At 41.5% G+C, this 123379-nt stretch overlaps 3 protein-coding genes across 9 annotated transcripts; all 3 read left to right on the forward strand.

Annotated features, from left to right (window-relative positions):
- The first annotated feature begins 5308 nt into the window (after nt 1-5308).
- Nucleotides 5309-32606, forward strand: LOC110528434. Of its 2 annotated transcripts, XM_021610493.2 has the most exons (5): nt 5309-5600; nt 10154-10329; nt 11649-11797; nt 11953-12034; nt 31880-32606. In XM_021610493.2, the coding sequence occupies exons 1-5, from the start codon at nt 5523-5525 to the stop codon at nt 31998-32000; spliced, it is 606 nt and encodes a 201-aa protein (XP_021466168.2). In that variant the 5' UTR covers nt 5309-5522; the 3' UTR covers nt 32001-32606. The 2 variants fall into 2 exon arrangements, 1 of the variants encoding a protein (XP_021466168.2); XR_005052658.1 differs by lacking the exons at nt 5309-5600; nt 10154-10329; nt 11649-11797; nt 11953-12034 and adding an exon at nt 29191-29481.
- Nucleotides 32607-39885: 7279 nt separating this feature from the next.
- Nucleotides 39886-75561, forward strand: LOC110528433 (inter-alpha-trypsin inhibitor heavy chain H3). Of its 5 annotated transcripts, none has more exons than XM_021610488.2 (21): nt 39886-40014; nt 40922-41085; nt 41188-41292; nt 41912-42074; nt 43779-43889; nt 45828-45956; nt 46041-46157; nt 46303-46471; nt 48298-48408; nt 48470-48651; nt 49102-49281; nt 49497-49618; nt 64383-64609; nt 67144-67227; nt 67320-67367; nt 67707-67763; nt 68155-68262; nt 68404-68578; nt 69221-69369; nt 74921-75002; nt 75225-75561. In XM_021610488.2, the coding sequence occupies exons 1-21, from the start codon at nt 39937-39939 to the stop codon at nt 75337-75339; spliced, it is 2676 nt and encodes an 891-aa protein (XP_021466163.2). In that variant the 5' UTR covers nt 39886-39936; the 3' UTR covers nt 75340-75561. The 5 variants fall into 5 exon arrangements, with proteins under 5 accessions (XP_021466163.2, XP_021466164.2, XP_021466165.2 ...); XM_021610489.2 differs by having other exon boundaries at nt 67147-67227; XM_021610490.2 differs by lacking the exon at nt 67707-67763.
- Nucleotides 75562-77190: 1629 nt separating this feature from the next.
- On the forward strand, nt 77191-99472 carry LOC110528435. Of its 2 annotated transcripts, XM_036984009.1 has the most exons (16): nt 77191-77409; nt 77990-78383; nt 89792-89951; nt 90131-90240; nt 90363-90471; nt 90596-90637; nt 93482-93514; nt 94817-94941; nt 95044-95100; nt 95590-95656; nt 95803-96029; nt 96244-96297; nt 96449-96494; nt 96743-96844; nt 97708-97746; nt 98034-99472. In XM_036984009.1, the coding sequence occupies exons 2-16, from the start codon at nt 78267-78269 to the stop codon at nt 98660-98662; spliced, it is 1917 nt and encodes a 638-aa protein (XP_036839904.1). In that variant the 5' UTR covers nt 77191-77409; nt 77990-78266; the 3' UTR covers nt 98663-99472. The 2 variants fall into 2 exon arrangements, with proteins under 2 accessions (XP_036839904.1, XP_036839905.1); XM_036984010.1 differs by lacking the exon at nt 93482-93514 and having other exon boundaries at nt 77192-77409.
- The last annotated feature ends 23907 nt before the right edge of the window (nt 99473-123379 follow it).

The raw sequence follows: 123379 nt of genomic DNA on the forward strand, positions 1-123379 counted from the left end.
GATCTTTGACTTGTGTGCGGCTGCTCGGTCATGGAAACCCATTTCATGAAGCTCTCGATTAACAGTTATTGTGCTGACGTTGCTTCCAGGGGCAGTTTGGAACTCAATAGTGAGTATTGCAACAGAGGACAGATGATTTTAGGGTGCTCAGTACAACAGACTGGGGTGAAGGTTCACCTTCCAACAGGACAACAAACCTAAGCTACGCTTCCATTTGAAGGGTGTCCACATACGTTTGTAAATATATATATATATACACAGTGCATTCAGACTCCTTGACTTTTTCCACATTTTGTGATGTTACAACCATGTTCTAAAATGGATCAAATAACCCCCCCCCTGTATCATTTTGATTTGATTTGATTTTATTATCAATCTATACACAATACCCTGTAATGATAAAGCAAAAATATGTTTTTTGATTTTTTTGCAAATGTATTAAGACTAAGTACTTTGTTGAAGCACCTTTGGCAGTGATTATAGCCTCAAGTCTTCTTGGGTATGACGCCACAAGCTTGGCACATCTGTAATTGAGGAATTTATCCCATTCTTCTATGCAGATCCTCTCAAGCTCTGACTGGTTGGACGGTATTTTCAGGTCTCTCCAGAGATGTTCGATTGGGTTGAAGTCTGGACTCTGGTTGGGCCAAACAACGACATTCAGAGACTTGTCCCGAAGCCACTATTGCGGTCACGGCTTTCTTCCTGGGAAGGAGAGGCGGACCAAAACGCAGTGTGGTTGAAGTTCATGGTTCTTTAATAAGAGACACTTAACATGAACAAACTACAAAACAATAAACGTGAAAACCGAAACAGTCCTAACTGGTACAGAAAACACAAAGACAGGAAACAATCACCCACAAAATACCCAAAGAATATGGCTGCCTAAATATGGCTCCCAATCAGAGACAACGATAAACACCTGCCTCTGATTGAAAACCAATCCAGGCAACCATAGACTTACCTAGACACCTAAAAGACCACAACCCCATAAATCTACAAAAACCCCTAGACAAGACAAAACACATAAATCACCCATGTCACACACTGGCCTAACCAAAATAATAAAGAAAACATATATAACTAAGGCCAGGGCGTGACAATTGCGTTGTCTTGGCTGTGTGCTTAGGTTTGTTGTCCTGTTGGAAGGTGAACCTTCACCCCAGTCTGTTGTACTGAGCACCCTAAAGCTGATTTTCTTCAAGGATCTCTTTGTACTTCGCTCCGTTCAACTTACCCTCAATCCTGACTAGACTCCCACTGAAAAACATTGCCATAGCATGATGCTGCCACCACCATGCTTCACCGTTGGGATGGTGCCAGGTTCCTCCAGGCGTGATGTTTGTCATTCAGGCCGTAGTTCAATCTTGGTTTCATCAGACCAGAGAATCTTGTTTCTAATGGTCTGAGTTCTTTAGGTGCTACTTTGCAAAATTCAAGCTGCCTTAAATGTGCCCTTTAATGAGGAGTGGCTTCTGTCTGGCTACTCTACCATAAAAGCCTGATTGGTGGAGTGCTGCAGAGATGGTTGTCCATCTGAAAGGTTCTCCCATCGCCGTAGAGTAACTCTGGAGCTCTGTCAGAGTGACAATCGGTTTCTTGGTCACCTCCCTCCTCTTCTCCCCCGATTGCTCAGTTTGGCCGGGCGTCCAGCTCTAGGAAGATTCTTGGTGGTTCCAAACTTCTTCCATATAAGAGTGATGGAGGCCACTGTGTGCTTGGGGACCTTCAATGCTGTAGACATTTGTTGGTCCCATTCCACAGATCTGTGCCTTGACACAATCCTGTCTTGGAGCTCCACAGACAATTCCTTTGACCTCATGGCTTGGTTTTTGCTCTGACATGCACTGTCAACTGTGGGACCTTATATAGACAGCTGTGTGCCTTTCCAAACCATGTCCAATCAATGGAATTTACCACAGGTGGACTCCAATCAAGTTGTAGAAATATCTCAAGGATGATCAATGGAAACAGGATGCACCTGAACTCAGTTTTGAGTCTCGTAGCAAAGGGTCTGAATACTTATAAAAATGTATAAGAACCTGTTTTCGCTTTGTCATTATGGAGTACTGTGTGTAGACTGATGAGGGGAAAAAACATGTCAATCCATTTTAGAATAAGGTTGTAACATAACAAAATGTGGAAAAAGTCAAGGGGTCTGAAAACCTTCCGAATGCACTGTATATACAGTACCGTTCAAAAGTTTGTACACACCTACTCATTATAGGGTTTTTCTTTATTTTTACTATTTTCTACATTGTAGAATAATAGTGATGACTTCAAAACAATAAAATAACACATATGGAATCTTGTAGTATTCCACCCTCAGGGGTGTGTGCTCAGTCCCCTCCTGTACTTCCTGGCACAGCCAGGCACGACTCCAACACCATCATTAAATTTGCCGATGACACAACAGTGTTATGCTTGATCACAGACAACGACCTGACTGGTGATGGTTGCATCACTACCTGGTATGGCAACTGCTTGGCCTCCGACCACAAGGCACTACAGAGGGTAGTGCGTACGACCCAGTACATCACTGGGACCAAGCTTTCTGCCATCCAGGAACTCTACACCAGGCAGTGTCAGAGGAAGGCCCTAAAAATTGTCAAAGACTCCAGCCACCCTAGTCATAGACTGTTTTCTCTGCTACCGCACGGCAAGCGGTACCCGAGCGCCAAGTCTAGGTCCAAGAGGCTTCTAAACAGCTTCTACCCCCAATCCATAAGACTCCTGAACATCTAATCAAATGGATACCCAGACTATTTGCATTGCCCCCCCCCCCCCTTTTTACACCAGTGCTACTCTCTGTTGTTAACATCTATGCATGGTCACTTTAATGACTCTACCTACATGTACATATTACCTCAACTAACCGGTGCCCCCACACATTGTATAGTCTTGCTATTGCTATTTTACTGCTCCTCTTTAATTACTTGTTACTTTTATTTCTTGTTCTTACTCATATTGTTTTTATTTTTAAGCTGCATTGTTGGTTAACCTGTCTACGATACTGGTTCCCAATTGGGAATCACCCCTCCCACGTGCAGCTGAAACGGTGGCGCATGGAACGCAAAAATATTCTTAAAAATATTTAACCTCCACACATTAACAAGTCCAATAGCTCAAATGAAAGATAAACATCTTGTTCATTTAGCCAGCAAGTCAGATTTCTAAAATGTTTTACGGCGAAAACATAGCACATATATATGTAAAACCACCACCAGACACAGCTCATTTCAATAGCCAAAACATGCAATCAACAAACGCAGGATTAAAAAATAAATCGCTCACTAACCTTTTGAAAATCTTCATCAGATGACAGTAATATGACATATTACACAGTACATATTTTTTTTTTTCAATAATATGCCATTTATATCCATAAATGTCCATTTACAGTGAGTTCACCTTCAGAAATTACTCAAAAACGCCCGCAGGAAATCTATGTAGCGCGGCAAGATAACGTAAAATAGACATCATAAACTTTGACTAAATATACATGTTCTACATATAGTTAGAAAGATACACTGCTTCTTTATGCAACCGCTGTGTTAGATTTATTTTTAACGTTACAGAAATCGCACACTATTCCATATTGTGAGACAGCGCTCAGTTCCAAGCTACATTTCCACGTAATGTTGGAGTCAACAGAAACACAGATTTAAGCATAAATATTCCCTTACCTTCGATGGTCTTCGTTCAGAATGTTCTGGAAGGCTTCATACTTACCCAATACATCGTTTGGTTTCAAGTCTTGCGTCTTTGTATTAGCTACTGCTAATAACATCAGCTGAAATGCACCCAAAACGTCCTCTGGTCCGGATAAGTTGCGCATCAAAACTTCAAAATTACACATTATATGTCGACTAAACAGGTCAAACTAAGTGCAGAAGCAAGCTTTATGATGTTTTAGACGTGCAAAACAAACTTCAATTCAATCGCCCATCGTCTGCCCTTCTCTTCAGTGCTGGAAACAAAGGAATGACTGTGACCAATTCGCGCCCTTACGCACAGCCTATTCTCTCGTGGCACGCACTAATTTCACTCCCATAGGGTCAATTCTCGCGCGATTTGAACGGTTTGAAGCTCTAATGAAAGAGGACATCTAGCGGAAGAGATAGAAAGTGTCCGCAGAATCATAGCTGGTTGGGAAGGGTGGGGGCCATGACGTCAAAGTTGCTCCAACTTTCATGGCCACAAAAACTAGTTTGGAAGAATGCCTGCCCTGTGAGTTCTGCTATACTTACAGACATAATTCCAACGGTTTTAGAATCTTTAGAGTGTTTTCTATCCAATAATAATTTTTATTTGCATATATTAACAATTTTTGACAGATTTTTTTTCCAGTTTACTAGGGGTACCCAATCTCTCCAAAGGGGGCGTATGTCTGCCATATCCTCAACAGGTTTTAAGTAAGTAAACATTTCACTATAAGGTCTACACTATTGTCTTCACTATTGTTCTACAATGTAAAAAAATAGTAACAATAAAGAAAACCATTGAATGAGTAGGTGTGTTCAAACTTTTGACTGGTCCTGTGTATATATGGCTCTGGTGCATAATGTTCTGCTCAGACTCAAATCTTTCATCCCATGTAGAAAGAGACTTGTGTTCTCTGTAAACATCATTTGGCATATGCAGCTATTGATAGGACTCATAATGCACTCCTCACAGCAAGGCTTTCTCTTTGAACTCTGATCCTTGATGGTTGAAGCTCTGCTATGTGTACGATAGCTCTGCTCTGTGTATGATTGCTTTTACCTGCTCTAGCTTCTACTCTCCCTGCACTTTCCTGATCACTGGTCAGTAGCACTCGTCTCGCTCACAAAGATTGTACATTTTTGAAGACTGAAATAAATAATACACCAATTTTTCTTGACAGCATGTTCTCTCTGCCTCTGTCATATTGCTTCTCAAATGGCACCCTTTTTCCTTGACCAAAGTAGTCAACTACAGGGAATAGGGTGCCATTTGGAACGGGCCCCACATCTCCAGCACCAATGCACACTGAACACATTGTAACCAATCTCTACAGTGTTTATTGACTTCTACCAGCATCACATGCTGAGTTGTTCTGTTGTGTGCAGGTTTCACAGTGGTGTTTCTCAACCTCTGGCTGTAGACTGGCTCACCCCGCTCTTAACATGCAGTCACGTTAACACTATTGGTCCATTCTCACTTCTCTAAAAGTTTGGCCTCTTGTTGCCAGCATACTTCAGTGGATTCGATTTCTCAGTGATGTCCCAGCTAACAATTCTGGGGAGAGAGAACATTTTTTGTAATGTTGCCCATATGTGATGTGATCACCAGAAAGAATGCAAGAAAATGGAGTCTGGTTTAACGGTGTGGATTAGATTTCCACTCCCATTGTTTTTAAACATACAGTAAGCATGTCATAGTCAGGAATTGGTGGATGATTGATTGACTGTTGTGTACTTTTTATGTGCTGGCCAATAGCATTTAGTGTTCTTCTTTAAAAGGCTGTGTGCATTTTGTGGGGCTTCATTTCTGCCGAGGCCATGATGGAGGGAGTCGCAGCGCGAGTCGTCCTCCTTGGACTGCTGCTGGCCTGTGTTCCCACGGCACTGACCAGTAAGGTAGGATCATGTACAGGCCACAGCGCACTCCGTCAGGGATGATATTTTGTTTTGTTGATCAGCCTAAATGCGATTGTGACTGTATGTTTTTGTGTGGTTACATAAGTTCAGGTGTGTCTATTGAGCACAGTTTTGGGTGTGCAGAGAGCACAAAATAGAAATATTCAAGATCACCTCAAATGTTATGGGTTAGATTGAGCTGGACTGTGTTAGACTGAGACAAGTGTCATAAAATTGACGTGGAAATGAACACCAGGGACACCTGAAGTCAATATTAAATGAGTCATTCTTTATTATCGACAATCTGGAGAGGTTCCAACAAACTTAATGCACCATAGTACACGTCGGTCGGGAGCTCCACTGAGGCAGTACAGTTAGTTCTCTTATATACTGCTTACCAGTGGTGGAAAAAGTACCCAATTATCATCCTTGAGTAAAAGTAAAGATAACTTAACACTTTCACACGTACCATATTTAGAAAGCTTGTTTAGAATGGCCAGTTTCGAATGACGCAACAATCAGCGTTTGAGCTGGCCACACTTTTTTCAGAAACTATTTACACAAACACAGTCCTTATAAAGTGATGTCCGGAATGTGAGCAGTTTATTTTTGGATGCAATGTTCAGATATTAACTGAAGTACCTAAAGCATAATGCAATCATCCAAACTGGAAAATGTAGGCTACATTTGTCCTAGCCCTCAGTGGATAACTGAGGAAAAATTGACACAACACAAGCAGTCATATTTTCTAACTCTCGGTCATATTTTCTAACTCTCGGCTGACATAAACTACAATATGAATTAGCTAATAGCAATTACATTTTTATAATTAATCACATCATGGGTGAGCTCACCATTGATGGAAATAATTTTTGGTCCGACAGACAATTCAGTGAAACCCAGAATGCATTATATGTCAACAAACATGGCCCCACACATAGCTGGAATTTCCTTAGCTCATCATAATCAGTACAACCTTCAAAAAAGTATTTTACACACAGACTATGTTCCCATTACAATCTATGCAAGAATCGGAATGCATGATTTATCACCGATACTTGAAGAAAACAGTAAATATATAAATAATTACCACACAAAACATTTTCTGATAGTGATTTATTGATACAAATGGCGCGTGCAGGCAGTCATTCACGTAACCTCTCACTCCCACTGAGCCATTCAGTGTTGTGGTTTATGTATGTAGCTAGTGAGCTAAGCTGTAGCATTAGCAATGTCTTTCAAAAGGAGACAACTCACAAATGCGGAAATGCTGGATCTTTAAAATAGTTCTGACAATGAGTCTGCAAGTCAGGAATCAGATTCTGACAGTGACAGTGAGGAGCTGCCCCCCAGTCATTGAGAACCCTGAATCTGAAGACCCCTTTGTCCACTGACAAAGTCCCAGTTCCCTTTGAAGATGCAGGTGGTGATGGAGGCAGACTGACAGTGGATGAAGAACAGGAGTTCTGTGGTAGCTTGAAGGCTGTCTGCCATTTCACACCTCCTGGCCCTGCTGTTTGCTTTGAGTCCCAGTCTGGAGTGCAACACCCCTTCCCATTTCCATCTGAGGCAGGGAGACATAGCAGAGACCAATCGCTATGCTTTGGAGCTACAGGAGAAGAGAGAGCCAGGAGTGGGGGGGGGGGGGGGGGGGGGGGACAACCACAATTATTGAAATGTATACCTTCCTGGTGCCAGTCCTTCTCATGGGGATAGTAAAGAACTCCATAAGAGAATACTGGAGCACAGATCCTATGTTTGCAAGTCCCTTCTTTGCCAACCTCTTTTCCCAAGACTGCTTCCTAGTTCCGTTGTGATGACTGCATTTCATCAACAATGCTACTGCCATCCTACATGACTCGTTATACAAAATAAGAAGTGTCAACAGCTGGCAGTAAACTGACATGACAAACGAGACATCCATGTCCTCTCCACTGTCCATACATCAACTATCTCGGTCACAGGGAAGGTGGACCACCGGACGGGAGAGAGAAAAAGCAAGCCAGACTGCGTACTTGACTGTAGCCTCAAAATGGAGGCAGTGGATAAGGCGGACATGATGAACAACGTTGTGGAATGCACTCAGAAAACAACCAAGTGGTATAAGAAAATATATATTTTTAAATTCCAGGGTAGCTTCAAAATACAACAAGCCAATACTTCTCTGACGCAATTAGCATTGTTTTACAGAGCTAATAGAATAATGGCGCTAGCTACCTAAGCATTGAATATAACACCATAAAGGTTATGAAATGCGTAACGTAGCCTCACGTGTCCGCGGTTATAAGGAATATACACATAAATATTATGCTACAGTAGAAACAACATAACACCACATGCAGAAACTATTACAACGTAATAAGGCACTTACTTTGACAGAAGTGCACACATTTCCAAAGTTATTATTGGTAACGAAAACAACTATGTTGTGGTTATTCTTATTCTTATTTCTCTTATTATTATTCTCATTATAATAAGAAGTATTGCTATTATCATTATTAGACTTAGTAGGCTAGTAGCCTTGTATAATCTATCCACCATCGAGCTGTGAGAGCACGTCCTGTTATAGCAGTCACTCAGACCCACTTCAATGCATCTCATTCATTAATGTCATCCAACATCATACGAGCCATTCATGCCTTTAAAAACAATAATTTAATTTTGATATTGAAATAACAAAGACAAATAATTCAAGGTGATACACATAGAATTTCTCCTCTATGTGGAAGCTAGGTGAATTGCAACAGCATTAGGCTGCATTGAAACAAATCTCCCACCTCCCCTGTGTACCATTACCTCGTAACATGGCAGAGACTCGCGCTTGAGCCTTTTACTCTCGGTTTTGGTCCACCAGCTTCAAACAGCTGTAAAAACTGTATATGAATTTCTACAATTTACAGTTGGTTTGAGGTTTTTAAGTCATTCAAATTTGTAGCTATTGATATTTTTAAATATTATCCCATGTAACATTGTGTAAATTACTGATGGTCCCTAACTAGCCCCATAGGGATATCCAAAGTCAAATCAAACGTACCACTGGCATTAAAATCAGGAATTGATTATTACTTGGGTGATGCCAGGTGTGGGCAAGTGGGTAGGAAAAGGAAAACTGTGGTATACCCTTAATTCTGTGACATAATTTATTTTCCTAATCATCTCACAAATCTCAGTTTTAGACAAGACTGACTTTATAACCACAATTATCCTATTGACACTTTGTAGTCAATTTTGACACTAGAATCAATGTTTCTGACTCGAAGCCACATAGGCCGTTTTCAACCAGATACATTGTTTTTCTTCAATTCTTTAAATCACGTGTCAAACTCATTCCACAAAGGGCTGAGTCTGCGGGTTTTCGCTCCACCCTCGTACTTGATAGACGAATTAAGGTCAGTAATTAGTGTCGAAATCCTCTCACCTGGTTGGCCAGTCCTCTTCCCGGCACAGTCAGAAGAGGATTGGCCACCCCTCATAGCCTGGTTCCTCTCTCGGTTTCTTCCTAGGTTTTGGCCTTTCTAGGGAGTTTTTCCTAGCCAACGTGCTTCAACACCTGCATTGCTTGCTGTTTGGGGTTTTAGGCTGGGTTTCTGTACAGCACTTTGAGATATCAGCTGATGTACGAAGGGCTATATAAATAAATGTGATTTGATTTGATTTGATTGGTCTATGTCTTAATTGAAAGGAAAAAACAAAAACCCGCAGACACTCGACCCTCCGTGGAATGAGTTTGACACCCCTGCTTTAAGTAATTGCTCAAAAGGCCCATGTTTTGAATGCATTTTTCATTCCTAAATAACTGCATCAAGCCTATGCCTGATTAGGAAGACATTAGGATCAGTCATGGGTTAACATTAAATCGTTTACAAGGTTCAGCAAGGCACATCCGCAGGTCAGTCATAGGGTGTATTTTGTTAGGATGTATCGGTCATGCAGATGCCATTGGAATATGGGCTTCTCCTGAGATTGAGATACACTGTCTGTCACGGTCTCGTGGATCACCATTCTCCCTAATGCACTCCAGCCTTTTCTTATCGCAATTTTAAAAATGTCAATCATCAGAAAAATAAGATTCATCACGGCCACAAATTTCTCTGGCCCAGCCAATGATGGAATACACTAGTGGCCACAGCTGCTGCTGAGAGAGAGCAGTAGGTAAAGGTGCACAGACACGCAGGCTTTTTTTCAAGCCCAGCCCGGTATAAGTCTTTTTTTATATATATTTTAGAAAAAGGCTCCATTATCTTCACAAGATGAGCTATTGAAAGGCAATGAAAACAGGGGTGACAATAATTTTGACCCCCTACCTTTTGGAGAAAAAAAGTATTGTTTAACAAAATCTCTTCCTCTGAGCAATTGTTTCAAATATAGTATAGAATCATATAATAAAACACAAACATGTAGCATAAAACATAGCTCAGTATTTCCATTATTTATTTTATATAGTCATTTTTGTCAATAATTACATACTCCAATGTATGTTTTAGCACCTCTATTTCATTAATGTGTGTGTGTGTGTGTGTGTGTGTGTGTGTGTGTGTGTGTTTGTGTTTCAGTGTGCAGTCAAGCGAGAAGGTGAAGAAAGAGGCCCTGGATCTTTGTCTGAAGTATGGCTTTGTGACTCCTCTCACCTCCATGGTGGTCACCAAGCCCCAGGGAGAAACCTCACAGGTGGCCCACAAGCCCAAGAAGGGGGCGAACCCCACCATGAGCCACCACCATGGAGTCCCCAGTGAGAAAAACTTCCATCATCATCACACACAATTCACAATTCAATTCTTACAACTGCTCCTGCCTCTCACCCATGTTAAAAAGGAATGGAAAGAGGGAGGAGTAGGAATCAATGACAGATGTATCAAGTGACCATCTTTCCTCTACATCATAGCTGCACTTGTTGAACATCACTTTAGGTGTGGTCAGTGTGTGATAACTTTTGTAATGGCTTAAGTATTGATGATGATTATGCCATACCATGGTTGATGGACAATTCTTCTACATATTTAAAAAAAAATAGTTTGATATTTTTTGTCTGTTTGTACTGTCTGACTGTGTGTAGTACCTTGCCTGTTTAAATGCCCTCACTGAATAACTGATTGTCTGTACAGTGTGTGTGTGTCTGTGTGTTTGTCTGTCTGTCAGTTTATTTGTGAAAATGTTCTCTCATGTTTAAGCTTTAAGTGAAATGGAGAACATTGCTGATCCACCTACGATCTACTCAATTCCAACTACAGTTAGAGGTAGAAATACAACCACAACTATGTCGCTCCTAAAAAACATGTGGGTGTGTTTAGAACACGACTCCTGCAAAAAGACAACATAACCATACAGGTGAAACAGATCAGGACATGACACATATTGAGTTAGACACCACTGTCATCACCTTCTGCAATGGACAGGATGCAACATATTTATTATGGAGCCTGAAAATCAATCACGAAACAGACAGGTTCTGAATCACAGACAAACTACAGACCTTCTGATATAAGTCATTTTGTGCTACAGTATTGTTTGTTTCTGTGATTAGATTTCTGCTTCAGCTTATTGTACAGTGCAAGGTGTTTTAATAATAGCCTGGTTAAACCAAGTGATGTGAGACAGTGAGTGCAGTGTTCAGTCTGGTTTAGGCCTCAGTAAATACTATACACTCAGTGTATTAAGTTGCTGTCACTGGAATTTCATAATTCCTATTAATTGTACATGAATTAAATCACTCAGTCTATTTTATAAGAATTTGTAAGATTTCTATTTGCATAAAATAGACAGAGACAAGTCTTATCAAAATTAGATAATAGTATTTATTCTCGTAGCGCGCTGCCATGTAACCACGAACAACAGTTTATATACAATCAGATTAATCAGATATAATAAAACAGAGTATAAGTTTCATTAGTTATAGTTCTATTTAAAATGTAGATATTGTTTAGTCATTATTCATAAAATTCCTAACAGTTGCCTATCCACATTTATTATCTTACGTGGTACTTCATTTTTTTTTGTTGTTGTTGTTGTTGATTGAATTGATCAATATGAGCCTTATGTCACTTCCTGCAGTGTGTCTCTGATCCTACTGGACAAGGCGATGGACATCATCATAGGGTTAACACCGATCATCATCATGCTCTACAAGGGGAATGGAATCAAGTTCATGTGGCCTGTCCTGAGGCAGCGCCCGACAGGAGACAACATTATGGGGATCATGGGTGAGAGAAACAATATCAGTCACACTTCATATCCCTATGTTGTAGTCATGATATCTTCTTATTTGACTGGAGCTCGTTAAACATAGTTTGCTGCTATTGTATCGGGTTTAAGTCCAGGTATTTCATAGTGACAGTATTTGTACTGTGTGTTACAGCCCATCCACCTGTTGCTTATGAGGAGGTCCAGGGAACAACAATGAAACTGAAGATGAAGGACAAAGAAGTAGACGTCTCCAGGTAAGTACAACGGTCTGTCAGAAAGAAACGTCATTTATAGTGATTAGACTGTTCATAGGTTGTGTATGTTATTAATGTGTATATCTATGAAAGATGTGTATTTAGTCTATTTGAGCTTCTATTTATGAGATTATGATTGATCCATGTGGAATCAGGGCAATTTGTAATATTCTGTACGTGAATCAGTGAAACGTGTCTTGGATGATGTATAGTAATATACATCTTTCTGTGGTTGTTGTGCTGCAACAACAAAGGAAAATTATGTTGGGAGGTTATGGGAACTAACAACAAAGGTTAGTTGAATTTACAAAGCAGGTTAGGTGATTTCGATATGGTTTAGAATAACGGTTTGGCTAAGGGTGGGGCTAACTCCAACAATCAACCTTTGGAATGCTAGACCAACGACTAAAACCAAATAGAAACTTTACAGAAAAGATAATGGACCGATATATTTTTAAATAATAGCCTATTATCTTTGGGAATTTACAATCACCTAAATAAAAGCTAGAAAATTAGGCCCCCATTGATTTTGATATAATGTTTGAGCAAAAGAAAACAATTATGTCAAAATGCGTAAAATTGCAGGACATCAGCTTAAAAATGGCAAAATGTTGTCTCATCTCCATAGCAGAATGTATATGATTGCAAGAAAATGACTTTAAAAGGGCAACAGTGTCTTTCAACATGTGAAAATGTATAGAATTGTTTTCTCTGCTGCCAAGATGACAGTCTCATATCTTCTTGCCCAAGATTTGAGGCGGACAGAATAAAGCGGCACAGATGACCCACCAGGCTTATTGCCATGCCACCTGCCTGTCCCACCACCTAAGCCCCTTTTTGATACAGAGAAACCCTGAATTGTTACCAATAATTTCATAACTATGCAGTACATTTCTTTAAATTGGTCACAAGAAGACATACTCAAATCTACATTCAGTTAAATGTTTTGAGGAAGAGGGTATTATTCATCTAATTTTTACTTATTGTTTGGTCTGTTTGTTTTTCACTGCTCAGGCCTTAATATTTAGTATTTTATTAGGATCCCCAATTAACTGTTGCCAAGGCAGTGGCTATTCTTCCTGGGATCCAAAAAGGAAACAAACAAAAAACAACAAATGAAATACATAATATACATAACACTACATTTACATCACACTTTAGTCATTTGCCAGACGCTCCCATTACATAATACAATACCTCAGGGTGGGTCGAGACTCAAAAGACATCTCTGTTAGTTGGTCACGAAGCATAACAGTTTGGGAACCCCAGTGCTACTGTAGACGGTCGCGGATTAGGCTCGTTTTGTATTTTGTTGTTTTTTCAGTGTCATTTAAATAAAAGTAAAATGTACGCCTACCACGCTGCACCCTGGTCCAATCCATCTCTAAATGATTTTGACAGAAGATCCCACCACCAAAGGACCAAGCAGGCTGTCCAGGAGGAGCAGGGATCCTGGGCTCGTGAAAAAAGGGAGTGGAGGACATCATGGACATGGGAGGAGGTTATGGCAGGGGACAATACCCTGCCATGGAAGCAGGCGGAGGCAGCGAAGGAGGATCAACGACGGCGGTCCTGAGCCCCCTGCGAGGGTTCCCGGTCCGGAGCCCCCGGCGACAATCTACGGTCCGGAGTCCCCGGGGACGATCCACGGTCCGGACTCAGGGTTCGCAACCATAACGCAAGCACGAGAGGCAGCCCCAGAAAGTATTTTTTGGGGGCACACGAGGTGGTTGGCGGAGCCAGGATTCAGACCAGAGCCGACTCCCCGCACTCGCTTTAAGGAGCGTGTGACCGTTCAGGCACCATGTTATGCGGTGATGCACACTGTGTCTCCAGTGCGCATTCACAGCCTGGTGCGCTCGGTGCCAGCTCCCCGCACTTGCCGTGCGAAAATAAGCATCCAGCCAGGACGGGTTATGCCAGCTCTACGCTCCAGACCTCCAGTGCGCCTCCACGGCCTAGTATATCCTGCTCCGGCCATACATACTGTGTCTTCAGTGCTCCTTCACAGCCCAGTGCGTCCTGTGCCAGCGCCCCGCACTTGCCGGGTTAAAGTGAGCATCCAGCCAGGACGGGTTGTGCCAGCTCTACGCTCCAGACATCCAGTGATGATCCATGGCCCGAAGCCTCCAGTGGTGATCCATGGCCCGAAGCCTCCAGTGATGATCCATGGCACGAAGCCTCCAGTGATGATCCATGGCACGAAGCCTCCAGTGATGATCCATGTCCCGAAGCCTCCAGTGATGATCCATGGCCCGAAGCCTCCAGTGATGATCCATGGCCCGGAGCCTGCAGTGATGATCCATGGCCCTTAGCCTCCAGTGAAGATCCATGGCCCTAAGCCTCCAGTGACGATCGGCGGTCCGTGCCAGCTCCCCGCACTTGCCGTGCGAAAATAAGCATCCAGCCAGGACGGGTTATGCCAGCTCTACGCTCCAGACCTCCAGTGCGCCTCCACGGCCTAGTATATCCTGCTCCGGCCATACATACTGTGTCTTCAGTGCTCCTTCACAGCCCAGTGCGTCCTGTGCCAGCGCCCCGCACTTGCCGGGTTAAAGTGAGCATCCAGCCAGGACGGGTTGTGCCAGCTCTACGCTCCAGACATCCAGTGATGATCCATGGCCCGAAGCCTCCAGTGGTGATCCATGGCCCGAAGCCTCCAGTGATGATCCATGGCACGAAGCCTCCAGTGATGATCCATGGCACGAAGCCTCCAGTGATGATCCATGTCCCGAAGCCTCCAGTGATGATCCATGGCCCGAAGCCTCCAGTGATGATCCATGGCCCGGAGCCTGCAGTGATGATCCATGGCCCTTAGCCTCCAGTGAAGATCCATGGCCCTAAGCCTCCAGTGACGATCGGCGGTCCGGAGCCTCCCGCGACGGTCGGCGGTCCGGAGCCTCCAGCGACGGTCGGCGGTCCGGAGCATCCAGCGAAGGTCGGCGGTCCTGAGCCCCCTGCGAGGGTTCCCAGTCCAGAGCCCCAGGCGACGATCTACGGTCCGGAGTCCCCGGGGACGATCCACGGTCCGGAGCAGCCGGCGATGATCCACGGTCCAGAGCAGCCGGCGACAATCCACGGTCCGGTTCCATGGAAGTGCGGAGTGGGGTCTACGTCCCGAACCGGAGCTGCCACCTTTGGGGTGGGGGGAGGGGGGTATGTCTTGCCCTGACCTTAGAGAGCCTTTTTATTTCTCTAATTGGTTAGATCAGGGTGTGATTTGGGTGGGCATTCTAGTTTTTCTATTTCTTTGTTGGCCTGGTATGGTTCCCAATCAGAGGCAGCTGTATGTCGTTGTCTCTGATTGGAGATCATACTTAGGCAGCCCTTTTCCACCTTTAGTTGTGGGATCTTGTTTGTGTGTAGTTGCTTTCTGCACTGCTTAGCTTTACATTCGTTTTTGTATTTAGCTTTTTTTTCCGGTGTCATTTAAATAAAAGTAAAATGTACACCTACCACGCTACACCTTGGTCCAATCCATCTCTAAACGATCGTCACAGTCAAAGGTACTACATATATTTGTGTGATTCACTTATGAATGTTGTATTTAGGGAAAGAAACTGGTTGGTTTGATTTAGGTTGCCAATTCAGAATGTTGGTCCCTTAGTCCAGAAGCTTGTACAAAGCAATAGCTACACAATATTTCTCAACACTTACCACAACCTGCATGAACATACACTCTGAAGCTTGCGCAGGGTAAAAGGTGAAGAGTCAGACCTTAGAATTCTCTGGGTGATAACTATTGTTACTTGTCATTAACATTATGCAATAAACCGTGGATGTTTCAGAATTTAGCTGGGAGTGGTCTGAGTGGGAAAACAGAAAACTAGAGGTTTGGAACTCTCTTTCTTATTAGTGTATTAACTAATTTACCATCTGGTCACCAGGCAGGCCAAAATTCAATCAGACCTAAACAGGCTGAAATTCCAGGCAGTGTTTCAAACAGCTCTTATACCAAAAGGCATTATCATTTTCACAATTTCACAGTATTATAAAACCTCTTATTGTGGACACTACATGCTACAGTAGCCAGTATTTCATGTCATTCTTACAACAGCATTATAGTGATACACTATATATACAAACATACGTGGACACCCCTTCAAATGAGTGGGTTCTGATATTTCAGCCACAGTCATTGCTGACAGGTGCATAAAATCGAGCACACAGCCATGCACTCTCCATTGACAAACATTGGCAGTGGAATGGCCTTACTGAAGGCCATTTCACATGGCACTGTCATAGGATGCCACCTTTCCAACAGGTCAGGCACTGCTAGAGCTGCCCCGGTCAACTGTAAGTGCTGTTATTGTGTAGTGTAAACGTCTAGGAGCAACAACGTCTCAGACGCGAAGTAGTAGGCCACACAAGCTCACAGAACGGGACCGCCGAGTGCTGAAAAGCGTGAAAAATCATATGTCCTCGGTTGCAACACTCCTCTGGAAGTGTTGCAACTGCCTCTGGAAGCACATCAGCACAAGAACTGTTTGTTGGGAGCTTCATGAAATGGATTTCCTTTGCTGAGCAGCCGCACACAGGCCTAAGATCACCATGTGTAATGCCAAGCGTTGGCTGGAGTGGTGTAAAGCTCAGCCGCCATTGGACTCTGGAGTAGTGGAAACGCGTTCGCTGGTTAGATGAATCATGCTTCACCGTCTGGTAGTCCACCGGAGGAATTTGGGTTTGGCGGATGCAAGGCAAATGCTACCTGCCCAAATGCATAGTGCTAATTGTAAAGTTTGGTGGAGGAATGTTTTTCATGGTTCAGGCTACGTCCCTTAGTTCTAGTGAAGGGAAATCTGAACTCGACAGCATACAATTACATTCTTGACAATTCTGTGCTCCCAACATTGAGGCAACAGTTTGGGGAAGGTGTCACAATCGTTGGAAGCATACTCGGACCAACGTGCAGCGTGATGTGGGTTCCACATCTGTTTAATTTAAAGTAAGTGAACCACACAATAAAGAATAAACTAAACGTAACGACAATGGAGTGCTAACATGCAACTACACATAAATAATATCCCATAAACACAGGTGGGAAAACCAGCTACTTAAATATGATCCCCAATTAGTGACAACGATTACCAGTTGCCTCTAATTGGAATCATACAAATCTCCAACATAGAAAATAAACTAGAAGAACACATTGAAATAAAAAAAACTAGATCACCCCCTATGGTGTTGTAGGTCAGGGCGTGACAGAAGGCCCTTTCCTCTTTCAGCATGACAATGCCCCATGCACAAAGCGAGGTCCATACAGAAATGGTTTGTTGAGATCGGTGTCCAAGAACTTGACTGGCCTGCACGGAGTCTTGACCTAACCCTTACCGTAACCTTAACTCTAGCCCTAACTATAGCCCTAACCCTAACAGTAACCTTATCAAGCAGTTGCTTAACAACCAATAGTCAGTTGCTTATCAACAGTTTATTGATTATATGACCATCTGTAGAGCATCTACAGGTGGAAAATCCAAATAAAGTGTGACCGCACGTCCTCTTATAGCTCCTCCCACCAGCTTCCTCAGATCATAAGTCACACAGCAACTCCTGTAGTGCTGTGGGTTGATGAGAGAGAAGGGGCTTTATCTTCTAACTGCCCAGTTTGGCTGCTGTTCTTCAGGTGTTCTGAGATTCCTAACAAGAACAGCCTAATGCTTAAAAATCTATACTTCTTTGAATTAGTTTTTGTTTTGTGTGACGCAATAATTTCAATTTCACTATAGTACAATAATATCTATCAAAATAGTTCAGGAATCACATGAACCAAACAATCCAAGTGAAAGCTCTAAAGCCTGTGATTGTGAGTCTGTCACTACTACACTGAACAAAAATATAACGCAACATGCAACAGTTTCAAAGATTTTACTGAGTTACAGTTCATATAAGGAAATCAGACAATTTAAACGAATTTAGTAGGAGCTAATCTACAGATTTCACGTGACTGGGAATACAGATATGCATATGTTGGTCACAAATACCTTTAAAAAAAGTTTGGGGCGTGGATCAGAAACCAGTCAGTATCTGGCGTGACTACCATTTGCCCCATGCAGCGCGACACATCTCCTTCGCATAGAGTTGATTAGGCTGTTGATTGTGGCCTGTGGAATGTTGGCGGGAACTGGAACACGCTGTTGTACATGTCGATCCATAGCATCCCAAACATGCGTAATATGTGACATGTCTATATCTGGTGAGTAGGCAAGCCATGGAAGAACTGGGACATTTTCAGTTTCAAAGAATCGTGTCTAGAGCCTTGCTACATGGGGCCGTGTGGCAGGTAGCGGCAAGCGGCAGGTAGCCTAGTGGTTAGAGAATTGGGCCAGTAATCAAATGGTTGCTGGATTGAATCCCCAAGCTGACAAGGTAAAAATCTGTCGTTCTGCCTCTGAGCAAGGCAAGGCACTGTTCAACACAAAATGTGAGATTTTTTTTTTCTTGCTTAGGGAAAATGTCTGGATCTTTTATTTCAGCTCATGAAACATCAGACCAACACTTTACATATTGCGTTTATATTTCTGTTCAGTATACATAGCCAGTTGACAATTCTTGGAAATGACTGATTTGCTTGTTATGGTTTGTATCCCAATCGTTACTGTACAGTAGTTCAATCAATTCAGTTTGAGACTTGGGTTCTTTGTGAACAGCATTTGGCCTGTGCAGCTATTGACAGGACTCATCATGCGCTACACACAGCAAGGGTTTCTCTTTGTGACAGTTGCAGTAGTGGTGTTTCTCAACCTCTGGTCCGTAGACTTGCTGACCCCTCTCTAACTCCATAAATGAGAAGGGTTACGGGAAGTCAGGATAATCTATTGACTGACTGTTGTGTACTCTATGCTTGCTGGTCAATAGCATCCTGTGTTCTTTAAAAGTCTGTTTGTGTTTTGTGGAGCTTCATTTCTGACAAGATGATGATGGAGGGAGTCGCAGTGTGAGTCGGCCTCATTGGCCTGCTGCTGGACTGTGTTACCACTGCACCACCAATAAGGCAGGGTCACAGCGGGAGGGCACTGGTCAGGGATTATATTTTGCTTTGCTTTGTTGATCAGCCTGCATTCGATTGGGACTGTGTTTTTTTGTGTGGTTACATCAGTTCAGATGTGTCTTTTGGCATAGATGTTGCTTTCCGGTTTTGTGATGAAACTTGGTTGAATTTATTTTGCAAATGTGTGACTGTTGTCTTCTTGTTTCTCAACCTTATACTGTATATCACGGTGGCAAATTAACTAATTGGTTATAGAGCAAACAACTTAAAGAGCAAACAACGTAATTGTCACAACACATAGGTGCTAATATTTTTTTCTTCAGGCTTGGCTTCTCCAGTAATTTTACCCACGCACCGATACTGCAAATAAGGAAGCATTAGATGGGTTAACCTATTAAACAATCAAACAAAGATCTGCTAACCTATTAATATCACAAACAGAACTGGAGTTATAACCAGTTTTAGGAGGACATGTCATTTTTGTAATGGTTTTCCCCCACTGCCCATCCTTCTCCTGACAGTATGGCCTGCTCCGCTCCTTCTTCTGTCAGTTGAAGGTGTAGTGCCCAGCTGATAATCATCCCGATAATTGTCTCGAAACTGAACAGAAACTATACAGAAACTAATTTCACACATATAACAACATATTACATTTATTAAGTAAAGTGTGATGTGGAGAATGGGTGAGTTGATGAGCGAGGGGAAGCGAACAATGCATAACTATGTAATCACCAATAGAAGAGTGGACCATTCCATCATATTGATCCATTCTAATTATAATCTTAAAATGGTTTGTACCCTATATCAGTCTACTGAATCAAAGGAGTCTTATCAGTCTACTCTGGCCTACTTGGGGTAGGCTATACAGCGAGATTGTGTGTAATTGTACATGCTGAACTGCTTTCAATATCTGGGAAAATATCCACATTGGCCAGCAGGTGAGCAAGTGTCAGAGAATGTGATGATGGGGTTTGTGGAACCTTACGTTGGCACGTTGTCACTGTCATTGGCAAACAATTTGCTTGCAAAGAAAACAAGTGTGGCTGGACCCATGTCGTTAGAAAAATAAGTTGTTACCATGTTCCAACACATGCTTTCTGTTTCATAGTTGTAAAAAATGTATTTAATTACTTATTTTACATATAGTCTACAGTAACATACACTAATGGAAATGCTATTGAGTTATTTGAAATAAAATACAAATCTTATTCTAATGTTATCCAAGGTCTTCGTAAACAGACCCAAATGATTAGTTTTGCGATAGCATATATGAAATATATTAATTACACTGTTAGAAATTTGCAGTCAGAATGACTGCTCATTAGCTTGAAGGGGGGTCCATCTAGTGTTCTGTTAGACAGGTAACTCTTTATCCACAATATAGCAGGAGGTGTTAAGCCATAACACATACGTTTTTCCAGCAGCAGACTATGATCAAAAATGTCAAAGACCGCACTGAAGTGTTTTTATCATTAATTTCTCTCAGCCAATCATCAGTCATTAGTGTAGTAGTGTTGTGCTTGTTGATTGCCCGTGCCTTTAAGCATCTGTTGTAATTTTGTTTACTGTAAAATAGCATTCTATCTGGTCAAACACAATTTTTTCCCAAAGTTTACTAAGGGTTGTTAACAGGCTGATTGGTTGGCTATTTGAGCCAGTAAAAGGGGCTTTACTATTCTTGTGTTGCAGAATGACTTTTGCTTCCCACCAGCCGTGGGGGGACACACTTTCCTGTATGCTTAGATTGAAGATGTGGCAATATCATCCACTATTATCCTCAGTAATTTTCCATATAAATTGTCAGACCCAGGTGAGTTGTCATTGTTGGTAGACAAGTAAAATCCATCGTTATCAAAGCCATGCTTAGTAGATTAAAAGAGCAAGAACAAGTATTTTATTTATTTTTATATAACCTTTATTTAACTAGGCAAGTCAGTTAAGAACAAATTCTTATTTACAATGACAACCTACCCCGGCCAAACCCGGACGACACTGGGACAATTGTGCGCCGCACTATGGGACTCCCAATCACGGCCGGTTGTGATACAGCCTGGATTCGAACCAGGGTGTCTGTAGTAACGCCTCAAGCACTGAGATGCAGTGCCTTAGACCGCTGCGTCACTCGGGAGCATCAACATTATGTTCAAATAAGTTACAAACAATGTGAAAAAACACAAAATAGCACAATTGGCTAGGAGAAGTTAAAATGGCAGCCATCCCCTCCGGCGCTATTCTTCATTCCTTCAAGACAGTGGTGTGTATTCATGGATGCCAAGGGAAGCCAGGCTTCCCCAAACATTTACCAAGAAAAAAACAGAGAAACAAAACCTACAAATTCATTTATCTTTTGTCTCTCTGTATTTTATACATTTCCTTCAGTTCGCAAGAGGTTGAATGTATCCAACCAGAAAAAGCATCTGAGTGAATGAAACAACACCCCCTGTCTCAGTATGTGTAATGTATCTATCTGATGCTGTCTGGTCAAAAAGAGTATGACATTGTTGCCGCCTGTAGCATTGAATGCAAGGCAAGCCAGCAAGCATTTGGCCTCCCTTGAAAAAACATCTATTAAATAATAACCAATCAGCATGGGGCTATACTAAGTAGGCTCAGCTGTGAATCGTCCTGGCGCACCAAAAAAAGTGATTTGGCTTCAGAACAATCACATCACATCAAAAGCCAAACGTCATTGACAGAAAAAAAATACTTTCATTATTGCATCTCATTGTGTCGTTGCCCTCTGGGGGCTAGCTAGCTAGCTAAAATCAGCCCTTTCCTAAATAGGGATTTGGAGTTATCGTTTTACTTCATTCTCCATACTGGCCAATTATTATAAAGCCGATTCTGATCCAACCATAAAATTCATACACTGTGTCCCTGGCCTGAGAGGATGGAAGTTCAACATGTAGATATACATATATAGTATGATAATGTTAACTAGCTGGCCTGGCGCATTGTTGCCCATGAAAGGAAGTTAGGCTAGCGAGCAAACATTTTAGCCAGGTAGCCTAGGACAACAAAAACTAAAAGCATGTACTGTATAACATTCATAGACCGTTTAGGCAACATGAAAGAAGGGATGATAGGGTGAGTAAACAGTTTTTTTCTACTTGCATGCATGCAAGCACACACACACCACAAACACAGAAATCAGTTCCATGGACAGCCACATCACATTTAGCTTACGTTGATTGGACTAAATTGTTTTCGGTATATTTTAATTGTCACTGTATTAGACTAAGCAAAGGTGATTTAGATGATGTTGAAATGTTGAAGTTGAAATGTTGCTGGAATAGGGGAGGTAGGTTCTGTTTTCTTTGCGACTTGGGGTAACTCTCCCTGGTTCTAAATCAATAGTTGGTTAGTAGTCTGAAAATGTCGGAAACATTACCTTGCCTAACCATGCTGTAGGTCATGTAACTGTTTGTTATATAAAATACGTTTTGTGAACTTCACCTGGACAAATGTTGCTCTCTGGTTTTGTTATGAAACAAATGTGTGGTTGAATTTATTCTGCCAGTTTGTCATCTTATTGTCCCGGCCTTAAGCCTATATATCACTGTGTCAAGGCGTATAAACCAGGGGCGCAACTTTGGTTTTAGAAGTGTATGTGTGTGTGTGGGGGGGGGGCATAATGTTTTTTTTTTAAATAATCCAGTCAGATAAACACTACAAACAGTCTACCCAACCGCTCGGAGGCTTCCTTCCGCATGGTCCTAAAGCACACCGTTGCCTAGTTTTGTATCACATTCCAATTATAAAACTGGGGGGGACAAAAAGGCAATTTCAGAATGTGAAATTGTCCCAGTGAAAGTTGCGCCCCTGATATGAATTAACGGGTTATAGAGCAAACAATGTAATTGTCACAACACGTAGGTTATAATATGGCTTTTCCTTTCAGGCTCGGCTTTCCCAGTGATTTTACCCACGCTCCTGCTTCAAGACTGAGTTGAGTTGAGGATTTTGTTGTAGTCTGAGGTGCGCATCAGAGTGGACTTGTTCTATTTTACAGGCATGGCAGTTTTTTCAGTGTAACTATGGCATCATTTCCTTCTCACAATTTGAGGGTGCAGGGGGGAATGGCCAGAATGCAGATAATGCAATAATGTTGAGTGCGCGTGGAGAGAGTTGAGAGTTCAGATTAAACATCTTGAGAGCACAGAGGATCATGTTGAGGCACTGAAAGAGAGTTAAGAGCTCAGACAAAAATGTTGCATGCCCAGAAAGTGGAATTGAGCACATGGTATACTTTCCTGTGCTGTTTTGAAATGCACCTGTGCTTGCGGTATATGATCTCTGTGTGCTCGCAAATCTACAATGACATGTTACTCAAATATGATTGGCAGCCTTATTGACCAATCATAGCACTGCTTTTTGCTACAATACCATGGATTGGCTAGCTAAATGGAAGGTGGGACCCATACAACCTGATGTTTGCATCCCCAGGTAGCTAGCCAGTAGCCACATTGCAGCAAGGTGCTTCTTCTTTTAGGTTAGAAAGCTACCTAGCTAATTCAGCCTAATGCTATTTCAATGTCTTTTTGATGATCTCATTTAAGTAAATATTTTCCAGTGGATATATGTAATGTGAGACTCAGTAATTAAACCCTTTTCTGATGTGATTTGATTTAATCTCATCAATGATCTAATGTTGCCCATATAACTACTATCACAAAAAGTGTCATTTAAAGTTTGCCACAAGCCACCTGGGAGACACACCAAACATGTGGAAGAAGGTGCTCTGGTCAGATGAAACCAAAATTGAACTTTTTGGCAACAATGCAAAACGTTATGTTTGGCGTAAAAGCAACACAGCTGAACACACCATCCCCACTGTCAAACATGGTGGTGGCCTGCTTCTCTTCAGCAGGGACAGGGAAGATGGTTAAAATTGATGGGAAGATGGATGGAGCTACATACAGGACCATTCTGGAAGAAAACCTGATGGAGTCTGCAAAAGACCTGAGACTGGGACGGAGATTTGTCTTCCAACAAGACAATGATCCAAAACATAAAGCAAAATCTACAATGGAATGGTTCAAAAATAAACATATCCAGGTGTTAGAATGGCCAAGTCAAAGTCCAGACCTGAATCCAATCGAGAATCTGTGGAAAGAACTGAAAACTGCTGTTCACAAATGCTCTCCATCCAACCTCACTGAGCTCGAGCTGTTTTGCAAGGAGGAATGGGAAAACATTTCAGTCTCTCGATGTGCAAAACTGATAGAGACATACCCCAAGCGACTTACAGCTGTAATCGCAGCAAAAGGTGGCGCTACAAAGTATTAACTTAAGGGGGCTGAATAATTTTGCACGCCCAATTTTTCAGTTTTTGATTTGTTAAAAAAGTTTGAAATATCCAATAAATGTCATTCCACTTCATGATTGTGTCCCACTTGTTGTTGATTCTTCACAAAAAAATACAGTTTTATATCTTTATGTTTGCCTGAAATGTGGCAAAAGGTCGCAAAGTTCAAGGGGGCCAAATACTTTCGCAAGGCACTGTAGATGTGCTGACTGAACTTGCAACCACAACACTTCAATAACACTTGACATAAAATCTTCTTTAAGCATTACAGAGATATGGCTCTGAATATATACAGCAACCCCTCCCCCCAAAAACATTTCTGTGTCTTCTACAGATGTTATATCCTTGTATTGCTACTGCTGTATCATCAAATAAATTATGTAAGTGAGTTTCAGAAATGGCTAATATATGTTATCTGATTGTAGAAAGTTATTGATTTCATGAACCTTATTTAAAAGGCTACATACACTGCTCAAAATAATAAAGGGAACACTAAAATAACACATCCTAGATCTGAATGAATGAAATATTCTCATTAAATACTTTTTTCTTTACATAGTTGAATGTGCTGACAACAAAATCACACAAAAATTATCAATGGAAATCAAATGTATCAACCCATGGAGGTCTGGATTTGGAGTCACACTCAAAATTAAAGTGGAAAACCACACTACAGGCTGATCCAACCTTGATGCAATGTCCTTAAAACAAGTCAAAATGAGGCTCAGTAGTGTGTGTGGCCTCCACGTGCCTGTATGACCTCCCTACAACGCCTGGGCATGCTCCTGATGAGGTGTCGGATGGTCTCCTGAGGGATCTCCTCCCAGACTAAAGCATCCGCCAACTCCTGGACAGTCTGTGGTGCAACGTGGTGTTGGTGGATGGAGCGAGACATGATGTCCCAGATGTGCTCAATTGGATTCAGGTCTGGGGAACGGGCGGGCCAGTCCATAGCATCAATGCCTTCCTCTTGCAGGAACTGCTGACACACTCCAGCCACATGAGGTCTAGCATTGTCTTGCATTAGGAGGAACCCAGGGCCAACCGCACCAGCATATGGTCTCACAAGGGGTCTGAGGATCTCATCTCGGTACCTAATGGCAGTCAGGCTACCTCTGGCGAGCACATGGAGGGCTGTGCGGCCCCAAAGAAATGCCACCCCACACCATGACTGACCCATCGCCAAACCGGTCATGCTGGAGGATGTGCAGGCAGCAGAACGTTCTCCACGGCGTCTCCAGACTCTGTCACGCCTGACACATGTGCTCAGTGTGAACCTGCTTTCATCTGTGAAGAGCACAGGGCGCCAGTGGCGAATTTGCCAATCTTGGTGTTCTCTGGCAAATGCCAAACGTCCTGCATGGTGTTGGGATGTAAGCACATCCCCGACCTGTGGACGTCGGGCCCTCATATCACCCTCATTGAGTCATGAGGTCATTTTGCAGGGCTCTGGCAGTGCTCCTCCTGCTCCTCCTTGCACAAAGGCGGAGGTAGCGGTCCTGCTGCTGGGTTGTTGCCCTCCTACGGCCTCCTCCACCACTCCTTTATTGGGGGTGTCTTGCTAATTGCCTCTAGTTTCCACCTGTTGTCTATTCCATTTGCAAAACAGCATGTGACATTTATTGTCAATCAGTGTTGCTTCCTAAGTGGACAGTTTCATTTCACAGAAATGCGATTGACTTGGAGTTACATTGTGTTGTTTAAGTGTTCCCTTTATTTTTTTGAGCAGTGTATATTGATATAGGCTATTTTCAGCCCTTTCATGGTTAGCTTATCAGAGATAGACATGATACTGAAAAGAGCAAACAAAGCAAGATAAAAAAAATATATACATACAGCAGTCCATTAATTAATCAATTGGTTTGTGTGTGTGTGCTGCACGGTTGAAGTTATGAATCCATAGGCTTGGCTCTCTCATCCCTTCCAGGCTTCTGGGAGGGAGGGTGGACAATGAGCTTGTCATAGTGGATGTAAGCAATGTCCCCACGTGCTTTGGCAGCTTTCATGGCTAGGATCAGTTCGTTCCTTTTCTGGCGCACAACTTCAGGAGGGTCCTCATTGAGGAAGATATACGTTCCTCTCAAGTTCTTGGCTCTTTCCAGAACAGCTACCATGTCCTTGAACCTCAGGAACTTGGCCACTATTGGCCTGGGTTCTCCAGTCCTGTGGGCACGCTCCACCTTAGTCTTCCTGTGGTCCAGAGATCCTTTCCCTCACTTTCCCTCACTCCCTCAGACTCCATCCAGGTCTCATGTGGAGATTCTGCAAATCCCTCCACAACCATGTTGTTCCGTCTTGATTGTCCCTCTGGATTTATTGTTGGACTGCAGAGTGAAGGAAAAGCAACAAACAAGTATTTGCAGAAATAAATGCTTGCACACACTTTTTCAGTTCTGCCCACAAATGTTCGATGGGATTGAGGTCAGGGCTTTGTGATGGCCACTCCAATACCTTGACTTTGTTGTCCTTAAGCCATTTTGCCACAACTTTGGAAGTGTGCTTGGGGTCATTGTCCATTTTCCTGACTGATGTCTTGAGATGTTGCTTCAATATATCCACATAATTTTCCTCCCTCATGATACCATCTATTTTGTAAAGTGCAGCAGTCCCTCCTGCAGCAAAGCACCCCCACAACATGATCATGATGCTGCCATCCCCGTGCTTCACGGATGGGATGGTGTTCTTTGGCTTGCAAGCCTCCAAATATAACAATGGTCATTATGGCCAAACAGTTCTATTTTTATTTCATCAGACCTGAGGACATTTCTCCAACAATTACAATCTTTGTCCCCATGTGCAGTTGCAAACCGTAGTCTGGCTTTTGTATGGCAGTTTTGGAGCAGTGGCCTCTTCCTTGCTGAGCAGCCTTTCAGGTTATGTCGATATAGGACTTGTTTTACTGTGGATATAGATACCTTTGTACCTGTTTCCTCCAGCATCATCACAAGGTCCTTTGCTGTTGTTCTGGGATTGATTTGCACTTTTCGCACCAAAGTATGTTCATCTCTAGGAGACAGAACGCGTCTCCTTCCTGAGCGGTATGACGGCTGCGTGGTCCCATGGTGTTTATACTTGCATACTGTTGTTTGTACAGATGAACGTGGTACCTTCAGGCATTTGGAAATTGCTCCCACGGATGAACCAGACTTGTGGATGTCTACAATTTTTTTTCTGAGGTCTTGACTGATTTCTTTAGATATTTCCATGATGTCAAGCAAAGAGGCACTGAGTTTGAAGTTAGGTCTTGAAATACATTCTTGAAATACATCCACAGGTACACCTCCAATTGACTCAGATGATGTCAATTAGCCTATCAGAAGCTTCTAAAGCCATGATATCATTTTCTGGAATTTTCCAAGCTCTTTAAAGGCACAGTCAACTTAGTGTATGTAAACGTCTGACCCACTGGAATTGTGATACAGTGAATTTTAAGGGAAATAATCTGTCTGTAAACAATTGTTGGAAAAATTGCTTCTCTCATGCACAAAGTAGATGTCCTAACTGACTTGCCAAAACTATAGTTTGTTAACATGAAATTTGTGGAGTGGTTGAAAAACGAGTTTTAATGACTCCAACCTAAGGGTATGTCAACTTCTGACTTCGACTGTAAGTGGAAACAGAATGCGCCTGAGCTAAATTTCGAGTCTCATAGCAAAGGGTATGAATACTTATGTAATGAAGCTATTTCAGTTTTTTAAGTTTAATACATTTGTAAAAATGTAAAAAAAAAAAAAGATTTTCACTCTGTAATTATGGGGTATTGTGTGTAGATTGATGAGGGAAAAACGTATTTAATCCATTTTAGAATAAGGCTGTAACGTAACAGCGTGGAAAAAGTCAAGGGGTCTGAATACTTTCCGAATGCTCTGAATAGACATTGGTGAACATCTAGACATGACAATGTATATAAGAAAGAGAAAGAGAAATACGTCATACAGTTAAACATTTTTTTTATCGTGGCCCGGTTTCCCAAAAGTAATTTAAAGTTCATCATTAGAGCCTTCGTAGCAACATCGTTAAATTTCTGAGCTGTTTTTCAAAATCATTGTCATTAATTTTGCACTTAAAAATGCTTGTAAGCCAACGCCTGCCTCAGACCACTTAAATAACAGCTAAGTATGTAGTTAGATGCCAATCTCTCGAGTGACACAGTGGTCTAAGGCACCGCATCTCAGTGCTAGAGGCGTCACTACAGACCCTGGTTCGATCCTGGGCTGTATCACAACCGGCTGTGATCGGGAGTTCCATAGGGTGGCGCATAATTGGCCCAGCGTTGTCCAGATTAGTGGAGGGTTTGACCGGCATTGTAAAATTAGAATTTGTTCTTATCTGACTTGCCTAGTTAAATAAAGGAGAAAAAAAATCTAACTTCAAATACAGTTTTATTTAATACTATTCTTTAACTTGTATTTTTGGATGAGATGGAGATGTGAATCCAACATATACATTTTAAACTTGTAGACTCCCTTTAAAATCATCCAATGCTTGTCTATTTTTTGTTGAATCCTGGGATAAATTTAAACAATAGCTGTTGATGACTTCTGTTACAACCTGGCTCAAGATTGTAACAAACAATGGGAAACCACACATTGAGTAAAGGAATAACAATATTAATTTATTCCATAAATAAAGAAAACACTCAAAACAATAATCAGTTGAGGCATGAAGGTCAGTAAGTTAGCTGCCAAAGCCACAACTAAACAACCAAAGTTATGCATTGAGAGAGGAATATCTTTATAAATGGGGAAACAGTGGCTTTATGCCACAGCTGAGCTTTCACAGGTGTGCCCCATCAGCACTGACGACCCCTCCCAGCTCCGCCCACCAATCTCCTGCAGGAAGTAAGCACAGAAAAACCCAGTAGAGGGAGCAGGGAGGGGCCGTCACACTTCCAAAATGCTATATAGGCCCACAAAGCTTCATTGCCCATTTGCTCTCTTGAAACTACCATTTGGAATGACTTCTCAACAATTGTTCTCACAATAGCACATTGGTTATGGTCAGTGACAAATATCAAGCCTAAGCAGGGCTTCTCTAAAACTGTGGATGGGAGACCAAAGGGATAGCTGTAGATAGATCAGCTCTACAGTATGAGGAGTGGCCCAGTCTTCTGGTGGATATTATGTTGAAGATCTGACTTTGTGCCAAAAGGTATACATTCAACATATTTTATACAAGGTTTGTCTATGTTGAAATGTGGTTACCATGATGACATAATCAGGAGGTTGAAATTTTACCCTTAAAACAACAGTTCACGTTGAAGACTTTTTTTCAAATCCAATGTATTTTCTATGTAGATTCCATGTCACAATATTTTGCCAAATTATTTTGAAACAGCATTGATTTACCAGTGGGATGTTCTCTCTGCCTCAGTTGTATTGCTTATCTAATCCAAGGTTACACCCCAAATTTGCACCCTATTGCCTAAAGTAGTGCATTACCTTACCAAAAGCAATATATAGAAAATAGGGTGCCATTTGAGACGGGCCCCACATCTCCAGCACCAATGCACACTGAACACATTATAACTGATCTCTGCAGTGTTTATTGACTTCTACCAGCAACACATGCTGAGTTGTTCTGTTGTGTGCAGGTTTCACAGTGGAGTTTCTCAACCTTTAGTCTGTGGACTGGCTTACCCCTATCTAACCCCATAAATGAGAAGGGTTACGGGAGAAGGGTTAGGGTTACCCATCCCCTCATCTAAAGTCAGGTTAAAACTATTGATCACTTTTCTAAAAGTTTGAACTCTTGTTACCATCTTACTTATTTAATATTAATACCCTATGGGACATAAGGCTACAATGAGCTCCTTCCACTGCTCTTTGTCCTAGGTCATGTGTTGTGCCTCACCCAAAAAAGGTTCATCTTGGCCAGCTCATTCGTCACAGTACTGCACCAGGTAGTTTTAGACCTACCAGGGTTTCTTTCCCAGGTGTCTACCTTGGGGATATCTTTGGCATGCGATCCTGCACCTCATCTTTCCTGTAGAGTTTGTGGTAGGTGATTTTATGTAGCCAGAAATTGCAGCAAATTATTCTAAGGCATCCATGATGGAATGTTTGAACCTTTGACAACATTCCAGCATTCAGACCCGTACAACAGAATGGACGTCACATTGCTGTTGTGAAGGTGGACCTTTGTCCAGGCTGTACTATTTGGACTTTCAGATGGTACAGAGTTGGGAGAAGGCACTTTTCCGCTTTTCCCAATCTTGCTTTGATTCTTTTTGAGCCCTGCTGTACTTGCTGATGAGGCTGCCCAGGTATGTGAAGTCATCCACAAACTCAAATGGATCTAAATTCACACAACCGAGACTGTCACTGTCACAGCTGACTCTCTCCCCTCTTTTATCATCCTCCTAAACCTATCTGCTGCTTTCGACATCAGATCCTCCTCTCCTTAGGGCTGGGCGTCGCAGAGATGCGTGTCACCCAGGTGGTGACACACATCTCTGCGTGCCTGGCAGATATCTCTGTTTGGATGTCTGCCTAGCACCTCAACCTCAACCAGACAGATCTGCTCTTCCTCTCTGCTCAAAGACAACTCCATCAAGGTTGACAACTCCACTGTGTCGCCCTCCCAGAGTGCAAAGAACCTTGGCGTGACCCTGGACAACACCCTGTTGTTCTCTGCAAACAAAGGCAGTAACTCGCTCCTGTAGGTTCATGCTCGACAACATCCAGGAACTCACACAGGAAGTGGCGCTGGTCCTAATCCAGTCCAGGCACTTGTCCTATCCTGTCTGGACTACTGCAATTCAATGTTGGCTGGGTTCCCTGCTTGTGCCATGAAATCCCTGCAACTTATCCAGAAAGCTGTATCCCGCCTGGTTTTCAACCTATCCAAGTTCTCCCTTGTCACCTCACTCCTCCGCACGCTTCCAGTCAAACTTCGCATCCACTACAAGACCATGGTGCTTGCCTACGGAGCAGCGAGAGGAACTGCCCCTCACTACCTTCAGGCTATGCTCAAACCCTACACTCCAAACCAAGCACTAATTCTGCCACCTCTGGTCTCTTGGCCCTCCCACCCCCATGGGAGTGCAGCTCCCGCTCAGTCTTCTCTGGCCTGGCACCCCAATGGTGGAACCAACTTCCCCTGAAGCTAGGACATACAGTAAGAGTCCCTGCCGATCTTCTGAAAGCATCTGAAACCTTTCCTCTTCAAAGAGAACATCTCAAGTAATCCCCCTCCTCACCTCACCCCCCCTTAAAAAATTAATAGTAATGAAATTTTCCTTAAACACAATTGCACTTGAAACCCCTCCGCCCCTCTCCCAACACACACACTTTGAAGCGCGGACTTTGCTGATAGCTACTTTATTGAGGAAAAGTGTACTTACTATGCCTGTGACATGTGGTTTTCCTACCTAGCTATCTTAAGGTGAATGTATTAACTGTCACTGGATAAGAGCGTCTTCTAAATTATTTTTTTTTAAATGTGAATGTGAACAACTGGTGCTGGGGTGGTGGTGTTGATCTACATCACCTGAGTTAAGACCAGTCTGCCTAGCAAAGTTAAGACTGTTGTTTTTTTCTCCCTGTAGGTTGGAGTGGTTGGTGGAGAGAACAGCGATGTCATCTTCCAAGTCTTCCAGCTGGGTAAACAGGGCCCACTGGATGCCTCTGGGTTTATGGGATGTGGTTTGGGTTATGATTCAGTGGTAAGGAGGAAGAGGATAGGAGAGATGATGCACCTTTTGTCTCAATGCAGAGATGGTATTACCTATGAAGACCCCGCATTCAAAGTGTTCATATAATTGTCCTATGATTGAACTCTTAAAAATAAATATGCTGTCTAGAACCTAAGAGGGTTCTTGATAAGGGAATTATATGCTTAAAGGTAATGATGAAAATATTCCACCCTGAAACCATATAATTGTATGAAATTTATAAGAATCATAAATCTTTAATCTGATGGTGTGTAGTTTTAGTCAGAATTAGAACAATGACCTTTCGCTCCTTTTTAGTATGTAAGCAGGGTGCAAGTGTGAAACAAATGATAAGAGGCGCTATCGACAGACAAGTTGTACTACTGTGTTCCTTACAGGACATTCTGCCTCCACCCGTGGAGAGGAGAAACTGTTAGGCTTGCAGAAGATTATGAAACATGTTGCAGATTAAAGAAACAATGTATCTGTGTAGTGGATAAACAGACTCTCTGAGCATGGCGTAGTTTAAGATTTGAACTTGTTTGTGTGTGTTATAAAGACTGTTTGCATTTTTTACTTTAGAACGTTCTCGTGAATAAACAGTACTAACCTTTTGCATAAACTGAGTCTTTGCCTAATTATTATTAAACCAGGGTCTTACGAACCTCAGGGATTAGTCAAAGTTTAATGATTGTTAGTTATTATCATTGTGATTGAAAATTCTCGTGAAAGTTCTTCAGCTGTTTCCATAGGATAACCCATTTAAGAACCCTTTTTGGTTCCAGGTAGAACCCTGTTGGAAATCTTTTTGGTTCCATGTAGAACATTTTCTATAGAGGGTTCTCCTATAGGGAAAGCCGAATAACCCTTTTGAAACCTTTTTTTCTAAGAGTGTAATGATCTTCGATGGAAGCCCATAGGAGCTCACCTTTTTGCATAGGGTGTTTCTATGTACACAATTAAAAGCCTTTCTTGAAGTCAACAAAATTTATAAAAAGGGGTGTGTTCCACTGTAACCATTGTTCTATAATGTTTCACAGTGCAAATACCTGGTCCATACATCCTCTTCCTTTCCAGAATCCTTCCGGCTATTGCCTGAGTGCATTGAGGAAAAGCTTGCTTGCTATGAATAGTAAGTTCATTCCTCGGCAGTTATCACAGTTTTTGAGAGCGCCTTTTTGGGGAAATTTTCACTGAGGCCTTTCAACCAGTCATCAGCAATGGTGTCATTCTACCAGATGTTTTTAATGGGGTCGGTCAGAACTTTAGTTGTTGTGATGTCTCCCTTCACTTCTTTAACCTTCGTTTTGTAGGCTACCTGGGCCTGTTCCTGAAGACTTGGTGATTTGGTGATCAGTAATCCTACTTTCAGTTGTTTCCTCACCTCAATTTTCTATGGAACGCCATTTGGGTCTTTGTGTGTAAAAAAAAAAGGTGTGCATCAAAAAACCTTTTTAATAACAAAATTATATTCTAGAATGTTGTGTGAATTTGCATCCGCAAGCCAAGTGCCACCACTACAGTCAGTCAGTAGCACTGCCAAAGCTGTAAAAACAATTATAGTATAGAAACAAGCACACACAGCGGCCACGATGTGTTTACAATACCACAAATTTACGAAAGCACCCAAATGTCCATTGAGAAAGCACAACGACTATACCATTTAGCTAAGAATGACGAGAATAATCAAGACCATAAACGTTGGGTAGTTAGATGTATAACTACTAACGTTAGGTAGCTAGCTAACATACCGGTACATACTGCTGTAATGATATGCTATGTAGTTCGCAAGGACAGTGTTATTTATTTGAAAAGTTATTATTTTATTACATTGAGTAGCAAGCTACCCCTTGGTCATTAGGGCAAGTCTGGTCTGTGATAGGAGGGGGGTTTTCACACCTAGCTTGGCTATTAGACTATTCTTTAGTAAAGGCTGAATAGTCTATTGTTCAGCTATTAGCCCTCCCCATCTCATTCCTTTCCCTCTTCCACGTGTCATCATTCTGCTCCTGAGTGGCTCGCTTGTGGGCGTGCTGGCAGGACATGGCAGCATCTTCGGCTGTGCGTCAATAATTCTGAATACAGTAGCACATTTGTATGAAGGTGTGCTTATTCAAAGGCAAATTGTTATATGCTATGAAGGTACATTTGTGTCTTTTTGTCGAGCAAAACCTTTTTTATTTTCAATCAAAAATAATTGTTCTGAAAGCAATTTTTTTCTGACACAAAGGAAGTCAAAGCAGACACCTACAAAGATGGCATCTCAGGTGAGCAGCAGTGGGCTTTATTGGCATATCCTAAAAATGACATCTGCTGCTTTATTTTTAATGGTCATATATCTCAGTTATTGTTTTAATATCCACAAAAAAATAAGCTGTTTTCTTTACTTTCAGAGAGCGAGCTGACCAAAAGTTCGAAAATGTAGATATTGCCAGATGTTCACTGTCTGAGGAACAGGCCGCAGAAGCGTTATTGCTGGCAAAAGTGTCCATAACCAGAGGTAAACTGTTCTGTGTTCTTTTTCTCCATTTCTGCCTGTATTGTTGTACATGGAGCCTCTCACATGCATTAATTTAAAAACCCTTAAGATGTCAGCTGTTAATTTTCAGATTTACACCACATAAATACAGCCATTTTCACTGGACTATCTGTTGCTGCCAAGTCATGATTTCCCTGGGGGTTAGCCTGGCAATAACCAAGTGGTGAGACACAGCCCTCTATATTTAAATGTTTCAGGTACACCGATAGGTGTCTGCGTCACATACAATATCTTCTATTGACATTATCTTCTATTGTTTGTCCTCATGTTTGTTTTTCAGCATAAAGTACGCTGTAGCCACTTAGTGTGGACACCACACACACAAAATAAGTCTCTCTTCTTCACTTCATCCCTCTCCCCCTTCTCCATAAATCCTCTAGGTTATATAAGCTGTTTTGGTGAACCCCTCCTGCATCTGAACTGGCTGACACAGAGGGCACAGCATGATCATAGGTGAGATGTCACTTGGTCAGGTAAACAGGAATTATTATTAAAGAGATGCTTTACATTGAAATACAGGCAGAGATGTAGTAGTCCCAGAGTTAATGATCCAAGGTCAGTTTTGCATCTCACCTCCTGATTTAAGATGACTGACCGTGTTAGAATACAAAAACAAGGCCTAGTCATGCTCTCTCGTCTGCAGGTATTTGACGTGAGAGAGGAAGCCAGTCCCGTCATCGCCACCTCACCCGCTCTTAAGATAACCTTCAGGCCAACTGGGGGCCCAAGGCTGGTTAGGAAACACCGCAATTGTGATGAACTGAGAGAATATTAGGGTATCACTGTAATTCCTGAATCATATGCTGCCTGCCTGTTCTTACCTTTTTCTCTTTCTGTCTTCTACACCTCTCTCCCCACCTCGTCTTTCTTCCTCTTTTTATAATGCACACCATATGTGCATTGAAGTACAGATTGAACTTGTATTTATAATATTACAATTATCATAATTATAATACATTTTATGTATTTATAACACCTGGATAATGAACTTCTTTCAATAAAGCGTTTCACATTCTCCACGGATTGGAATACTATCCTGTGTCCTCAGATTAATGCAGATGAAGGGAGTTAGATATGCATAGTTTTTTTCTGTATATATGAATTACAAATCAATCATGTTTCTAGTATATTGCATAGTTACAATATGTAATCATTGATGTCCCAGGACCAGGAGTGGTAAACACTGAAGTGTATAATTGTAATACATACATGCAGACACAGCATCATTCAAATAATGGACTTTGATATGACAGAAAAATAATGTCTCAGAGATTCATACCTGAACTGCACCTTTATTTGCCAAGGAAGAGTACATGATCAGTGAATATATTCAACGTACAGGCTACAATGTGGGAATCTCATAAGTGGTAATAACTACAGTACATGTGTATATAGGACTTGCATCCTTGGCACAATAAAGTTATTATATTCTACTCTATCCATAGGCTTCATTAATGCTATTCAGACTTGATGTTAATACAACAACTATAATAGCTGAGGTACATAGATAGGTTCTGAACTAATATTCATACCAAACGTTTTAGGGTCCATACACAGATCGGCTAAATACTGTAGCTAGCTACACATCCATAGGCATACAGATATTTTTATCCTCCACTACACAATAAGCAAGTAAATAGTTAGCTATGTTACTTCAGCTGCAAAGCAAGGCAAGCTTACACAATTGTACATTCAATTTGCAGTAAATGCTTTAGCTAGCTAGATTATTTACATCCACTGTTTCACAAGACGACAGCCTGGTTTGCTGTTTTTCTCAGGAGTCCCTAAAACATTAAACAACACGAATTACCAATTAATTTGCCTAACACTAGCTATCTGGCTAATGTTAGCTAGTCAGTTAAAACTTGTTGAAGATAGGGGGCAGTATTTTCCCTTTGGATGAATTGCGTGCCCATAGTGAACTGCATCAAACTCTGTCCTAGATTGCTAATATATGCATATTATTATTACTATTGGATAGAAAACACTCTGAAGTTTCTAAAACTGCTTGAATTATGTATGTGAGTATAACATAGGGCAGGCAATCTTCCAAACAAGAAGTGAAATTCTGAAAGTTGGGACAACTTTGACGTCCTCGCCCCCTCCTTTCCCAACAAGATATGGATCTGGAAGCACTTCCTACGCCTTCCACTAGTTGTCCTCATTCAGTAGAAAGTGGAATGGAGCATTTGCTGTGAACTTGGACCGAATGGGAGGGGAAATAGTCAGTGTCCCGACAGAATGCCATTTTCCTGTGGCGCATTTCTCTGTGGGTGCTACCGCTGTTCAATTTGGCTCCAGATGAAAACGTATGATCCGGTTGGAACGTTATTGGATATATATGATAATAACATCCTGAAGATTGATTCTCTACTTAGTTGACCAGTTTATTCGACCTGGAATATATCTTTTGGAAGTTTTCGTGCGAGTTACCTTGGGCCAGCAGTCAGTTTTGGGGCACGTGAGCTGAAAGTGATAGCAAATGCAGCTACTTGGACACTAGTATTGGACATTATGGAACAAAACGATTTATTGTGGAACTAGGACTCCTTGCACTACATTCTGATGAAAGATCATCAAGGTAAGGGAATATTTATGTTGTAATTTTGTATTTCTGTTGACTCCAACATGGCGGAGAAATACTGTTACGTCTGAGCGCCGTCTCAGATTATTGCAATGTTAGGCTTTTTCCGTAACGTTTAAAAAAAATCTGACACAGCGGTTGCATTAAGAACCAGTGTATCTTTAACCTCTCTGATCTCCCCATCCCGGATCCGGTATCAGGAATACAGACTCAAGCTCATTACCATAACGCAACGTTAACTATTCATGAAAATCGCAAATGAAATGAAATAAATATGCCATCTCTCAAGCTTAGCCTTTTGTAAACAACACTGTCATCTCAGATTTTCAAAATATGCTTCTCAACCATAGGAAAACAATCATTTGTGTAAAAGTAGCTAGCTAGCGTAGCATTTAGCGTTAGCATTAGCGTTAGCATCCAGCACGCAACATTTCAACAAAAACATAAAAGCCTTCAAATAAAATCATTTACCTTTGAAGAACTTCTGATGTTTTCAATGAGGATACTCTTAGTTAGATAGCAGATGCTCAGTTTTTCCAAAAAGATTCTTTATGTATTAGAAATAGCTCCGTTTTATACATCACATTTGGCTACCAAAAAAACCTGAAAATTCAGTCCTCAAAACGCGAACTTTTTTCCAAATTAATTCCATAATATCGACTGAAAACATGGCAAACGTTGTTTAGAATCAATCCTCAAGGTGTTTTTCACATATCTCTTCAATGATATATCGTTCGTGGAAGCATGGTTTCTCCCCTCAATCAAATGGAAAAGTACAAGCAGCTGGCAATTGCGCACCGAATTCCACGCAGGACACCAGGCGGACGCTTGGAAAATGTAGTCTCTTATGGTCAATCTTCCAATGATATGCCTACAAATACGTCACAATGCTGCTAACACCTTGGGGGAATGACAGAAAGTGTAGGCTCATTCATTCCACAGCCACATAAGGAGACAATGGAAAACAGAGCTTCAGAAATTCTGCTCATTTCCTGGTTGACGCATCATCTTGGTTTCGCCTGTAGAATGAGTTCTGGGGCACTTACAGACAATATCTTTGCAGATTCTGAAACTTCAGAATGTTGTCTTTCAAAAACTGTCAAGAATATGCATAGTCGAGCATCTTTTCGTGACAAAATATCGCGCTTAAAACGGGAACGTTTTTTATCCAAAAATGAAATAGCGCCCCTAGAGATCAAAGAGGTTAATTATATGTAGAACATGTATCTTTAGTCAGTCAAGTTTATGATGAGTATTTCTGTTATCTGGCGTAGCTTTCTATAATTCCTCCGGATATTTTGGAGGAATTTCTGAACATGGCGTCAATGTAAACCGAGATTTGTGGATAAAAAAATGCATATTATCGAACAAAACATAAATGTACTGTGTAACATATCATATGACTGTCATCTGATGAAGATTTTCAAAAGGTTAGTGATTCATTTTATGTCTAATCCTGCTTTTGTGATTTTATCTTTGGCTGGAAAAAATGGCTGCGTTTTTCCTTTGATTTGGTGGTGGTCTAACATAAATATATGTTGTGTTTTCGCTGTAAAACATTTTAAAAATCTGACATGATGGGTAGATGAACAAGATGTTTATCTTTCATTTGAGGTACTGGACTTGTTGATGTGTGAAAGTTAAATATTTCTAAAGAATATTTTTGAATTTCCCGCGCCACCTTTTCAGCTGAACGGGGGGTGGAGTTCCCTGAGGGGAACTTGCCATAACAGGTTTTAACTTGGGAAATAGTGCTTTTTGTAAATTAACTTTATGACAAAAACATATGCACAAACGTTTGTCTCTACATTAATAACTAACATATTCCTCTCAATTGTAAATTTTTTGCTTGACTCGTTATGACGTTATAAAAACTTACATCTGGTTCCACCGTAATGTTTTGTCAGCCATCTTTGTTGAAGAACGCCACAAGGCAAAGGTGGCTTGTGTCAAAATTCATCATTGGAACCAATCGATATGATTGGTCATATTAAAACCTTGGGACCCAAATGCATAATGAGTGCTCTAAACTCCTGCTTCAGGTGGTCTGGAGCAATGAAGCCGTGACACTGTATGTTGTAACTTTAATGTGTTACAGAGTTAATGTTTAAGTTATTCTTTGAGCTGTATCTAAAGATATTTCTTTTGATTTATTTGCATATGTAATTGTATTGGGTTGTGTTGAATTACGCTTTTTGACTGCAAGTCCCAGAATGCCTTGCGAGAGGAATGAGTGATAACGCGCCAATTATGTGCAGGTGCGGGTGATTGTGGCTGACTTTCCAACAGCATCTTACCTGCATTGCTCTGTACCGAAACAATTGTTGTTAAATGTAACGTAAACAAGTATTCTTACTAAAATAAGCTTTCGTATCAAAACCGACGTCCCGAGTCATTACTAAGAAGTTAGTTAATCTAAAAGTTGGTGCCGAAACCCGGGATATGAGCTGCGACGAAGAAGTGGCTGAAATGGCTGAGGAGGAACGTCGGCATGAAGCAGAAAGAATGAGACGAAAGCGGGGTACCATTCGAGGCGCAACAACGCGGATTTTGAATCAGATTGACGTGGAAATATCCCAGTCAAATCCGGATACCGATCACTTGAGTACATTGTTGGAATTGCTATCCGCTAAGGAGGACAGTTTGTTTGAGCTCGATCGTGAAATTGAACAGTTAACGCAAAACTACCTCTAACTTCCCTTAATCACTTTGCCATACCCTAGTTTAGCTGAAAGGACGCCCCTGCTCTCTGGTTGCTGGCCAATAGCATACTGTGCTCCTCTTTAAAAGGCTGTGTGTGTTTTGTGGGGTTTCATTTCTGCTGAGGTCATGATGGAGGGAGTCACAGTACGAGTCGGCCTTCTTGGACTGCTGCTGGCCTGCGTTACCACAGCAATGGCCAATAAGGTACAGTAGGGTCACACACAGGATGCAGGGTCACAAGGGGGAGGGCACTCTGTCAGGGATTATATTGTGTTATGTTGTGTTGATTAGCATGCATGTGATTGACTGTGTGTTTTTGTGGGGTTACATCAGTTCAGATGTCTCTTTTGACTACAGTTTTGGATGTGCAGAGAGCACAAGGTTGGAGAGCTCAAGATCCCCTCAAGTTTTAGGGGTTAGATTGAGCTATACTGTGATAGACTTAGACAAGTCTACGGTTGTCCTTGTTGCTGTTTCCCTAAACCGTCCTATCAGCCCAAAACAGATAGAGTGCACCATGTCTCCTAGGTAGACAAACAGCAACATGTTATCATATCACGTCTGGGGTGAAAGACCGACTGGTCAACACCTTTTTCTCTTTCGAGAGTGCATGAATCTAGAATGCAGTCAAACAAACATGTAGGTGTAACCAGTCCGAGCCCAATCAGGTTTCAGATATACTAATCTTCAGTTCTACTGGTTATTATTTAGTCGTAAATGGTGCAATTGCTTATGTGTGTGTGGGTCTCGCGCGTGTGTGTGTGACTTGAGTGTGTGTGTGTGTGTGTGTACAGAGGCAGTCTTGTTTTCTGGGCAAGTCATGCCACAGCATGCCACAGTATTATGGAGGGTTATCATTGCTAATTTTAAAATGCAACTCTTAAACGCTAAATTGCATTAATCATTTTTGCATCCCAATCATTAAATGTAATTTGGAATGGTTATTGATAAATGCAATGCTTAAATGCTAAATTGGAATTCCAATGTAGTATTTAAGCATTTAATTTTTAGAAATTGCACTGCTAACACTGTGTGAAAAAAAAGTCTACATCTGTATTCAAATGTTGTCTGACAGTAAACAGTGCTGATGGTGTTTCCTGACCCTTTATAGAACAGGGACTGGGACATCTACAGCTTTCACATCAACTCCACAGTGACCAGTCGCTATGCGACCACTATTATCACCAGTCGTGTGGCCAATCGGATGGACCAGTCACAGGAAATAGAATTCCATGTCAAAATTCCCAAGATGGCCTTCATCAGTAAATTCAAAATGTGGGTCTACATGAATGTATCCCTATTGAGCCTGAGCAGATATCTCTACTGTCTTACATATAGCTTACACAAATGTTTGCATATAAACTCTCTCTTCCTCAGGACCATTGAGGGGCAGACGTATGATGGGGTTGTGAAACAGAAGGAGGAGGCTCAGCAGCAATACACTCAGGCAGTGTCTCGTGGCCAAAGCGCTGGCATAGTCAGGTGTGTGTGTGGGTGTCTGCAGGTCCGGCCCTAGCCAATAAGGGACATAATTGGCCACTTGTTTGTGGAACTCAGTCATGGTATCAACTTACTGTTGAGCGTTAGAGTAGTAGATGACACAAGGTTCAATTAAAACATTTGGCAGTGCATCAACAGTTTTCCTATTATGTAAGTCACTGACAGTCACTCAATTACCAATAGGGGTCAGTGGTATAGTGGAGGGTAAATGCAAGTAAACACAGTTTACCCACCTTTTGAGAAATGCATTGCAAGTATAGGGAGTGCTACTTTTTTTGCTGTGACCGGCAATCCGAGTTTTCCCATCTATCTTTTTACCACTATATCTTGGTATACTACAAAGCAGGATCAATGCGTTAGCCAGCTAATTTGCCTAAATATAATAAAATATTCTATCCCCATCGTAAAAATGTGTAGAATTGCAGGAAATTCATTTTAAAACAGCAACATCTTCTCTTAACCACACGACAAAATGTTTGCAGACAACTGAAAAATGTTCTCTAAGATCAATGGCAAAAATGCGTAGAATTTAACGAAATTAACTTTAAAACTACAAACTACGTGTTGGTGCATGCTAGACTGTCTCTATATGTCTCCTCAGTTCTGTGGGGAGGACCCTTGAGGAGTTTAAGACGTCTGTGACTGTGGCCGCGCTCAGTAAGGTGACCTTTGAACTGACGTATGAGGAGCTGCTGAAACGCCGACTGGGCAAGTACGAACTGCTGATCCACGCTCGACCCATGCAGCCTGTCGCTGACTTCAAGGTGAGAGCATTAGCATTATCAAGGCATGTACTCATGTGCATACAGTGCATTCGGGAAGTATTTAGACCATTTCTCTTGTTCCACATTTTGATACATTACGGCCACATTCTAAAATGTATTAAATAATTTTTTCACTCATCAATCTACTACACACAATACCCCATAATGACAAAGTTAAAAAAATGTATTTTTATAAATTTTTGCAGAAATACCTTATTTACCTAAGTATTCAGACCCTTTACTATGAGACTCAAAATTGAGCTCAGGTACATTCTATTTACATTGATCATCCTTGAGATGATTTTACAACTTGATTGGAGTCCACCTGTGGTAAATTCAATTGATTGGACATGATTTGGAAAGGCACACACCTGTCTATATAAGTTCCCACAGTTGACAGTATAAGTCAGAGCAAAACCAAGCCATGAGGTCGTAGGAATTGTCCGTAGAGCTCAGAGACAGGATTGTGTCGAGGCACAAATCTGGGGAAGGGTACCAACAAATGTCTTGAGCATTGAAGGTCCCCAAGAACACAATGGCCTCAATCATTCTTAAATGGAAGAGGTTTGGAACCATTAAGACTCTTCCTAGAGCTGGCCTCCCCGCCAAACTGAGCAATTGGGAAGAAGGGCCTTGGTCAGGGAGGTGACCAAGAACCCGATGGTCACGCTGATGGAATTCCTCTGTGGAGATGGGAGAACATTCCAGAAGGAGAAGTATCTCTGCAGCACTCCACCAATCAGGCCATTGTGGTAGAGTTGCCAGTCGGAAGCCACTCCACAGTAAAAGGCACATGACAGCCCACTTGGAGTTTGCCAAAAGGCACCTAAAGGACTCAGACCATGAGAAACAAGATTTTCTGGTCTGAAAGCAAGATTACACTATTTGGCTGAATGCCAAGCATCACATCTGGAGGAAACCTGACACTATCTTTATGGTGAAGAATAGTGGTGGCACATCATGCTGTGGGGATGTTTTTCAGCATCAGGGACTGGGAGACTAGTCAGGATCAATGGAAAGATGAATGGTGCAAAGTACAGAGATCCTTGATGAAAACCTGCTCCAGAGCGCTCAGGACCTTAGGTTCACATTCCAACAGGACAACGACCCTAAGCACACAGCCAAGACAACGCAGGAGTGATTTTGGAACAAGTCTCTGAATGTCCTTGCCAGTGGCCCAGCCAGAGCCCGGACTAGAACCCGATCTAACATCTCTGGAGAGACCTGAAAATAGCTGTTCAGCAATGCTCCCCATCCAACCTGACAGAGCTTGAAAGGATCTACAGAGAAGAATGGGAGAAACTCCCCAAATACAGGTGTGCCAAGCCCCATACCCAACAAGATTCGAGGCTGTAATACCTGCCAAAGGTGCTTCAACAAAGGACTGAGTAAAGGGTCTGAATACTTATGTAAATGTGATATTTCCATTTTTGGATATTTGTCATTATGGCGTAATGTGTGTCTATGGATAAAAATATTAATATATATATATATATATATATATATATATATATATATATATATATATATACTGTATATATAATCAATTTTAAAATAAGGCTGCAATGTAACAAAATGTGGTAAAAGTCAAGGTGCCTGAATACTTTCTGAATGCACCGCACAGTAATACTCATCCTAGTGAAATCAGGTGGATAGTGCTCATAAGGGTTGATGTGATGTTTTCCTTCTCTTCCTTATGGCCAGATTGACGTATACATCAATGAGCGACCAGGCGTTAACTTCCTGGAGATTAAAGGAGGGCTGAGCACCAAAGAGCTGGCTAATGCCATCACCAAAACACACGCTTCTAGTGAGGTAGTCCACAACAGAGTAATGTAGAGCTAACCAAAATAACATGTGAAATCAAATCAAGTTTTATCGGTCACATACAGGTGTTTAGCAGATGTTATTGTGGGTGTAGCGAAATGCTTGTGTTTCTCGCTCTGACAGTGCAGTAATATCTGACAAGTAACATCTAACAATTTTGCAACAAATACCCAATACACACAAATCTATGTAAAGGAATGGAATAAAGAATATATAAATATATGGACGAGCAATGTCAGAGAGGGATAGACTTAGATACAGTGAAATAGCATAGAATACAGTATATACAGTACATATGAGATGAGTAATGCAAGATATGTAAACATTATTGTAGTGCATTATAAAAGAGACTAGTGTTACATTTTTTAAAGTGGCCAGTGATTTCAAGTCTGTGTAAATAGGCAACAGACTCTCTGTGCTAGTGATGGAAAATTAACAGCTTTGAAATAGAAGTTGTTTTTCAGTCCCTCGGTCCCAGCATTGATGCACCTATACTGACCTCGCCTTCTGGATGATAGTGGGGTGAACAGGTAGTGGCTCGGATGGTTGATGTCCTTGATGATCTTTTTGGCCTTCCTGTGGCATCGGGTGCTGTAGGTGTCCTGGAGGGCAGGTAGTTTGCCCCCGGTGATGTGTTGTGCAGAACACACCACCCTTTGGAGAGCCTTGGGTTGCAGGCGGTGCATTTGCCGTACCAGGCGATGATACAACCCGACAGGATGCTCTCAATTGTGCATCTGTAGAAGTTTGTGAGTGTTTTAAGTGACAAGCCACATTTCTTCAGCCTCCTCAGGTTGAAGAGGCGCTATTGCGCCTTCTTCACCACACTGTCTGTGTGGATGGACCATTTCAGTTTGTCAGTGATGTGTATGCCGAGGAACTTGAAACTTTCCACATTCTCCACTACGGTCCTGTCAATGTGGATAGGGGGTGCTACCTCTGCTGTTTCCTGAAGTCCACGATCATCCCCTTAGTTTTTTTGACGTTGAGTGAGAGGTTATTTTCCTGGCACCACGCACCCAGAGCCCTCACCTCCTACCTGTAGGCCGTCTCGTTGTTGTTGGTAATCAAGCCCACTACTGTTGTGTCGTCTGCAAACTTGATGATTGAGTTGGAGGCGTGCTTGGCCACACAGTCATGGGTGAGGGGGCTGAGCACACACCCTTGTGTGGCCCCAGTGTTGAGGATCAGCGAAGTGGAGGTGTTGTTTCCTACACGTCAGGACGTTTAGGACCCAATTGCACAGGGCGGGATTCAGACCCAGGGCCTCAAGTTTAATGATGAGCTTGGAGGGTACTATGATGTTGAATACTGAGCTATAGTCAGTGAAAAGCATTCTTACATAGGTATTCCTCTTATCTATATGGGATAGGGCAGTGTGCAGTGTGTTGCCGATCATGTATCGTCTGTGGATCTATTGTGGCGGTAAGCAAATTGAAGTGGGTCTAGGGTGGCAGGTAAGGTAGAGGTGATGTGATCCTTCACTAGTCTCTCAAAGCACTTCACGATGACAGAAGTGAGTGCTACGGGGCAATAGTTCAGTTACCTTTGCATTATTGGGTAAAGGAAAAATGGTGGCCACCTTGAAGCATGTGGGGACATCAGACTGGGACAGAGAGAGATTGAATACAGTATGTCTGTAAACACACCAGCCAGCTGGTCTGCGCATGCTCTGGTCTGCGCATGTCCAGTCAATACATAACATATATCACATGAAGATGAACCAAGGGGATTGACACCTTCAAATGTATTCAATTCAAAACATCGTACAATTTGGTGGCATAATTTCAAACCCTATTCTTCGCACCCATGTCATTTTCACATATCTGTGCATGTTAATTCTAAAATGTATGATCTCATGCTGAGCCAAGCTAAATTAGGCTGTATTTTTAAAAGCAGAAGCCTAAACTACCACCATCTCCGCAGGCCTGGGTACATTTCTACCCAAGCAAGGAGCAGCAGAGTCAGTGTGACAGCTGTGGAGAACAGGGCCTGAACGGAGACCTGGTCATTGTTTATGACGTCCACAGGAACACATCCATGGGAGAGCTCAAGGTACACTTATCTCACTCTAATCGTGTCATTCATTTCTTTATTTCTACCCTGTCATTTAATCACTATCTCTGATTCTCTATTCAGGAGTCAAAAGGGTATTTTGTCCATCACTTTGCTCCTAGTGACCTACCACGCATACCAAAGAATGTAGTGTTCATCATCGATCGGAGTGGCTCCATGCATGGCAGGAAAATGAAGCAGGTTTGTTTGTGTGTTTGAATGTGTTGCCTGCTGTAATGACGCTAAAGGCTTAACGATTGAGAATTGTACACATTTTTCTATTTAATGCATGTAACAATTAATTTTGATTGGTTGATTGGTTAATTTTGATTGGATGCACTGTCAGACCCGGCAGGCCTTGTTGAAGATCCTGGTAGACCTGGTGGAGGACGACCACTTTGGCCTGATCACCTTCGACTACACTGTGTCTGCCTGGAAGAACGAGCTGCTGCCGGCCAACCAGGAAAACCTGGAGGCTGCCAAGAGCTTTGCACGACACATTCAAGACAGAGGAGGTACAATTTATTATTTACTTACTTAATCCTCTTCCCTATTTTCAAAAGTTTCCAAAACCAACAGTACAATTACAGTGTATCATAATTTTGTAAGACACAGGCAGCCCAATTCATATTTCCTAATGTGTAAACAGCGATAACCACATGGTATCCCATCATTTAACTTCTGATTTATACCATCTCCATATGTAGATTTGGTTTAGATCAGATTTGGTTCAACTGAAGTGTTTTCTGTTTTGCACATGACCTGCTGTTACCATGACAACAACCCAAAGATTTTTAAAGGTGGTGTGACAAGTAATGGACAGTCAGAAAAAAACATTGGATATAGAAAGAAAATCAGAAAAGGATTATTGGGGTGGCTGTGTAAACAAATCCAAAGTGCACAAAAATCTGTAGATTCTATTTGATTAGATAGATTGAAATTGTGCCTTAAACATCATAGCATAGTTGAAAGATATGTGTTGCGTAGAAACACGAAGTGGGTGGCCAGCAGAGATAGATGGGATGGGCTGAGGGAAGCTGAGGGTTGGTACGTGGAATTGGAGACAAGTGGGAGTGGAGCTGCTGTGTGAGAGAGAATGATGCTCAAAAGATAAAGGGGAAAAAAAGTCAAAATAAAACAATAAAAGCATATTTGAATGACACTAAGTGGCAGTGTTTTTACAACTAATGCCAGATTCCCTGAGGCTGAGGCTGTGCAGGTGTTTGTACACATGCATATACCCACACTCTCATTCAAATAAACACATACAAGAACACACACATACAGTACATGCAATAGTGCCAGACATGCACACAAACATATAATGCTGTTATGATTTCAGTTGTCCTTTGTTTTAAATGTATTTATTTATTTTTTGAATTGTTTGTTGTTTTCTTCTGTCTTTTCCTTTTTTCATTCTCTTGGTTGTTGGTGCATTGGGGGGTTCATGGGGGTGGGTAATGGAATTAATTGTTGTTTTCTTCTTCTGAGGGGGCTTGAATGGTTGAGGAACTTGGAGGGTTCATGTTTCACAAGATTGTGATCATTTTTTATTTGAATTTCATTTATTATTTTACCAGGTAAGTTGACTGAGAACACGTTCTCATTTGCAGCAACGACCTGGGGAATAGTTATAGGGGAGAGGAGGGGGATGAATGAGCCAATTGTAAACTGGGGATTATTAGGTGACCCTGATGGTTTGAGGGCCAGAATGGGAATTTAGCCAGGACACCAGGGTTAACACCCCTACTCTTACAATAAGTGCTATGGGATCTTTAATGACCTCAGAGAGTCAGGACACCAGTTTAACGTCCCATCCGAAAGACGGCACCTTACACAGGGTAGTGTCCCCAATCACTGCCATGGGGCATTGGGATATTTTTTTTAGACCAGAGGAAAGAGTGCCTCCTACTGGCCCTCCAACACCATCTGGTTTCCCATTCAGGAACTGACCAGTACCAACCCTGCTTAGCTTCAGAAGCAAGCCATCAGTGGTATGCAGGGTGGTATGCTGCTGGCAATCATGAAAAAGGAAACTATGACATATATTTTATATCACTATCATGCACACGCACCCTCACACATAAGGATGGCTCTGTTGCAGAAAGACTGAGACATGTTTGATAGTGTCTTGATGCTGTATTGTTTGTCCTTCATGTTCTAATACTTTAATGTCACCCCTTCCTTGTGTTTTTTGTAATAAATAATAAAAAATAAATACAAATAAACAAATAAAATAAGTGCACAAAAGGGTAAAATAATGGGAGCTATGAACAATAGCCTAGTTAGTGACAATAGGAGCTAATACATAGATGTGTGGTCCTCTCTCTTCTCTTCTTAGCCACCGACATCAATGCTGCTGTGTTGGAGGGCACAGCCATGCTAAACCGAAACCCACGAGAGGGCTCAGCCTCCCTCCTTATACTACTCACTGATGGAGACCCAACCACAGGTACACACACACACACACCCCACCACACCACAAACACAAAAACCAATCTCACTTTCCTCAGGTGAGACCAACCTGGAAAAGATCCACAAGAATGTAAAGGAAGCCATTGGTAAGAAATTCCCACTCTACTGTCTCGGTTTTGGAATGGATGTCAACTTTGAGTTCCTGGAAAAGATGGCACTGGAGAACAGCGGTGTGGGACGCAGAATATATGAGGATTCTGATGCTGCTCTGCAGCTGCAGGTAAGGGAACACCCACTGTGAAGCAGTGCATTCACACAAAAGTCTCTGCACTACAATGGATTTTAATGATTTAAATCATAAAACACCAATGATCAAAAATGGTCCCAATTAAGCTTAATTAGCTGGAATATAAAAGGCCTGAACTAACCTTTAAAGCGCAATAAGATCATATCTCATCTAAGGAGGCTTTACTGTTGAGTCCTGATTTCCTAAATGTAGATTATGCGAGAGGAAACCAGGAGGAGCAAGGGACGTGACTAATGGCCTCTGTACATTTTAGTCATTTAGCAGACACTTATCCAGAGTGACTTACAGAACCAATTAGGGTTAAGTGCCTTGCTCAAGGGCACATCGACACATTTTTCATATAGTCGGTTCTGAACCATCAACTTTTCGGTTATTGGCCCAACACTCTTAACCTCTAGATTACCTGTAATGTATGATTAACAGGGCTTTTATGAAGAGGTGGCCACACCCCTATTGACGGACGTGCAGATGGTGTATGTGGGTGGAGCTAACCTGACCCAGACCAACTTCAGCCAGTACTACAACGGCTCTGAGATCGTGGTGTCTGGCCAGATCACCGACAACAACATAGAGACATTCACTGCAGAGGTCATAGCCATATCGGTGAGGTCACCTCTACTCTGCTACCTTCACAAGTTCATAGGTCAAATCACTCCATACTGTTCTGTATTTTCTTTTGATTTTGAAGGCAATAAAAAAAATATATAAAAAAATTATCACTCCATATGATTACTTTGGAGAGAGTTCAGCAAAATATCAAAATATACAATCAAGTCAATGTTTAGTATTGTAATGTGAGGATGCCTTGATTATTTCAGAAAAGCAATAGGGTGATGTACTCTGAGACAATATCAACGGACGAGCCCATTGAAGCCAGGCCTGATAGCCACATCCAGAGGCTGTGGGCCTACCTCACTGTGAAGCAGCTACTGGACAAAGAGTGAGTCTGCTTTGCATGGCATTTTGTCTGTTATTGGGTGTATTTGCACCTGTGTCTATGCAGGTCTCCATCCTAGTTGTTCTTATATTATTTTAAAAGATACTGATCTAATTAGTATTTATTCATCTTCCTCTGAAAAATGCAGTCCAAATGATGTCACTACCAAAACACACACATTAAAAGACTGTAGAATGAATGTGCCTTAACATTCACCCCTACAATTAAAATCAGGAAATGGGATTGCAACCCTCTCCATCATGGCCACATAGTGAGTAGTCTGTCTGCCAACATTTTAAGAATATTTGTGAACAAGTTAGTAAATCTTCATGTATTTCTAAGAAGTGCCAATACCGAACATATAATATTTTAAATGTATAAAGTTTGGTTTTGGGATTCAAATATGTTTTTGGGGATGTACATCTGTCCAAAGGATATGCCAGCCATGGGGATTCATTAAAGTCCAAAGTAAGTCTATTGACACTGTTTTTCTTTTCATTGATTGAAAAAAACATCTGATGTGATGATCTACATTAAAAACATAGATATATACTGTACATATCGACTGTACTAGTCGCGCTGCTAAGACTCTCGACCATTGCTATTCAAACTTCCGGGAATGCTTACAAGGCCCTCACCCACCCAAATTTCGACAAATCTGACCAAGACTCCATCTTGCTCCTCCCGTCCTATAGACAGAAACTCAAACAGGAAGTACCCATGCTTCGAACTATTCAATGCTGGTCTGACCAATCGGAATCCACGCTTCAGGATTGAATTGATCACGTGGACTGGGATATGTACCGGGTAGCTTGCGAAAATAATCTACACACATACACGGATACGGTGACTGAGTTTATAAGGAAGTGTATAGGAGACTTAGTACCTACTGTGACTATTAAAACCTACCCTAACCTGAAACAGTGGATAGATGGTAGCATTCGTGCAAAACTGAAAGTGCGAACCACCACATTTAACTATGGCAAGGTGACTGGTAATGTGGCAGAATATAAACAGTGTAGTTATTCACTCTGCAAGAAAATCGATCAGGCTAAATGTCAGTATAGAGATAAAGTGGAGTCGCAATTCAACGGCTCAGACACGAGACGTACAATATGTAGCAGGGACTACAGACAATCACGGACTACAAAAGGAAAACCAGCCACGTGGCCGAGACCGACGTCTTGCTTCCGGACAGGCTAAGCACATTCTTCACATGCTTTTAGGATAACACCGTGCCACCAACCGAGCCCGCTACCAAGGACTGTGGGCTCTCCTTTTCCGTGGCCGACATGAGTAAAACATTTAAAATGTGTTACCCCTCACAAGTCTGCCGGCCCAGACAGTATCCCTAGCCACGTACTCAGAGCATGCGCAGACCAGCTGGCTGGTGTGTTTATGGGCATATTCAATCTCTACCTATCCCAGTCTGCTATCCCCACATGCTTCAGGATGGCCACCATTGTTCCTGTACTCAAGAAATCAAAGGTAACTGAACTAAATGACTGTCGCCCCGTAGCATTCACTTCTGTCATCATGAGGTGCTTTGAGAGACTATTCAAGGATCATATCACCTCTACCTTACTTGCCACCCTAGACCCACTTCAATTTGCTTACCGCCCCCAATAGATCCACAGATGATGAAATCGCCATCACTCTGCACACTGCCCTATCCCATCTGGACAAGAGAAATACCTATGTAGGAATGCTGTTCATTGACTACAGCTCAGCATTCAACACCATAGTACCCTCCAAGCTCATCATTAAGCTTGAGGACATGGGTCTGAACCCTGCCCTGTGCAACTGGGTCCTGGACTTCCTGACAGGCCACCCCCAGGTGGTGAAGGTAGGACACATCACCTCCGCTCCTCTGATCGTCAACACTGGGGCCCCACAAGGGTGCATGCTCAGCCCCCTCCTGTACTCCTTGTTCACCTATGACTGCGTGGCCAAGCAAGCCTCCAACTCATTCATCAAGTTTGCATATGACACAACAGTAGTAGGCTTGATTACCAACGATGACGATAGGAGGCGAGGGCTCTGGGAGTGTGGTGCCTGGAAAACAACCTCTCACTCAACGTAAAAAAAAACAATGGAGAGGATTGTGGACTTTAGGAAACAGCAGAGGGTGCACCACCCTATCTACATCGAAGAGACCGCAGTGGAGAAGGTGGAAAGCTTAAGTTCCTTGGCATACACATCACTGACAAACTGAAAATGACCACCCACACAGACAGTGTGATTAAGAAGGTGCAACAGAGCCTCTTCAACCTCAGGAGGCTGAAGAAATGTGGCTTGTCACCTAAAACACTCACAAGCTTCTATCGCCGCCTGGTATGGCAACTGCACCGCCTGCAACCGCAAGGCTCTCATTACCGGCAGCAAACTACCTGCTCTCCAGGACACCTACAGCACCCGACGTCACAGGAAGGCCAAAAAGATCATCAAGGACATCAACCACCCGAGCCACTGCCTGTTTACCCCGCTGTCATCCAGATGGTGAGGTCAGTACAGGTGCATCAAAGCTGGGACCGAGAGATAGAATCTGTTTTTCAATCTCAAGGCCATCAGACTTGCACATTAAAGGCCATCACTAGCACATTAAAGGCTGCTTCCTATAGGCATAGACTAGAAATCACTGGCCACTTTAATAAATGGCGCACTAGTCACTTTCATATGTATATACTGTATTCTATACTATTCTACTGTATCTCATTCACTTAATGTTTACATATCTTGCATTACTCCTATTATGTACATACTCTATTCTATACTATTCCACTGTATCTTAGTCCTTTACACTCTGACATCGCTCGTCCATATGTATATAGTCATAATGAATTCCTGCTTAGATTTGTGTGTATTGGGTATATGTTGTGTAATTTGTTAGATATTAATTGTTACATTTTACTGCACTGTTGGAGCTAGAAGCTCGAACATTTCGCTACATCCGCAATAACATCTGCTGATCACGTGTATGTGACCAATAAATTTGATTAAATTTAATAATTTCTGTTTTGGAGTATTTGTAGTTATTGAAGGACAGGGACATCCATTAAGTGCCAACATGCTGAAAAGTACACAAAAAAGACAGAGAGGATAAAAACTGCCCCTGTGATATATCAAAAATATTTGAAAAAAGAAAGGGGAAAAAATGCTGAAATGAAGAAGGAAATGAACATTTAAAATATTTACCTGAGAGGGAGAGGATGTATACAAGGGCAAGATGGAGGTCAAGTCAAAGACAACACAGGGCAGGAGTGAAAAGGCAAAAAGTCAGACAAAAATACTAACATTAATGTATTTAATTGATTGTGGTAATAATATACAGTATGTCAATCACATATGCCAAGGTTCATGGAAGTTGTTCTGGCTCGTGGTGGCCCAATGCTCTATTAAGACGCTTTAGCCGGTGTTTCCTTTATTTTGGCAGTTACCTGTATATGAAAGGTCACAACCGAAACAAACAAAGATATCAAAAGTGAATTTAAACATATAGCAACATAATTAATTACACGCATAAATAATTACGTGCATAAATAATTCCATCAATCAGTACTGAATTAGAGGGTGATGCCTCTGGAATTTGTACACTGAGTAGGTGAAATGATGGAGATTGTACTCCTTTTACAGCGACGTGAGAGAGACAGTTCCTCAACTTAGGGTTCTTTAATGTTGATTGGAGATTTTAACAAGCTTTTCAATTTTGTGCCATGTAACTCAGCTGTGGTTATCCAATTAACTGTCCAGTTATCCATGCACGATGTTGAAAATGTAGCTAACAATGTTAGATAACTAGCATTTAAACAAGATACTTAATTCTGTAATAATGACCAAAATATTCATAAACTATTGACAAATTAGTTTGTTAAACAGTGGAAAAACATATACCTTACCTACAGTTCTGGTATTCACGCACAGTGATGAATAAATTAGTCAGAAAGGAAAAACAAAGATTTGTGTTCACAGCAGTAGGTAGCGAGTGTAAAGCCTCTGGTGAGATGAGTCAGGCGCAGGACAGCAGATATGAGTAATGAAAGAAATTTTACTCAAATAAATCACAATACACGTCGCATAAATACAAGGCCACAAATACGGACCGTAATACAATAAAATATTACACAAACAAACATGGGGGAACAGAGTGTTAATTAAATAATGAACAAGTAATTGGGGGATTGAAACCAGGTGTGTAAAACAAAGACAAAACAAATGGAAAATGAAAAGTGGATAGGCGATGACTAGAAGGCCGGTGACGTCGACCGCCGAACGCCGCCCGAACAAGGAGAGGGACCGACTTTGGCGGAAGTCGTGACAGCGAGCTGCACTTGGTAATGAACTAAACACTCTGCCAGCCACGGTTACCAGGTCAAGCTAAAATGTCTAGCCCAATGACTACACAACCCTGCCCACAAGGCCTGAAAACTAGGGCCAAAATGTTGTTTTTTTGCAGCAAGAGGGGAGTTGCCACATTTAGCTAATAAACCCTTTTTTTATAATGTTATTGAGCGAACTAAGAAGGAATCTCAACTTAACTTCTAACCTAAGAATCAAAATGTGGTTTTCCATCAAAATAATTATTATTCCGAGCTATTGTGACTAAAGGAATTTGAATATGTAGCAATAGAAAATATAATTTGCCCTTTTTAAACTTAAAAAAATGTATGTTAGGCTATTTTCTGGCAGTCGTGATGTTATGTGCCAGATGTTAAGACTACAAACTGTTATAAATGGCTTATTTGCGAGATTGACATTTCAATTGGCATCTGGGTTTATGATTTGTAATTCAACTTTGTCATGGTTGGGTTAGCTAGATGCAGGTAACCTATAGCTCCTGATGGGCCTACATCTAATTTCAGAGAGCCTACAGTAGCCTAGGCAATATGTTAGATGAACGATTTAGCAGCTTGCTTAGTTCAAATTGACAGACTAATTTATTCAACATGAACAGCGAGGCAATTTCGAGGTAAGTGCTTCCGTTGCCCAACAGCCTGCTGGAATAGGCTACTGAGGATGGGGTTGTAGTTTCAATCACTGAATCAAATATTAAAATATGGATACGAACTGAATAGGCATGTGCTTGTCAACAGCCAGTATTGTTTTTTACCTGTAGCCTAATCTGACTGACTGTTGCCTTCAATCTAATGCATTCTAACATCAGCTGATCGGCAATTGCGACAGAATTGTGACTATGATCACAATTGATAACTTCCAATTTTATTAACTAAACATGTCCATAAATAATTGAATAATAACACAAGGCTACAACAATAATAAACTGAAGTTATAGGCTATTTGTTAAATCCGTTTGTCAGCTCCAGATAGGCTACACAAGTGGCACAAATTGATTTGCAATGACTCCAGTGATATCATAATTTCAACATATTTATTGTTTTAAATGGTAGCCTTCATAGGCATAGCAAATAACAGGCTAATTAATGGCCAACAGATGCAAATGTATCATTCTCCACATTTAAAAAAAAAACTCTGTTTATTAAGTTTTACACACACACAGAGACAAGACAACACAAAGCAATATAAATAATATACTCAACTAGTGAAAAAAAAATAGCTTTAAAGATACCATACTTTAGACAAGTTAAACACACCAGGCAGAAGACTACAAAGGTTAAAGGGCAATCTATAGTACAGGGACAGAGCAAACACCTCACCATTGTTCCTGTAAACAGTCAAGGGATAAGGGTGGAGAAATGCAACCACTCACAGAGGGTCATGGCCACAGACCGACCATCCACTGGACCAAAAATAAAGTTTACAAAGTTTTAAAATAAAAAACAAATAGAATGATTATTCATGTAGGTGTGACCAAAATGTAAAAATAACTGGGAAAAACAAGCTCACACTTCAGTCTCTGCCCGGGCAAGATGAACAAGGCATCCGTGGGTCACAATCAATAAGCACATGGACCTTAATACCCCCCCAGCAAAAACACAGAGAGAAGCTCCTCCAACCCTTAAGTCACAGGGGGGTCAAATACAGACTTATTTTAGTTTTAATTGAAATGCCATCAGAGGATGGACTGTTTAAAGTAAGACCGGAATGGAGCCCAAGCCTCATTAAACAGTTTGGGGTTCCCACGTGAATTGAATTGACTTTTTTCTAGTTTCAGAGAGCAGAACACATCTCTCACCCAATATTTATAAGATGGGGGAGCTGCCATCTTCCAGTTCTGTAGTATTAGCCGTCTAGCTAAAAGAGTTGTATAAGCAACAGTGTCCGACTGGATTCTTGATAGGGGGGTATCCATGGGCAGTACTCCAAAAAGGGCTGTAAGGGGAGACGGATCTATAACAGTGTCATATATATCAGAAAAACATTTAAATATTAATTCCCAGAAACCTGACAGTTTATGACAGCCCCAAAACATATGCAACAGTATGGCTGGTTCCACTTTACATCTGACACAGGTAGGATCAACATCAGAGAATATTCTTCCAAGTTTGGCCCCCGACCAGTGGATACGGTGAACCACCTTGAATTGAATGAGGCTGAGTCTAGTGCTAGAAGAGGACGAGTACACCCTGTGCAGCACAGATTCCCAGGCGTCTTCCCCAAGTTCCTCCCCCAAATCCTTTTCCCATCGAGTCTTTAAAGGCACCAAAGAAGGGTTCTGTAAGTCATGAATGATTGCATATACATGGGCAACACATTCATATTCTCCACAATTTAAGGTTAGTTTCATTGTGGGCTTTTACCCATAACCAGTGCTTAATTTTAGACGGATCCTGTCTCCGTTTTGGACTGTTTTGTTCTGAAACCTATTTTTCCGGATCCGATGCCTGAAAAATAATTTTGACTTTTTACAATGTAAAACTTATAATAAAAATGTTACAAACAAAGAGACAAAGATCAATCGAGTTACCACCTGGACTGGACACAGATAGACAAACGTATATTTTTGAGAAGATTAGGGTGTTTTAGAGGCTATGGACAGAAACAGGCTCTCGGAATATAGATTCCCTTGTTCATGCGTGGTTCGGATGGACCAGTCATCAGCATTGCTGCTACTATTTTTTTTATCCTGCTGCTCAGCCACTTTACCCCTGATTGTATGCATATAACCTCATCATTCACTATCATTATTGATATCGTTTGTGTACATACTGTATTTTATTTAATTTATGTTGACACTATTTCTGATACTGCTACTACGCAAGTAACCATTTGGCTGTACCATTTACACCTTCTGTTGAGACCCATCCACTTAGCAAGACTTAGCAAAATATTGATATATAAAATGAATATTGATATGTGTGGTCGTAAAATGACTTTGTAACATACCACAACAATGTTATGTGTAACGAATCTCTTCTTCGTCTGAGGAGGAGTAGGAAGGATCCGACCAATATGCAGCGTGGTTAGTGTCCCTGTTAATTTATTAGAACTGAACACAAAATAAAATAAAGTGAATGAAAGAAACAAAACAGTCCTGTCAGGTGAAACAACACACTAAACACAAAATAACTACCCACAAATCCTAGTGGGAAAACAGGCTGCCTAAGTATGGTTCTCAATCAGAGACAACGATCGACAGCTGCCTCTGATTGGGAACCATACCAGGCCAAACACAGAAATAGCAAACCTAGAACAAAAACATAGAATGCCCACACCAACTCACGCCCTGACCAAACTAAAACAGAGACATAAAACTTTTACTCAAGTAGTATTTTACTGGGTAACTTTTACTCAAGTAGTATTTTTCTGGGTAACTTTTACTTCACTCATTTTCTATTAAGCTATCTTTTACAAGTATGAGAATTGTCATAATGCTGCAGCAAATGTACATTATCCCAGGGGCGTTGGCAGACACAATGTAAGTGACTTAAGGGGCCTTTTGGACCTAGACTTGGCGCTCTGGTATCGCTTGCCGTGCAGTAGCAGAGAGAACAGTCTATGTCTTGGGTGACTGGAGTCCTTGACCATTTTTGGGGCCATCCTCTGACACCACCTAGTATATAGGTCCTGGACTTCAGAACGCTTGGCCTCAGTTATGTACAGGGCCATATACACTACCCTCTGTTGCGCCTTATGGTTAGATGCCAAGCAGTTGCCATACCAGGTAGTGACGCAACCGGTCAGGATGCTGTCGATGGTGCAGCTGTAGAACGTTTTGAAGATCTGGGGACCCATGCCAAATCTTTTCAGTCTCCTGAGGGGAAAAGGTGTTGTAGTGCCCTCTTCACAACTGTCTTGGTGTGTTTGGGCTATGATGTGGACACCAAGGAACTTGAATCTCTCAACCCGCTCCACTTCAGCACCCATCAATGTTCCTGTAGTCCACGATCAGCTCCTTTGTCTTGCTCACATTGAGGGAGATGTTGATGTTCTGGTACCACACTGCCAGTTCTCTGACCTCCTCCCTATAGGTCGTCTCATCGTTGTCGGTGATCAGGCCTACCACTGTTGTGTCGTCAGCAAACTTAATGATGGTGTTGTAGTCGTGCTTAGCCAAGCAGTTGTTGGTGAACAGGGAGTACAGGAGGGGACTAAGCACGCACCCCTGAGGGGCCCTTGTGTTGAGGATCAGCGTTTCAGATGTTATTGCCTATCCTTACTACCTGGGGGCGGCCCATCAGGAAGTCCAGGATCCAGTTGCAGAGGGAGGTGTTTAGTCCCAGGGTCCTTAGCTTAGTGGTGTGCTTTGTGGGTACTATGGTGTTGAATTCTGAGCTGTAGTCAATGAACAGCATTCTTACGTAGGTGTTCCTTTTGTAGAGGTGGGAAAGGGTAGTGTGGAGTGCGACTGAGATTGCCTCATCTGTGGATCTGTTAGGGCGGTATGGGAATTGGAGTGGGTGTCGGGTTTCTGGCATGATGGTGTTGATGTGAGCCATGACCAGCCTTTCAAAACACTTCATGGCTACCAACGTGAGTGCTATGGTGCAGTAATTATTTAGGCAATTTGGCTTCTCTTTCTGGGGCACAGGGACTATGGTGGTCTGTTTGAAATGTGTAGGTATTACAGACACGGTCAGGGAGAGGTTGAAAATGTCAATGAAGACACTTGCCCTTTGGTCCGCGGATGCTTTGAGTACACGTCCTAGTAATCCATCTGGCCCCGCGGCTTTGTGAATGTTGACCTATATAAAGGTCTTGCTCTCATCGGCTAAGGAGAGAGTGATCACACAGTCATCTGGAACAGCTGGTGCTCTCATGCATGCTATAATGTTGCTTGCCTCAAAGCGAGCATAAAAGGCATTTAGCTTGTCTGGTAGGCTCTCTAAGCTTTACATGAATGTGGTTCTGAATATTAACAAGTTGAGGAGACTAAATTACTTGTTATGTTAGATTGTAAACTGTCATGGTCAAACCATATAGATTCAATGGTTGTAAAGATGGGGAGAGGTCAGGCCATAATAAAGAGATGTTCTGCTTTTTTGACACCACACTCCACAAAGCAAGTCCTGCATGCTCTAGTTAAGTCATATCTTGATCCCACCATGTTGTCAAGTGCTGCTAAAAAAGTTAAGCTGCAGCTGGCCCAGAACAGAGCAGCACATCTTGCTCTTCATTGTAATCAGAGGGCTGACATAAATACTATGCATGCCAGTCTCTCTTCGCTAAGAGTTAAGGAGAGACTGACTGCATCACTTCTTCTTTTTATAAGAAAGATTGTGTTGGAAATTCAAAATTGTTTGCATTGTCAACATACGCACAGCTCTGACACACACACACTTCTCCCACCAGGCATGCCTTTGGGGTCTTTTCATAGTTCCCAATTCCAGATCAAATTCAAGAACGTGTACAGTAATATATAGAGCCATTATTACATGGAACTCCTTTCTATCTCCTATTACTCAAATGAACAAAAGACCTGTTTTCAAAAACAGTTAAAGCAACACCTCATGACACACAGCCTCTCCCCTATTTGATTTAGATACTTTGTGTATATGTATTGATATGTAGGCTGTGTGCTATTATTTAAATGTATGTAGTTCTGTTCTTGTCTATAAATGTTCTGTATTATGTCATGTTTCATGTTCTGTGTGTAGTAGCTCGGCTTTCGCAACAGCTAATGGGGATCCTAATAAAATTCCAAAACATACATGGCAAACTCAATCTGCCTTTCTCTCACTGGACACCTCCGATCTCCAGCCCTATGATCACTCCCACAACTAACACGCACAACTTTCTCCACCGATACCACACATTCCTTTGTCTCATGCAGTCCTGCACACTTCTCACATCTAGGCATTTCCCTCCTACACACTGCTGCAATATGCCTGTAAACTTGACACCTAAAACGCCGTAATAGTTTCTGAACAAAAGCTCTCACTGGATAACGAACGCTTCCTACCTTGACCTTATCTAGTATCCACTCTGCATCAAAACTCAGCATGACAGATAATGTCTTCTACGTTTCCCCTCGCTCTCCACCGGATCTACTTCTCACCAAACAGTGGGCGCCACAGACACTGGGAATCCTCCATTTCAACTGATCCCCCTCAACACCTAATGCCACAACCTGTTATCAGTCTATTCAACGGCACCCTGCTCTGGAGAGCAAAAGCATGTCACAATTCTTGTCCCTAATCTTGTAATCCTGAGCGCCCTCTCCCTCTTGGCGGAGGAAATACAATAAATCATTTACGAGTCCACTACGAGTTAATTTCACCAACTCAGCAATCCCCAACCTCTCCACCACCCAGGAGCATACAGATCATATTAAATTACTAGAAAGGCTATGTCATAAACCCTCAAAAATCCACAATGTGGTGTAAATGGAAGCCATGTTGGTTAGGAAGAAATCCAAACCAGTCTAATTGGAATTAATGGCAGTAGAGGTGTCACACCCTGACCTTACAGCTTTTATGTCTCTATTTTGGTTTCGTCAGGGTGTGATTTTGATGGGCATTCTATGTCCCTTTTTCTATGATTTGTATTTCTGTGTGTTTGGCCGGGTGTGGTTCTCAATCAGAGGCAGCTGTCTATTGTTGTCTCTGATTGAAAACCATACTTAGGTAGCCTTTTTCCCACCTGTATTTGTGGGTAGTTGTCCGTTGCCTGTGAGCACTACGTTGGCTTCACGTTTTCGTTTTGATGTTTATTGTTTTGTTGGCGACATCTTATAATAAAGGAGTATGTACGCTCACCATGCTGTGCTTTGGTCCGTTGTTTCCACCTTGTTTCCACGATCGTGACAAGAGGCATAATCCTACTTTTACTTATGCAGGAAAATATAAGTAAGGAATGTGATATCAGAAATTGTGTAATATAGTTGTTGTTAACCTAAAATATTGTAATGTAATTATAAATAGTTTATATAGGTTTTATACAAATGTTCTGTATTAATAGCCTCTACAGTATTCACACTCCATAACTTTTTCCACATTTAGTTGCGTTACAGCCTAAATTTAATTGATAAAATGTAGATTTTTTTCAATGGCCTACACACAATACCCCATAATGTCAAAGTGGAATTATGTTTTTCTTTATGTTTACAAATGAATATAAATAAAAAGCTGGAATGTCTTGTGTCAATAAGTATTCAACCCCTTGGTTATGGCAAGCTTAAATAAGTTCAGAAGTAAAAATGTGCTTAACAAATCATATAATAATTTGCATGGACTGTGCAATAATAGTATTTAACATGATTTTTGAATGTCAACCTCATCTCTGCACCCCACACATACGATTATTTTTAAGGTCCCTCAGTCAAGCAGTCAATTTCAAACACAGATTCAACCACAGGAGGTTTTGTTGCTTTGGGGAGGGTTGTGTGTTTTTTCCCGGGTTTACATTTGCTTTTCTGCTAGTATTTTCCCTTTAAACAATGGCTTGACGTACTTTTGATGTTACCCTAATAAAGTTTAGAAATGTTTGTGAAGGTGTGGTATTGTGTGGCTGTTATTAAGCTTTAGCTAATGCAGACCTATGATATGAAGGAAGTGCGCCCCAGCGATTCAACTGACTCTGACAATTGAACTTGAGGTAAGGAAGACTGTTTCAGACCTACCAGAGTTACTTCTATAATATAACAATATAATGCTTATCTTTATACAAAATATTCTGACCGAACGATAACAAATTACCCTCCTTCTGTATGTCTATAACTGTTTGGCAGACGTAGTAGCCGTCTGACATGAAGAAATGCACGTTGGTGTAATAACATGCCACACATACAGCTCTGGAAAAAAATGAAGAAACCACTGTAAAATGATCCGTTTCTCTGGTTTTACTATTTATAGATACGTGTTTGGGTAAAATGTACATTTTGTTTCATTCTTTAAACTACTGACAACATTTCTCCCAAATTCCAAATAAAAATATTGTAATTTAGAGCATTTACTTGCAGAAAGTTACAACTGGTCAAAATTACAAAAAATATGTCAGACCTTGAATAATGCAAAGAAAATAAGTTCATATTAATAAAAAAAAACACACTTAGGAAGAGTTCAGAAATCAATATTTGGTGGAATAACCCTGATTTTCAATCCCAGCTTTCATACGTCTTGGCATGCTCTCCGTCTTTCACATTGATGTTGGGTGACTTGATGCCACTCCTGGCGCAAAAAAATGAAGCAGCTCGGCTTTGTTTGATGGTTTGTGACCATCTGTCTTCCTCTTGATCACATTCCAGAGGTTTACAATGGGGTTCAGGTCTGGAGATTGGCCTGGCCATGACAGGGTCTTGATCTGGTGGTCTTCCATCCACACCTTGATTGACCTGGCTATGTGGCATGGAGCATTGTCCTGCTGGAAAAACCAAACCTCAGATTTGGGGAACATTGACAGAGCAGAAGGAAGCAAGTTTTCTTCCAGGACAACCTTGTACGTGGCTTGATTCATGTGTCCTTCACAAAGACAAATCTACCTGATTCCAGCCTTGCTGAAGTACCCGCAGATCATCACTGATCCTCCACCAAATTTCACAGTGGGTGCAAGACTCTGTGGCTTGTAGGCCTCTCCAGGTCTTTCACCCAGTGAAATTTGGTGATTAATTTATTGTTTTAGGAAAGGAGTCTAAAAAACAATAAAATAATAACCTATGAAGTTTCCCATGTGCTTCACATTGAAACACCAGGTATAGTGTTTTTGTAATTTGGTATAGGCTGTTTTTAAGGACAGGTAAATGTGGCTCATTTCGCCAATAACCCTTGTTTGTTGATGGCGCTGGCTGCACCAGATCAGATCTGAATGTTTGTTGATGGCGCTGGCTGCGCCAGGTCAGATCTAAATGTTTGTTGATGGCGCTGGCTGCGCCAGGTCAGATCTAAATGTTTGTTGATGGCGCTGGCTGCGCTAAGTCAGATCTGAATGTTTGTTGATGGCGCTGGCTGCGCCAAGTCAGATCTGAATGTTTGTTGATGGCGCTGGCTGCGCCAGGTCAGATCTAAATGTTTGTTGATGGCGCTGGCTGCGCCAGGTCAGATCTGAATGTTTGTTGATGGCGCTGGCTGCGCCAGGTCAGATCTGAATGTTTGTTGATGGCGCTGGCTGCGCCAAGTCAGATCTAAATGTTTGTTGATGGCGCTGGCTGCGCCAGGTCAGATCTAAATGTTTGTTGATGGCGCTGGCTGCGCCAAGTCAGATCTGAATGTTTGTTGATGGCGCTGGCTGCGCCAGGTCAGATCTAAATGTTTGTTGATGGCGCTGGCTGCGCCAGGTCAGATCTGAATGTCCAACACCAACATTTCCTAAATGAAACTAAAACGGCATATTGTTTTTATGAAGATTTTAGAATATTCGCATGAAAATCTGAGGACAATTGGATGGAAACCTAGCTAGTGAGCTAGTCCAGCATCACTTTGGTTATGCCTGTGCATCATGGCACAAAATATATGGAAGTGGAGGTGTTCTAGACAATTATGCCTGTACCATACATTGGCTGATATGGCGATCAGGATTGCAGGTAAATAAAAAGTGTTAGGAAATGTGATAGTTTTTTATTCCATAATTGTCATGACTTCCGCCGAAATTGGTGCCTCTCCTTGTTTGGGCGGCGTTCGGCGGTCGTTGTCACCGGCTTTCTAGCTGCCATCGATCTACGTTTATTTTTCCATTTTTCCATACGTTATAATTTATTCCCTATTTAACCCTCTAGTTCCCACATGGTTTTGTGCGTGTTTGTTCTTTGTTTAGTGTTCAAGACTTTTGTGAGCTGGTGTGTTTTCATTGCGTGGAAATTTTGTTGATTCTTTTCGAGTAAAGTACGTCTTTTACTTAGTTCTGTGTCCTGCGCCTGACTCCGTCCTAACCGCTGCACATTGACACATGACAATACCTCCATTGATGATAATCTTATTGTGATTATGTGGCACAACACAATTTCGTGATTTCACAGATGGACCACTTAAAAGGAGAATTTAACCCAAATCTCTATTTCTTTTATATAAACAGCATACTATAGAAGGGTTTGCTTTCCCATTTTACCCCTAACCAGCGATACACTTTCTTATCCTTGCAGTATGGAGGCTCTGAAAAAACACGGACAAATGCTAAAAACAACAACAAATACTGTATGTCCTATTAGAAATGGAAAAGCTATCAGTTTAGTGATGCAGGTCTTTACATGTTGTACACATATAATTGTGTCATTCAAACTTTATCCGCCGAAATTACAGAAGTTAAATTCTTGAGTGGATTATCCCATTAAAGGTTTTGCAAACAAGGCAAAGAAATATATTTTACTATTTGGTAAATGTTTTATGCAAATAAAATTATTATTGTACTTAAATCATACCTGTGTGTGTGTGTGTGTGTGTGTGTGTGTGTGTGTGTGTGTGTGTGTGTGTGTGTGTTTTAGGGTGCAGTCAAGCGGGAAGGTGAAGGAGAAGGTGAAGAAAGAGGCCCTGGATCTTTGTCTGAAGTACGGCTTTGTGACTCCTCTCACCTCCATGGTGGTCACCAAGCCCCAGGGAGAAGCCTCACAGGTGGCCCACAAGCCCAAGGAGGGAGAGAAGCCTTCAGGATCCAGGCAAGACTTCTCTGGGTCGGGTTTCCAGTTCATGAGTGGAGAAGCCGGATACCCCGGTGAGCAAAACTACCATCATCAATGCAAGCACACCAGCATGCATGCACACACAATAGGTATACACATATGCTTATGTGTGCACTCATACACACACATACTGTCTACAACAGTGAATGACAATTACTGTATGGTGTGAGTCAATGGAGTAAATAAAAGAGCGAATACTGTCAATCTATAAACGTACAATTATAACCTGTATATTGACTTTAAATATACTACATGAACAAAATCTCATTCCAAAATCATGGGAATTCATATGGAGTTGGTCCATCTTTTGCTGGAATAACAGCCTCCACTCTTCTGGGATGGCTTTCCACTAGATGTTGGAACATTGCTGCAGGGACTTGCTTCCATTCAGCCACAAGAGCATTAGTGAGGTCGGGAAGTGATGTTGGGAGATTAAGCCTCTGTTCCAATTCATCCCAAAGGTGTTCGATGGGTTTGAGATCAGGGCTCTATGCAGGCCAATCAAGTTCTTCCACACTGATCTTGACAAACCTTTTCTGCATGGACCTCCCATTGTGCACGGGGGCATAATCGTGCTGAAACAGGAAAGGGCCTTCCTCAAACTGTTGCCACAAAGTTGGAAACACATAATTGTCTAGGATGTCATTGTATGCCATAGCATTAATATTTCCCTTCACTGGAACTAAGGGGCCTAGCCTGAACCATGGAAAACAGCCCCAGACCATTATTCCTCCTCCACCAAACTTTACAGTTGGTACTACGCATTGGGGCAGGTAGTGTTCTCCTGCCATCAGCCAAACCCAGATTAATCTGGTCGAACTGCCAGATGGTGAAGCGTGATTCATCACACCAGTAAACAAGTTTCCACGACTCCATATTCCAATGGCGGCGAGCTGGTTCAACCGACGCTTGGCGTTGAGCATTGTGATCTTAAGCTTGTGTGTGACTGCTCGGCCTGGAAACCCATTTCATGAATCTTCCGACTAACAGTTTTTGTGCTGACGTTGCTTCCAGGGGCAGTTTGGAACTTGGTAGTGAGTGTTGCAACCGGGGACAGACAATTTTTACACACTACGCGCTTCACCACTCTGCGGCCCCGTTCTGTAAGCTTGTACCACTTTGTGGCTGAGACATTGTTACTCGTAGACGTTTCCACTTCACAATAACAGCACTTACAGTTGACCGGGGCAACTCTAGCAGGGCAGAAATTTGACGAAGTGACTTGTTGGAAAGGTGACATCCTATGACGGTGCCACGTTGAACGTCACTGAGCTCATCAGTAAGGCCATTCTACTGACTGAAATAGCCGAATCCACTAATTTGAAGGGCTGTCCACATACCCTATATATATACAAAAGTATGTTTTCTGTTTACCAGGGCCCCCTGCACAGCAAGTGTCAGATTAAGGTGGTTAAACAAATAACCTACCCCTAATTTTAATCTTCAATCTTCGCTGGGATATTCACTTCAGGATTTCCGGAAAAAAGGTGGCTTTGAGAAAGTTGCTTGAATTTCTCAACCCTTACTGCTATTAATCCATACAAATGCATACTGTACATACATGGCAAAACAATCAAAATGAAGTATGTTTTGAAACGTCTGAAATACATCTGAGAGATATAGTAAAGTCCTGGGGAAAAAAATCTATAATTGTGTATGATAGTCTATGTGGAAAAAACCCTATCAGCTCCAATTCATTTTACCCCAGAGTTATTTTGTTGGGAGTTCGGCATCCTTGGGTCCTGTACAGTTTGTGAGCGTCATTGTACACAACAGACGACGTGCGTGCGTGTTCGTGAGAGAATACGGTCTTAATTGTTTGTAGCTCAAACCGTTGTAGCTTAAACACTGCTCTAGGTTAGCTCCCATCCACCGCACAGGCAAATGGATGCATTGTAATGAGACGTGTCGCATGCAAGATCCTGGAAGTCTATAATTCAAACTCACAGATCTTGACAGTAATTTAACAGCATCGACATTCATCTTACAGCTGGAATCCATAGTGGTGAAACTGCCAAGTCCGTTTGCGATATTACAACAACAAAGACGGTACTTCAAACAACAAACACTCGACAAGGACATCATTGTATGTAGTAACAAAACTATAACAAATAGCCTGGGCTGCCAGTGGCGCTGATTCGCCTATTGCGGGACTCAGCGTTAAAGGCCCAGTGCAGTCAAAAACATGAATATCTTATGTTTTATTTCCAGAGTGGACAAAACATTTAGAACACCTTCCTAATATTGAGTTGAATGTTTGTACACTCAGTGTATACAAACACTGAAACCACTATAAATAGCATCAGGATCAGTGTGATCAGGTTTAGATTAGTATAGGTAGATGCAATGATTAAAATGAAATCAAATCAAATCTACATTTTGTTAAAGTGTGATTTTTAAACAAAATAATTGTCACAATACTGTACACTTACTAGCATAACAAAAAGGGGAGTCAAAATGTGTAGAGGGACAACATTCCAACAAAAAAAATGTCAACAACAGTAGAGAGATGCTATATTAGTGCAATGGCCCAACGCTATTAAGCCAATGCACTTTCGTGGATCAGTAGGAGGAGGTGGTGGAGTAGGAGGAGCAGGTGGTGGAGTAGGAGGAGCAGGGGGAGGAGCAGGAGGAGCAGGACAAAGAATAGGCAAGTGACTACTGTATCTTTCCCCTACATCATAGCTCCACTTGTTGAACATCAGTTTAGTTGTGCTCAACGTGTGATGTCTTTTGTCTTAGGCTTGCTGTTTGATGCTGTGGAGGATTCATATTCTGCCTATATAATGGGTAATTGTTCCACGTTATAAAATAATTGCAGAATATGTTTTGTCTGTTTGTGCTGTCTGTGTGTAGAGCCATGCCTGTTTAAATGCCCTCACTGACCAACTGATTGACTGTACGGTATGTGTGGTGCGTGTGTGTGTGCGTGCGTGCATTTGTGTATGTGTGCGCACGAGTGCGTGTCTGGCTGGCCGGACGTCTGTGTGTGTGTGTGTGTGTGTGTGTGTGTGTGTGTGTGTGTGTGTGTGTGTGTGTGTGTGTGTAGGATCCTTTGTGTAATGTTCTGACTGTGTGTAGGATTGTCTTTGTAAATGATCTCTCATCTTACATTTTCAACTGAAATAGAGGAACATCAACCAACTCACTCAACTAAAACTGCAACTAGAGCTACACCTACAACTGGTACTGCAATAATTGTTTCTTTTTTGTTTGATTAAGATGATGCTGTTTTTTCATAAACTAATTATCCTCATCTCTCTACCCTCTGCATCATATCTCTCTGTCTCTGTCTCTGTCTCTGTCTCTGTCTCTGTCTCTCTCTCAATTACATTTTCAATTTAATGGTCTCTATTGGCATGGGAAATATATGTTTACATTGCGAAGCAAGCAAAATAGATAATAAACAAAGTAAAATATATATATATATATATATATATATATATATATATATATATATATTGTATAGTAAACATTACACTCGCAGAAGTTCCAAAGGAATAAAGACTTCAAATGTCCTCTTTCTCTCTCACACTCTCACTCACTCACTCACTCACTCACTCACTCACTCACTCAGTGAGTTCTCCCCTGAGGTTGCTGTTGCCAGCTGAGGATCAGGCCCTACCACTGTGCTATGACATCCCTGTGGCTCTCTCGCTCAGACTCCTAAAGGACCCCAACAATGGTGACCTGACCTTAGATATCAAATGTTCTTCAATGCCTTACTTCATTCATTCGTAAATTCATTAATTCCTTGACCTGTCCACATTATCCCCTCACTCCTCAAACATCTTTGAATGAATGAATGGTGTCCATCTTTTCCCAGAGTTGTCTATGAACGGTCAGCTTGGACAATCAGCCAGCGCAGGCTACCAGAAGATTGTGATCCACTACAAAAACAATCAACATATTGAGTTAGACACCACAGTCATCACCTTCAACAATGGACAGGATGCAACATATTTCTCCTGGAGTCTGAAAATCAATCACAAAACAGACAGGTTCTGAATCACAGACAAACTACAGACCTTCTGATATAAGTCATTTTGTGCTACAGTATTGTTTGTTTCTGTGATTAGATTTCTGCTTCAGCTTATAATTATATTATAATGAGTGAGTATATCCCCCCCCCACACACACACACTTCCAGAACAGCCACAATTCTTCGGGGAATGGACTCTACTAGGTGTCAAAAGCATTCCACAAGAATGCTGGCCCATGTTGACCCCAATGCTACACACAGGAAACTGTTGAGCATGAAAAACCCATCAGCGTTGCAGTTCTTCACACACTCAAACTTGTGCACATACCCCGTACAATGGCACTTAATTCTTTGGTCTTGCCCATTCACCATCTAAATGGCACACATACACAATCCATGTCTTAATTTTCTCAAGGTTTAAAAATCCTTCTTTAACATGTTTCCTCCCCTTCATCTACACTGATTAACAAGTAACATCAATAAGGGATCATGGCTTTCACTTGAGTTCACCTGGTCAATCTATGTAATGAAAAGAGCAGGTGTTCTTAATGTTTTGTGCACTCAGAGTACATTACTTAAGTTGCCTTTCTACATTTATACATTTGGTCAAAATAGATATTTACTTTTTTTGTCAATTGAATTGATATGTCACTTCCTGCAGTGTGTCTCTGATCCTACGGGACAAGGAGGTGGACATCACCATAGGGTTGACACGGATCATCATCATGCTCTATGAGAGGAATGGAATTAGTTTCCTGTGGCCCGTGCTGAGGCAGCGCCCAACGGGAGGCAATATTATGGGGATCGTGGGTGAGTGAAACATTATCAGTTAGGACTACATTCCACTTCATATTCCTTTGTTTCTATGTGAGTGATTACATTTTTTGAGACGCTTTTGAAAAAAAACAAGTACTCTAACTAGGAAATGTGCCCTAAAGAATTCCCACTATGGATGCTCACTAAATTGATGAAAATACAGTAGTTAATGACACAGTATGCTGTTTAGCACTCACTTTTATCCAAAGCGACTTAAACATGCATGCATACATTTTACGTACGGGTGGTCCCAGGAATCAAACCCTCGACTCTACCAACTGAGCTATAGAGGAACACTCTTGATTTATTGTAGCAGGGGATAGATTTTAACAAGGCTAATCTGAAAACAAGGCTCCCTAAATGTTATCAGCATTTCGAATGTGCGACATGGGCTGGCAAAGTCCTGGACCATTGTTACTCTAACTTCCGCGACGCATACAAAGCACTCTGTCGTGTCTTTGGCATCATTAAAGTGAAGACTGTTATTTTATCAAATCAATTCTCTGTTATTATTATTACGTGACTAAACAAATCATGTAAATGTAATTAACTAGGAAGCCGGGGCACCAAGGAAAATCTTCAGATTACAAAGTTATAATTTTCCTAATATAACATTTCAGATATTTTAATATCTGGTCAATTAGTCTTCTAATTAATGAATTGTTCTTCACCTCACGTTAGTCTCATTCCAAACATTGGTTATAACATTGGTTATCTGCACGAACCCAGCCTTCACTATGAATCATCCAGACATCAATTGTCTAAATCATTTATTTACTAAATAAATAAATAATCACAGAAATGCATAAACAACAAACAAAGTAGATATGGTTACAAGGAAATGATAGGGGATGTTCCCTAGTGGGCTAAACCGATATGACGGTTTGGTAGACAAAGGGACTGAGAAGGGTGCAAAAGACAAAAGACACTGCACAGTTGATAATTATTAATTGAAATGCTAATCCTTTGCACATGAACACTCACTAATTCGGAAATAATTGCAGAAGTCGAGGATTGGTAGGATGGTCAGTTTTACAAGGGTATGTTTGGCAGCATGAGTGAAGGATGCTTTGTTGCGAAATAGGAAGCCAATTCTAGATTTAACTTTGGATTGGAGATGTTTGATGTGGGTCTGGAAGTAGAGTTTACAGTCCAACCAGACACCTAGGTATGTGTAGCTGTCCACGTATTCTAAGTCAGAGCCATCCAGAGTAGTGATGTTGGACAGGTGGGCAGGTGCAGGCAGTGATCGGTTGAAGAGCATGCATTTAGTTTTACTTGTATTTAAGAGCAATTGGAGGCCAAGGAAGGAGAGTTGTATGGCATTGAAGCTTGCCTGGAGGGTTGTTAACACAGTGTCCAAAGAAGGGCCAGAAGTATACAGAATGGTGTCGTCTGCGTAGAGGTGGATCAGAGACTCACCAGCAGCATGTTTTGGGTAGCATCGAGCAACAACATTGATGTATACGCTGATTCAATGAGTGAGTTTATTAGCAAGTGCATCGGTGATGTTGTACCCACGGCGATGATGAAAACCTTCCCCAACCAGAAACCGTGGATTGATGGCAGCATTGGTACAAAACTGAAAGCACAAACAACTGCTTTTAACTTCTTAGGGCTGCAATCCCGTTAACGGGATGATATGACAACAGCCAGTGAAAGTGCAGGGTGCCAAATTCAAAACAACAGAAATCTCATAATTAAAATTCCTCAAACATACATGTATCTTATACCGTTTTAAAGGTAATCTTGTTGTTAATCCCACCACAGTGTCCAATTTCAAATAGGCGTTACAGCGAAAGCACCACAAACTATTATGTTAGGTGACCACCAACTCACAGAAAAACATTTTTCCTACCAAAGAGAGCAGTCACAAAAAGCACAAATAGAGATAAAATGAATCACTAACATTTGATCATCTTCATCAGATGACACTCATAGGACTTCGTGTTACACAATACATGTATGTTTTGTTTGATAAAGTTCATATTTATATCAAAAAATCTGAGTTTACATTGGCGCGTTACATTCACAAGTTCCAAAAGCATCCAGTGATTTTGCAAAGCCACATCAATTCAACAGAAATACTCATCATAAATGTAGATGAAAATACAAGATATACACATGGAATTAGAGATATACCTCTCCTTAATGCAACCATTGTGTTCGATTTAAAAAAAACGTAAGGAAAAAGCCAACCTTGCAATAATCTGAGACGGCGCTCAGAAAATAAATACAATTATCCGCCATGTTGGAGTCAACAGAAATCAGAAATCACATTATAAATATTCCCTTACCTTTGATGATCTTCATCAGAATGCACTCACAGGAATCCTAGTTCCACAATTGTTCGATAATGTCCATTATTTATGTCCAAGTAGCTACTTTTGTTTGCATTTTTAGTACACAAATCCAAACGCAAGTGCAGGTCCATCCGGACGTCGGACGAAAACTTCAAAATATTATGTTATAGATCGAAGAAACTGGTCAAACTAAGTATATAATTAATCTTTAGGGTGTTGTATTCATAAATCTTCAATGAAGTTCCAACCGGAGAATTCCTTTGTGTGTAGAGAAGCCATGGAATGCTGGTCGCTATCATGTGAATTGTGCATGACCAGGACCTGGCTCTCTTCCAGACATCTGACTCATTCAGCTCTCATTCAGCTCCACAACACAGTAGAAGCCTCATTCAAGTTTCTAACGACGGTTGACATCTAGTGGAAGCCCTAGGAAGTGCACGTTCATCCATATCCCACTGTGAATTCAATAGGGGCTGGGTTGAAAATCGACCAACCTCAGATTTCTCACTTCCTGTTTGGATCTTCTCAGGTTTTTGCCTGCCATGTGAGTTCTGTTATACTCACAGACATCATTCAAACAGTTTTAGAAACGTCAGTGTTTTCTATCCAATAATAATAATGATATGAATATATTAGCAACTGTGACTGAGGAGCAGGCCGTTTACTCTGGGCACCTTTCATCCAAACTACTCAATACTGCAGCCATAAGAAGTTTTAATCAGGGCAAGGCGACCGGAAACATGACCGAATACAAACAGTGTTGCTATTCCCTCCGCAAGGCAATCAAACAAGCTAAGCGTCAGTATAGAGGCAAAGTAGAGTCGCAATTCAACGGCTCAGACACGAGAGGTATGTGGCAGAGTCTACAGTCAATCGTGGACTACAAAAAAAAAAACAGCCCCGTCGCGGACCACGATGTCTTGCCCCCATGCAAACTAAACAACTTATTGGATTGCTTTGAGGACAATACAGTGCCACCGACACGGCCCACTACCAAAACTTGGGGGCTCTCCTTCACTGCAGCTAACATGAGTCAAAAATGTAACATGTTAACCCTCGCAAGGCTGCCGGCCCAGACGGCATCCCTAGCCGCGTCCTCAGAGCATATGCAGACCAGCTGGCTGGTGTGTTTACGGACATATTCAATCAATCCCTATCCCAGTCTGCTGTTCCCACATGCTTCAAGAGGGCCACCATTGTTCCTGTTCCCAAGAAAGCTAAGGTAACTGAGCTAAACGACTATCACCCCGCAGCACTCACTTCCGTCATCATGAAGTGCTTTGAGAGACTAGTCAAGGATCATATCACCTCCACCCTACCTGACACCCTAGACCCACTCCAATTTGCTTACCGCCCCAACAGGTCCACAGACGACGCAATCCCACTGCACACTGCCCTAACCCATCTGGACAAGAAGAATGCCTATGTAACAATGCTGTTCATCGACTCCAGCTCAGCATTTAACACCATAGTACCCTCCAAACTCATCATTTAGCTCGAGACCCTGGGTCTCGACACCGCCCTGTGCAACTGGGTCCTGTACTTTCTGACAGGACGCCCCCAGGTGGTGAGGGGAGGAAGCAAAAGTGCCTCTTCAACCTCAGGAGGCTGAAGAAATTTGTCTTGTCACCAAAAACACACAAACTCTTACAGATGCACAATTGAGAGCATCCTGTCATACTGACTCAGGGGCGGGGCGGCAGGGTAGCCTAGTGGTTAGAGCATTGGACTTGAACTTGCAACCGGAAGGTTGCAAGTTCAAATCCCCAAGCTGACAAGGTACAAATCTGTCATTCTGCCCCTGAACAGGCAGTTAACCCGCTGTTCCTAGGCCGTCATTGAAAATAAGAATTTGTTCTTAACTGACTTGCCTAGTTAAATATAAAGGTTAAAAAAATTATACAAAAATATCTAGCCACTTTAACTTCGCTAGGGTAGGGGGCACTATTTTCACTTCCGGATGAAAAGCGTGCCCAAAGTAAACTGCCTGCTACTCAGGCCCAGAAGCTAGGATATGCATATAATTGGTAGATTTGGGTAGAAAACACTCTCAAGTTTTCGAAACTGTTAAAATAATGTCTATGAGTATAACTGAACTGATTAGGCAGGTGAAAACCTGAGAAAAATCCATCCAGGAAATTTACGGATACTATTTGGATTTTTCGTCTGCCTGTTGTGACTGCGTTTGAGCCTGTGGATTACTGAACAAAACATGCGAACAAAACTGAGGTTTTTGGATGTAAAGAGAGACTTTATCGAACAAAACTAACATTTATTGAGTAAATTAATGTCTTGTGAGTGCAACCATATGAAGATCATCAAAGGTAAGTGATTAATTTTATCTCTATTTCTGACTTTGCTGGTTACTGTTTGTAATGATTTGTCTGCTGGGCACTGTTCTCAGATAATCGCATGGTATGCTTTCGCCTTAAAGCCTTTTTGAAATCTGACACCGTGGTTGGACTAACAAGAAGTTAATCTTTAAACTGATGTTTTACACTTGTATGCTTTGTGAATTTTTATAGTGAGTGTTTCTGTTTTTGAATTTGGTGCTCTGCAATTTCATTGGAAGTTGGCCAGGTGGGACGCTAGTGTCCCACGTACCCTAGTGAGGTTAATAATAAAAAATTGGATATAATAAATGTATCACTTTAAACAATGCCACTTTATATAATGTTTACACACACTACATTACTCATCTCATATGTATATACTGTACTCTATACCATCTACTGCATCTTGCCTATGCCGTTCTGCAATCGCTCATCCATATGTATATGTACATATTCTTATTCGTTCCTTTACTCTTTTTATTTTATTTTTTTTATTTTACCTTTATTTAACCAGGTAGGCAAGTTGAGAACAAGTTCTCATTTACAATTGCGACCTAGCCAAGATAAAGCAAAGCAGTTCGTCAGATACAACGACACAGAGTTACACATGGAGTAAAACAAACATACAGTCAATAATACAGTATAAACAAGTCTATATACAATGTGAGCAAATGAGGTGAGAAGGGAAGTAGTTAAGGTAGTTGTTGTGAAATTGTTAGATTACTTGTTAGATATTACTGCATGGTCGGAACTAGAAGCACAAGCATTTCGCTACACTGGCATTAACATCTGCTAACCATGTGTATGTGACCAATAACATTTGATTTGATTTGATTAGAGCTACAGAGGACCACCTGCTCATACTGTCCATTTGATCCATGGTGACAGTATTTGTACTGTGTGTTACAGCCCGTCCACCTGTTGCCTATGAGGAGGTCCAGGGAACAACAATGAAACTGAAGATTCAGGACAAAGAAGTAGAAGTCTCCAGGTAAGATCAACTGTCTATCAGAAACTAACTGCATGTATAGTGATCTTGACTGTTCAGAGGATGTGTGTCTTCAGCAATAATGTGTCTTTAGTGTATTTATTGAGTTTATATTTTGATGATTATGTTTAATTGTATAGTTCTGTGAGAATAGTTAGGGAAACTGAAGTGTACTGTATATGCTAAGAACCTTGTGTGTGTGTTTTTTTGTGTTTTTTTTTGTAGGGACTCTGCTGTGGATCTCAGTGTTCGCTCTGCCCCCACCGTGGCATGCTGGTTGCTGCCTCTTCAGTCTGCCCTACAGGGGGAGCTAGCTGACTTTACCGTCACACAACTCTAACTGACCATGTAATTGCTCCCATCACCAACTAATCAACACTATACATACAGTAATTCTGTTCTAGAATTAAGAAGATAAACAATAAAGCCGGAGGTTTCTTTATAGAGTCCAATGAGTTCACATAATAACACAATATTCATTGTTGAATAAATGGATCCTTTTTTGAACAATGACAACTTTTGTGTTGCATTCCACACTCTTCAATAAATAATGTTTTTATGACTAAACTCAAGCGAAGGATCAATATAGAACAAAACATACTTGGCACCATGAACACACATACACACTCTCTCTCACACACACACACTCACATACTGTATGCGAGCACACACACACACACACACACACACACACACACACACACACACACACACACACACACACACACAAGCCTATTGTGTGCCTGTATTTGCATTAATTTTTCACTCTCTGACTTCCGTTTACACTGAGGTCAGTAGCTGTTTGCACTGGGTGGGTCTGGGAGGTTGTGGGTCACCATGTTCATAGCATGGACATTAAACATTCTCTATTTACAGCTAACCATAATTTTATCAGCTGTGATCTTAGAAGTCATGTGTGTATCATCCCCACCAGGGAAAAGCTATTAAGCAATCCAGGAATGCATTTCTGTAATAGTTCTCTTGAAGTAAGGTCACTAATACATTTTACAGGACACCCTGCTGAAGGAAACAAACTGAACAGGAAAACTGTGCCTTGAACCACTACAATATGGGGTGGGAGGGTAGCCTGGTGGATAGAGCGTTGGACTAGTAAGCAGGAGGTTGCAAGTTCAAACCCCCGAGCTGACAAGGTACAAATCTGTCATTCTGTCCCTGAACAGGCAGTTAACCCACTGTTCCTAGGCTGTTATTGAAAATAAGAATTTGTGCTTAACTGACTTGCCTAGTAAAATAAAAAAAAATCACTGATATTTTCACTAAATCTACAATCTAATTGTAGTGTCACTCCCTGACCTTAGAGAGACGTTTTATTTCTCTATTTGGTTAGGTCAGGGGTGGGCATTCTATGTTCTGTTTTGTATTTCTTTGTTTTGGCCGGGTATGGTTCTCAATCAGGGACAGCTGTCTGTGTGTCTCTGATTGGGAACCATACTTAAGCAGCCCTTTTCCCACCTGGCCTTGTGGGTAGTTGTCTTTGTTTGTTGGCACTATAACCTTTAGCTTCACAGTTGTTTTGGATTGTTTATTGTTTTTGTCGGCGTCAAATAAATACAGGAATATGTACTCTCACAACGCTGCACCTTTGTGCTCTTCATTTGACGGCCGTGACATATAGACTCTTCTGTGGGTCTTGACATGACTAAGCGTACAGTATATTAACAGACAGACACATGCTTGACAGACTTTACATTGGATTTATACCTCACTGATAACACACACACACAGCCAAGGATATAGACTTTGATCCGTCTGGGTACATTAGTTAAAGTTTTACCACAATAAACAAGCAGGGTTCCTGCTGGATATTACTGCTGCGTTGCCTTGTCTATTACTATGGGTTGTAACATGTATGCTTTTAAAAAAACTAGGCAAATCAGTTAAGAACAAATTCTTTTTTACAATGACCGCCTACTCTGGCCAAACCCAGACGACGCTGGGCCAATTGTGTGCCGCCCTATGGGACTTCCAATCACAGCTTGTTGTGATACAGCCTGGAATCAAACACGGGTCTGTAGTGACGCCTCTAGCACTGAGATGCAATGCCTTCGACCGCTGCACCAAACTCGGGAGTATGCGTGTTGTGTGTGTGTGTGAGAGAGAGTGTGTGGCTGTCGGGGGGGGGGGGGGGGGGGGGGGCTGGAGAAGGACACGGGGGCTGGACAAGGACACAGAGGGGAGGGATCATGCCATGGTTGAGCGACAATCACCACATGACTCAACCTACCAAATACCAATTACCTGGAATTGACAGAGTACACTAGCAACAAAACTGTTGGATTTCACAGGATACATAATCACTGTATTCCCTTACTGCGTAGAGTTGTAGCTTTTTCAATCAAGGAATGTAATATACTCTGGCAGATGGACGTGAAGATAAAATATCTATGCTGTAAGTATTACACATGTATGGTCATGCTGATTAGAATAACATACTACATATGATAGACGCTGAGTGTACCAAACATTAAGAAAACCTGCTCTTTTCATGACATAGACTGACCAGGTGAATCCAGGTGAAAGCTATGATCCCTTATCGATGTCACTTGTTAAATCCACTACAATCAGTGTAGATGAAGGGGAGACAACATGTTAAAGAAACATTTTAAGCCTTGAGATAATTGAGATATGGATTATGTATGTGTGCCATTCAGAGGGTGAATGGACAAGACAAAATATTGAGGTGCCTTTGAATGGAGCATGGTAGTAGGTGCCAGGTGCACCGGTTTGTGTAAAGAACTCTAACACTGCTGGGTTTTTCACACTCATAAGTTTCCTGTGTGTATCAAGGATGGTCCACCACCCAAAAGACATCCAGTCAACTTGACACAACTGTGGGCTTTTCTCTCATTCTATCATAGCTAGGCTGTCATTAATGTTTACTGTACCAGTTGAAATTGAGCAAGGCATGTCACAAAGATCTATCTAATCTTAGTTTACAGGCAGCACTTTGTTCTCTCTGTTTCCCTCAGGTAATCCCCTCAATTCTTCAACACAGGCTGGTGTCTGACATCAGGAAGTTGGCATCAGTCTAGACTTCTAACAAAGCTCAATGCCAGAAAATTGGACTTGCTCAACTTGATTTTAGAACTTGCTCAACTTGTTTTCCATGTGTCCAGAAACACAGAGGCGTGCTGATGGTGTTGTGTGTGGACATATCTGACAACAGTTGATAATCACAGATGAAGAAAACAAGTGCTTGAGGATCAAAGTGGTACAAACCTTAATGTGTCAAATTTGAGGAAAATTATGAAAGCAATGTTTTTGTGGTGGTCGCTTGCAATCCTTCTCTTGATCCAGAGTGTCGCTTCAGCTTTGGAGTTGGAGATGCTTGACTATAAGAGTGAACACTTCACCTGCTCAAAGGTAATAAACTAATGATCATGATAATGAGAGGTCAACAATCAAGGTGTGTGTGAGAGAAAGAGAGGGAGGGAGGGAGAGAGTTAAGGAGTCTGACACAGAAATGAGGGACAGGAATGACAGATTTGGGAACGGAACAGAGAAAGTGTGCCTCAGAAGAAAGAAATGTTGAATTCTTTCCAAATAATAAACACTTTTGAAATTTAACAAATGTACAGAAAGATCCAGAGGTATATCAAGCCTTTTTTGATATACTACATTATTTTATTTTTTTTACCTTTATTTAACTAGGCAATTCAGTTAAGAACAAATTCTTATTTACAATGATGGCCTAGGAACAGTGGGTTAACTGCTTTGTTCAGGGGCAGAATGACAGATTTCTACCTTGTCAGCTCGGGGATTCGATCCAGCAACCTTTCGGTTACTGATCTAATTCTCTAACCTCTATCCCTAACCCTTTTGTTTAGTTGTTAGATTGTTCCATTGTTAGCTTGTTTTAACTACTCCTATAGAAATGGTAGTCTGTCAGGTACTCAGCAGGAAGGTCTGATTTCCCTATTATTAAAGCAAGACCCAGATGGCAAATATAAAGATCCAGTCTATCTAAAAAAACTGGAGGCACCTTACATTTCAATGTAGTGATGCAAAAATACTAGCAAAATGCGTAGCACTCAGAATTAAAAAGGTTTTACCAGGTATTGTTCATCCTGATCAGACAGGTTTTTTACATGGATGATACATTGGAGATAATATACGACAACTACTAGAAGTAATAGAACATCATGAAACATCTAAGAAGCCAGACCTGATATTTATAGCGGATTTTGAAAAGGCCTTTGATAAAGAAAGACTGGATTTTATTTATAAATGCCTGAATTTTTTACATTTCGGTGATTCTCTTATAAAATGTGTAAAAGTAATGTATAGCAACCCTAGGTGTAAAATAGTAAATAGTGGCTACTTCTCAGAGAGTTTACATTTGTCGAGAGGAGTTAAACAAGGGTGTCTGCAGTCACAATATCTATTCGTTATGGCCATCGAAATGCTAGCTATTAAAATCAGATCCAATAACAACAACAGAGGATTAGATATCCAAGGCTTAAAAACAAAGGTGTCCATGTATGCCGATGACTCAAGTTTTATATTAAGTCCACAAGCTAGATCCCTGCAATGTCTCATTGAAGATCTAGATAACTTTTCTGGACTCTCTGGACTAAAACCTAATTATGATAAGTGTACAATATTACGTATTGGATCTTTAAAAAATACAACTTTTACATTACCCTGCAGTTTACCTATAAAATGGCTAGACATACTTGGTATTCATATCACAAAATATATAAATGAGCTCTCTAAAATGAATTTCAATAGAAAACATGGAGAGGTAAATAGATGTCTATTTATGGAAAAATTGCCCTGATTAAGTCTGTGATAACATGCGTCTTGGTGAGAGGTGTAGGAGTCAGGCGCAGGAGAGCAGGGATGTCTGAGAAGCGTGTTTAACAATATAGTCCACCAATGCAAACGGCACAGAACAAAAATCCCAAAACTACGCTCTCGAATAATCGTGCAAACACACGGAGGAACAAACACAGTTCCGACACTTTACATACACGTGCGTAATAGCGAAAAAACAACAAACATCAAATACCATCGAACGCAATACACACAAGTCTAATCCTGCACGAATTACGGCAGGTAACAGGTGCCCTATATACCCACAGAAATCAAAGCAATTGAAAACCAGGTGTGAAAAGGCACACAGACAAAACAACCAGAAAAAGAAAAAGGGATCGGTAGTGGTTGGTGAGCCGGCGACGCCGAGCGCCGAGCGCCGCCCGAACAGGGAGAGGAGTTACCTTCGGTAGAAGTCGTGACAAAGTCCTTAGTCATATTTCAGTTTATTCACTTACTTATGGCACTGGCTACTCCTGATGATACATTTTTCAAATCATATGAGCAAAAAAAAAAAAAATTATCTGGAACGCTAAACAAGACAAAATAAAGCGTGCCTATCTATATAATGAATATGAATTGGGTGGGTTGAGATTATTAAATAGAAAAGCACTAAAACTCTCTTTAAAAGCTTCACTTATTCAAAAGTTTGACTTGAACCCTAAATGGTTCTCCAGCAGATTACTAAGAAAAGCTCATCCATTGTTTAAAAATTGCCTTTTTGCCTTTGTGAAGATTGCCATGTCTCATTTTCGATTAATTGAATATGATACTTTTTACAAATATTACAACAAATATTATTGCTGAACTCAAATATGCTGGTTGATAAAATACCTGTATTTATGAGAAAGATGTTTGAAAAGGGTATTTTGTTCTTAAATTATATTGTAAATTGTAATGGTAGAGTTATGTCTTTCATGGAGTTCAGAATTGTATGGGAAGGTCTGCTCAATCCAAGAGTACAACCAATTGATTACAGTATTACCCCCAAAATGGAGGAGGCAGGTGGCAGCGGGAGGAGGTAGGGAACTGGTCTGTCTGGAATAAAAATAGCATAAATAGGAAAGTATACCAGTTTCATTTGAGGACCAGGATGTTGACAACTGTGCCATACAGATACACGGTGTATGAGTTGATATATAAAACGATGCAAGATTCAAGACTTCATGCTTTAGGATAGGCATGCATTGATTGGATTTTCCTCAGGTTTTTGCCTGTAATATCAGTTCTGTTATACTCACAGACAATATTTTTACAGTTTTGGAAACTTTAGAGTGTTTTCTATCCTAATATGACAAGTATATGCATACTCCAGTTTCTGGGGCTGAGAAATAGGCTGTTTCAAATGGGTACGTTTTTAGCCAAAAATGAAAATACTGCCCACTACACGCAAAAGGTTAATTAAAAAAGTGCTTTCTGGATAATTTTTTGAAATTCTTTTGATTTTTTGGGGTCAATTATACATGTATAAGAACTATATGAACATACTTTAGTCAGGCATATGTTTTGTACATTTGCAATATGATTTCATAGGAAGTCAAAAGTCGGTGAACCATTGCCAAATGCAATAAGAAATGTCCAAATGCAATATGAAAGTATTGAAAGTGCCAAATCAGGATGTTTTGTCCATTTGCAATATGATTTCATAGGAAGTCAAAAGTCGGTGAACCATTGTGAAATGCAATAAGAAATGTCAAAATGCAATATGAAAGAATTGAAAGTGCCAAATCAGGATGTTATATCCATTTGCCATGTACCATCATAGGAAGTCAGTTTCCAAACCCAAAAGTCAGTGAACCATGTCCAAATGGCATTTATACTGCCCAAATGATATATAACACTATGTTACAGTTTTTTTTGATTGCTAAACGACAGTGGGCACAACTGGAGTCACATGTGCAAAACTCTAACTACAGTCTGCACTACCAACAGTCACCTGAGCTAAACAGTTCACATCACCTGCAAAACTCATTCCAAGCAACACAACTCTTAACACATGGCTCAAAACACGCTCAGTGCAGCCAAACACTATGCACAACCCTCACTGAGATAACACACACTGTCACTCAGAACACACTGAGAGTAAAAACACTAGCATCAAACACCAATACAGAAAATACAAACTTTTCATCTTTACAGTTTGAACAATTTCAGTAACTTCATACAAAGTAATATTTTCTTCAAAGAAAAGAGTGACATTCTTTCACATGATTTATTAAAATTTTTAGAACATAACAATTCTTTAAGGTAAATGAAAATTAGCAGTTTGCTTCAATAGTCTGTAGTAATTTACGGAATTACAGTAATGAGAAAAAAAGGTAGAAACTAAAAGTACATACTGTAATTCGAACAAATAATTGAGGGGCTAATCCTGCCTCTCTCTAGCATCAGGCCACAGGTTTTCTTCAACACCACATCTAATGTTTTCTCTTGCCATGCACCTGGGGAAGAACCTTCTGGAGTGCCTTATCCATCCCTGGCAGTCCTCTGGACTCGTGTCCTCACATCCGGCACGCATGGCTTCCAAAAGAGACATTTGGTCATGTGGGTGGTGACCAAACACTTTCCACCCCCAGGCAGAGAAAAACTCCTCTATTGGGTTGAGGAAGGGTGAATATGCAGGCAGGTACAAAACCATACATCTGTGATGTGCTGCAAACCAATCTGTGACAGCTGCAGAGTGGTGAAAAGCAACGTTATCGCAAACTATGACAAAAACTTGGAGGTTTCTTACTGGCTCCCCCTGTTCTGCTGGCACTAGCTGAGCATAGAGCTGTTCTAGGAAAGCTATACGCATTTCTGTGTTGTATTGGCCAATGAGTGGTGTGTTGAGAAGCAAACCATCATTGGCCATTGCAGCACACATGGTGATATTTCCCCCCCTTTGGCCTGGAACCTCCACAGTGGCCCTTTGACCTAAAACATTCCTTCCTCTGCGCCGTGTTTTGGCAAGGTTAAATCCAGCTTCATCGATAAATACAAATTAATGTGGTCTTTCCAGTGCTTCCACCTCCATTACTCTCTGAAAAACAGTAAGTGCACAGTTTTACTGTAGAAATGCTAGTGTTTTTTTGTTACTGTAAATATTTTGTATAGCTGTGTACGTAACCTCAGACGTCTTACCTGGACATATTGGTATCTTTGCTCTTTTACCCGTTCACTGTTTCTCTCGAACGGTACAGTGTATAACTGTTTCATTGTAACTTGGTGTTTCTTTAGGACTCGAGCAATAGTTGTTGTGCTGACAGAATTAACATTTTCAAATATATCATTATCAGCCAGCACTCTATCTTGAATCTCCCGCAGTTTTATTGCATTGTTGACAACAACCATGTCAACAATAGCATTTTCCTGCGCATCTGAAAATATTTTTCCTCTTCCCCCTGTTGGGGGCAGCTTTTGGGTCCTGTTGTAAAAATATATTTTACAGTCAAACATACTGTAATATATATCTGTGTAAATATTCTATAATTGCAATACAAAATAGATTCCTGTAATGTTTTCATTTACTGTAAGGATGTAACTCTCACCTGTTTGCATGATGGAAAATTTGCATTACAGATGCCACTGTGGATCTTTGCAGATCGGGTTGCACCCTCAACCCTGCCTCTCTCAATGAGAGACCATGGTTCACGACATGGTCTATAAGTGTAGCCCTTATTTCATCTGAAATAACAGCTCTTTGTCTTCTTTGTCTTCCTCCACGCATCCGCCCTCTCCCTGCCACCCTTCTCCCTCCACGAACCCATCTTCCTTGTTCCATTTCCAAAATGAATCTTTCTGAGCTCTACCTATATATACTGTAATATGTGTGTGTGTTCACTAACAAGTCTAAAACAAGACACCTGCTTAGCCTTTCAGCTGAAATTGCAATCAGCAGTGTTTGAAAGGCACAAGGCTGAAATCTATTCCGTTTTGAATGTGTGGTTCACAGTTTTGACAGCAGTGTGTTAGCATTTGAACAAAGTGCTGTAAATCCACAGTGTTGTGCAGGTTGTGGTTAAAGTAATGGGATAAGTGTGTAGAGTTTTGAAAACTGTGTTCAAGCAATGAAAAACAAACTAGAGTTTGGTCCACATGAACTGCTGCTGTGCAGACTGTAGTTAGAGTTTTGCACATGTGACTCCAGTTGTGTCCACTGTCGTTTAGCAATCGAAAAAAACTGTAAGCCATGAATCAACCTAGATGGTATATTTGTCATGTATGATGAGGGAGAAGTGGGACTCTGTTGATTTGTATTTTTTTTTTTAAACATCCAAAATGACCAGGGGCACGGGTGGGGGGTGCTCCCTACCCAACCATAGACCCCCTGCACCCTCCTAAAGGCATTAAAAAAACATTTTAAAAATGTGCTTCTGGTAACCCATTCCAATCACCAGGCTGTCCATTTGCAATATGTTTCAATGGGCATTTACCAACACAAATTTGACATGCTCAAAACTACTGCAGGAATGCAAAATTGACTGGCCCAATGAACTCGAGATGGCCGGGCAGTGATTCTGGATCCTCTCCATCGCTCGTTGGTGTTGATTTCAGAATGTCCATTTGGTGATGGTCTATCACTGTTTAAACATATTGCATATGGACAAAAGTCAGCCAGCAAGTCACCGTCCATCAGTCAACTAGATATCATTCTGACACCAAACTGATACACGCTGACAACAAACCCACTTTTTCCAACTCTTTCAGAAGACAACTATCAGATATTTCAGAGCAGGCCCAAAATTCACAGCGCCTTCTGTTTAAACAATAATAAAAACAATAAACACGTAGTTACGTTCTAGCTGCGGGTCCAGTTCTGACATTATGTGTAGGCCTAGCTGAGGCAACCCCGAATCCCAAGTTTTGGCTCAATAGGTCATTTGGAGCCCGAGCAGCGACCTTAATTGGTGCTGAAAATCCACATTTTCCGTGCGTTGCTACGGGGTCCTTGAATGAGCTATAGGACAGAAACAGTAGGGTCCGTCTCTATGGGCCGAAGGCGGTTTCACTGCACCTAATCTTGCGACTCCGGGACTTTTCTAAATGTCGTCATTTTCGTGATGGTCAAAATGAATTGAAGTTATTGCAAATGTACGAGGCTGTTTCTTGGTCTGAGAATCTTCCAGAGCCACATAACTCACCGTGCACTATCAACTCTAGAACAGGTTTTCAAAGTTTCAGAGCTCTAGGTCTGACAGTTCGAACGAAGGTGACTATTGCAGGCTCTACTGTGTCACTCCATCCTTGGTGTGTGTGTGTGTGTGAGTGATTCTTGGAAATATTATGGGAGAAATGACTGTTCTACAGTTCATGAGGGTTGCCTTATCACACATTTGAAGTTTTGGAAAGATGTTACTTTTTTAACCCTTCGAAACAGCCCCTATGACCCCAATTTAACAAACTTTCGGTTGGCACAGGAAGCTGAAAGTGAACACATATCCTCATTGGGGTAGGCTTTTACAGAATCCTGAGTTTAAAGTCTTTACATTAAGAATTGACTTATTTACAAAGATTTTCACAAACTGCAGGTTTGGTACATCAAAACACCTACCATTTAACCACTACATTTAACCACTTCCGGTTGCTCCAGGAAGCTTAGAATCAACACAGGTAGACCTCATAGTGGCTTGATGAATTGTCATCGAAGACAGGTTCATAAGGCATTCATAACCCACATAGGCTTCAGGTTGAATTTAGGGGAGCAGACAATGTATTCCTATGGGGAGACAAGTCATTGCAAACTGTTTGATGCAAACACCTTCTTTTCACTATTAAAGGTTAATGCCACACGGTCAAGGTTAGGCTTGCACAGATCGGGAGGACCTCAGGAACGTTCCTGAGGTCGAATTCTAACCCTAATGGTTCTCCCGCTGTCACCCAAAAGCACCTGAAATTTTGGGCCAGGCTTCATAATCTCTAGGCTGTGCCGAGTTCAACGAGATTCCCTGCTTGACCGTAGATTATGGTAATGCCATTACAGGCTCTGTGTGTCTTTAAGCCCCGTACCGTGTCACTCCATCCTTGCAGTGTGTGTGTGTGTGTGTGTGTGTGTGTGTGTGTGTGTGTGTGTGTGTGTGTGTGTGTGTGTGAGAGAGAGAGAGAGAGTTTTTTCTTTGACATCTGTTGGGAGAAATGATTGATTTACAGTTCATGAGGGTTGCCTAATCACACATATGAAGTTTTGGAAAGATCTGATCTTTTTAACCCTTTAAAATCAGCCGCTATAAACCCAATTTAACCTGTTAGATCTCTAGGGGCGCTATTTCATTTTTGGATAAAAAACGTTCCCGTTTTAAGCGCGATATTTTGTCACGAAAAGATGCTCGACTATGCATATTCTGTTTTGGAAAGAAAACACTCTGAAGTTTCAGAATCTGCAAAGATTTTGTCTGTAAGTGCCCCAGAACTCATTCTACAGGCGAAACCAAGATGATGCATCAACCAGGAATTAGCAGAATTTCTGAAGCTCTGTTTTCCATTGTCTCCTTATATGGCTGTGATTGCGCAAGGAATGAGCCTACACTTTCTGTCGTTCGCCCAAGGTCTTAGCAGCATTGTGACGTATTTGTAGGCATATCATTGGAAGATTGACCATAAGAGACTACATTTTCCAAGTGTCCGCCTGGTGTCCTGCGTGGAATTCGGTGCGCAATTGCCAGCTGCTCGTACTTTTCCATTTGATATAGGGGAGAAACCATGTGTCCAAGAACGATGTATCAATGAAGAGATATGTGAAAAACACCTTGATGATTGATTCTAAACAACGTTTGCCATGTTTTCAGTTGATATTATGGAGTTAATTTGGAAAAAAGTTCGCGTTTTGAGGACTGAATTTTCGGATTTTTTTTGGTAGCCAAATGTGATGTATAAAACGGAGCTATTTCTAATACACAAAGAATCTTTTTGGAAAAACTGAGCATCTGCTATCTAACTGAGAGTATCCTCATTGAAAACATCAGAAGTTCTTCAAAGGTAAATGATTTTATTTGAAGGCTTTTATGTTTTTGTTGAAATGTTGCGTGCTGGATGCTAACGCTAATGCTAACGCTAAATGCTAACGCTAAATGCTAACGCTAGCTAGCTACTTTTACACAAATGATTGTTTTCCTATGGTTGAGAAGCATATTTTGAAAATCTGAGATGACAGTGTTGTTTACAAAAGGCTAAGCTTGAGAGATGGCATATTTATTTCATTTCATTTGCGATTTTCATGAATAGTTAACGTTGTGTTATGCTAATGAGCTTGCTGATAGATTTACACAATTCTGGATACAGGGGTTTTTTCATAGCTAAACGTGACGCAGAAAACGGAGCGATTTGTCCTAAACAAATAATCTTTCAGGAAAAACTGAACATTTGCTATCTGAGAGTCTCCTCATTGAAAACATCTGAAGTTCTTCAAAGGTAAATTATTTTATTTGAATGCTTTTCTGTTTTTTTGTGTAAATGTTGCCAGCTGAATGCTAATGCTAAATGCTACGTTAGCCATCAATACTGTTACACAAATGCTTGTTTTGCAATGGTTGAGAAGCATATTTTGAAAATCTGAGATGACAGTGTTGTTAACAAAAGGCTAAGCTTGAGAGCTAGCATATTTATTTCATTTCATTTGCGATTTTCATGAATAGTTAACGTTGCGTTATGGTAATGAGCTTGAGTCTGTATTCACGATCCCGGATCCGGGATGGGGAGATCAGAAAGGTTAAGGCACTTCCGGTTGACACAGGCAGCTGTTACAGAATTTAGAGTTTTAGGTCTTTACGTTAAGAACTGACTGATTTACAGAGGGTTGAATGAGTGTGTGTGATTTCAGAAAACCACAAAAAATCACAGAAATCTTGCAGAGCTCCGAAACCTGCCTTAATGGATTCGTCTGAACACGCCGCAACTGGATCTGTAACTTTTTTTTAAAACACACATTTCTTTGAACTTCACCAATTGTACATTGTACGATTTCTCTTAAATTATGATAGATAAATGGCTGGTTCTTTTTTCTCCGGCACCATAGGTTCATGTTCTTTGACGTGAAGCGGTCAAATTAGCGCTCTATTTTCGTTTTTGACCTTTAATCCAAGAAAAATCAATACCATCTTGTTTCTGGGCTAACAGCCCATTAGTCCAAACCTATGCTCACCAAGTTTTGTCTTCAAAGTCTTTTCCGTTTAGGAGAAATGGCCATGTCGTGATTGGTGATGTTTTGTACATTTGCAATAAGATTCCACAGAATTTACCGGGACAGCGGAAAAATGACCAAAATTGGTCAGTTGTCATTTTCTGAGGTCCCTCTTTGTGGCACCTGACCACACGACTGAACAGTAGTCCAGGTGCGACAAAACAAGGGCCTGTGGGACCTGCCTTGTTGTTAATGTTGTTAAGGCAGAGAAGTGCTTTATTATGGACAGACTTTTCCCCATTTTAGCTACTGTTGTATCAACATTTTTTGACCATGACAGTTAAGGTTACTTGTCCAAGGTTACTCCAAGCAGTTTAGTCACCTCCTTTTTGAAATATGTAGGACTAACTTATACCTTGCCACCTATTCTGAAAGTAACTGCAGCTCTTTGTTAAGTGTTGTGTATTCACTCACTGTAGCAGCTGACATGTATAGTGTTGATTCATCCACATACATAGACAGCCAGTGCCATGGCATTAGTAAAGATTGAAAAAAGTAAGGGGCCTAGACAGCTGCCTTGAGGAATTCCTGATTCTACCTGTATTATGTTGGAGCATGGTGAAGTTATTAATTACACTTAAATGATCAATAAACCCTGTCACTACAAAGATACAGGCGTCCTTCCTAACTTAGTTTCTGGAGAGGAAGGAAACCGCTCAGGCATTTCACCATGAGGCCAATGGTGACTTTAAAATAGTTACAGAGTTTAATGGCTGTGATAGGAGAAAACTAAGGATGGATCAACAACATTGTAGTTACTCCACAATACTAATATAATTGACAGAATGAAAGGAAGGAAGCCTGTACTGAAAAATTACAGCACATTTCTGGGATGATTTTCTCTTAACAGCTAATCAGAGTTTTGACAGTTGATACACATGTTTGATATCGTTATGAGGCTTAAAATCTTCTCTTTTCAACAGTATATATAGCTTAAATGTATGTTGTGGTCCATGCGACTGATAATGATGGAGCAAGTTACATATGTTTCACACATTTGTAAAAAAAAACATTTTTCTCATGTTCGTTCAACAATGACCTGCTAATTGCAGGAAAATGCTTTAAGGCCTACCTTCACTTGTAAATGAAATCCATTAATCTATCCTTCTGGATGATATCAATTTTGTCAGGTTAATGTGTATGCTAGCTAGTTAACTTCATTAATGTTAGTTGACACTCAGGGGATGACAGTGCCAAACTATGTAAACACAACCATAAGCACTGCATATCCTCAAAGGGGAAGAGGTGACTATCTCTGATATACAAAAACATTTTTAAGGCAATACGCATGTACAAACTATGAAATTTGCTCAATGAAATGAATGTAGCTTCATCGGTAATATACAGTGCTTGCTCTTTCCATCAACAGTGAAAAGAGTCAGGAATGTGATTTGAATGCGGTTCAATGAATGGGAAGGTAGGCACTGCATCCGGCAATCAGTGACGCATACCCTGGCACCTCTCCTGAGTGTTTCTTATGCAGTTTTAGCAAATGTTGGTATTTTCAACGTACAAACCACCAGAATCATTGAGAGAAAACATTAGATATTTGTTTGTTGTTGTGAACATGTATTTTTTACTATATTTTTAATTTGGATTTTCATAACAGCTATTTTGATTCGATTATCACAGGGTAGGCACTGGCTAACTTGCCTACTCTGACTGCACGTCACTGGGTTGAACACAGTAGGGTACCTATCGGTAGGTGTGTAGTTACTGTGTATGTATGGATGAAAAGAGTATAATACTTGCATACAACAACAGTAGTTGTGTAGTGACTGTTTACCTTGTCTCTCATCAGGGTATCTCGAACTGCACAGTGAAGGCAGGTGCTGTGGTTCTGATCCCAGAGTGTCCTGTCGATCTGGAGGTGCAGCCGGTGCTGTGCTGCAGACAGGGCACGGCATGCAGACCCTGCCTACACATTCACCTTGACATCCAGCCCAGAAACCACCAGACAGGTGTGTGAACACTCAAAGCCCCATTTTTTATGCTGCTGTTAAAATTGAAAAAGACAACAGTTTGGTAGAGTGCCCCCGTATTAGCTTGTAACGCATGGTTTATTTAAAATAATCAAATTTTGTGTCAGTAAGTCATGCTATCCTCACTCCTGCAGCCTACTGGGTTCTCTGTGTTTCAGCATCATATGTGAATGTATGTTACAACGTACCAGAACTAGGAATGGACATTTGCAAGATTCTGGAGTTCACAGTGATCCCTGCTGCTCCTGATGGGCAAGCTACATCCAAGGCACATTCCGTGTGTGTGTGTGTGTGTGTGTGCGTGCGTGTGTGTGCGTCTGTGTGTGTCCATGCGTGGGTGCATGTGTGTGTGTTTTGTGATTAATTTCTATGTTCATCTATACCCAGCAGGCATGGCTGTCACTGCTGCTTAAAGATAATGCAGTGTCCTTCAACAGTCAGGTGACTGTGTATGTTTGTTCCCACCACTCGAAAGTGGTGCTTCCCTCAGTGGATGAAGGTATTGCATTTCCCATAGTAATCTAACATTTTATGTCATTGCTTTGACTGTCAATACATATTGGTTAGTAATTGATCCTCTGAAATTTTGAGATCTGATAATTATTTGTCCTATCTACCCTTAGTGTGCTCATCTGCTGCACAGGGGGTTGTAGAAGAGTGTGACAGTGAGTTACATGCTCTATGTTCTACATTTGTTTGTTTCTATGGTTCCTATGTTGTTAATACCATATACATAGAATTACTAGAATGGGTATCTCTATTCAGGAGTGTAACCATAGGAGTAAAGCAAGAAGTAAAAACAGAAAGCACTGTACAGCATTCAATCGGGTTCCTTTTCTATTCAACTCATTCTAATTCTTTAGTTATTACATCTCCTGTGTCCTGTGTGCAGGACTTTAATTTTGGTCTTACTTTAATATTGGTCTCACTTTAATTAATGGACCGTCCTCTATAGATGCTTAACCCATAAGAGTCTAAGCCCTGCCTAAGCCGGGGAGGGGGGTTCTAAGAAGCTAAATTGTTTTAAGAAGGTCATACCAAGGATCATTTAGCTATTTGATTTAGATTTGTAAGAACCCTTGAGGTATAATTATATATATATATATATATTATTATATATATTACAAAATAATTTGATGAAAAATTGTTTTTGACCTTCCTGCTACTAGCCCTTACAAATGGATTAATGAACAGATTCACTACATGGAACAACAGATAGCAGCCCCCCCCCCCCAACCCCCAATTATTCAAAAGGAAGTTTTTTCTGAAGTGTGTGTGAATAATGTTAAATGCTGAGCTGAAGTTGAAGAACAGCATTCTTACATAGGTATTCCTCTTGTCCAGATGGGTTAGGGCAGTGTGCAGTGTGATTGCAATTGTGTCGTCTGTTGACCCATTGGGGCGGTAAGCAAATTGGAGTGGGTTTAAGGTGTCAGGTAGGGTGGAGGTGATATGGTCCTTGACTAGTCTCTCAAAGCACTTCATGATGACGGAAGTGAGTGCTACGTTGCGATAGTCATTTAGCTCAGTTACCTTAGCTTTCTTGGGAACAGGAACAATGGTGGCCCTCTTGAAGCATGTGGGAACAGCAGACTGGGATAAGGATTGATTGAATATGTCCGTAAACACACCAGCCAGCTGGTCTGCACATGCTCTGAGGACGCGGCTAGGGATGCCGTCTGGGCCGGCAGTCTTGCGAGGGTTTACATGTTTAAATGTTTTTCTCACGTTGGCTGCAGTGAAGGAGAGCCAGCAGGTTTTGGTAGCGGGCCGTATCGGCGGCACTGTATTGACCTCAAAGCGAGCAAAGAAGTTGTTTAGTTTGTCTGGGAACAAGACATCGTGGTCCGCGACGGAGCTGGTTTTCTTTTTGTAGTCCGTGATTGACTGTAGACCCTGCCACATACCTCTCGTGTCTGAGCTGATGAACTGCGACTCTACTTTGTCTCTATACTGACGTTTAGCTTGTTTGATCGCCTTGTGCAGGGAGTAGCTACACTGTTTGTTTTCGGTCATGTTTCCGGTCGCCTTGCCCTGATTAAAAGCAATGGTTCGCACTTACAGTTTGCTCGAATGCTGCCATCAATCCACAGTTTCTGGTTGGGGAAGGTTTTAACAGTCGCTGTGGGTACAACATCACCGATGCACTTGCTAATAAATTCGCTCACCGAATCAGCGTATTCATCAATTTTGTTGTCCGACGCTATGCGGAACATATCCCAGTCCACGTGATCGAAGCAATCTTGAAGCGTGGAATCCGATTGGTCGGACCAGCGTCATACAGACCTGAGCACGGGCGTTTCCTGTTTTTGTTTCTGTCTATAGGCTGGGAGCAAAAAAAATGGAGTCGTGGTCAGATTTTCCGAAAGGTGGGCGGGGGAGGGCTTTGTATGCGTCGCGGAAGTTAGAGTAACAATGATCCAGGGTTTTGCCAGCACGGGTCACGCATTTTATATGCTGACAAAAATTAGGGAGCCTTGTTTTCAGATTAGCCTTGTTAACATCCCCAGCTACAATAAATGCAGCCTCAGAATATGTGGTTTCCAGTTTACATAGAGTCCAATGAAGTTCTTTCAGGGCTGTCGATTTGTCTGCTTGGGGGGGATATACACGACTGTGATTATAATCGAAGAGAATAATCTTGGTAGATAATGCGGTCGGTATTTGATTGTAAGGAATTCTAGGTCAGGTGAACAAAAGGACTTGTTCCTGTATGTTGTTATGGTCACACCACGTCTCGTTAATCATAAGGCATACACCCCATCCTTCTTCTTACCAGAGAGATGTTTGTTTCTGTCGGCGTGATGCATGAAGAAACGAGGTGACTATACCAACTCTGATAACGTATTCCGAGTGAGCCATGTTTCGGTGACACAAAGAACGTTACAATCTCTGATGTCTCTCTGGAAGGCAACCCTTGCTCGGATTTCATCTACCTTGTTGTCAAGAGACTGGACATTGGCGAGTAGTACTCGGGAGCGGTGCGCAATGTGCCCGTCTACAGAGCCTGACCGCTTCGTCAGCCCCTTCTGTGGCGTCGTTTTTTTGGGTCGTCGGCTGGGATCCGAACCACTGTCCTGGGTGGTGGACCAAACAGAGGATCCGCTTGGGAAAGTTGTATTTCTGGTCGTAATGTTGGTATGTTGACGTTGCTCTTATATCCAATAGTTCCTCACGGCTGTATGTAATAAAATGTAAGATTTCCTGTGGTAACAATGTAAGAAATAATACATTAAAAAAACAAAATACTGCATAGTTTCCGAGGAACGCGAAGCAAGCACCGTAAGTCTAGGAATGCCTTGATATTCTCCAGATTTCATGATAACATGCACACATTCAAGGCACCCAGTGCCAGAGGCAGCAAAGAAACCCCAAAACACCTCTGAACCTCCTCAATGTTTGACTGTGTGGAAGGTGTTATTTTTTGTTATGGCCTAATTTTGTTTACTGTAAACATAGAGATGGTGTGCTTTACCAAAAAGCTCTAATTTGGTCTCATCTGTCCACAGGACACTCTCCCAGAAGGATGTTGACATGTTCAGGTGTGTTTGGGAAATTGCAGTCAGGCTTTCTTATGTCTCTCTCTCTTAGCAGTGGGGTCCTCCTGGGTCTCCTACCATATTCATAACCCCTTTCATTGAGTTGGCAACGGATGGTGTGAGTTGAAACTGATGTACCTTGTGTCTGAAGGTCAGCTTGTGTTTGAAGGTCTGTGTGGCAGTTGATTGAGGTACTTTCCTAACCATTTGAACAATCCTTCCCTGCAATCTTCAACGTTTTCTCTTGCAGCCATGACCAGGCTGGTTGGCTACAGTGGGATGGGTCTTAAAACCTATCAATAACATTACGTACGGTGGAAACAGGAATATCAAGGTCTCTGGAGATGGACTTGTAGCCTTGAGATTGTCCATGGTTGGCTGCAATCTTGTGTCTGACCTCCTCAGATAATGATCTAGTTTTCTTGTTCATTGCAACGACGATACAAAACAACGATACAAAACATGAGTCCTTTTCTCTATATTCAAACTGGTTGAATTAGTGATTTTTATATTGTGGTGCATTATGGTGCATTATGTTAAAAAAGTGCAAGGGTGCCAATATTTTTGGTACTGGGGGACCTTCAAACGAGTCTTGTGACAAAACCGACATGTTCATGAGAGTCTCACATCACCTTTGCATAGTGGAGTCAAAATAGTGTGTAGCCCACACTGTTCGGACGCTACAGACAGAAGTTGGCAGATCGGCTGTACTGACTTCAGACCCCTTCAGTCCCCTTCAGACAATTTTTGGGGGTTTAGAGCAAAACAGAGAAAACCATCGTGTTCGTGGGAGTCTCATCTTTCCATAGAGGGGTCATAATAGTTCAGATGCTACAGACGATTTTGTGAGAAGACCGATTTTCGGGATGTCTCATGGTCTGACAAACACCTCCTTAGCTCTGTTACCTTTCACCGCAGATGCGTAAGTGCAACATAGGAGGATGCTGTGAATTGTGATGGATCAAATGTAAAAAACAGATGTCTAGCTTCAACTGACAGATTTTTATGGGGATTTGTGTATTATGTTAATTTGATTATCGATTGCCTCCCTGTTGAAATGCAACCTCTTGTATAGGGCTATGCCAAGGATTAGAGTTAGAGTTAGGATTAGGGTTAAGACTAGAGTTAGGGTTAACAGTTTGCTGATAGTCAGTTGAGCATAAATAAATCATCTGTAGGGGACTATCCAAACCAATAAATAGTTTGTCCATGGCCATTTGTTCTGTTTTTCCATAATGATTCTGGTTTATTTGAAGAGAGAAAGTTACATTTTTCTGCTCTGTAATTGGCCAGTGTGTCTGTCAGTCCCTAGTTTCAGCGCTCTGATTGATCAGGAAAGTCATGAGGTGAGGCTGCAAGTCAACAAGGCAGATGACAGCCCCTACCCACTGGAAATGTGCCTACAACATGAAGATAACGGAGTGTGCAGGGTCCGTGATGTACTTGGCATTCATTTAAACTCAGTTAATATGCAACAATTTTCTCAGACTTTCACCCTTCCCAGTGATAGCATGTTGCTTGTTGTCTTACAGACCTGTAAGGAGAGTACAGTTCCACTGCACTCTGTCACCCCCTGCATGTGCTTCCAGGTACTGATTTTATTTCCCCTTATTTAAAAAGGCAAGTCAGTTAAGAACAAATTATTATTTACAATGACAGCCTACCCCAGCCAATTGTGCACCACGTTATGGCACTCCCAATCACAGCCAGATGTGACAGAGCCTGGATTTGAACTAGGGACTGTAGTGACGCCTCTTGCACTGAGATGTAGTGCCTTAGACCACTGCACCACTCAGAAGCTTAAGCTGGATCAGGCCTACAGTACTTTTGTCAGTAGTGCTGTTACTAGACACATCCAACTCAGTGTGAGACAAAGTTAGCCCTTTTGTGTTGCTCTCTGTTTTGTGTGTGTGTTTTAGTAATCAGTGTGTGTGTGTTTCAGGTGTATGTTAATCGTGTCTGTGTTTCAGGTGTGTATTAATCAGGTTGTGTTAATAGGGGTGTGTGTTTCAGGTGTGCTAATTGGTTGTGTGTGTGTTTCAGGTGTGTGTTAATCGGTGTGTGTGTGTGTGTTTCAGGTGTGGTGGAATAAAGGAGACGAGAGGTCTCATCGATCCATTAGCTGTCCCTTTAGAAACCACACTGGTAAGAGAAGAACCATGCAGCATCCTTCTTGTTACACCTGTGTTACACTATGACAGTAATGAATGTGGGCCATGAAGTTGATTCCCATTGCATCTATAACTCCCCTATAAAGTATGGTATATTATACCTTTATCTCTCTCCACCAGAGCTGCTGCAGAGGAATGTATGGGAGAATGTGTCAGTATCTGTGGTGCAGGGCCAAATGAACAGTGGTGGTGCCATGCTATCCTGGAACCTGACTGCCCCCTGTAGGGTGGAGGCAGAAGTGTGGCCCTGCCAGAAAGGGGCAGGCTTGGACAGGTGCACAGAGCTGGTTGCCTTTAGGCAGCGTCTGTCAGATGACATTTGGAGGGAAAACAGCAGGGGACACTGGGTACATATATCCAACCATTTGATTGATCCTTTTGATCATTTTTTGGGCTTTTTATTGGTGCGTCTTTAGTGACCTTTTCGTTGTTGGGATATAACGTTACTGTCATGTAGCAATTGTTTGTTTTGTTTTTTACTTGTGGCTTTTTTATGGTCTGGTGAGATATGAATAAGACATATTTTGATTGAATGATAGATACATTTGTTATATGTTTTAGGTGATGCCCGGTGTGTTTGAGGATGTCGTACTTGGCCTTGATCTCTGTGTGATGGTAAGATACTTCTACAGGTTGACTCTCGTTGTTCCCCAGTACTGAACTGGGATCCTGTCATATCATGATGAGAGCTCATCTTATGTTAAGTGTGTGTGTGTGTGTGTGTCTGTGTGTGTGTGTGTGTGTGTGTGTGTCTCCATCCCTCCAGGTAAAAGGGAAGAACAGTGAGCTTGGCCCCTTCTGTCCCATTGACTGTGAGTATTTTAGGAAAGTGCTGAGGTATCATTATCAAAGTTGATGTGGATCCTACTGAAACTAATACAAGTTAGATTTCCTGGCCACAGATTTTTGGTGTTTAAAAAGATGGCTGTTATGTTCAAATCTGTATCATCAATAAAGTATTTATTTGTATGCTCAATAAAATACATGTTCACAGGAGGGAAGCTGGTAAGAAATTCTAGGAGGATTGGAAAATAATCATGTCTTTACTTCTCCCTCTCAGCCAGTTGGTGGCACTGGCGCTGGAGTCTGTTGGTCCTGCTCTCCCTGATGCTGGCTGTCCTAGCAGCAATTTGTCTATATTTCCTGCATGGTAAACTGAAACGTGAGTCACTCTGTCCTTCTCCCCAACTACACACATGCAAAGCCACTGTGTGTAGAGACAAAAAGAGTCCAGGTGTTAGGTTTGTGTTGTGTTACACTGTGGTGAAGTGAGTGCTAGGCTCTTCTCACCACGGATGTGCTCTCTGCCTCCCACCAAATCAGTCTTAATAGAGAGAGAGGAGTAGTTTTAAAGGAGATCAACATGTAGGGAAAGAGTGCCCCCTGAGTGGCACAGCGGTCTAAGGCACTGCATCACTGTGCTCAGAGGTGTCACTACAGACCAGGGTTTGATCCCGGGCTGCATCTCGACCAGCCGTGATTGGGAGTCCCATAGGATGGTGCACAATTGGCCCAGCATTGTTAGGGGAGGGTTTGACCACAGGGGTTTTACTTTGCTCATCACGCTCTAGCGACTCCTTGTAGTTCCTGCAGGCTGACCTTGATCGTCAGATGAACTGTGAACTTTCTTCTGACACATTGGTGCAGGCTGACTTCAGTCGTCAGTTGAATGGTGTTTCCTCTGACACATTAGTGCGGCTGGCTTCAGAGGACACATTACTCGACCTTCACCTCACGAGCCCGTTGGGGAGTTGTAGCGATGAGACAAGATTGAAAAAATACAAAACATTTAAAGAAAGAGAATGAAGATCTTTCCTATACTACGTGTATTCCTCAGTGTCCCAGATTCCCTCTCATCTCAATAGCTGACTTGTGGGTGTTTACTACAGTAAGGAATTTTGGGGTTGGACAATAGTCCAGGGCTTTTGTAAAGGTCAAACAACTCTTACTTGAAATGACACATGAGACTCTGTGTTACAGAACCATGTCAGTGTGTTTCACATCACATTTCTGTCTCTCCAACAGGGTGGGCATGGGAATGGTACCAGAAGGAGTGTGGTCGACGTAAGCAGGTTTCCCATACTCCAAATATACAATCTGAAAATAAAGAAGATACATATTCATCTAGCAATAATCATTGACAAAACAATGGAAAATGAATGTTTCTAACTCCCCATGCCCTTTGCCTCCCTCCCTACTTCCTTTCTTCTTACCGTCTCTCCCTCCCTCCTTCCCTCCTTCCCTCCTTCCCTCCTCCCTCCCTCCGTCCTGCTCTCCCCTCCCTTCCTCCCTCCTTATATCCCTCCTTCCTTTCCTTCCCTCTCTCACTCCCTCCCTCCCTCCATCTGTAGTAGCCAACAGGGGACACATAGTGCTGCTGAGCCCGCCGGACGTGGATGGCTCTGTGTCAGAGTTGGTGTGTGAGCTCGGTTCCTCTCTGTGTGCCCAGGGCTTCAGTGTCTCTGTGGACCTGTGGAGTCGGGCTGAGCTGTGCTCTCTGGGGCCTCTGCCATGGCTGCACTCCCAGCTGCAGCACCTGGACAGTCAAGGGATCCGGGCAATACTGGTACTGACACAGGCAGCCTGGGAGAGGGCAGAGGACTGGGTCCGACAGTGGGACCAGCAGGGCCAACAGGGAAAGGATATAGTCCAGGGAGTGGGGAAGGAGGAGGGGGGTGAGGAGGTGGAGGGGGAGGATAATGGGCTTCTCCAGGGCATGTTCTCCCCGTATGCAGACGTGTTCAGTGCCGCTCTGAGCTGCATCAAGGCAGAACACAAACTGGGCTGTGCTGGAGAGCGCTTCCTCCTGGTGCACTTTGAGGCCCATTCTGCCAAGCCCCCCAGCAGTGAGAGGGGTCTCCCAGAGCTGTTCCAAGGGCTGCCCATGTTCCATCTGCCCTCCCAGAGCCAGGGGCTTCTCGCTGAGCTGGCCATGGGGCCCACAGGGCCCGAGGCTGGTATAGGTGGACATAGGGTCTGAAGGAAGCCACACAGAGACGGTCTGTGGGACTTATGCTTTTGTGGAGAGACTCAGGGGGGTACCTGATTAAGGAGCTGCCTCATAAGTGTGTTGTCACTGGATCGCAGGCCGTTCCGATACAGCAGAACAGTCACCCTGAGATCAAATCTTCCCCAACCATTAAGACAATACCGGCCCCCCTCATCACCCCAATAACCCCAGACTTTACATTCACACTGAATACACTGGACATGCAATGTGTTGGATGCAGAAGCCTTGGATTGTATTTGGTGATGTAATGAGGGCTTTTATTGAGCCAATACACAGTGTGTAACCTACAGTAGGCCTACACCTTCAGGAAGGACTTCTATGTGTGAATTATTATGTAGGCTACATGAAATGTTTAACAATTGTTCTTTATCTTACTCTTAATTCATGATTTGTAGATAGAAATGTCTGAAAGGCCTATTGGAATATTTGCTGGATCAAAACTCAAGATAGGACAAACCTGAATGATATGCAGTAATCTAGAGGTTAGAGAGGCAGACCAGCAGCTGGAAGGTTCACGGTTTTAAGCCCCGGGCCAGGCAACACAAAAATGGAACTGAACTGGCAGCTGGAAGGCTGCTGCTCTCTGATCCCATGTAACAACTCCTGTCATTGTTCCCTTAAGCAAGGCACTCTACATCCAACATTTGCTCTCCATCCAGGGGTGCTGCCCTGCTGCTGATCCTCTGCCTCTCCTGGTGTGTGTGTGTCTGTGGGTGTTGAGAAAGGCAGAAGACAAATTCCTGTTCTAACCAGTGGACAATAAAGATATATTTTATTACATTCTATTCTCCTTATCTGTTTATGCATTAGTGTAGAAATTAAATGTGGTAAGCCTATGTAAATGACCTAAATGATTATTGACCAAAACATAATCTCTATCATGGACTGAATAATGCATAATTTTTTTTCAATGTGCAAGATGAAAAATAAATATATTTCGATACAAACAAGAATTTCTCGTCACAATTTATATTGTCACAAGGAGGAAAATAGTACTTTGCGATTTCAAAACGTTTTAAAAAGACAACAAATATCTGGCAAATAGCCGCGAGAGGGGTTGCGCGAAAGCCAGGAATGCAGCCCCGGTCTCACACTTGTGCAGTTATACATAACATTGATTATCTGTGTGGTGGTGTGGTGGTGCTCTAGCTGGTGGTGCTCTAATCCCGGATCCTTTCGCCCCTCAAGAGACTGTGATTGGTCAAGGGCTATTTGAGAGAAAACGAGATCAACCAGAATGACTGCAGCTGATCTCAACCGTGCAAAAAGGCATCCCAAAGAAAGCTGCGAAGCTCAGTCAATTCTTTGAAGAGTGCCTTCGGACAAAACTGTTAGTTTCCCGATAATTTGCTCTTCATGCTCAGGGTGTAACTAGTAGGGTGTAACTAGCCCCTGTTCTTGCTCTTGCTGAACAAAAAAAATCCTCGGTATCATCACAACAACTTTTGGAGCTATTTCAACAAAACGATTTTGTGGTAAGAGAGAAAAATTTAGATCATTTTTGAGTAAAGTAGTAATATGTTGGATGAGTGTGTTCCCCACCCCTACTAGGGGGTAACTGTTCCCTGGGGGCTAGTTAACGTTACCCCTTTATGGTTATGAATGTGTTTCTACCTGTCATTTAGACAATGACTAGCCCAGTTAGCGCTAGTTTATGCTAACTTGTTCTAACAACTTCACTAGCAGTAAATGATAGCCAGCTATCTAGTTAGCATAAGCTGCTAGGAGTGCAAGCTAGCAACCTTAATACAAGATCATCTGAGGTAAAATAATACCTGTTCTGTTCCGTTTTTTATAGTACCTGTTCTGTTCCGTTTTTTATAGTACCTGTTCTGTTCTGTTCTTATAATACCTGTTCTGTTTTGTTCCTATAACACATGTTCTGTTTTCTTCCTATAATACATGTTCTGTTACTATATTTCTTGTTCTGTTGTGTTCCTACAATACCTGTTATATTTCCCTCCTATAATACCTGTTCTGTTCCATTCCTATAATACCTGTTCTGTTCCATTCCTATAATACCTGTTATATTTTCCTCCTATAATTCCTGTTCTGTTCCGTTCCTATAATACCTGTTCTGTTACTATATTTCTTGTTCTGTTGTGTTCCAGACATAGACGAGTGTGGCACAGTGTCCTCCTAACACCTACTGCTTCAATAGATGGCAACTATCAGTGCAGAGGTCAGTTCTGCTACCAGGGGTCAGAGGTCAGGAGGTCACCTCCTCACTCTTCAACAGTTGATACACGTTATGATTTGTAAGAGCCTCAGGTATAACTGTACATTGCATAGATTAGTGTCTTTAGTAGATGATTTGCTCTTTCTCCAGTTTTATGACTATGGGTGTCATTAATTTCGATTTCTGAAGCAGAACCTCCTCTCCACCATTAGTGAGAGTGATGGATGTGAGTGTTATATATTGATGATGATGTTTTTTTGGTGTTCTCCCAGACTGTGTTGATGCCTGAGTGGGCTGTATGGGCGCTGGGCCAGCTCGCTGCAGGAAGTGTGCTACTGGCTACATACTAACTGGAGCCTAAGTGTTTAGGTAAAATTGTTGAAGACTCCAGTCACCCAATTCATAGACTGTCCTCCTTGCTACCGCACGGCAAGTGGTACCAGAGCGCCAAGTCTAGGGCCAAAAGGCTCCTTAAACCTCTAGTGACTCCCCATCCCGCATGCGGGAGCGTAATCATCGCCTGACACTAATTAACATAACGCAACGGAAATAAATATCCCTAGAAAATATTCCTATTCATGAAAATCACAAATGAAATGTATTGAGACACAGCTTAGCCTTTTGTTAATCACCCTGTCTTCTCAGATTTTCAAAATATGCTTTACAGCCAAAGCTAGACAAGCATTTGTGTAAGTTTATCGATAGCCTAGCATAGCATTTTGTCCAGCTAGCAGCAGGTAACTTGGTCACAGAAATCAGAAAAGCAATCAAATTAAATCGTTTACCTTTGATGAGCTTCAGATGTTTTCACTCACGAGACTCCCAGTTAGATAGCAAATGTTCCTTTTTTCCCAAAATATTATTTTTGTAGCCAAAATAACTCCTTTTGTTCTTCACGTCTGGCTGAGAAATCGCCATAACTCTCCATAATATCGACAGAAACATGGCAAACGTTGTTTATAATCAATCCTCAAGGTGTTTTTCAAATATCTATTCGATAATATATCCCTCGGGACAATTAGTTTTTCAGTAGGACCGATTGGAGTAATGGCTACCTCTGTATTTTACGCAAGAATCTCTCTGGCAGCATCAGGTGACCACTTGCGCAATGTAGCCGCTTACGGGTATTCTTCAACATAAATGCGTAAAACTATGTCACAATGCTGTAGACACCTTCGGGAATACGGAGAAAGAGTAATCTGGTTGATAGCCCATTCACTGCTCAATAAGGGACTCATTGGAACGCAGCGCTTTCAAAACATGGGGCACTTCCGGATTGGATTTTTCTCAGGCTTTCGCCTGCAACATCAGTTCTGTTATACTCACAGACAATATGTTGTGTTTTCTATCCTAAGCTGTCAATTATATGCATATTCTAGCATCTTGTCCAGATAAAATATCCCGTTTACTACGGGAACGTTTTTTTTCTCCAAAAATGAAAATACTGCCCCCTAGTCACAACAGGTTTAACAGCTTCTACCTCCAAGCCATAAGACTGCTGAACAATGAATCAAATGGCCGCCCAGACTATTTACACTGACCTTCCTTTGTTTTTACACTGTGGCTACTCGCTGTTTATTATCTACAGTTTATTATCTACAGCATAGTCCCTTTACAAATTACCTCGACTGACCTGTACCCCTGCACATTGACTTGGTACTGGTACCTCCCTGTATATAGCCTCGCTGTTATGTCATTTTCTTGTGTTACTTTTTGATTTACTTTAGTTTATTTTGTAAATATTTTCTGAATTCTATTTCTTGAACTGCATTTTTGGTTAATAAAAATAGATGTGTAATTTTTTGTAGGCAATAATTAACAGTATTCCACCCTGTCACTGTATAACATATGGAAATGGGAATGAATCATAGCAGACAAGGAACTGTGGCAGACAACTTAGGACCACTGAAGGAGGTCTCCCACCCAGAGAGGGGAGAAACCGTTGGGCTTGCAATAGATTGTGTAACATATGGCAGGATATGATAAGCAATGAATTGGTCTGGATTATTCTTGTATACAATTGATGTATCAGTGTGTATTATTTAGTCATTAAGGGTGGATTGTTAATGGTTTTTATCTGTTAATTGAATGATTAGAATATTCCACCCTGAAACCATATAATTGTATGTTATTGATTAGAATGCATAAAATTACAATCAATAAATGTGTAGTTCTAGTCAGAATTAGGGTAAAACAATATAGCTAATGTTTGTCTTTGTGGTATTTTAAAGACAGAGTGTCTGAGCAAAACTAGAGATTAGAGATTTGGGAGAGAATAGGGAGTACGGCTCAAGGTCTCCCTAATCTCTGTTGGCTGGGTAGCAGGACATTGTGTGCTAATGTTAGTGAGTATGTATGTGCGTAGGATATCTACTGTTTGTGTGGAAGTATGTACGCAGCTATAAAATGGATGTCTTTGTATTCTTGACTTTAGAACGTTCTGTGAATAAACCTTTTTTGACTAGTTTAGCTGGGCCTCCGTCTGTTTCATTCAACCAGTATCTTACAAATTCTAGGTCACAGACTGAGTAGTATAATTGAATTGCGTTATGAACATTGAGAACATAATTCTCTTGACAATGATAAACTTGGATTAGCTAACACAACATGGCATTGGAACACAGGAGTAATGGTTGCTGATAATGGGCCTCTGTAGGCCTATGAAGATATTCCATTATTAATCAGCCATTTCCAGCTACAATAGTCATTTACAACATTAACAACGTCTACACTGTATTTCTGATCAATTCGATGTTATTTTAATGGACAAAAACAATTGCTTTTCTTTCAAAAACAACGACATTTCTAAGTGACCCCAAACTCTTGAACGGTAGGGTAAATCATATTTTCTGGTCTGTTGTGTGCAATGAGAAGCAACAAACTGTATAAGGAAACAAAGATAAGTTATGTAAAGAAAGATAAAACACTTTGTTAACCTTTCCATGTATATGGAGATGGCAGAGTTCAACAGTCCTAACACAATCAACAAAAAAAAACCTTAAATAAAATGTTGTACAAAAAGGCGAACTCGACTCCATCCTTCATTGAATCAGAATGATAAAACCCACTGATATTGACAACTGCTTTAATGTTTTTTTCATTGGCAAGATTAACAGACTTAGGCATGACATGACAACAACAAAGTCTGAACCTACTCTATTCATAATCCATTCATAATTGACCAAAAAAGTTAGCGTGGAAGAGGTGAAAAATAACTGCTATATATCAACAATGACAAGCCTGAAGAACTTGGATGGAAAATTACTGAGGATGTCAGTGGACTATTTTGCCACTCCAATTTGCCATCTCTTCAATCAATTCAATCTCCATACTCACACACACAATTTTAATATTGTTGTATTATACATTTTGTGTTGTAGATACTGTATGTAATGGTGTAATAATGTTATATTATGTACTGTTTTATTTTTGGGGTTTATTTTGTGATAATTTTACCTTTATTTAACTAGGTAAGTCAGTTAAGAACAAATTCTTATTTTCAATGACAGCCTAGGAACAGTGGGTTAACTGCCTGTTCAGGGGCAGAACGACAGACCTGGTCAGCTCGGGATTTGAACTTGCAACCTTTCGGTTACTAGTCCAACGCTCTAACCCCTAGGTTACCCTGCCGCCGCAAGTGTTCCTTCATGTGTTCGAAAATCAGCAAGAGTGGCTGCTGGCTTGGCGGAACTGATGGGGATCCATAATTAATACAAATGCCTCAGCAGGTGAACCTTAAACTTCACACTTCACTAGCTGAGTTCCTTTGAGTGTCTGTTGACAGTGTTTAGGATCAGTAACACTGACGCACAAGTCAGAAAGAAAGTCACCTTCATTGAATGGATATAAACAAGCTGACCAACACTCAATAGTAATATTCTGATACAGCACATACAATAGAAATGTCTGGGGCACTGGAGATTCCTACATTAGGTTTAAGAAATACCAAACATGACACACATTATCCATGCTGAACACAAATCTCTCGCTCTCTCATTCTATCTCTCTAAAACACATATATCTCTGTCTCTCTCTCTTTTTCAGCACTCTTTCCTGTAGGTATCAAGGACTTATTACCATACCCTGTTGGTGGGTACATGTCTATAGGAAATGTATCATCATTGACATTAACACCTATTAGTCAAATTGTTGTTGCTCACATTATTTGTAAAGCATTATCAATACAAATTTAAAATGAAAGATAACATAAATCACAAAGATGAAATATTGCATGAAATATGGTTAAACAAAACTTAAAATAGAATATGTGTGTGTGTGTATACGTGTGTGTGCGTGCCAGAGGAAGCTGGTGGGAGCAGATATAGGAGGACGGGCTCCTTGTAGTGGCTGGAATGGAATAAATGGAATGGTATCAAAAACATAAAACATATGCAAACCACATACGGCTCCGTTCCAATCATTCCATTCCAGACATTACAATGAGCCCATCATCCTATAGCTCCTCCCACCAGCCTCCTCTGGCACGCACTAATACACACATGAATGCATACACACACCATTTATTTTATATTTTAATTTGCATGTATGTGAAGTAAAAAGGAAACCGCACACTGCTCTCAATAGTATCACTGATCTTTAAAAAGCTTACGTATCGGCCTCACGGCCTTCGTCAGAGCTTTTGTGAGTTAAAAAAAAATTAGCACCCTTAAAGCCCCGCCTTATCTCAGCTCCCTGGTCACCATAGCAGCACCCACCCGTAGCACGCGCTCCAGCAGGTGTATCTCACTGGTCACCCCCAAAGCCAATTCCTCCTTTGGTCACCTTTCCTTCCAGTTCTCTGCTGCCAATGACTGGAACGAACTGCAAAAATCACTGATCTCCCTCACTAGCTTTAAGCACCAGCTGTCAGAGCAGCTCACAGATCACTGCACCTGTACATAGCCCATCTGCAAATAGCCCATCAAACTACCTCATCCTCACATTGAATGTATTTATTTATCTTGCTCCTTTGTACCCCAGTATCTCTACTTGCACATTTATCTTCTGCACATCTACCATTCCAGTGTTTAATTGCTATATTGTAATTACTTCGCCACCATGGCCTATTTATTGCCTTGCCACCCTTATCTTACCTCATTTGCACACACTGTACAAATACTTTTTTTCTAATGTATTATTGACTGTATGTTTGTTTATTCCATGTGTAACTCTGTGTTGTTGTATGTGCCGAACTGCTTTGCTTTATCTTGGCCAGGTTGCAGTTGTAAATGAGAACTTGTTCTCAACTAGCCTACCTGGTTAAATAAAGGTGAAATAAAAAAATAAAAAATTAAAAGACCTAGCCCCACCCACATCCGTTCCAACCATCGAAAGGGGTTGGAGGCGAAGGAAAAACAAACAAGTGCTACCAAATATAACAATATGCATTAAATAAATATTCAAATTGTGTGTAAATAAGACGTATTAAACACGCCTGTAAAACCACAAAGCAAGTTTTCATTCATCATTGGGTACATCGTACGAAAAACATCAGAATAATCTTAAATAGGGGCATAATTCATGTTCAAATTCACAACATAACGTACATAGGCATTTCATCCTTAAGACCTTTAGGAAATAATGTCTAGAGGGTGAAAATCCCAAAACATTCTCTTTGACTCAGAGTATAATTAATGTCACCTCGCCCGTCTGATATCTTAGCTCTCTCTATGCCACAAAATCTAAAAGTTAGAAATGTCATGCTTCAGGTCATTAAAATGTACTGCGACTGGATAATCCCTGTCGTTTCTCCTGATTGAACTTTTATGTTCCCTGATTCTCTGTTTGAGAGAACGAGAGGTTTTACCTACACAGCACAGCCCACATGGACATTGTCACGTTCTGACCATCGTTCGTGTGTGTTTTCCTTGTTTTAGTGTTGGTCAGGACGTGAGCTGGGTGGGCATTCTATGTTGTGTGTCTGGTTTGTCTATTTCTATGTTTGGCCTGATATGGTTCTCAATCAGAGGCAGGTGTTAGTCATTGTCTCTGATTGGGAACCATATTTAGGTAGCCTGTTTGGTGTTGGGTTTGGTGGGTGATTGTTCCTGTCTCTGTGTTTGTACCAGATTAGGACTGTTCATGGTTTTCACATTTCATTATTTTGTAGTTTATTCATGTATAGTTTTTCCTTTATTAAACAAACATGACTCATCACAGCGCTGCATTTTGGTCTGACTCTCCTTCACCTACAGAAAACCGTTACAGAATCACCCACCACAACAGGACCAAGCGGCGTGGTGAAAGGCAGCAGGAGCAGTGAAAGGAGGAATGGACATGGGAGGACGAATTGGACGATAAAGGACCCTGGGCACAGCCTGGAGAATATCGCCGCCCCAAAGAAGAACTGGAGGCGTCGAAAGCGGAGAGGCGCTGGTATGAGGAGGCAGCACGGCGACACGGATGGAAGCCTGAGAGTCAGCCCCAAAAAATTATTGGGGGGGGGCTCACAGGGAGTATGGCTACGCCAGGTAGGAGACCTGCGCAAACTCCCTGTGCTTACCGGGGGGCTAGAGAGACCGGGCAGGCACCGTGTTATGCTGTGGTGCGCACGGTGTCTCCAGTGCGGGTGCATAGCCCGGTGCGGTACATTCCAGCTCCGGGTATCGGCCGGGCTAGAGTGAGCATCGAGCCAAGTGCCATGAAGCCGGCTCTACGCATCTGGTCCCCAGTGCGTCTCCTTGGGCCGGCTTACATGGCACCAGCCTTGCGCTCGGTGTCTCCGGTTCGCCTGCATAGCCCAGTGCGGGCTATTCCACCTCGCCGCACTGGCAGGGCGACCGAGAGCATTCAACCAGGTAAGGTTGGGCAGGCTCGGTGCTCAAGAGCTCCAGTGCGCCTGTACGGTCCGGTCTATCCAGTACCACCTCCACGCACCAGCCGTCTGGTGGCAGCTCCCCGCACCAGGCTTCCTGTGCATGTTCTCGGCCCAGTACCACCAGTGCCAGCACCACGCATCAGGCTTACAGTGCGCCTCGCCTGTCCAGCGCTGCCAGAGCCTTCCTCCTCTCCAGCGCTGCCGGAGTCTCCCGCCTATCTAGCGCTGCCAGAGCCTTCCTCCTCTACAGCGCTGCCGGAGTCTCCCGCCTGTTTAGCGCTGCCAGAGCCTTCCGTCTCTACAGCGCTGCCGGAGTCTCCAGTCTGCACAGAGCTGCAAGTCTGCATAGAGCTGCCAGCCTGCAAGGAGCTGCCAGCCTGCAAGGAGCTGCCAGCCTGCAAGGAGCTGCCAGTCTGCAAGGAGCTGCCAGTCTGCAAGGAGCTGCCAGTCTGCATAGAGCTGCCAGTCTGCAAGGAGCCGCCAGAGCTGCCAGTCTGCAAGGAGCCGCCAGAGCTGCCAGTCTGCAAGGAGCCGCCAGAGCTGCCAGTCTGCAAGGAGCCGCCAGAGCCGCCAGTCAGCATGGAGCAGCCAGAGCCGCCAGTCAGCATGGAGCAGCCAGAGCCGCCAGTCAGCATGGAGCAGCCAGAGCCGCCAGTCAGCATGGAGCAGCCAGAGCCGCCAGTCAGCATGGAGCAGCCAGAACCGCCAGTCAGCATGGAGCAGCCAGAGCCGCCAGTCAGCATGGAGCAGCCAGAGCCGCCAGTCAGCATGGAGCGGCCAGTCAGCATGGAGCGGCCAGTCAGCATGGAGCAGCCAGAGCAGCCAGTCAGCATGGAGCAGCCAGAACCGCCAGTCAGCATGGAGCAGCCAGAGCCGCCAGTCAGCATGGAGCAGCCAGAGCCGCCAGTCAGCATGGAGCGGCCAGTCAGCATGGAGCGGCCAGTCAGCATGGAGCGGCCAGAGCAGCCAGTCAGCATGGAGCAGCCAGAACCGCCAGTCAGCATGGAGCAGCCAGAGCCGCCAGTCAGCATGGAGCAGCCAGAGCCGCCAGTCAGCATGGAGCAGCCAGAGCCGCCAGTCAGCATGGAGCAGCCAGAGCCGCCAGTCAGCATGGAGCGGCCAGTCAGCATGGAGCAGCCAGAGCAGCCAGTCAGCATGGAGCAGCCAGAGCTGCCAGTCAGCCAGGATCCGCTATTCAGCCAGGATCCGCCATTCAGCCAGGATCTTCCAGATCCGCCAGTCAGCCAGGATCTGCCAGCCAGCCGGGATCTGCCAGAGCCAACTACCTGCCTGGGCTTCCTCTCAGTGCTGAGCTTCCTCTCAGTGCTGAGCTTCCTCTCAGTCCCGAGCTTCCCCTCAGTCCCGAGCTTCCCCTCAGTCCCGAGCTTCCCCTCAGTCCCGAGCTTCCCCTCAGTCCCGAGCTGCCCCTCAGTCCAGTGGGGCCCTTGGTGAGGACTACTAGGCCAAGGTCGGCGGCGAGGGTCGCCTATCTAGGGACGCTAAGGAGGTGAAGCATGACATTTCTACCTTTTAGATTTTGTGGCATAGAGAGAGCTAAGATATCAGACGGGCGAGGTGACATTAATTATACTCTGAGTCAAAGAGAATGTTTTGGGATTTTCACCCTCCAGACATTATTTCCTAAAGGTCTTAAGGATGAAATGCCTATGTATGTTATGTTGTGAATTTGAACATGAATTATACCCCTATTTAAGATTACTCTGATATTTTTCGTACGATATACCCAATGATGAATGAAAATGTGCTCGGTAGGTCTATGTCCTCATTGTGGTTTTACAGGCGTATTTAACACGTCTTATTTACTCACTTTATTTTAATATTTTTTTTATACATATTGTCATATTTGGTAGCACTTGTTTGTTTTTCCTTCGCCACGAACCCCATTCGTGGAAAGGTGTGGGTGGGGCTAGGTCTACATAAGGGTGTTAATTTTAAATTCACAAAAGCTCTGACGAAGGCCGTGAGGCAAATACGTAAGCTTATTAAAGATCAGTGATACTATCAAGAGCAGTGTGGGGGGGGGGGGAGGGGGGCGCTCAAGATGGCGGAATGAGAGGGTGTAACATTTCTAGCTGAGGAACCATTTTAGGGTTTTCTCACAAAGTTTATAGTTTTAGACTGCAGTTGCAATTTGTTTTTCACAAAAAAATGATATCTAACCATACAATGTAGCTATTTTGAATAATGTTGTAATTAATCAAACCATTGAAATATATTTTAGACGATTTCCAATGAACAAGCTAGCTATCGAAAAGTTTCAGCGTGTGTAGTTAAGTTAGCCTGCTAACGTCTTAATAGCTAGTAGCATGGAATCAGGACATGACCAAACTGTTGGTGAGATAATGGATGTTGAAACTTCCAAGGAGAAAATAGGCATTGTTGAAACTCACTCATATGCTTGCAGTGTAAAAAAGGGGGGTGAATGTTATTCATACCCGAATACCCCGACCAAGGAGCAACTTCCAAAGAAGCTGAGAAGTGAACCATCAATGAGCCAGCTACAGGACAACATCGTCCGCATCTTCACGGCTAAAATCAAAGAGAGTGCAGATGACATCATGGATTTGGTGAAAAAGAACACTATCAGTGTCGTTAACCTGAAGAAATCGATTGATTTCAATGCTGAGGAAGTAAAAACTCTGAAGCAGCAGAAAGCAACATTGAAAATTCAGGTTGCTAAGCAGGAGAAGAAACTCACTGCATTGAAGTCAAAGGTAAACGAGAATGACCGGTGTAGTTGGGGACGGAATCTTCGAATTTATGGAATAGCAGAAAAATCTGACGAGAACATCAAAGCAAGAGTGAAGGACATTTGCAGGGCAATAGTCCCGGAAGATGAGTGAGTGTTGTTGCAGGTTCTCTGGATGTAGTGCACCGCCTGGGTAGGCTGAGATGGGGAAAACAACGAGCCACTACGACCAGTGATCATAAGATTCATCTCCAGGACAGCGAGGGATATGACATGGAAAAGTGCAAAGAAAAATGACTATTTAAAGAAGAACAACCAGAGGTTCAAGGAGGCATTTGACAAAGAAGCTCGGAATCGTCTGTGGCCGATGATTGAGAGAGCAAGGAAGGAATGGAAAAGTGCATTCTTTGCGGGAGCCAAGGCTTTTGTTAATGGAAGGGAAATTCACGCTGACGCCTAGCTTGTTGACTGCTGGATTCATCAAGTGAGTTGTGCAGGACTGAGTTTTATTTGCATCTGATAAAACTTTATATTTCTTGAGGAAAGAGCAGTGTTTGTGTGAGCCAAACTTTTTGTATATATATATTTTTTTGTGGCAGGGAAATTTGCACTGACGCTTAATATTAGCTTGATGGCTATTCGTTTTACCAATATATGGTACAATGTTATTTACAATTGAAAAAAAATATATATCATATATATAAAATTTAGGTCAACCACTTGCGTGGTGCAAAGAACTGTTTTTATTTGCAAGTAGAAAGAACTTTTCTTTTTGTGAGAACCCGATTAATGTGAATGTATACAAGTTTAATATTCTTCATATAGTCACTGTGGCAGTAAATGTCAATGTCTGTTTTTTTCTATTAATGCCAGGGGAATCCGTAATATTTTGAAAAGGCAATCTTTATTTTTGTATTGTAAGGGTAAGAGTGCCAACTTTTATTTAATTCAAGAAACTCATGCCTGTTCCACAGATACTGCGTTTTGGAGGTGTCAATGGGGGAATGATATTTGGTTTAAATTTGGTACTAATCGGTCATTAGGTGTCACTATTTTAAAAGGCAACTTTAAGGGTCATATATTGAGTCATGAAGCGGATAATACAGGGAGATGGATTATACTATTGGTTGATGTCAACCACATTCAATTCATTGTTATAAATAATTATGCTTCCAATAACAAGTCAAGAAACTATTTTATTTAGAGACATTGAGAGGAAAATAAGTAAAATGATGTCTAAATTTCCATTGGCCAAAGTAATATGGGGTGGAGATTTTAATACAGTATTACATGATAATCTGGATAGATGGCCTCCTAAGGATAGAAATTCTGTTTGTGAGATAAGGAATATATGTCTAAGGTTAGGTGTTCTAGATATTTGGAGACATAAGAACCCAGATAAGATTATGTTTACATGGAGTACCAAAGATTTATCTATACAATCCCGTATTGATTTCTGGCTGACATCTGAAAATATGGCTGACAAGGTTGATACAGTCTTGATTGAACCATCAATTTTAACAGACCACAAAGGGATCTCAATATAGATAAATATGCATGGTTTGTCAACAAAAAAAGTTAGTAAAGGTTACTGGAAAATGAACAAGACTTTACTAGAGAATTTAAGAAGGAAGTAGCAGGAATTATTGATAAATACTGGAATTGTGCCTGTGTTATGAATACGTTTGGAAGTTACTGGGAGCTAATGAAATTTTATATAAGGCTTTTGGCTATTTCAATGGGGAAAGAAATTGCTTGTGCCAAGAGAGAGAAAGAATATGACATCATAGAGGGAATAATGGATTATACTAAAAAAACAGAACTAACTAATCAGGAATTACTGGAGCTATCATCATTGCAAATGCAGACTGTATCTACGAGGAAAAGGCCCGGGGAGCGTTTAAAGATCAAGACGAAAATGGATGGAAGAGGGAGAGAAAAGTACAAAATATTTCTTTAATTTAGAAAAAAGGGCAGGCAAAAAGACTTCCATATGTAAATGAATGATTAATAATACTCCCAATGAAAATCCAACATAAATCTCTCAGCATGTTGCCCAGTTTTATCAGAATCTGTTTACATCAGCCCAGTCAACATCCAATATGGATCTTTTCTTCCAATATGGATCGGCTTCCATAGGTGTGAGGTGCAAGGTGTAATTACTTTGATTCCCAAACCTAATAAGGATACTCTTTAAATAGACAACTGGAGACCCATTAGCCTGTTGAATAATGATGGGAAATGATTTGCCCTTGTATTTGCTAAGAGGTTGAAACAAGGCTTGCATCATATAATTGATGAAGAACAATCTGGATGTATTTATGGTCGACACATTAGTAATACCATCAGGTTGATGTGACCTGATGACCTCATCCTTGATGATAGTTTTCTTATGTTTGTTGATTTTTACAAATCTTTTGACACTGTAGAACATGAGTTTATGTTCAAAGCAATACATTTTGGGGGGTTTGGTGACTTTTTTTTGAAAGCAGTCCTAACTTTACATAGTGGTTGTACTAGCTCTGTAAAATTAGCTCACGGGACATCCCAAATATTTGATATTAGCCGTGGCATTAGGCAGGGCTGCCCAATTAGTCCATTTGTATTTTTATTGGTAACTCAAATTATGCCTTTTCATATCAAGAAAGGGAATTTTCATGGTGTTTTAGCACTTGGCAATGAATTTAAACTATGTCAACTGGCTGATTATACCACCATATTTTTAAGAGACAGAAATTAGGTTTCTAAAGATGTTTCCTGTATTGAAGACTTTTCCTTAGTTTCGGGTTTGAAAATTAATATCAATAAGTCAGTCTTATTTCCACTCAAGGATTGTGTGTTTTACAGGAAGTATATGGTATCCCAATTAAAGATAAGGTTGCTTATCTTGGAATTGTTATATGCAAGGATAAAAAAGAAAGGAGTGAATTGAACTTTAACCCCATTATTGAGAAAAAAAAAGAAGAAATTGAACCTCTGGTTGATGAGAGATATTTCATTATACGGTCGGGTTTTATTGTCCAAAGCTGAAGGGTTATCCAGATCGGTTTATAAAGGACTTAGATAAGATTCTTTATAATTTTATTTGGAGGAACAAGCCTCACTATCTACGAAAAGATATTCTCACTAATACCCAAGAACAAGGTCTTGAGGTTTTAGATTTCAATACTCTAAATAATACTTTCAAAATAAATTGGATTCTGAAGTATGTCAAGAACCAGAACAGTATTTGGAATGTCTTCCCTAAGTATTTATTTGACTCTGTTGGTGGTTTAGAATTTTTTTGCTTCGATGTAATTTTGATGTTGATAAAATCCCAGTAAAGTTGGCCAAATTCCATAAGCAAGCAATTTTAGCTTGGATGTTAGCGTAAAAACGCAATTTTTCCCCTCACAGATATTTTATATGGAACAACAAAGATATTTAAAAATTGTATAAGTCTCTTTTTTTCGGAATTTGTTTGAGAATAAAATTATTTTGGTTGGTCAGTTACTGAATGAGGATGAATATCTACTCTCATATGGACAATTTTTATAAGTGTAAAATTCCAACAACCCCGAAAGAATATGCAATTGTTGCATCTCTTTTAAATTCCTCTGTGGTTGATGTAAGGAACATAGATTTACATGAAAACATATTAATTGGCAATATTAACATCAAAGATAAATGTAGAATTAAACAGATTTGGAATATTATTTGTGATACTACAATTCCCCCAGCAAGATCATTTTGGTCAAATATCTATGGTGATATGCAATGGGGGAAAGCATGGAAAATTGCTAACAAATATTGTAAACAAAGTAAAGGAAGTTTCATTTAAAATGTTACATAGAATTTATCCTGTGAAACATGTTTTGGAAAGATGCAAGCTGAATATTGACTATAACTGTGATTTCTGTGGAATGGAGAAGAAGACCATTTTGCATTTGTTTTTTGCCTGTATTTATAGTAGATTTTTGGGGGATTTGACATACATAATTTTGTTACAAAAAAAATAGGAGCCGGTTGTACTATTTAATGGTTTTAATAAAATTATTTATTTCAGAAATTCTGACATAGATAAAGATGTAGTATATTTACTTCAACTGCTAATAATACTAGGTACATTTCATATTCACAAATGCAAATGGTCTAGTTCAAAACCTAATTTTTTTCACTTTATAAATTAATTTAAACAATATGGCACTACTTTAACTAAAATGAAAAACACAAAGGTTGTTGTATTATTAATGAATGTGATTTGTTTGTTTGGGGTTCCTGGCAATGTAAATAGTTTGTATGTATGCTTGTTTGCATGTGACTATTCCCCTTTTGTTTGTTAATAGTAGTTAATAAAAAATAAATAATAATACAAATAAATAAATAAAGGGGAAAAAATCAAGAGCAGTGTGCGGTTTCCTTTTTCCGTCATCTTGTTCAACTGTTACCATGCACCTGCAAAAAAGATTGCTCAGATGTGCGAGTGCCTTTTGAATTCTGAAGTTGTATGTATGTACAGTAAGCTTGCAACTTGCCTTACAACATTCAATCTCCACAGAAAAATCACAGAAATCATAAAGTTTGCATGAAATGTAAAACCAAAAACGTAAAATAATTGTGTGTCTCTGTCTGTATGAATGTATGTTTGTACAGTAACTTAGCAAACTTCTTCACTAAAGTCTTCATTACACTGGCCCACCCTCCTGCTTGTCTTTGGAACAACTGAAAACATATAGATCTTATTCAGGGTCATATTCACATATAGAAATATAGTTTTAACTATGTGTACACAAATTATATCTGTGTATTGTACAGTGCATTCGGAAATTATTCAGACCCCTTGACTTTTTCCACATTTCGTTACGTTACAGCCTTATTACAAAATGTATTACAATATTTTTTCCTCATTAATCTATACACAATACCCAATAATGACAAATTGAAAACATGTTTTTGGACATTTTTGCACATTTATTAAAAACAAAAATACATAAATACTTTATTTATTTAAATAATTCAGACCCTTTGCTATGAGACTCGAAATTGAGCTCAGGTGCATCCTGTTTCCATTGATCATCCTTTAGATGGTTATACAACTGGATTGGAGTCCACCTGTAGTAAATTAAATTGATTGGACATTATTTAGAAAGGAACACACCTGTCTATATAAGGTCCCACAATTGACAGTGCATGTCAGAGCAAAAAGCCATGAGGTGGAAGGAATTGTCCATAGAGCTCCAGGACAGGATTGTGTCGAGGCACAGATCTGGGGAAGGGTACCAAAAATGTCTGCAGCATTGAAGGTCCCCAGTGGCCACCATCATTCTTAAATGGAAGTTTGGACACACCAAGACTCTTCCTAGAACTGGCCACTCAGCCAAACTGAGCAATCGGGGGAGAAGGGCCTTGGTCAGGGAGGTGACCAAGAACCCGATCGTCACTCTGACAGTGCTACAGGATTATTCTGTTGAGATGGGAGAACCTTCCAGACAGACAAACATCTCTGCAGCACTCCGTCAAGCAGGCCTTTATGGTAAAGTGGCCAGATGGAAGCCACTCCTCAGTAAATTACACATGGAGTTTGTCCGCTTGGAGTTTGCCAAAAGGCTCCTAAAGAACTCTCAAAGAATGAGAAACAAGATTCTGTGGTCTGATGCAACCAAGATTTTGGCCTGAATGCCAAGCGTCACATCTGGAGGAAACCTGGCACCTTCCCTATGGTGAAGCATGGTGGTGGCAGATTCATGCTGTGGGGATGTTTTTCAGTGGGAGGGACTAGGAGACTAGTCAGGATCAAGGGAAAGATGAACGGATCAAAGTACAGAGAGATCCTTAATGAAAACCTGCTCCAGAGGGCTCAGGACCTCAGACGGGGGTGTAGGTTCACCTTCCAACAGAAAAACAACCCTAAGCACACAGCCAAGACTAAATGTGCTTCAACAAAGAACGGAATACATATGAGCCTGAAGACTTATATAAATGTTATATTTCAGTAGATTTTTTAGCAAAAATGTATAGAAACCAGTTTTTGCTTTGTCATTATGGGGTATTGTTTGCAGAATCATGTCCAATCAATTGAATTGATCAAATAAAATCAGCACACATTCAAATCAGTTCTACAAATGACTGAATCCTATTGGCGGATGTGATCTGAGTATTCCACAACAAGCCAGTAGGACCGCCACAGAGAGGATGTGACGCCACAGAACATCAAGTGGCTCTGATGGAGAGAGAGAAGAGAGGGATCCAGTTAAAGACACTGATTTCTTTCTGATATATTTACTATAGGATGCAGCATAATGCCACTTTATTATTTCTCTTTTGCAATTCATGTTCACAATAACGCTATTTGACTGAATTACAGCAATGTCCTGTTTTCAGTCACTTATCCATGTTGGGATGAAAAGGTAAAGATCACCAGCAACAGTACGAATTAATGTGACTCGTTTCATGAATCTAGGCATGTGTTGCGCATCACTTCTTCACAGGAGGCATTTGAATGTCAACTTAATTTGTTTTATCAAAATGTGTTTTTTTGGCAGAAATGCCTTCTGGAACATGTGAACTTTCGTTTGCCTTAATCGTTCTGTAAAGGCGAATAAAATTGTAAAATTACGAGCCTAGTTGGTTTTTACAAACGGAAAAAGACAGGAACCTTCCCGCTAGCCATGATTGGTTGAGATTATGGATGGGCTGGACATGCCAAAAGATGAGTTCAGATTGGTCTGCCATGTAGCAATCTTCTATATCATGAGCTGGTCAGTATGTCTAGGTAATCCTTTCTAACGCAGCTTTTTTTGAAAGATATCACGTAGTAGAACTGCATAAGTGTTGCTCTCCACTTTCTGGAGGACCGAGTTTTGAAATCAGTGGAATGCCCGGTGTAATTAGAGTATGGTCCTGATAATATGCAGAGGGAGTCAAAAAGAGAACACCTGTCTCTGGATTATATCTTCAAACTAAGGGAAACCATGGCATCCATGACAGAGAAGGAGGAGCGTCCATCCATGTATATGGGTATGGTAGTCAAGCTAATTATATTTTCAGATTTAATACGTTTCTATTTTTGTCAGTCGTTTTTACTTCAAATTCAAGCGTAGTGTTTGCTAGCTAGCTAATATTATGTGTGTGATCTGTGTAGTTATATTCTTCGTATTGTGGCAAAGAAGGGGGTCGAGTGATAAATGGCAGATATGTGAGAGCCCGATCACTAAAATGGCCACCCCTGTGAGAACTACAGATCACAAAATGGCCGACCCCCAAAACTACAAGTCCCAGAAGCAAGGGGAACCCTCAGAAGGTGGAGACGACACACAGATAAAGGGTCAAGAAAAACCAGGAAGAGAGAGAGAGAGAGGGCTGGAAGGATCTATGAACAATAGAGAAAGAGACAATAGAGATTGGCTGGATTTACTGAGTATGAGCTGGATTGTTTTGGACTTACCTGTTGGCGTTTGGACCTGGACCTACCGAGAACCCGATTCGTGTACCGAACCCTGCTATCCTTGACCTCGCCTACGGCCTGGGTGGACCAGGATGGAGAAACAAACACACAGGTACTGTCCTGTTCGAAAGAACTCTCATTCTTGGGTGATTTGGTGACAGTTTACCACTTAATTTGTGACAAACGCTCCTAACCTTGAAGAGGTTTGCCACAGTATCTCAGAGCCATTTGCATTTCTAGTTATAGTCTAATGTAAAAAACACAATTTCAAATGTTGCTACATACCACCAAATCGAGCCGGTCGGTCACATAGTGTCCTGTTGAACTGTAGTAAATGATTCTGGTAAGGATTCTTACCTATCTCCACTGGAGTCAGTGTGGGACCAGTGGGGTTTCCTGTAGAGGTCTCAGTGGCTGTGATGAGTGGAGGGGTTGATCCAGTAGAGGAATGAGGAATCAGAGTGACAAGCCAAGTTTATGAGAAGAATATCAATGGACACTATCTTATTAAGGGTTATTTATTCTTTTAAAATCAGTGGTTTGATTTGAGCTACATTAATCATACCCAACATAACTAATAATAAAGGGATAACGTGTTGTGAACTTCTAATTGGATATTTGTAAACAAAATTTAAATGTTCTCTAGAGGACTAACACACCTGTTGTAGGATTCATTATTGTGCTGAGGACCAAAGTAGAGCCAGCTGTCAAACCTGAGGAAAACAGATCAAAGGAGCAAGAACAAATGTAGCAGTCAAAAGATAATCTTATTCAGGGTAATAATGTAATCACAACAACAGTGTTCTGTTACAAATCATCATGAAACAAAGATAGAAGTGGAACAGCCGTATACATGTGCGGGCCTACCTGCTGTAATAGTTGTTGGATCACTAATGTGAACTTCCACCAGATCTAAGAGTATTTGAGATTTACATAAATGTGTTTTTTAGTTTGTGGGTCAGAATGAATACAGTAATACTAAGAAGATTGTAAAATCAAAGGGAAGTCAGATCATGAAGACCTGCAGCACTGATAGATTTGTATAAATCATGACTCACCTGTAAAGCTGTACCCATCACTACGTGGAGAGAGAGAGTTTGGTCCTGAGCTCACTCTGTAGTCACAGCTCACATCTCTCCTCTCCTGTAGACACCTGAACAAATCATTCTTAGTCACTCTGAAGCTACGGAGTATTCTTATGGTTGACTTCCACATCATCCTCGCGGCCTGAGCCTCTTTGTAAGGCTGAGGCAGTCTCCAGTGTACAGGTTACAGCTGCTACCATCACAGACTCAGGAAGTACACAGATGACGGTGATGTCATGTCATTGACACCAATCTCTGGTTTCTTTAGTTCACCTGAGAGGAGAAAGCAGCAATTTTCTGTTTACACAGTAGCGTAATGAGAATAATACACACCTCTTTATAAATGACTGAAATAATGAGAAATGTACTGTTTTATGGTGCCAGCATAAGATGTATTTTTTTTTTATATATGTTCTGGTTACAATTAGCCAATCAGATCAGTGGTTTCTTTAAATAATAATCTCGTACCAAGACTCATAAAAGAGACAGGCTCACTGTATTTTGATGGAAAATGTCTCTTCAGCGTAGAAACATCTCATTTTGACTTCAGCAGTTGAACTTTGATCTGCCTACTACAAACCAGCTGCTTACCTTGGAAAGTGACTGAGACAATGTCACTGAGAGGAGATGGGTTAGACCTCCCTGCAGCATAGTAGATACAGATCACTTTGACCTCAGTGGGTAGATCATTACCTGCCCATTTAAGCACCTCAGTCCCTGTTAGTGTCTGTTGACAAGAAGGGTGTTGCAGATGCTGTCCCTCTATTTTTAAGTTACACTGAGACATATGGAAGAGTTTGACAGATCATCTGAACTGAGTCTCTCTCTCTAATGACTGTAGAACTCACTGTCAGTCGTGGGTTTAGGAGGAAAGGAGTACTTTACACTATATATCTCAAGTAGTGCATAAGTCTTTCAAATTCATTGCCATTTTATACAATACAAGTTGGAGTGAACATATACACTGTATCTGACTGCATGTGATGATGTGAGTGCATTGGTCACAGTAACTGTTATAAAGTATGTGCTTTCATCTTTCTATGTTCCCTTCATCAACATCATTGTTCCCCCAAATAGAAAACACACACACAGTGAATGACATCTCCCAAATGAACTAGCCTTTCACTTAACAGATGACAGTGACTGATTTATAACTACTGTCAGCAAGTTGCTTTAATGGTGTAACTGAAATAGTTAAAATAGCAAAACTACTGTAAAACGAACGTGTGTTTAGATGTTACTATTTCTTCGTTAACAATGTTTTCTCACTAACCTTGAGCTTGGAGAAACAAAACAGCATCTATAAAATAAAAAAACTATCCTTCAAATGTCTTTGTGTCCTCTCTTTACATTGCATTCATACAGATACAGTACATTAGTAAAATGGAGACTGTTCATGAGCAGTAACAACTCAATCACACAGTACATAATGACTTTCATTACACAGGCTGGTGTATCTTGAAGCAAACTATGTAACATAAAGTTGTGTTGTTAGAGAATATATGAAATATAACACTTACAGTGGAAGAATACGACTGAAAACAGGAGACCAGCACTGTGGTTGATCAACTCCATTTTACAGAGACTATCTGTGTCTGGTGGGCAGACTGATGAACTGTGTCGTTAAACAGTCATCATAGAGAAGTGTTCAGTCACCACAGGAAAACCACATGAGCGGGTTTAAAACAATCTGTTCTAAGAGACCAGCCCACACACAAGTCAGAAAGAAAGTCACCTTTATTGAATGTATATAAACAAGCTGGCCAACACTCAATAGTAATATTCTGATACAGCACATACAATAGAAATGTCTGGGGCACTGGAGACAGCCTCCTAAAAACACCAAACATCTCTCTCTCTCTCTCTCTCTCTCACTCTCTCTGAAGGTTTTGCAACCCTCCCTCTATCTTTGACTCTTGCACTCGCGTGTGCAAACAAGCAGAAACATACAGTACACAGACACGTACAAACCCACAGACGCACACTTTATCACACACACACACACACACTTTATAATTTTTCTCTCTCTCACACACACACAATCTTTCTCACAGATTTACTCCCGCAACACCCCAAAAACATGCTTCCTCTTTCATAACACTGCACAGGCTGCCTACTAGGGGGACAGGACAAGTGAGGAGACACACCACTCTCAAACACAACATCACACCGTCACCATGCAGATGCACTTCATGTATGACGACTGGAGCACCATGGGAAATAAGCCCAGGTTCACACAAGTAATCATTCAACATGCTGGATACACATTTAACTTGTTCCTAAATCCTTACTGTACAGAAAACATTTACTTATACACATAGTACAGTCCCAAAATGACATATTCAATAAGACGAACTGAAAAAAAGTCTAACTTAAAGATGGAATCCACAATATGGAAACAAACAGTGTTGCAGTAACTTCTTTGTTGTTGTAAAATTCCAAACAGACCTGGCAGTTTCACCATTAAGGATTCCAGCTTTAAATCTACAAAAGTAAAAACACAAAAGATAACAAAAATGTTTCAGGCATTGGTCACAGTGTTTTGTTTGATCCAATGGTTTGCATTTTCAACATCATACCATAAATCAAATGCAACTTGTACAAGACAAAGAAGGTGAATCTGTCTGCCTGTATTAGGCTTCTCATACTCCTTTTCAAATCAGAAGGCCTTTTACTCTCTTGATCGCTGTTGGTGAAGTCTGTTGTCTTTAACACCTGGGTCATGTTCATTAGCCACCAAACGGAAGAAAAATCTAGTGAAACAGGGAAGGACTACCTGGACTTGTCCAATTTCATTTTTTACATTTGTTTAACTAGGCAAGTCAGTTAAGAAAAAAATCTTATTTTCAATTATGGCCTAGGAACAGTGGGTTAACTGCATTGTTCAGGGGCAGAACGATAGATTTTTATCTCGTCAGCTCGGGGATTCAATCTTGCAACCTTTCGGTTACTAGTCTAATGCACTAACCACTAGGCTACCTGCCGCCCTAATAAGAAACATTCATTCTTCATTTTGCGTTGCAAAGCCTTTTAAAACATTGCATGCCCTAATGAACACAACCCTGGAGTATGGTAACCGATAGGCCACTGATGACTGCACATTAAGATCTCTGCATAGAAGACAGGAAATTATCCCCAGACTATCACTCTGTTGGCACATCATGTAAACATCTGCATGCATGGGCACAAATGAAGTGTTCAACGTTTTCTACCATGTTATATTTACCAAGTGCTGTACAGTCACTTATCATGGTAGGAGAACCCATACTTTATCCATTCAGTAGTAAAGAACCTGAAAATGGGGGATTCTGAATCCGTTCCCCTTGATGGCTACGTTCAAAATATCCAGGTTAAGACAAGAATATTCTAATATCCCATAACTCTTTGCACCAATACTCAACAAGGGATCTGCTTCCGCATTCGGAATGACTGGGAGTGAATGATAGCAACACAAAGTTTGCCATCAAAGTGAAAAATAAACACAACTGTAATGAATTTCAGCTAACTACTCATTGAATACATAGCATAACTGCTTTACTGTCATTCCATTCATTTAGACTCTATTACTGGACTTCCTGACCACTGGTCATGTTTCAATGCTAATGTAGAATCCAGCAATATCAAAGGTGCCATTCATTTTTATTTTTTGAATATTTCCACATATTGTCTTAACATTCCCATCTTCAACAAAGCCTGATGGTAAAGTGAGAGGTTTTTAACTCCTCTGTCCATGTGCTTTTCCATTTATACCAATCTCTGACATTGTAAACACAAACACCACACAACGTCTTTTTTTCAATTTGATTTCATCGGAACTTGTCATTATTGGGCAATGAGAGGATGAGTTGTGAGATTCATGTCCTGTGTGAATTCTATGTTGAAGCTGACAGACAAATGGATACAGAGGTGACGTTGGTAAGTGGATCACTTTTTGTATGGTACCCGTTGGAGGACGAGGACACACACACACCATGGAGGGGTGTTAGTGGTAGTAGTGATGGAGGGGGGTTAGTGGTGGTAGTGATGGAGGGGGATTAGTGGTGGTAGTGATGGAGGGGTGTTAGTGGTAGTAGTGATGGAGGGGGGTTAGTGGTAGTAGTGATGGAGGGGGATTAGTGGTGGTAGTGATGGAGGGGTGTTAGTGTTAGTAGTGATGGAGGGGTGTTAGTGGTAGTAGTGATGGAGGGGGGTTAGTGGTAGTAGTGATGGAGGGGGGTTAGTGGTAGTAGTGATGGAGGGGGGTTAGTGGTCGTAGTGATGGAGGGGGATTAGTGGTCATAGTGATGGAGGGGGATTAGTGGTCATAGTGATGGAGGGGGGTTAGTGGTCGTAGTGATGGAGGGAGGTTAGTGGTAGTAGTGATGGAGTGGGATTAGTGGTCACAGTGATGGAGGGGGGTTAGTGGTAGTAGTGATGGAGGGGGATTAGGGGTGGTAGTGATGGAGGGGTGTTAGTGGTAGTAGTGATGGAGGG

Source organism: Oncorhynchus mykiss, chromosome 7 (assembly GCF_013265735.2).
Source record: "Oncorhynchus mykiss isolate Arlee chromosome 7, USDA_OmykA_1.1, whole genome shotgun sequence".
Lineage (NCBI taxonomy): Eukaryota > Metazoa > Chordata > Actinopteri > Salmoniformes > Salmonidae > Oncorhynchus > Oncorhynchus mykiss.

What these genes read in the sequence shown, in the direction of transcription:
- LOC110528433 (XM_021610488.2), top strand. Translation starts at nt 39,937, where the DNA reads ATGATGGAGGGAGTCACAGTACGAGTCGGCCTTCTTGGACTGCTGCTG. An exon ending in CATCCATGGGAGAGCTCAAG is followed by an intron (nt 45,957 to 46,040) that starts GTACACTTATCT and finishes TTCTCTATTCAG; the next exon opens with GAGTCAAAAGGGTATTTTGT. An exon ending in ATGGCAGGAAAATGAAGCAG is followed by an intron (nt 46,158 to 46,302) that starts GTTTGTTTGTGT and finishes ATGCACTGTCAG; the next exon opens with ACCCGGCAGGCCTTGTTGAA.
- LOC110528434 (XM_021610493.2), top strand. Translation starts at nt 5,523, where the DNA reads ATGATGGAGGGAGTCGCAGCGCGAGTCGTCCTCCTTGGACTGCTGCTG. An exon ending in CCACGGCACTGACCAGTAAG is followed by an intron (nt 5,601 to 10,153) that starts GTAGGATCATGT and finishes TTTGTGTTTCAG; the next exon opens with TGTGCAGTCAAGCGAGAAGG. An exon ending in CAACATTATGGGGATCATGG is followed by an intron (nt 11,798 to 11,952) that starts GTGAGAGAAACA and finishes TGTGTGTTACAG; the next exon opens with CCCATCCACCTGTTGCTTAT.
- LOC110528435 (XM_036984009.1), top strand. Translation starts at nt 78,267, where the DNA reads ATGAAAGCAATGTTTTTGTGGTGGTCGCTTGCAATCCTTCTCTTGATC. An exon ending in AAGGATGTTGACATGTTCAG is followed by an intron (nt 93,515 to 94,816) that starts GTGTGTTTGGGA and finishes TGTGTCTGTCAG; the next exon opens with TCCCTAGTTTCAGCGCTCTG. An exon ending in CCAGAAGGAGTGTGGTCGAC is followed by an intron (nt 97,747 to 98,033) that starts GTAAGCAGGTTT and finishes CTCCATCTGTAG; the next exon opens with TAGCCAACAGGGGACACATA.